The following is a 118,503-nucleotide window of genomic DNA, read 5'->3' on the forward strand; positions in this document are numbered from 1 at the left end:
AGTAGCCATATATAGCCGATACTAACTCAACTCCATGTAAAATCCCATAAGACGATTTTCAAATCTCCTGAAGGTCATCTTCCTCTGGCGGCGATTTTGAAAACTAGAGCTCTCAAAGGGTAACGACCTTAATGGAGCCTCTGGTAGTCACTTTGAGGTCAGCGATTTACCAGAGGGAGGGGATGTCTTAAGAGGGCGTGGTTAACTACTTGGGGGAATATAAAGTGGTCGGTTGTTAGACGTAATTGATAGACAGCAAGATGACAAAAACCACTGAATCAGTTGCGAGAAAAGCAAAGGTATCGCCAGTGTATATATCACAAAAGAAGAGGCTTGAGAAGTTACTCATAAATTTGAAAAAATTAAAGTGGGATATTGAAGTATTTCAATGCCAACGACAAATTAATAAGTTAAATTTAAAATGATTGATGTGTTGGAAGAAATTTCGCTTATGGAGTTTTCGGGCTGGAAGACCTTCTGTAGAGATTAATGGAAACTAAGGAGCTACCTATCTATAATTGAATATGTTTTGTGAAAAGTTACTCGCTAAACAAAGAATTTGTTACAATTTTTGTAAACATGCAACCAATAAATTTTGTTTGAATGCATCTAATTTAATTTGCCAAATCCATTAGGTATCTAAACCCACCTACCAAGTAAATATTAAGAAAATTAAGTAGTTTGAGAGTAAGTAGGAGTAAATGTGTTCCGGTTAAAGTACTTATTAATGGAAAGGCATAATGGTTAATGCACGGTGGATAATTTTTGAAGCCCTTTGTAATTTAGGGGAAGGAAAAAGCCGTCCCTACACTCAATGGAATTAACGAATTTAAACGAATCGTTCCAGATGTTATTGTGCACTTTTTGACCTTATTATCATAAATGTAGGTACTATGTAAAAATAGACATTTTATCTCCGCCTATAAGAATGTATTCTCAATCTTCTTTTCACCTTTATATTGGGAATATTAGAGTAGGTACTTAATTTTCATTAACGAGTTACATCTTTAAAACGTAATCCTAGTAAAAGTATATTTTGTCGTATTATAAGAAATTTTGATAAGGTACACGAACTTAATTGTACATTTATTCAGAAAAGTGGTACCTACTTTAAGTAAAGCACAATGTTAAACAATATTTTGTTTAAAAACTTTAAAAAAATTGCTCTGATGCCGTAAGTAAATTCAGCGGGATTTATTGCGGTGGTTTTCCATACAGCGAAAGCGAATGATATCACAATGCGAGAGCGGCTTCTAATGAGACAATGTACCACGGTCTATCGCTGTAAGCCGCCGAGTTCCCCTGAAACATACTCGTCTATTATAGGGAATGATGTTTAGCGCGGGCGACCGTAAAAGCGCGGTGTATTAAAAGTATACGGTCGGTACCTTATTAGAGAATGTATTAAGTCAATCTCATTAAGATCCGCCGTGTTCCCCAGCTACTCTCATTCTTCACATTTATGCAAAGATCGTGGAAGTTACACTTCTTTCTATGCGATCACCTACGTATTATGAACTGGTAAATCGAACTCTCATACCCAAACGAATTGAGTTGCTCGTTTTATCATTCTCAACATATGCAAGATCGTGGAAGTTAGCAGACTTTCTCTATGCGATCACTAATAAACTTACGATATTATGTACTGGTAAAATCGAACTCTCATATTCAGACGAATTATGAGTTGCTCGTTTTACTATGCTCCAGGTCCAGAGATTGTGGAAGTACGCTTTACGCTTCTTTCTATACGATTAACGTTAAATGGAACTATTTACTCTCATAGTTAATACTCAAGGAGGGAAGTTATGGGTTGCTCGTTTTACCATTTTAAATAAAATTATCCATCTAAACTACATTTATTATTTACAATTTGTTATTTCAAAAAATTAATAAATTTGTTCATATAAGTCATTTCTTCGCCCAGCCGTCGTTCGGTGAGGCGCGCTGCATCGAGCTCCTCTTCCAGCCTCCTCGTTGCCTTTTGCGCGTCTTCGTACCGCTGCATGTATTCAGGAGCCTTCTGTTGCAACCATGCAAGCGACGCCTTCGCCAATTCACGGGGTGTTGCAGGTTCAATCCATGAGGGAACGACGGCTGTTGGAAGTTGGATCGGTGGAATTATTTCTCCAGTTTCTGAAGGAGGCTGGGAGATCGTCTCATAGAAGCTTTGTTCGAACACCTCCCTCAGAAGCTTCATGTCCTTTTGTGCATGCCTGTAACAAAGAGAATAGGAATGTTAGAACTTTCTTTTCATTACACTTTCAAAATAACTTACTGAGATTGACCGACGGTACTCGTCTGTTGTTGTTGTGCTCCTTGTAGTCTGAAAGCAAAATAAATTCATAGAAGTCGTTTTTCTTTTAAGAGAATGCAACTTACTGCGGCTCTGCCGGTGGTGGTGGCGGTGGTATTATAATATGTTGTAGCACACGGGCGGTCCCCTCTGGAATACTGAAATAAATATTAAAGTTAGGTTAATTACACTTCTTTAATGCAACTTACTGTAACTGGTAACTTGTCGATTGCGGTGCTGTTTGAGCAGGCTGTAGGCTGGTGGTGGTTTGATAATGTCTGCAAATATAAGTTAAAGGTATTAAAAGTTTCTTCGGTGCGCTTTTAACTTACTGCATGTTATTGATGGTACCTTTTATGTTGTTGTCCACTCTAAAAGGAAAAAAATATTAATTTCATGTTATTTTGACAAAGTTAGGTTAATTACTCTTCTTCAATGCAACTTACTGTAACTGGTAACTTGTCGATTGCGGTGCTGTTTGAGCCGGCTGTAGGCTGGTGGTGGTTTGATAATGTCTGCAAATATAAATTAAAGGTATAAAAAAATACTTCGGTGCGCTTTTAACTTACTGCATGTTATTGACGGTGCCTTTTATGTTGTTGTCCACTCTAAAAGGAAAAAAAATATTAATTTCATGTTATTTTGGTATTGCGAATGTTTTACCTTTGGGGAGCGTACACGTGGTGGATGTTTCCATCCAACTGATCCAGCAACTCATCCAAGGTATTAAACGCGCTGTTTCTTAGATGAGTCGTTGTTGTTGTTATTCTAAAAAATAAAAGTTCATTTTAGTATCTTCATGAAATAATTGCACAAAAATCATATTTACCTCTCAGTTGGACCATCCTCGTCCACTAAATTAATGATAGCTTCTTGCGGAAGAGGTTTTTCGGCAGTTTTTGTATTTTTCGGTACTGTCGTTGTTGAAGAACTACCACTCGCTTTTGGTGCACTCTTTTTCGTAGATAATTTTACACGTTTTGCCGCCGACATGATAGCGATTTGCATCGAACTCTAAACTGATTCATGTAAGACATGTACGGGTATATACCGAGAATATTTTGTTAACGTTAGCATAAACTCTCCCGCGGGAACGTAAACTTTGCTCAGACGGGTTGACAGTCAAAGTCCACATCTGCCGATGAGAAAATTCTAAGTAACAGTAGGGCATGCACCTGAAGTAACCTTTCCATCTTTTTATGAAAGGGAATCCGTTTCTGTTCTCAGGTTTACACTTACGAGAAAATGTTAACGTTATCATAAACTCTCGTGGGAACGTAGACTTTTTCTCAGGCAGGTTGGCGGTCAAAGCGCACACCTGCCGATAAGAAAATTCTAAGTAACAGAAAAAGTGGAGCATTCACCTGCAATAACATTTGCAATACACCTTATAAAGAGAATTTGTTCCTGTTCTCAGGTTCACTTACGTATACAGTATCATTCGAGCAGTATCTCAGTTGTGACATCTAGGATCGTGGTCAGCTAATCGCACTAGTGTCGGATAACTTATGAGTGCAACATTTCTAGGATTTACACAGATTAAAATCTTGGATAATTAAAACCCTTTGATCAGCATAGTAAGTATGGAATCTGTTTCGAGTATAAGCAGTGAGATCGTTAACCTAACCCGACATTCGGCAAATCTCTTAAAAAAGAAATCTGAAATTGTTAAACACATTTCAATCGCGAAAACCAACATTCGAATATTGCAAAGAGCTATTGTCAATCAAGTTCATTTCAATAATCCGAATGAAAATTCTTCGAGACTTGAATCTAATTTGGCGCTCTTGAAAAGCTATTTGGCTACGTTACAAGAGCGATTAAAGAATTTTTCCACGAAAAAAAGGGGTTGTGGGATCGATGTCATCAATAAAAGTCGATCACGTAAACTAGCGTGGTACACATTAGACTCCTGCTTCAATGGCCGTTTAATTACTGGTGTTATTGTTAATTTTGGTTATAAGGATCCCCTAATTTTTCTAAATCATGCGTACGATAGTTTTTTACGCCAAATTAAGATAGCGTTAGCAAGATCCATGTTAAAAGTAAACGTCATTTTAACTTGCAATTTTATTCATCCTCAAACTAGCATTATAGACTTGAAAACATTCCAGACCAAAAATGCTCCGATTGACATCGGTACTAATCTTAGGGAATGGTACAATGAAAACGTTTTCGATAAAATTCAAACAAAGTTGGAGAATTTCTCCGAAAAGAACTCTGGGTGGGCCTTATCGGATATAGTAAATCTGAAAATCAATATTAATCAGTACGTACCCATTAAGGGAGGGTTTTCAACATACGTCAAAGTTCCTCCTTTTATAGCCGCTAAGAGAGCAGTTATTAACGTAAAGAATAATGATCAGTTTTGTTTTCTGTGGTCAATAGTCGCAGCATTGCATCCCGTTAATAAAAATGCCGATAGAGTAAGTAGTTATCCTCATTTTGACCAAGTATTAAATCGTGGATCTATCAAATTCCCCATTAAACTAACAGATATTAAAAAATTTGAGAACATGAATGATATCTCCATTAACTTATATTGCATAGTTAAGAGAAATATATTTCCTTTTATGTTAAGTGGTAAAGTTGATAATAGAAAAACTATCAATTTATTGGTGTTGGTTTCTGATCAAAGGAATAAAGTCCTCAATACCAATAACTGTTACTATCATTTTGCATGGATTAAAAATATGTCAGCGTTGTTATCTTCCCAACTATCTCGTAGAGGACATAAGAAATTCTTCTGCAATATTTGTCTGAACCACTTTTCAACGAGTGATTTATTAGAAAAGCATACGCTTAAATGTCATCAAGTCAATAAGTGCTCCATTCGACTGCCTAATGACTCGGAAAGGATTCTAAAATTCACACATTATTCTAACATGGAGAAGGTGGCATTTACTATTTATTCAGACCTTGAGTGCATCTTGGAAAAATGTGATAAAGTCAATCTTCCAAATGCTAACACAACATTTTACCAAAAGCATACTCCCTTTAGTATTGCCTTTTACCTTAAGTGTTCGTATGATGAGTCGCTTTCGAAATTGTTTTCATACAGAGGACCTGATTGTATTCAATGGTTTATTAAACGATTGCGCGAGATTGCCGATTGGGCAAATGAAATTGTGAATACTATTGTTCCCATGGAAGTTCTTAGTCCTCATCAGATGCAAAACTATTTGAACGCTATAGTGTGTCACATTTGCGAGAAACCTTTTACCGAAGATCAAATTAAAGTACGCGATCACCATCATATGACGGGGCGGTACAGAGGGGCGGCTCACCAGGCATGTAATTTGAACTTTAACCACTCCCATGTTATACCAGTCGTTTTCCATAACTTAAGCGGATACGATGCCCATTTTTTTATTCGAGAACTCGCTATCGGCTTTCCTGGCGGAATTAAACTCTTACCTTTAAACAAAGAAAAATATATTTCTTTCACGAAGCATGTGCAGAACACTAACATAGATTTTCGATTTATCGATTCCTTTAGATTTATGAGCAGTAGTATAGATAAGCTATCTTCGTATTTAGATAATGAGCAGAAAACTATTACTAGAGCGCATTGTCGTAATGCAAATGAATTCCATTTGTTAACTCGAAAGGGAGTGTTTCCATATGATTACGTTGATTCGTGGGAGAAATTAAATGAGACAGTGTTACCAACTCGAGATGCATTTTTTAGTCAATTAAAAAATGAAGCTGTGAGCGAAGCGGACTATGAACATGCGAATCACATTTGGAACGCGTTCGAAATTAAAACCTTAGGTCAATATTCTGATCTCTATTTGATGACGGACGTTCTCCTTTTGGCGGATATCTTTGAAAATTTTAGGGAGACTTGTTTGCGTACCTATCGCTTAGATCCGTTACATTATTACACCGCCCCGGGTTTGGCATTTGACGCAATGCTTAAAGTCACCGACGTTAAATTAGAACTTTTAAGTGACATTGATCAAATGATGTTTATTGAAAGTGGTATAAGAGGAGGTGTAGCACAATGTTCAATGAGATACGCGAAGGCCAATAACCCGTACATGAAAGAAAAATATAATCCTAACCTGGAGACGACCTATTTAATGTATTATGATATTAATAACCTTTATGGTGCCTCAATGTGTGAATTCTTGCCTTGCAGCGATTTTTCCTTTGTAGATGACATTCAAAATTTAGATATTCTAAACCATCCTGATGATTCAGACGTTGGTTATATTGTAGACTGTGATTTAGAGTATCCTTTGGAATGCCACAGATTACATTCTGATTTACCTTTGGCCCCAGAGCATCTAGTGCCAAATAACTCAAAATTAAAGAAACTAATGCTTACCTTGTACCCAAAGCACAACTACGTAGTTCATTATAGAAATTTAAAGATGTACGTACAACATGGGTTAAAGTTGATAAAAATAAATAGAGTATTACAGTTTAAGCAATCACCGTGGCTGAAAAAGTATATTGAATTAAACACTCGCATGAGGCAACAAGCGAAAAATATGTTTGAAATAGAATTTTACAAATTAATGATTAATTGCGTCTATGGTAAACTTATGGAGAACGTGCGAAAATACAAAGATGTGAAACTATTAACCAAATGGGAGGGAAGGTATGGAGCCCGTGCGTATATAGCGAAGCCAAACTTTAGCAGTTGTACCATTTTTGATAAGGATATGGTTATAATAGAGATGGATAGGTTAGAGATATTTTTCAATAAACCAATATACGCGGGATTTGCCGTTTTAGATATATCAAAAACGTTTCTCTATGACTTTCATTATAACTACATTCTCAAACAGTTTAAAGATAAAACAAAACTTCTGTATACAGATACCGATAGCCTAATATACTATTTTACAGTTCCCAATATATACGAGAATATAAAAGATGATATACATCGATTTGATACCTCAAATTATGATATCAATAATGAATATGGGATTCCATTAGTCAATAAAAAAATCCCCGGTCTAATGAAAGATGAAAATCATGGACACATTATGACCGAATTCGTAGGACTTCGTGCTAAGATGTACGCTTATGAAGTAGAGGGAAAACTGACCAAAAAATCTAAAGGCTCGACATCGACTAGCATCAGAGAAATTACTCTAAATGATTACAAGAACGCTTTGTTTAACGTTCTAATTATAAAACGAAGTCAGCATCTTATTCGTTCAAAAAAACATACAGTATTTACGTTGAAGCAGGAGAAAGTAGTATTGAGTCCTCACGATGACAAACGTGTTATCTGTGCTAATAACATTGATACCCGTCCTTGGGGATTCAAATGTCATTGACAATGTCTCACAGCCCCTTTTTTACATTTCAGAATACATCCGCCACATCATGAACCATGAAAATTTGAAAATTCAGTTGGAGCATGAATTACATTACACTTCTGTTCCAGTTTATAAAAAATTCTTGAAACGAGCTCTTTTGGAAATTCCGTCCGTGCAAAATTATGCTTTAATTTTTTTTTAATTTTTTACAGAACCTGGTCTTACCGGACGAATGTTTCAGTTGGTGTGCTACTTTTAGAAATATAAGTCCAGACAGTATTAGATTACTTGTAGATAGGAAGCTTGAACTAGATAAGTTAGTTGACTCTGTTATAAGTTCATCAAAAATTAGTGGCAATCAAATAGTAGATAGCTTACCATTAAATATCAAAATCTATATAACCAATTTACTTAATTCAAAGGCTGTTCATAGAAATATTATTTGTGTGATAAACGAAAGTATATGTGAATCTGCACAGTACGCTAATGTCAATGCTCTAGAAATGTTTATCGATATATGTATAGAGAAAAGTATCGAATGCAAATTTAACCCTTATGAAGATACTCGTCATAAACAAATTTACCGATGGATAATGGGAAATATACAAAAAGGAGAAGGTGATTCAAACGCAATTCTTGGCTGGACTTGTGGGCCAGATTCTGCAATCTGGCCATCCACCCAATTAATGGATTATAAGAAGACGTATGAGTTACTTTTAAAAATAATGAGTACAGATGATAGTGATAGGAAAAAAAAACCTGTAAAAAAATATGTTGTATGGTAAATAAAAGACTAAATGTTTTTATTGACTTTTTTATTTTACAACCAATAAGCTCACAACACAATGTTATTCTTATCAATCCAAGATCTTTCGTCTAATCCCCACCATTTGACATACACTTTATCTTTCTTCCGTCGTAGTACCTTTTCTACCAAGTATACGTCGGAATATTTTGCGCTTTGGAGTTCCTGCTCGTAGAATCCTCCAAGTATAGGTTTCCCGTTCATGTCTTCCAACAAATATGTCACAGGGTTGGTTATTTGTACTTTTACAATTTTGAATAGTTCACTAGACCAGTTGGATGTGTAGCCTTTAGCAAATATAGATTTAAACTTGCTAATTCGAACTACATCGCCAACATTAAATCGATATCTTTTGTTGAAAAGCTTGATGTGGTTGTAGACATTCAGCTGCGTGTCGACCTTTACTTCGATCGGCTTCATCCCCGTTGTTCGATGTTTACGATTATTGTATCCATTTGTGATCAATTCGATTGCATCAATCCATACATACTTTCCACGGAGACTAAACTGTCTGTATAAATAATTTTTGATCGTCCTAATTGTTCTTTCGGCTATGGCAGCCTTTTTTGTACTGTACGTGGAGTAGTGATTAATGCGTTCTTCCGTCATCAATTTGGCGAATGATTTGTTATAGAATTCCTTCCCAGCATCGGTCTGTAGATTTTGCGGTCTACGCCTGGTAGTTTTGAAAATATCTTGCATGGCTTTTGTTAACTCCTCGCCCGTTTTGGTCTTCAATCCTCTTGTCCACAAATATTTTGAGAAGCAATCGATAACTACCAGTATGTATTTGTAGCCTTTATTCTGTTTAGCGTAGGGTATGAATTCGGCCAAATCTGCTTGCCAAAGATCATCATACCCTTTAATAACGGTACGTCTACGTGGAAAGTTTTTGCGCGCAGCTTTATGTAGCTCATTTACCACCTGCTGCATCCTTTATTACTTTATGCAATGTTTCTTTGACCGCTTTCAGCTCTTCCTCTAGTACCTCCACGTAATTGCGAAGACCGTCTACAGGTGCTTTCGCAATCTGCATATAATATGTGAAAAATCCCTTATTTATGGCATCGCCGTCGTCTATTGGTTCGCCTACATTCATTAACCGGTTTTCGTTGAGATTTAGTCTTGTTGATAGGTAGTGTTGTAAGGTTAGGGCATCATGTCGTTCAATAGGATCCGCAACATTACTTAGTCTCTTATTTTCCACATTTATCGTATCGTCAGTAATGGAAAATTTTGTCTTTAGCAGTTTTCCAAATTGAGCATGGGTATGCGAACGTCCGAATTTATCCATGGTGAATGTAACCAAAAAGACTGAAAAGGGGTATTTATACTAGTTGACGTAAAAATCGCTGCGTGGGCTTTTGTATGTAACCCTCCTCGTACATCTCTTCCACGATTGATATTATGTCATTTTTTACATCAGTGTTGCCGGCCATTTTTTCACCCCATAAAACCTCTAAATCACGAATCAATTCATGTACGCTATTCCAGTATTTGTATTCGATCGGTCGATCGACTTCCTTGAATAGAGTAATACCGCTTCCGGATTTCGTACGCCCCCTCTTCGCATCTTCCTCCTCCTTTAATAGAGGCTTTATTATGAGCGTATACTTTTTGCTCTTATTGCCACGAATCTGCTCGGTGGGATCGTAATTGCGCCGTGCGACATGAGTTGCTATTATTATCTGCTTATAGTTACTTCTATCCTGATTGGATACTAGCGATTCATCCGGCTCATTCATAATGATAAGTTCGTATAGACCTGCTGTACCCTTATATCGAACGCCATTAATCATTAAATCGTCACCATTAATCATCACCGGTGTGTTGCCCATTGTCCACTTATCAGTCTCAACATTATAATGAATTCCAAAGGTTGTGTCAATTGCATTACTCGTATTTCTTATCATGCGCTCGACGTATATACGAGGTAGGTGGTTGTATTGTTCCAAAAAAGCTTGCGAACCTTGCATATCGAGTAATGAAGCAGATGATGATGCGATAGAGGACACTTCTTCTTCTTCCTCTGGTTGATGCTCTCCTATCACTGTACTCTGTAGAAATGATGGGGGCTGTCTCAATGATGGTGTAGCCGTGGGGCGAAAAGGTCTAACCATTGGGCTAATATCGGTTGGTGGATATTTTTGGAAGTAGGGAAGTCTAGCCAGAGGACTAATCTCGGTAAGTGAAGAGGGCCTTCGTCTCGCTCGCGAGTAATAAGGTATCGCAGGCGTTGAACGGTGTGGTGGCGACTTTCTTTTTGCGGGTGATAAACGTTTGGAAGGTGATGTAAATACTTCATCCTCTGGCTCCTCCTTTTTCGTTACCACCGATGGCAGTGGTTCGATTTTCTTTACGATCTGGGATAGCGGTTGAATTAGTGGTTTATACGTTCGTACAAATTCCAGTTCTCTAATAGAACGATCCGCTTTGAGACGATTGTACTTTTGTTGTATCGCTTTACGAGCCTGAACTATTCGTCTTTTCAAGGTCATCTCCTTATTATCCATGATGCGATCAAGGGAACAGGTAACAGATAAACAGAGGGAACAGGGGACCTATTTCTTGATAAGCTGTTTATTTTTGGAAGCTGTTGACTTGATAGCCGTTTATTTCCAACTGAACAATAAACACGTTCTCATGGTATTATATAGTGATCGAAACCTTTCCTGAAGCGACCGTTTCGCACATCTGCATCCTTATTGATCACCATAAAGCCATACGGAGTTCGCCAACTTTCCGAGCACATCTCTCGGAACAGAGGCATAGGTATAATGGGAGCGACGTGATCTTCATAAATGTGTCGCAAATTCAAGTCGTCCTGCTCGAATAGGACAATTAAGTTAGCATTATCTCTAATCAATTGTTTAGGAATTTTAGAATACGTCTGACCCAAGTAGAAACAATCGATAGCGTTATGTCTACCCATGGAAAAGTACGCTCTAATGTTATCCTGTTTTTCACAAGCGATATCGTCAAAGATAAAAATTGAATTAGGTTTGGCAGCATTTGGTTCCATAATGTCGGAATTCTCGCTAAATGTGAAGAAGCCAATATCCTTCATCGGCTGCAGAATTTCCCCCAAAAGTTTATATTTCTCTTGATTCAATGATTTGGAATAGACGTACACGTGTTTGAAGCGTAGACCATTGGGCTCAGTTAACAGACTGAGCATCGTATTTGTTTTACCACAATTAGACGGCCCGCAGATTAAGCATCTTACGCTATTTGGAAGTAACTCGCCATGTTTTTTTGCCCTCTACATTTGTCGTTATAAAGGTATCCAGATTTTGAATGGACAGCTTATGCTTCTGCGTCACAACCTTCATTTTAGACGGTTGAAATAAAACTAGGAACATTTTCGTCAATACATTTTATTTATACATTAAAAAAAATACAACTTATAGTTTTTTCACTTCTCCAGTCAAAGGATTGTATTGAACTAGTGCATCGTGCAGGATCAGACAATAAGCAACAGTTCCCGCCTCGAAGGCCTCCATCGACTCCCATTTCCAGCTTAACATCTACCGTTGAATGCTTCAGAGATTCGTTTTGTTTTGAACAGTCTAGCACAAAGATTGGACAACTTTTAAAATACAAATAGTCAAACAGAGCGTCTTGCTCATCCTTGGCATAATAATCTCGTCGAAAGTTTACATAGTTTTGATATGCCGTTATGTACTTATTTGCATTAAAATCTAAATGCATCGCTTCGTACGGATAACTTTCAGAGTTGAGATGCAATTTTAGGTTTCGAATTTTGACGTTATCGAAGTCGCCCGCTCTTGTCTCATGCGAAAACTTCTTCCCGCTACGTTGAAATGCCACAATTGCCCATCGCGGTTTTTCTAATTGAGTTGAGGTCTTGATTGGCCATATATCCGACTGTGCCTGTTTCAGTGCGGGTAATTCGTACAGTTCCCACTGTCGAAAAGGTATTGTAATTGTTGCACCCTTATTAATCCGTTCGTATAGACCGATTTTGGCACTGTCGCTAACTGTCACGTGCGGAACTTTCCATTGAATTTTGGTTAACGATATTACTGCATCGTTGGCGGTTCCCATGTAACAATCGGTATCGCTTCTAGCTCGAATTAGCACCAATTCTTGTCGCATGTTTACAATAACTTGACGATAATCCTCCATGCTTCCGAATAAATGTTTTAGCGGTATACAGACAGCGAAATGTTTTTCTTTGTTGCTTTTGTTGTAATCTACTTGAACGGATTCGTTTGTGGGTGACCATCCCAAATGCTGCATTCCTTTGCTTTCAGTAGACGTATACGATATGTATCCTTTCAGAGAGGATGTAATTCCAGGATTCCTACACACATCTACTTTTTGTCCTCCCAACTCGTAGCGAATTTCCTCGAAAAGGAATGGAGCGAAATTATTTGTTAGGTTGCATGTTTTTGCAATGGCACCCTCTTCTTGTGACTGACTCCATTCAATTTTTCCTTCTATGTACAAGAAGCTATCGTACGTGGCGGTTATCAGTTCTTGATTTTGAATTAATATACGGATTTCACTGGAAAGCCCAAAATTCGAAGATCCTCCGTATGGGAGATAGGTGTGAATATCGGACTTGATTATGGTCTCATCAAAACGTGCGTTTTGAAAGACGTTTAACGAGTCTGCAGCCGCCGCCATTTTGCACTTTTAGACCAATGGATTCCAAGAAATATTTTTCTGCAGGCGTTAATGTGCCCGGGCCCTGTCCCGATTGAGAATAAGTCGATTTCCGGTTACCTCGGTTATTTATAGTATTGAGGAAAGATGGCAGTGGACCTTGATTAATACGTAACCCCATATTCTTTTAACTCTAATCGTACTGTAAAAGGCTCACTTGCACCGAAATCAATTGGTTCACCCTTTTGATTTGTCAGCTTTATAGTTATATTGCTAATTCTACTGGTATTTACTTGCAAATATTGAGTATTACTGGGAATTTTATCTAAGCGGTAACCCGGTGGAACAGAAACGTCTATTTCATAAAGTACTTTAGCGGGATTTCCGTTGCGATAGGATAGGATAAGATTGCACTCTATGTGAATGTTGGTATGTTTAATGATTTGTATATCTAAAGCAGATGTATGTAGAACGTTCGCTTCCAATATCTTCGATTCGAAACCGATCATGCGTCCTATGCAGTCTCTTGGAGTAAAATCTATATCAAAGTCGCAGCTAAGTTCGCACTTGAGCGTATTGTTATTTGTACGTAAACTAAAGCGATTTGGAATGCGAGCTTTTATATACGCGCTTAGCTCTTCCAACTCGTATGCACCGTGAGGAATTCCTATTCCGTGGGAATTATCACCTCTCCTAATATAGAATTTATCGTTTCCCGCGTGAATATTTCTAATACTGTTACAGCCATAGAAACCGACCACCCCTATTACGTACAATTTCTCGGATGGAAGTTCTATGGGTGGATAAAAATCATGACTGGCTGTATTTCCAACGCCCTCTATGCTGAAGGTTGTCGACATTATGACTACAGGTACCGAGATAAAATGCGTGTTATTTATACAGAAATTTTAAGCACAGATGACCGCAATTCGTTGTTCCAAATTGTTGCTCTTGCCCGTAATTATAATAAATTTTACAGTCGCGGAAATACTCAATCACTTCTCGTGGTGGTGGAATATTACCGAAACTATCATAGTACCACACTCGTTCACCACGTTTTTTATAAGACACCCAATGAGTGCCACGCCCTCGTTGGTTATCTAAATTAATAACACCGGATTCATTTTTCCATGGCGATATAGGCATACTATCTCGCATAAACACATCCCTAAAGTATGGTACACACCCTCTTGCATGCTTACGTAGATCTACATCTGTCAACGGCCGCTTGGGCAATTTTTGAAGTTTTTTTTTTTCGTAAATGCAAGGCTAAACTGCCTCCCGATTTGTAAGGTTTCAAGTACAGCGCACCGCCACTTTTATTTCCTATAGCGATCGATTCCATCGTGCGATTATGGCGTGATGTTTCATCTAGCATTTTACGAGCGTCACGGGATGCATTAACTGCTTTAGCAATGCCTGCAGCACCGCCGGCTAAAGCTCCAACTGCTGACAGACCAGCAAATAGGGGTATCAGGAATGGTAAAAACCCTCCCTGTTTTGGTATGGGAATTACTCTAGGCACGCTTACATTTTTCCTACCACCTAAACTTTTTACTGCCATATTTGCTGCCGTAACAGCTGACTTTATTATATCCACAGTATTGCCGCTTTTCCTCATTTTCTTAGCAATCTTCCTACGCAAGTTCAATAAACTGCTCTTCTTCCCCTTAACTCCCATCCCCAACTTTCGTTTCACTTTCATAATGGTGCCTACTGTAAGAGCGGCAGCTCGTTCACCTAACTTTGCGTTGGAAGCTTTTAACCGTTCCCAAGCTTTCCGCTCTAAAACGCGATCTGCTTGATGTCGTCTTTCCAAGTCTTGGTTATCCCTATAGCTAATGTCGTGCTCTTTGCACTGAGCGTCTAGCGGGTTTATTCCGGGATCGCCTCGCTTTAACCTTTTATCTAATTTAGTGCCAGGTCCGCAATACTGATAGCCTGGAATATGTAGCTCAACTGGAAGTTTGTTTATGAGAGTATTAACCAAGCCACTCCCACCCGTACACTTCCGCTTCCGATTCAACATTGTTGACGTGTAGCAATTGGTTGCGATATTTATAGAAAACCATCCATCAAAAGAAAATGCTCAAATAAAGTAATAACGTTTACTGAGGTCGATATATGTGATACATTAAATAAGTAGGTCGATAGTGTAGGATTTCCATCATGCAAACTGTATTATGAGAATTTACATTGTACTTATAATTTAACACATTCTCAATATCGCGATAGATGTCATCGTTGTCCCCATCGTCACCAAATTCCATTTTCCGAAAGTGTCGATAGTTATTCACCTCTTCAATGATGTTTTGATAGAAAGAGGGCAGCGCGTAAGATTCCAATAATTCTAGTCGATAATTGATAATATCTTTTAGGTTGAAAAACTCTTCAATGTCGTTCTTGTTCATTGTGCAGGAATGGTTCCCGCGTCGAATTGTCACACTCTTTAACATTCTCTCAGCATCCTTCACCGATTGCCAATTATAAAAAATTGTAATATTGTTAGTAAGTGATTCAGAACTTTCCTCATATTCGATATCTTCCTCTTCTTTAACATTAGACCAATTAATACGACCTTCAATTTCATGCGATCGAAGAAATTTCATTTCAAGGTATGTTTGCCACCTTAGAAGCGTTTCCCAATCCTCCTTCACCATCACTATAGCATCGTCGGAGGAGCAAGCGATTCGTAGAACTGGTGTAAGGTTAAGGTGTGTACTGTAACCTACTTCAGCGAACTGACCATCGAGGAGATCGTACGAAGTACAATCGATTAAACGTTCTTCGATCACTTTATTATGTATATTTTCAATGTGGGGAGGCGAGGGAGTATCATCATCATCATCATCTCCGTTGCGATTACAACACCAACACGAACACGTAAAGTAGTTATTATTGAAGCTATTTTTGGTATCCATGTTCACTGATTTCATAAGAACCACACACCTAGACGACTATGACGAAACTGAGGTATTTCATGATGAAGTGCATACTTTATTATGAAATGAAAAACTATTTCGTATATTATGTTTATTTTTAGACTTCCTTATTTACACAATTTCTATATTTACATAAACTTTAAATTAGTCGTTTGCCCAGCAGATCCAGCACTCGCTATGTATATATCCTTATTGGCTATAGAGGCTCTGAATGTTCCAAGACGATTGTCCTCTTTAAAGTAGTTGTAGAAACGCAAGGGTAGAACACATTTGAAATTTGCAGTCTCCACCACTATCCGGTCACCAAACTTTGTGTTTATTGTATCTATGCTTACGATTCTGTATTTCTCGCCCTCCTCCATGTCCTTCACGTTTTTGAACGGTTTACAGAAAGTCGTATTGTTTAGCGCATCAAGATCCATTTTAACTACTTCGCGTACACTTTTGGAATGATTTCAAGCACTACTACAGTCTCACTTATATCGCTAAAATTATGGAGGGGAGAGTCTGTTATGATAAACTTTATCACGATGACTCTGCTCTAATACAGGAGACAGAACTCGACTAATTTGTTCGATTTTACTCCGGAAACGAAATCTATCGAGCGCTGCGGTTTCCCATGGTCCTTTTCGCGCTTCACGGTAAGCAAACGACCACGTTAGCATCTTATACACACAATTCAGTGATTCATCAATTGCAACCGTCTTCTTCATTGTCAGGAGGATTTATCCACTCACTTAGTTCATTACTAAATTGCTCCAACTGAGCGTCCTTCAATCTGCGTATAACACATCTCTCACATATTTTAAAGTTTAAATAACTGTCACAAATCTTTTCACCTAACTCATACTTGTTAGCGATGGCCAGACACTCTTCTACACTGTATTCCCCGTTCCCGTACACGGATTCATGTTCAGCGTCAAATACTAACGCTGAGAAGAGTTGCCTGAGGCGTTCAACTGCCGTTACAAAGTCGCTTGCTTTGGTCCATGCCTGTTCAGCATACGCTATCCATGCCATGATTACTATTATTCAATACACCTGAATGTCGGAAATTTATAATCGCTACTCCCCTCCAAAGTCCGGAGATCAATGATTCACCCTCCACCCCACCGTTCAACGTTGTAGGGTCCGTTAACCTCTCCACATTGAATCGTATGATATTTACTTGATTTTCAATGCATAGGTTCGTTAACCTTCGTAATTAAGGTCATTAACCTTTGTGACCTCTATTTAGTTTTCAAAGTCACCGCTAGAGAGCGAGGCAGATGACCTTCAGGAGATTTGAAAATCGTCTTATGGGATTTTACATGGAGTTGAGTTAGTATCGGCTATATATGGCTACTGTTGTGGCGTAAATAGTGTAATGTATTAACACTACATTAACACGCACCGACCCCCGCTAACCTCCCTCTACAATTAAAAAACCATGCTATTCAATGATGAAAATGCTGATTCAGGGAGCACATTAGTTTCGTAGATCGTATGTTACGGAATTTTCCAAACAAACGGTGGCCAAATTGCTATTCAGAGTCGAAAATGACTGCATCGAAGTATACTGACCCATGGTTTTTCGAAATGATTGTATTCTACCACAGCATCGAGGCTCAGATGTTAGTTTTGAATATTTATTAATGATATTTAAAACCGAACACTTGCTTCAACTGACAGCTGCTTGAATCGCCCTATTTTAGGGTAAACAAGTAAGCAAGTAAAGCTGCAAGGGAAATTTCGCAACCACTCCCAAACCAGTCAGCTCAATTATCTACTAAAGCGTCGAAGTAAAATACAAAAGAAACATGCAAAAGGACTTATTACTCCTTTCATTTAAATTTAATACAATTTACTTTTGCAGCTCACATATTTGCACAAAATTTAATTCCAATGACAAACAATTGATATTGACGCTATTTGCAGCTATCCTCCGCCGCAGACTGAGAGTTTTTGTATGCACGTAGACAATCTATACCGAATAAGCTATAAAAATATTAGATGAATCCTCATTCACAACATCAGTGAAGGTTCTTATTTCTCTACCGTCTGAAACCTGCTACACTTTATTATTTCGCGGTTCAGGTCTCAATTAATTGCTTGTTTTCGTTTATGCAAATGAGATTGAGATACGTCCTTAAAGCTTTAACATGAACCTCAAATTACAACAGATAATGTAAGTACTTCAGGCTCTTTGATCTACTACCGTATTGTAATAGTCGATATATTTGGCATTTTTAAATAAGCTAGAGAGTAGTTTCACACTCTGGCATTTCGCTTCGAAAACCGCCCCGAACGATTATCAAAATTAGACGTGGAGCATCAACTATAATAGTTAATAATTTCCGATGGAAGTTGAATATATACGTACAGAGTACAAACTTATCAGGTATATAGGCACAGACAACATATACTAGTTGTCTGTGATATAGGTAACTGACTGTGGGTATTAGGTACGAAAAGTAAATCTGGCACGCAATTTTTATTTCTGGACAAATTATCTTTACACAAGTCTATATAGAAATAACGTAGGGAAACGTTGCCGGTCTGATTGAAAACGGAAATACAAACTTTTATTCCCTTTTGGAGGTCTATTCAGAAAAGTTTCTCATGAATATTAGAGTGTTAGGTACGCACGCTATACCAAAAGAGCTCCCGTCCGTTTCCTAATAATTTCTGATAAATGAAGCATAGAGAAAATTCAATTCAACTTTCTTTCAGCCGTTTTTGCCTTAATTGTCTTGAATTATTAAAGTGTTAGTGATTTCGATTCCAGTTTAAATGAACACCTTTTTTCCACATTAATAATTCAGTGGATCGTGATTTTGTTCACAGAAGTTGTTTTCGGCTCGACTTCGAAGGGTGGGACCGACACCTTTGTTGAAATAAATTTAGATCACTCCTATTGATTTACATTGCAAATACTTTGGAAAAATTGGTAATTACTGAAGTGTGTTCATTGCTGCTACTGTACTAAACGACAGTAAATGTCATATATGGAGATAGATAGAGGATATATTTAAAAGGATGAATTAATAGCGTGTAGAGGAGCCGAAGGATACGAGTTAAAACAGCTGTAAGGAATCGTCGGATTAAATTAGAGATCAAGTATGCGTACGGGAGTCATGAATGTTTGAAAGAAGCGATCCGACGTTCTAACTTGTATGGACGTATGTTCATTATATGTACCAATCTCCCTGGAACTAAAATGGACATCCATAAGGTGTTACTCCAGGAATGTTTTGAGGATGTTTCAATACGTTCCATGGCTGTCCTAAATCTTAAATACTTTTACGATAGACATTTAACACGTGCTGAGCATGACCAGGCCGTTATGGAAAGCGCAAAATTAATTTTTTTTTAATTAAGAACAAGTCGCCATTTTAGGAATTTACAGCTAAATTTAAAATAATTGATCCGGGACAATCTTTTCATTTTAGTTTTGAATCTGCATTAAAAATTGATATCAAAATTTAAAAATAGAACTACATTAACATCGATGGTTTACCAACCCAAAGAGTTCTGGAACGTCGCCAAATTAATGCCCTTATGCTTTGCGCTTATCAAAGCAGGTCTTCGTTTATCAAACCTCGCCAATTAATTGGTCCGATAACAGCTTTTACACAACACATTTGTCCAGATAAGACTTATTTCTTACGTCAACTTTTATTTAAGCGTTCCTTGAACTGAACGTTGTAAATACATCCAGGGGAAGTTGTGGTATATGGGATAAAGCTGAACTGTAATGAAGACGAAGTGAAATAGTGGAGAGATCCTAAGACACGAAAATACAAAACGCGAAGGGGTACTTGTAACACTGTAAGTGAAAGTGTTGAGATTAGCGCCCTGAAGGTGAAAGAGTGTGAAGATGGCTTTAGGTTGACATGATGAAGGCGTTAAAATCATCTGAAGATGGCTGGAAAGGAGTGTGACGTAGAGGTGAAGAATTCGCGCAGGAGGTGTTTGACGGAGTAGAAGGAATCGTAAAGCCTGTGTGAACGAATCATGAGATTGATGGTAAAAAAATACCTGCAAAGGCATTATTAAATAGGGGTGAATTAATCCTAACTAAAGCAGGAGTAGAGGATACGTATCCGGCGCGAAGGAGACGCATCATAGGCCACCTAAAAGATTTATTTCTGTGTGTTAATAAAACTTAATTATGTCACCTAAATTACAGTATTACCTACACGAGAAATTAATGCGGATTAGTTTGGGAACCCGGATTTGCGAACATAGACACTAAAAAAGAATTATGAAGCTTCCTCTTCATCGTTTTGATAAATTTTCTCTCTCCGATATCTGGTAAACTGCCCAACTGTCTCCTTTTGTCACGCCAGGCAGACCTTACGCGTAAATAAGAGAATTCACTTTATGAATATTTCACACAACGTCTGAATATACACAACCGTCAGCTGTTTGATCCTCACGTTAGCAAATTAACTTCCGCAAAGTTTAAATCGTTACATTGACTTTCAAATTTAAGCTCGATACGCTTCCTTTTACACAGTACTACTTCAATTCCACTATTTTCATCTAGTGCTAAATTTGTTATAGCGCCAATGAAATGTGTAATACTCCGATGTTACTTACTTACTTAAAAGAAATCGTGGTGTGGTGGAATATATCCTTATTTATTTATTTATTTATTTATTGTTACAAACTACACAGGGCACAGCCCTAATTACGTAGCAGGTATCTATTATCTATTAATTAAGGGTTGCTGAATAATAAGTATATAATCTAATAATAACATTCAACTAAAAAATGATACAAACTTTCACCTACAAAAAAATAAAAATATATGATTACGTGTAAAAAAGGTACACTTCTGGCAGATACACGCGGAATTTTGATTTGCATTAGAGTTAAAAGATAACTATCTTTTATCCTGTAATTCAGAATATTAAAAGCCAACTGCATTAAAATTATCAATTGGAAGAACATTGGGCTATAAAGTAACAATCGGGAATACTAATCCAAGAAATTAATTCTTTTGGGGCAAATAGAACGTTTGATAGACAAGTCGGAGCACACGCCACTGTATTCCTTCAAGGAAACTGGAACAATTTATTTAGATTGTGCAGTAGGTCGTATAACAACTTTGGAAGTCGTGATACGTCTATGTTGCAGCGGAAATAACTTAATTTTTTTTTTAATTAATTTAATTCTAGTTTTTGTTATTTTCAATTTTATTATTATAATGAGAAAAGTTTAATCTGGTCAGGTAAAAAGGTTTCTATCGAAAAAGTTAATTGGTTCCGTGACAGCAATACCATGTACGAGATATGCAACGCATGTGTTTATCAATACGAGCGACGGAGCAGTGTTTCGAGAATCGCCGGGAAACAGGGATATGGAATTTGTGAATTGAGATTTCTCCTTGTTATTTGCTAATTGGCGCTGACAAATGCGCTCGATAGGTCAAATTGAAGCGCTCCAGTAATATTACTATACTTTGATATTAATTAACTGAACTCAATTATTTTTTTGAGACCTCATGAATTGTTTTTTTTTATCGATTTGGCCGTTTTGCAAACGGAGTGTATCTTTTCAAAAAGGTATTATTAAAATTTTCTTGCAGGTTTTGGTTTTGTATTTGATTTTGTTCTCATGATGTTTGAACAGATTCTTGTAATTTCTTTTTATTAATCAGTTATGTGTCAATTTGGATCCCAATTTGAGATCCAGGTAGAGATTTATTTTTCTGTCAGATTTTTTTAATTTCCGGATGTTTATTTCAATTAAAAATTTGAGTAGTGAATTCATTGGAATTACTTAATTTGATTGAACTTTTTTTCAAATTTATAAGAAATTTAAGTCAATGTTAGGATTTTTTGTTGCGTCGAAACCCAGTCGTGCCCTGAGAAAAATTTAAAAAAAGGGAAAAGGTAGGCGTCTATTGGGTGGTATTTTGACCGCATACTATGACACACGCTTGCATCACTTTGCTCTGCCGCTTAATAATGTCAGTTGGCGTAGGGCAAGTCGAGTGGTTAATTAAACTTTTTAAAAAAGTGTAATAGTGCAGTTGGTTTCATCTTGCGAAATCTTCAGTGACGAACCTTAATCAAGTGAGTTCCTCGGTATAGACTGAAGGCAAAATATAATCTGTTTTAGAATGCACAATTGAAATAGTTACCTGGAAATGCTTTACAGAGAGCGCCGTTGAGGGCGACGAATAATTTGACTAAAGCAACAAAATAGTAAGCGCAGTGGTATCGTTTAAAGGGGAAAGCGAAAAATCGTTCTTGTTAGGGCACGCAAGGACTTCAGAGTTATGAAATCCCCGGAAGTTAATTTTCCAGGCCGAGTACAAACAACTGACGATTATATTAAATATTCAGAAAGTAAACTTGTAAATTCGCAGTATATGATGCGTTGAATAAGATTAATAATTAAGCGGCATCGTTCATTGTTTCACAATGTATATTGTTTACCTTCTGTTTACCGCTGCACTATTCATTAATTGATGTGTATTCGTCTTTGTAACCACAAGTTAAGTGCCGGTTTATGTGATGGTTTTGTCCGTCTGTTCCTCGTCTAACTCGAGAACGAAAGGAGGTAGCGATGTGAAAATTTCGCCAATATATTTCTACGAGTTCAAGGATTAGCTACAGCAATTTCAATGTAAAAGTTCAAATTAGAAAGAACAAAATTTGTTTGATTGTAGAATCAATAAGTATCCTTGTCATCGTCATGTCAAGTTGTGACCGTATAATAATCAAGTCCAGTTTAATTTAAAGATTCTCGTTCAAAACTACAACACAGTCTCGTTCAAAACACTGCGCAACAAGCTACGAGGAAACTACTACCTCCCAAATTCAACATATGGAAAACGGTATAATAAGTATAAATATGGTGCAAGAACTAAAATGTACAAATAAAGGTAACCATTAACCATTGTGTTTCCCATGTTAGTGTGTACGGTCACCTTTCGTCCTTCGTTGCGTTAGTCCCTCAAAGAAATGGCAACACGCGTTGATATAGTCCACGGGGTAGGTACACACTAATAGCATAGACGTCTTTGCTAATAGGTCTGAACGAGTACGCTAAATGGCTCTTTAACCGTAAGGGTAGATGAAGTGATCAATTTAACCGTAAGGGTAGATACAGATGATTGTACATTCTAATGACATCTGTCATTTTATTTTCGAATGGAACGCGGAGCACGAAATAAAACGAAGTTCAGAACATAATACAAATAAGCTTACTATTTTTTATGTCTAAATTAAATTCAGAATTGTCATAAGCTTTACAATGATTTATATGGCTTCTGCTATAAATAAAGTTTTGTATTATACTCGATGATAAAGGGAAACTAACAATCTCGTGAAAGTTAGTTCACTCAATGGCTAAAGTATCCTTTTATGGATGTGTATAATAAATAGCTATTATTATTTGTCAGTAAAAGTGACGAATAATCTTGGGAGCATGTCCGTCTGTATCTACGGATGGAAACTGACCATTACGGTTAAAAAACTGTTGAGCTAGTTTGGTGGATACTACTACATTGTGACATATTCTTAACTTTAGCTTACTTTTCCAAACTATAGCTAGACGCAACCCCCAAAAACAGCAAAGAAAGAAATGGAAGTTAGTAGAGCCCAAATTTCAATTTCAGCTTTCCTAACAATGAATAAAATTGAAAGCCAATGAATTCATGCGATGAATACATGGATTAATTTAAAAGTAATCAGAAAGAATATGGAAACGTAGACATACTTTTCATATAACTTTAGACGACCACTTCATGATGTGTGGTTATTGCCGAATGCCATCTTCGTTTCCAATTGAAAAACCAATACCATTAGTACGTTCTGACACTACAAAGTGTATTGTTAAAGCGACATATCAGCAAAGATGCTTTGGACGTGTTAAAATTTTATACATTTAAGTGCGGTAAATTTCTATCATTGAACTGAATATGAAGGCGGCGTACTCCGACAGATGGCAAGCTTTCAGTGTTGTAATGCAATTATCGTTTGATAGACATTATACACTGACAAACGCGACAGTTCGAAATAGTTAAGCTTCCATCAGAAAATAAATTAGCATCGAATAGAATTTTGGCAAGATACGGCCCGTTTAATAGTCACTTATAGTTCGCAAATCGGTTCAGAAATTGTTTGCTAACGGATCGGAAAGAGTGGCTGTAGGTATACGCAATCAATTTTACACCGCATTACATATCAATCATTTATAACAAAAAATGTTATCAATCACGAGGAGCGTAAAGGTATTCGCCACAAAGCAATATTTTTTACTCTTATTTTCCCGCCCATATTGTACATTAGGTTATTAAATAATTGAGATAAATGCCACATCATGGTGCTGTTAATCATGCGTATGTGCTTTAGGTTCAACTAAAGCTTGGTAAGTACAAAGCAACGAGGATTGTCATATTGCGCGTCCGCTTTCATAGCAATTCAGTCTCCAGTAAATATTGAATATTCTCTGGGTAGGCCGAACATAATCGTTCTATGCCTAATCGCCCGTAAATGTTAATTGGATATACAGGGTAAGACGATTAAACATTGCACTATCCACTCGCCTTTGATGACAATGGAGGTGCATTTCTCTAGCTCTCCACATCCGTTGCAAACTGACATTTATTTATTTATTTGCATTTTGCCTCGAAGTTTACAGTGTATTTCTTATGGCAATAATTCCATGGCTGATTATGATTGAAACAAATTTAGTTCATTTATTGTCTTACGCAGTCACCATCGACACGGCCATGGAATTATTGCCATAAGAAATACATTGTAAACTTCGAGGCAAAAATGCAAGGTTGATTACCAAATATTGAGTGTTTAGTATCACTAGTTTTGTAATTTTTTCTCTATCGAGGGACGTAAAACTCCAATATGGCGTCCATTTAAAATAAGGAATATTTATATATTTGTACGTCCATTGCATTTTTCCAACAGAATCTTACAACTTTTATTTAAAACTTTTCTCGATAGCTCTCTTTGTTACTAAAATATTACTTTTAAAAAATGGCGGTTTTCACTTTTTTTTCCAATTATCTACGAAACGAATTGTTTTGTCAAAATATCGCATTGGAATATCCATCAGCATAAGAAACTACACAACTTTGCCAATTTAACCGAATCTGTAAGTATAATAATAACAAAGTTATCCTACTCAACCCTGTATATATAAAGCCTATCCCAATTTGGTCGTGGTGTTGTGAGCTGGGGCGTTCAGGTAGTGCTGGCGGATGCGGTAATTTCGGCGCAGGCTAGGGTCTGGCTTCTCGTGTCCGTCATTGCAGTCGGATTTAACACCAACTGTTACCGGAAGAAAGAGAAAAAAGGAAAACTATTTATAGAATAATGCAATATTGACAACCATGTACACAGCAATGCACAGGAATGGTGACTATAGTCCCGCAAGGGGGAAGTGATAAGCAGAAACCTCTAGTTTGAGTGGCAGGTTATGAGAGAAGGTGGACTTGCCCCAGCTCACCATTTCTGGAGATCATCCGCTCCGCCTTAAGGCCCCAAAAAGGTTTTCGAAACTCTGCTCAATCCTTGTTCGTCAACGACCGTCGTAATTCCGCCCGTGGGCGTTGGGGTGTCGCTCTTTTGTTGACATTCGATCGATTTCTGTAAATGAACCCTCCGACGGGGACTTAGATACGATCCCGTAATTCTATACAGAGTGTTTACTTTAACAAACATTAACTGTTGGAAAAAGACTTTCACGTGTTCATGCAACTGTGATTGTTTCCATTGTAAATATTGCAAGAACATTCCAAAACCACCGCTTGAGTTTCATTGTTTTGTTTACTAAGGTTACCGATTTTTGTATATGTACGTATATGTATATTATATAAATTTTTGTTTATTTGATGTAAGCAGTGTTTTGTCTACAAATGGTTTGCCTTTACGGTGTGTTGTTTTGGTTTGAATTAAAATAAACGTGGTAACAGTTTTTTTATGAATAGTGTCAGTGTGGCGTTAATGATTTCAGTTACCGGCCTCATTCTGAAGGAAATTTGCCTCTATATTTTGATAACGCAACTTGCGAGATATTGATTACGTAGACAACTTTGGAATGTTAACACCCATAGTGTTTTTAGGAGAATTTTTTTCTTTCAAAAAATTATGTGATGTTTATCCACCTTGTCTGCCTGTCTGTTCCGCTTATAACTCAACGAAATTTTTTTCGTTCTCGAGTTGTAGCGATGTCAAACCTTCGCCAATCGATTTCTACGAGTTCAAGGATCAATGCTATTGAATATGAGCCGGGGCAAAGGTCTGGTTTCCGAATACGAGCTGAGTGGCAAAACATTCCCCTACTGAAAATCGTATGCTATTTTTCGTCTCTTGTTTGATATTGCTGTGATAGTGATAATTTCAGTTTGTTGAATTTTTTGTGTGTTCTTGGGACACGAATCACACCGTAGATGGTGTCTTTGATTAGTTAATGTAGGAGCGATAGATGTGCGAAATAACATAATATACAAATTGTTTGTTTTTGTGTATATCCAATGGTGAACGTGGAAATAAAGTATGTATCTATCAAAATTGTTTCTCGATAAGAAGTTCAAATTGTATGAAATTTGCAGGTGTTTCTATCCATCAATTTGTTATCTTTTAAAATGATTGTTAGGCATTATTTTTGTACTAGTTTTCTTTATAAAGTTACACATGTGTAATAAAAGGTAATGGTTTCCATAAGAAACAATATACAGACCATATTTAATACAGGTGTTGCTAAAGTTCATTATGCAACTTATTATCGTAACCAACAATTAAGCAGCTAGCTCTTAAATTCCACAATAAGAAGATGTGGGCGATTGGTACGGCATAACGTGAAAATCATACAAGTGTTTAAGAAGCAAACGACTTTTTTTCTTATTCGTGGGCAGTGTTTGATGAACATTAAATTTGTTTAGGGCGAGATTTAATGCCGGTACTATTTAAGGTTTTATTTTGAATTTAACGTTTTTGTAATTATTTTAAAAATCTTTGTCACATGTGTTTACGAACCCAGTAAACTTTATGTTTCTTGAGCAATCCGAGTGCTTATATCTAAAATAGAAATTTTAAAAAGCGACTGTGACAATTTGATGATTTATCATTTTAATTAATAATTAATTGTTTAATTCTATTTGTTGTATTTAGTTCGTATGATAAATTTACAACAAGTAACTTAGGGAACATGTAATAGAAATGTTTACGTGAGTTTAAAGTTTTATCTGGTCAGGTTATCAAAGTTGTTATCGGACTGGAATTAATTGGTTATTCGGCTAACAATGTGACGTGCGAGATAATCGATGCAGGTGTTTTATTAGTTCTGGCGGCTCAGATGGATTTTTGAGTGTCGAATAACGACCGGTTTATAAACAAATTGAACCGTGTCTTAGTCTTAACATCGACGTCGAAGTGATAATTAACGAAATACACGCTGTTTTATAAATGTGTTTTAAATTAAGTGACTTCAAGTAAGTGATAAATATTGATTCATAATTGAGTAAATAAATTATAAGGATCGTTATAAAGTTAGTTTATCGTTCCTGAGTTCCTGTGAATATTATTATTGAATTTTATATAATTTAATCACTAATTAAATGTACTTTACCGTATGTTTAACGTAGGTACTACATAGTACGCATGTATTGCGATGGATGTCACGCTGGGTTTATGTAATGTTTGAGTAGCATTGAAGACAGATGCGTTGCACAATACGTAAATACAGTTTGTATATCTTTAAAGTGATGTGCCAATTTACCAAAGTTTTAGACGAGACGTGCATTCATTACAAAGTATATTGCACGGAAAGTGACGCCACTTGGCTAACAGCCCAATATAAGCAAGCATACCTAGGTATTAGAAGAATATAATCTAAGGCGCTTAACTTGAAATGAGTGTCACACTCTTTAGGATACTCAAACGAAAAAATTAGTTAGTGGTTATTCAATACGAAGGTTGTAGAGAATTTAGTCTATACAAACAACCGCTAAATAACCACTTCAAACAATCCCAGCCCTTGTGTAATAATGATTTGGCATTGGATTAATTAATATGATTTGGGAAAATCGTATCAAGCCAAGCGTTAGACTACAAATTAAATTTAACGAGCACTATTAATTGGATGTGATATCACAGGACGCGAATGAGAAAAACTAATATGTATATTTAGTCCGTTTATACTTTCATAATACTTGGCAGGCCATTTTTAATCTATTAACGTTTACAAGACTAGGTAAAGAGTAATCTTGTTAGGTGTCGGTATTTTTAGCAAAATTTAAACCGTTTCGTTGGAGGCCGTAACGCAATTTGAACAATTCGACATAAATCCTATATTCCTTTCGTTTATTGAATTATAAACAACGGTAGGACGAGTTGAAAACGACACCATCATTCATCTTGCTCTCCAGAGACATATCCCTATATATACGGTTCCAATAGGAATACAGGGAAATGTTTCTAACCCAGTAAATATTTCATAAGACCATAAAACAAATAATGAATATTTACTTTGGCCTAGTTTTAGTTAGCTGCATTCGAACTACATCATTACATATGGATAGAAGAGCTTCGTCAAGTGAAAGTTACAGCTTATCGCTACTTAGAATGTTGCAAACTGAGCTTTATTTGTGGTGAAAGTTTTTAATTGGCGAAGGCTTCAAGTGGCAGTTGATCGGATTAAAAAGTTTTCTAGTGAGCATTAGGGTAGTGGATCGTTATGTGAGCCACAAAAAAACAGTGTTAAAATACAAAATTGCTAACAGCTAAGAGGTTGGCCAACATTGCTCACAACAAATTCATTACAAATTATTTAGAAATCGTAACAATACTCAGCTATCTGAGGAATAAAAAGAGCAATTATTGTTGATCTATCTTGAAAGGTCAATTAATTTACTTCTTCTCTTCAATCCTGAGCCCTTTTCCCTTATTTTCATTTGAAAGCACACAAAACAAGCAATTTGTAATTTCTGATTTATTTAACACCTGAACTGTGATTTAGAGGCCCGTGTTTAGGGCTTGTTCGTCGTTGGTTTAATTTACCCCTTTTTGTATCCCTTGACCGCGTTACTCACTCCTACAAACAAACGTCACCCACGGTGTTTGGTCCTTCCGTTTATTCTACACTCAGTTTCGTTATCCATCGTGTACACAAGAAATATTTTCTGATTGCCAACTTCTTTATTCAGAAAGTAGCATGCCTACCATACTACAACCAAGGTCTCATTAAGGTCGTAAAGATTCTGTATAGAGTGTAGAGATGATTGTGTATGTTCTCATTCTCAAAGCAGAACTAAGGTTGGGATTGTAATCCCACCTCTGTTTGCATGCTAACAAGATTTACAGACGATTGCTTTCCAGTTTTGTCTACTTTGAGTAATTGCTTCATGCGTCAAGGTCTGTTACTACAACAAATGCTTTTCTACCATAATTAAAATGGAACAAGACTACTCGATATTACATCAAAAGGTTCAACGACCAAGAACATTTTTCTCATAATAACATCTACAGCAACAGATATTATCACAAGTACCTAAACAATGCATCCTTATCCCAACCATTCCACATCCGAATAAAAAGCATGTTAACAATAACCAAAAAACCATCAGAAATCACTACAAACGATAAACCTCGAATCCCTCCTTGGACATATGACATACCGGAAATAAACCTCTCCTTACTACACTTTCCAAAACAACAATTTAATAACCAAATAATAAAAACCCAGTTTTTGGAAATACTGTCTAAATACACCGGTCAAGAAGTCTACACCGACGCAACCAAATTAAAAAACGAGGTAGGAGTAGCAATTATTCTGCCGGATCAAGAGATATTATACAAAATTAACGAAGCATCGGTTTACACTGGAGAACTGAAAGCTATAAAAACTGCACTCGTCCAATCCCAAATGCAAAACATTGAAAGTATAACCATAATCACCGACTCGCTATCATCAATACAATCCATACAAAAACTATATCATGACAACCCCATCGTCCAAGACATACAAACAATAATAACTGAGAGACAACTGGACAACTATATAACAACGATTATATGGGTTCCATCGCACAAAGGAATAACCGGAAATGAAAAAGCGGATCAACGGGCAAGGGATGCTGTCATAAATCCACATCAAATCATAACAGAATGTACTATACCAGACCTACAAAACATCCAAAAAACGCAAATTCTAGACAAATGGCAAAACGCATGGTCCCTCATAACACAAAAACTAAAAACAATAAAACCAAACATAAAGAAGTGGACCACTCAACAAATATCCAACAGAAAATGCCAGGTAGCGACCACAAGACTTCGGCTAGGACACACGGCTATAACGCACAACTACTTAATGAAGAAATTATTACCACCTATATGTGACGAATGCAACACGGAATTAACAGTTCAACACCTAATGATCGATTGCAAGAAATATGAACTAGCTAGACAGACATACAACCTCCTAGGAACACTACAACAGGCGCTTAATCCGGAAGGACCGCACATCGAGAACATCAGTAAATACCTACAACAAATAAACCTATTTAAAAATATATAATGTGATAGTGTGTCTGTAATATTATAGGTGCCAATGACCTTGGTAGTCGAGGTACCTCCCAATAACTATATATTAAAAAAAAAAAAAAAAAATGGAACAAGAAATAATTAGTAGGTACCGAAATTGATATTTTCTCTAGGAAATAGTTGTTTTTTTCTTTCCTTGACGCAAATTGCATCTTCTGCTAATTGTCCAGCTTTTATAATTGTTTCTACAATATTTGAAGTCTTTTCAAAATTTCTACAACAATGGTCCAAAAGAGAGGGAAGCCAATTGTAAAAAATGCAAAAGATGTTAAGCTAGAAGGTATAAATACCACTAAACTCTGACTTGGAATTTCTCTTCTGAGATAGGTCCCCAAAACACCCGGTTAATTTAGTTTCCGATCAAAAATAATTATCAACATAACAAGTCTGGGAAATTAATAATGAAACTAAAAAGGAAAGCTCTTTGGTGAAATGAAAATAAAACGGAAATTAAAGTAAACGGACTTCAGGGTTTCTAATAAGGGTCTAAAATCTGGCTCTGGTTTTGGTTTCTAGTGGGTAAACGGTATAGGAAGTGTTCTCTGGTTCTTAACCATCACAGTTTTATAGGGACAAGGAAAAGCACAAACAGGTGGGAGATTAAGAAGGGATTTAAAAGTAAAGGATGGGGAGGACAATGGCAACATATAACGGAGGAATTTTACAACATATACTACCGGTTGTTTCACAAATGAAATGTTGACGTTACCACTTTTATAGTTTCTTACAATAAGTGTATAGACTCACCATTATTTTAGAAAACAAAATGCGCCACATGCAACAGTTCCGTACTGGTAATTCGCGCGTATTTTTCAAATTCGATTACATGCAGCCCTTCGAATTTTGACTGGTGCGTGGCTTTCTTTGTCGCTAATTTTAACCTGCGTATAGCTCAGATGAGCTTACGTTAGTAACTCTAATTTGGCTACAAGGGTCTTGGGTTCGAATCCCAGGTAAGGCATGGCTGTTTGTGATTGTATAGTGGGTTGAGTTGGGAAGAGTAGCAAATTGCTAACACTCCGCCCACTATAAAATAAAGGCAATAAAAAAGGCAATAAATGCGGTTTCATTGACCTCACCTCACCCTAATACGCGTCTTATTACATTTGCGCTCTCTTAATTACATGTACTGAGCTCTACGACGACATCAGAGCTTACTAATTCGTCCCTTACACTTACACATCAGCAAAATTGGCAGAGCTTGTCCAAGCTGCGTAGCTTTCTTCAGATAACCGGATTTGATTCAGTCGTACCGTATCTTGCTTATCATGGACATGAAATTACGGAGCGACTTGCTTAAGGTATTACACGCAAATAAAAGAATCCCATGACGCATCCTGCAACCTTGTAACTTGGTTGGAAATTGACTGAAATTTAAAATAATCAAATTTTGGAATACCACCCATCTACTACAACCAACCTACCTAATACTGAGCTACCCTGATGGACAATTCTAAATTCTTAATTTGTGGAAGCCACCCCTAAAAAAGTGTAATAACTCCCAAATCACAGGAAAAACTCGCTCACGCCCATGTCTCCTAGTTACTAATGCGGACCAAACCTTATTTGAAGGATGAAAGTGGGCATACAGTATCGTGAAAAAGAGCTCACCTAACACAGCAAACAAAAAGCTGTAGCTGGAACGCCACCGCAGTTCTTTCCTAGCGAGTCTAGTAGATAAGTTATCTTAGAAAAACAACTTAAAGAGCGCGAAATAGGTAGCCCACGGGACATCAAGTCTCCTGGTAAATAGATGTAGCTGTGTATATTACCTATATGTGTCTTTATTGATAACCGACAACCTCAAAGGCATCAGGAGTCTGGTGGTAACGTTGTGCTTAGCATAACGTGCCCACTCTTGGGCCTTAAAGGTGGTAAGAATCTCGAAGAAATAACGGATTTTAAAGTCTTAAGAGTTGAAAGAAAATAAAAAGTATTAGGAAACACAAGAATCCATAAGAAAAACCTAAAGCACGAGCAACATTCGAATAATCTGATAAGTCCGAAACGTCCCAAGCAGGACCGAATAATTCAAAAAACTATATAGGGAAACTGAAGAAAAATTCGATACACTCTATGAATCGGAAAAATTTGAATGACCTGAATAATTTGTAGATTTGGTACAAAATTGAAATATCTACAGAATCTCAGAATGCAGATTCAGACGAATCGGTGAAGTAACCCAAGTAGAAATAAAAAAAAACTCACACAATGCGAAAAGAGCCCGGTAAGAAATGAAAGAACTTGACGAATTAAGAATTCAAGAATTGGGGTATTTGGAAGAATAATTCTGGGTTCTTGGTGCATTTCCTCCAAAGGTCTAGTATAGGTACGCATTATTTCTTTGTTACTATAGTGTAAGCTGTGATTATAACAAAGCGACCAAGAAAAACTACCACCAACGATCAGTGTTGAAATTGTCTGTATTGTACACGGAAAATGTAAATTTAGCGCTCTCAAGATTACTTTCTTTCGCCTCGCGTCTAGAGGCTAACCGTGGTCTGGCTCAAATTTTCAATATTAAAGTGTAATGTTTCACTTTGTAGATAAGTTTCTATTATCTGCACAAAGGAACCATAAACTGCAGTATTCAGCATTTTGTTCCGAAAGTTGTAAATAAGAAATACGAAAAAAAATTATAAAATCAATACAGGTACTTGACGCAACCTAATATCAATTTTCCACTTCAGCTACCGTATTTAGCACGTTATCGCAAAATATACGCTCTTCAGTTGAAAATCAATATTCAATATCTTACCACTAATAGTAAATAACCAAAAACGTATTGTTTGAGCTTCTATATCAGAAGTTCCAGTTGAGAGGTTGTTGTAGATGCAGATTTTGAAACCAGTAGATTACCTACTGGCTGGGGTAAAACTTCACTCATTAATTTTTCGCCCATAAAATAAAATCTTAATGTCGCTAAAATTTCTGTAATACAACGCTGCGAGAAAGGTAATAATTTTAAACTTTGGTTGTATGCGCAATAAATCCTTTGTTTACAACCAAAGTGTTGTGTAAAAGGTCAATCAAAGTTAGAATAATTACCTAAACATTTCGCTGCTAGATTGCAAGACGATGTGTTTGAATTTCTCAGATACTCATCAATTCGCAAGCGAGTTTGCAGTATCGTAAAATACATGTATTATAATGGGTACTAAAAAGTTTTTCCAGTCTAAGTTAGAAATTATTTACCGTTTTCAATTTTAAAGATAGGGCAAACAAATTCATTCGAATAAATTAAATTTAAGAATTTTATTTAAACGAAATATTTAAAATTGTGTAACAAAGAAGAAAACAATAATTAACTATAACAAAAAAATTTCGTCGAACTTTTTTTCAGTTGGGAGAGTGCCCAGGATACATGCACTATTTCCACGTTGGATGGCCAAGGATATCCTTTGAAATAAAAATTGTTTAGCGCGTTTGTCGCCGGATTCCGCAATTAAGCTTTTGCCTATTTTATTCAGAAAATCTCTTGATTCCTTGCACCATGGTCCAAGTGTCTCGAAGGCAAGTCCCATAAATATATAATCTTTCTTTAAATCTCGATATTTGTTGTGTTTTTTTGAGCATGCCTCTTCTGCTGCAGCTCCGGCCCTTATTGAAGTATTTTTAATGTTTGTTTGGGATAAAGTGTCCACGCATGTACAGTCCCATGCAAGGGATTGGCCTTTAGCATATGCTGTAAGCGTTATCCCATCAGGTCGTTTTCCATCAGAACGGTATAGTCCAACCGGTTCCAAAGTAGACGATACGCTGATGGAAGTAAGTGCTCGGTGAATTATTTGATTTAACTCTGTGTGTCGTGACATTCGACCTTTGTAGTGATTATTTATTTTATTTATTTATTTATTTTTCATTTTACAAAATTCTTACACTTAAAATCAAACGATGCCGTTACCGTTACAACATCCAGAAATAAAAGTAATAATAGAATTGCAATCATGTTAATTATTTAAAAAAACAATTCAAATCAAAATCAAACTTGTACTTAGATGATAGGTACAAGCACTGGAACACAATGATGCTTAGCAGAAGACGCGTCGCCTTTTTCCCAGGCACCACCTTGTACCATAAAATAAAGTCATTATTTAGATAATATTATAGGTACCACCAAAGCCATTTGATTATTATAGGTAATTTGCTTATTTAATTACAAAGAAGTTACATGTTATAAGATAAAGACTATCTCGGGATTACTTACGTGACAGTTAAAAAGTTTATCTCATGTCTTTCTCCGGTCGTAGATACGACTTGCGCTTATCGCTAAAAGTTAATTAATCTTGTAATCAGATGTTATCGCAGGTGTGCGCTTTAGAGAATTTTTGTGTATTTTAACTAAAGGTTTAGTAAGTGGAATCGAAGATAGGGCTAGAAAACAGATGTGTTAAATAGAAGAGGAAGTGTTGTAACGTGGCGTTTTGCCGTTTGCTTTTTGGCAGCCGCACTGTTTCGCTCGGTGGGTGGTGTCGGGCCCATTTGTTGGAGCCGTTACCCTGGCTTCTCGGTTTTCGAATGTACTAAAGACAGTCACTTTGTGTAATGATAAGTTTATGAAAGAACGTTAGTTAGTGTCGCATATTTAAAAAAAGAAGAAGAAGAACGGCGACTGTTACTTTTGCTCGCTATATGAGCATGTTTCAAACTTGACTCTTCCCGAACTGGTTTCAACACGATGAGGGCGAGCGCTTATACAGCAGAGGCTTCCATGGCTGTTGTACCTAAAGGCAGCGAAGAAAATTGCAGACATCAACCTGGATACACTGCAAAAGGGGGAAGGAAACTTTAGAGAACGCCTTCAATTTTATTTATTTAAGCATATAACCGTTACTTATTGATTTTTTGCTTGAACGCTTTTGCTTTTCCTTTTGTAAAATTAGAAACTTATAATAACTCGTTATTTTTTAATCGTAGCTTAGGTTTTGAACTACGACTTTGTATATAAACAAAGCCTTAGTTACGGCACCAAGACCATGATCTTGGTCCATACACAAGGGCACTCCTTAGTTGGGGTTCGTTCACACGGGTTCCGGTTTTGCCGGACCGTTTTTTACCGAATACGCAGAACCAATTACATGGTAAAGTTGGTCGGTTTCATTTATTCTCCGATATCCGATTAGTTCTGTGCATAAAGTCCGGAAAAACGGAACTCCGTAAGAACGAACCGTTACGTAATCGAATAATCCCTTTCACCAAGCCCACGACTACGATCGTAACCAGAGAAATCCCTAGGCCACGGTCATGGTCCAAAACTCAAGGCCAGAACCTTGCGCCAGAATCCAATGTCATGACCTTGAAGCAGCATGCGGGATAAGGTATCTCGTTGCTACTATTGTTATACTCCTATCTTGTAGACACTCGTGGCTTCGCTTTTCTCCGCCACTCGTGCCACACGTGGTCGCATTGTAAGATATTACAAGAAATAAATCTGAAAACGACTTTAAACATTATTTATTATTGGCCTTATGGGGTAGTTCTGACCATAAATTCTATTTTCTCTCAGACATGATCGAATCTTTGCCGCCCTTGATTTTAATGTCTTCGAATTTGATTTATTGGGTTAGGTACACTTTTTTAGTACAATTTTAGTTCTAATCATTATTGATGTTCATAATTACCTATGTTGGTTCCATTAGGCACATATCCATAAAATCAATCATACAATGAATTAGATATATGGTAGAAGCTTCGATTACACCAATATTCATAGAAAATGTGTCAAATTGCTCCCTACTTTAATGTAAAATGTTAAAACTTTCAGAAAAACTACTTTACTATATACGTAGATCAATTTACCGAAGGCAGCATGATAAATGACGCTTCCGGAATGAATGCGTTTCACACGAAGCGTTTTTAATAACACATAGACACGTTAATAACGCTCGAAAATGTTCAAGAAATATTAATAAATTTCTAGATGTCAAAGGAAAATTGTAATTTTTCGAAACCACTTACCGCGGAAGTTCGTTAAACTTGAAATCTACTGCAGGATCGATATTTGCGCGAGGGTGGTTCATCAATGTCAGCTACCAACGTTGATATATGCTCTTCTATCGGAGGAGCAGATTGAAGGGGTGCTAGTTTTGTCCGAGTGCCAACTTCAAAAGGATGAATATCCACTACGAGTTAGAAGAGATATTATTTTATTGTTTATATATATTTGTAGCACTTTTCGGCCTCATTAGAAGAAACTCTTTTATAAATTTTGATGTGATAAGCATGCCCAGTACACGGCGTGAAGCATTTCATTTGGAAGCACCTCCTACGTAGAAAATATTTCAAATTCATACAAGGTTTTTATTGTACTCAAGATAGCAAGAACCATATTTATTTAGGTAATTTTGTTTTTCTTGTTTATTGCATAAAATGAAACATTTGAAAGCTAACACGAACCTGGAAACCTTTCAGCCTGGATTTACAAGTTTAGTAAAGGGATTTCGGATTTTTAGAAAGTTGTTTTTGAAGAGAGGGTAAAAGTAGATAACTACCCCCGTCTCTTTTAGTTAGCTAATAATCGCTTGCACCATCTATGCCGCCAACCGTTGCAGCAAATAGATGAGCGACGCTCAGAAGTAGAAGGATTATTCAAATAACCCACCCCTTACACAGACAATAATTCAAGTCAAACGTCTAGGCCAACACAATAACTCCACTTTATTCAATTAATTAAGTGCCCAATTTCTGCTTTTAATTACGATGTTTATTAATACGTTAGAGTGCGACGGTTCTTGGCGCTATGGGGTTAATTCATTTGAACGAGTATATAGATATAAAGTGAAATGTTTTGTTTTAATTTCCCTTTCTCTTAATTTAAATCCGGTAACAGAGTGAAGGCTTAAAATCAACAAGCATATTTAAAACAACTTTTAGTACATACATTTCGAAGCTACCCTCTTAGGCTATTTTCAAACATAACGTATTCATATTGAGGCACTTATCATAGCGTGGTACAAGTGTTTTGATTCCAACTTTGTATAAATCCACCGCCTGAGACACTGGATAACTCCGGCTTGAAGTTCGGCATCACTGTCCAAGTGCTGCGAGCGAGGTCATCATCGCTGGGAAGAGGTGGAAGTCGCTTGGCGCTAGATCAGAGCTGTATGGAGGGTGATCAAAAATCTCCCATCCAAAATCATTCAAGAGCTGTGACTGTATGCGGGCGGGCGTTGTCATCCAAAAACAAAACTTCCACCTCTTCTCAAATAACACCCAAGTTTATATAAGTATGAAATGTTTTTTGCAATTTTTTATTTCATTTATGTCTGTTACTTTCTAGACAACCCTGGTATTTCTTCAAGGCCGCTGCCACGCAAATGGCTGGGTTTTCTCGAAATAAGGGGATATGTAGAGTGCGCTGAGTTTTGCTGACACCTGAGGTATTACTTGGGTCTGTTATGGCTATTTGAATTTTCTGCTTATCTTCAGTCAGGCGAGCTAGACAATCGAATGAGAGAGGATGGTTTGAAGTTTTCCTCCTGTAATCAGGGGTAACAAGGTGACGACCTTTTGTGAGAGTTGTTGAAGAAAGGGAGGCAAAGTTTTCAAGTACGAAAATAATACTTGGGGGGGGGGGGGGCACGTAGTAGCATACCTTACCTGTGGTGGTTGTAGACGAACCATGCCTTTCATGAAACGCTTGAACATTGATCCGTTCCCAAATCGTTGGAAGAGGCTGAGAGCCGACCTGTTAGAATTTATTGATCCAGATTTGTAGTTATGGCTTTCTGAAATCTGTAGGAAGTTAAGCACGTCCCTATTCGATGCTTGGGAGGTTCCGATTCCTCCTTCTCCTTCTCGTCCCACCAAAGGCGTATGTTGTGTTATACGTTATTGAGATCATGGTCTCAATGGCGACCTCTGGAACGTTTCTGTTTAGGAACGAATCCCGGATAACCTCGACGGTGAAGGACCTCTACGCCATGAAACGTACGTAGCGCATTTGTGATTGTGCCGGAAGTGAAAACATCTACTTCTGGTTTCCCCAAGGAGTACAGGGCCACCGCCATATTGCAAGTCTACACAATTTGGGGTATCGGATGCTACCCATGCGATTAATCTGAGATATCGTAGTGGCGTTGTCACATCGTACCAGAATGTTGCAGTGCGAAACATTTTAACCCATAAAAGAGTGCTTGCAATTCTAAGTGATTTATATGACATTTCTTGTCCGACTCGTCCCAAAACCCATGCCCTTTTTCAGTGCCACAGAAAGCTCTCCAGCCCGCCAGTGAAGATTTTGATCTTAAAAGAGCCTTGTCTCACGTTGTTGAACGAATGTAGATTCTTCCCACCAAGAAAAATCCTTGTAGCACAGGGCCTATCCATCGTTTTATATGGATAACGTTCAACTAAATAAACACCCTGTGAAACCCCAACGTTGAGGGGTTGAGCCCGTCACCCCAAAACTATCCCCTAGGTTGGTTAAAATCTACCTTTTTTTGAAATTTTTCTTAACTCTAAAACTAAGCATTTTAAGAAGAAATGTCAAGAGAGGAAAGTTGCAGAGAAGAAAATTCCTATTCTTTGGATGTAGTGGTCCATCTCTCGTTAAATGTGTTTATTGTTTCCTTAGGCTATCGATATTGTGATCATCCTCAAGCCGAGCGTCATAAACATAAAAGAAATTAAAAATGGTTTGATGTAATGATGTTAGCTGAACAGAAAAGAAATATTTGAAGGTGTTAAGAGAGCTCTTTTAAAAAACAAGCGCTGGATACTGGACTGTAAGTAATGCGCTTTGACTCGTGAGCGTCTGAGCGATGTTGGGTTAAGCACCTGTCAATTAGCGCAGGGTGGTTTTATAGTCACCATGGCATTCGGAGATTAGGGTGTTAATCGTTGTTTTTTTCGGAGAGAAACCCCCATGAACCAAATTCTTGTGACCATTTGAGGAAGTAAAGTTGTAAACGCTAATTAAAGTTTGGTGGCCCTCAAATTCAGGGGACAGCTTGCGAATTAGAAACTATTACGGTATACAAACAATACCGGAAGTTTTAAACGCGCGGAATTAAATTGTTTACCCTTGAAAACTAGTAGTACGTAGACAACTAAATGTAGGAACCACTGTAATGTTTAGGGGGCATTGCCTTCAAACGTTTCACTCAACCTCGATTTGTAAATTTTCCACTTTAACTTGAATGTTCTTGTAGCAATTAAAGTCCTTAGTGACAAGGACAAAAGGTTTTTGATTGGAAAGCGCGATTTGTAAAAACAAATTATGGCGTGAATTTCATTTTCAATTCCGCTTGGCACCGTTTTCAAACTCTTGCTTAAATTTGCAATTGTATGTAGGCCTGTCGTTTGCTTTGTCGGGAAGTTACGAAGTAAACTTGAATTAAACCGTGTAATTTGGAATTAGTTTACCAAACTTTTGATCTTTTGCATTTCGGTAGATGAATATTCCGTCCGACGTTCCTAAATTACGGAATTACACACATCAGCAGTGGCGAATTTCAAAAGCACCAACAGAATTTTAATTTTCAGTTGTCTGCGAGAATGAAAGTTTTTACAACTGCTAACAAAAAGGTAAATTTTCACTACCGACAATGAAACAGAGTGAGTGTTCTGCAAATATAAGGTCGGTAGTAACGGTCCTGCCTGGGGATTATGCTTGCCTTATAGGGTTAATAATTTTATACATAATTAATTATGACTGCATGACGTTTAAATATTAAACCCGTAAAGCGCTTTTAGGTGGAGTAGTTTTGGGGTAATTCCTACCTAACATGCCCATTACCTACATAATATTGATTAACAATAAACTGCTTGGACAAATAGTAAAAGTATCACATTAAATTTATCTATTCCATTTCATCAGTCAACTAACGAAACGATACAAAGCACGATGATGAAAATGTCCCATAAAAATTTTATAGAATTTAAACCAAATTTACGCTTCCGAAAGCTCGATAACACACGAAACGATACGTAAAAGCTTTCAATTTGGTTATTGAATGATAATTAACTTTAAATTAGAAAATAAACGACCTGCACTGATGACAATGTCATTTTAATATCGACGTTCTCCCTAATAATATCGAACTATGGAGTAAAGTTGCATGTTTTGATTTTGCTACGTTGGTGTGGAAACTACAGTACCTGTTAAATGGACGTTGTCCATATCAATAACAAATGAACTGTGAATGTCCGCATATAGGTCATCACGCTGGAACATTTGGCTTCCGGTTAGTTTTGTTTGTTTTATAAGGGGTTTTTATATATAGCTATCATAAGACCCGATGTAATCACATATTGTGTAAGGCCATTAGTCGATCCGTCCTTTTACATATGATGTAATATTGTGTTAGTAGGGTAAGGGGTTCATTAAACCTGATTGAAACCTCCTTATAATACCTTTTTATCATACACCAGTGGAACGTAACGATGAGGTTTAATGGCTGCATTACTATTTGTATTGCGGTTGTCACATTTGTTACACGGTGAACTTTCTGAAAAACCATTAAAGGTGAAGCAAGGCGGTACTGTAGTGGGTCTCAAATAAACTGCCAGTGCTTCCTCAAATAATAATAATAATAAACTAATCTGTAAGAAAAATTAAAAAAATTAAAAAGCATTCGAGACTTGGCCACCAGAGTGTTAACTGCGTGGTACATGTTCAAGTTTGATTTTTACGTGTCAAGCCGTGAGAGAAATCGTTGCTCAATTACGTTAGATCAAACCCGGTTGCTGGGATAAAGTTAGAGCGAGCGATGCCAGTGTGAAAGTTGCTGTTTTTTCGGTCGTCATAAAACGGATATTTTTTCATAAAATGAAAACACTAGTTACATCGTTAAAAACGCTAACATTATTTAACCGATTTTTTTTGGAACTTGCACCAGGGAAATGGGGATTATTGAAAGTGTCATTATTGTATAATCGAGTTTCTGTCGCATAACGAAGAGCCGTAATCGCGATCAAGGACGAACTAATTCAGCGCGCCAGTATATCTTCATCACTCCTAATGGCCGTTTGCACCGACAAATTGAAGCGTAGCTTAGCTTAAGCGCAGCTTCAAATCCATGGTAACCATTGTCTCAATAATCGTTACCATGGACTTTAAGCTACTCTTAAGCTAAGTTCCGCTTAAATTTGTCGGTGCAAACGGCCATAAGACTTATTGTTAAAAATTCAGAGTAGTTGTTTGCTGTTCGTGAAACTAAAGAGGGGATTGAACTCTCTTCGTCACCTCAGTAAAAAAAAAACAGTAAGAAAAATCAAACTGTTACTGAAAATTCTCCAGTTGGGCATAGTATAAATGAAAATTCACGGAAGAAGTTTTCCCGAAGGCAAGGTTCCAATTTACAGCTCGTCTATTTTTCCTGAGCCATTTTCACTGTAAGGAAGATCGTATCCATTCTAATTTTATATCAACATCCTCACCTGCAATAGAGATATCTTTCTTGTATTATGAGGTACCGTTATTCCATTTATTTAAAATTAAAGGTCATATGATTAAAAAAAATATCGTACCTAAATTACAGTTGATGGAAGTAAAAAAAAACTTAGTAAGGAAAATGTTGATTTGTACGTTCTTAAAGAGATCAACCCATGGACAATTGAAGCCGTTTTGGTATTGCATGTATTTTACTATAAACGAAAGATTTCTCCTATTTACACCGCTTGGCATTTTAGTAAACTCTCTGTTCTTATTTGACGATATTTCATGGTTGAAAAGTATTTTTGCTGCAAGTCAGTCTAAAACCAAGGATTTATAAACGCCAGTACTTGGACGTATCGGTAACGCGCCCTGGGAAACGGGGAACTTGAGTAACAAACGGAGTACACTAGACACATAGAAGCACAAACAGGTAATTGTTTGAGAGTGAGACGTTGCTGAGACAAAGGCTTTGTTAACCCACAATAATAAACATGATTCAGTGTGGTGTGATTTCCTAAGAACTGAACCGTTTATCAACTTTGAATCATTTCCTTAAAGTGTATTGGTGATCAAATTAGGTTAATGTTTTTTTGCCGTATCATAGACAGTTTGTAAAATGCCTAAACCAAATTACTCGAAATGCTCCACTAAGGATTTATAGATATTCTTAATAGATTATTCAGAGCTTGTCGAGAAGTCCATCAGGAGTTAATTAGAGGTTCGTCTTTAATAATCCTTAAAGAACATTTACGGGGGATCCCTAATTTATTTAGAAATGTTGACTTGTGTGAAGTTTTAAAATCTTTCAAGTAATTAGTGGAGGAGTTTTATGAGGTTTCGCAGGAAAGTCTCGCAGATGCTTTCTGGAAACGGGGTTAAATTCGCTTAGACGGCATCTGCCGATGTTCTAAGACAATGACGTAGTTTACATTTCATTTAAGACGATCCAAGATTGTTGATACGCTCGATTTTTTATGAAGATTGGAAAATGATTAAATGTTTATGTTCCAAGCTGAACTTCCTTGACATGCAAAAATGTATTTTCCATTTACCTACATACCTCATTGCCTCATTCCTATTTACTAACTTTGAATTTTCTTTAAGAGGATCAGAACCATTTTTTGATACCTATCAGTTGGGGTTCCGATTAACATTGCAACTACCGTTGCAGGTACCGTTATTTGTAATGTGCAGTTTTTGGTGGGAAGACACCGTATCCCATGAAAGAGGTCTCAGGGCCATATTATTAATGCTTGTATAGTTAAATATACAAGTATTCAAACCTTTCTAATGTAACGAAGTATCAGTTTTCCGTCTTGAAGATTCATACCCAAAGTTATGGCCACACCGTATAATTGTGGAGTCGACCAGATCTGCTGAACACCCGGTATCTAGAAGAGTTTTAAGCTAGGCGCTTCGTTACGATGATTTTTCGCTTCGAAAATATTTATTTCTGTTCAGGAGTTGAAAATATAAGGCAGAGATTTGTGGGTTGCCGTTTGCAACCGTTCGCGTAAAGATATTTAAATTATTTTTACAGCGGTCGAAACCTCTCCTGCCAGGGAAGAAGAGAGAGAATCATTCTTATTAAGTTTTAGGTCCGTTAATTACTCATTAATATATTTTAGTTCTGGTATGCGGAAACCAGCATTAAACCGCCAAAGTCGTGCAGTGTAAGGAAAATATCAACGTTATAACATATTTCGCCACTTGATCTCACATTCCGAGGAGCAAAAGGGCATTACTGGACCGCCGAATTTGAGGATTTCATTCCAACTATTTGGATAAGTATAATTAACCGTATTTAGCTGAATGCATCATCACATCACAGCCCTTAAAAAACTTGAATTTTGACACCAATCGCATATTTTTAAGCCGTCTGGGAAGGACGCAAGTAATTAAAGTTTTAATTTTCGAGCGTTATCGCAAGGACACGCCGTAGAGTCGTTGTGTAGGGGGACCTTTTTGCTATTTTTGCTTGCTGTACGTTTCACGACCTAATTTTTGCGAAACCGTACCGTTCAAACTTAAAGTAAACGATTTCTCTGCCTTTTGCACTTTCACAAGCTGCATTTCCTAAGTACTGTAATTTAGAGCTTTTCTGCAATAGTTATTTTCATAAAAGTCAGGAAAATGACACATTACTGGGGAGGAAATATTGATGTACGAGGCCGAGTACTTTAATTTCCGAGCCAAACCGCTGCTACTTGCCAACTTTGACAAGGCCGTACTCTTGGTGGCGGTCAAGTCCGTCCGTCTCTAAGTTCCGCCGCTACTTTCGTCAGCTCACATGATTTACAGGGGTACAGGCCAAAGCAACAGTCTCAAAGCAACCTCAAGCTATGGTCAAATTGTGAGACAAGAACTAATATCAAAACAGTAACCGGTTGGTCACCGTACAGTGGAATTTGCTTCCGCAAATGGCACATACCGTTTTGCAAGGATAAGATTACTGGAAGGCTATAGTGGGCTGTATGTCTGCTGGCTCCTATTAAGTACTTGAGATCAAATATCACTTATTTTCGCAGCTTAGTTATAAAGTACGATTTCAACGAACCATACACTTTGCCCCTACACGGAGTCTTGATGGTCGTGCGTCCGGAAACTAAGGGTGGTTTCAGTGAATAGCGACACAGAAAACGTACCGTTCTGGAAATTTGGAGTCGTGAAACCGTACTCACACTCAACTGTGTTCGTAAAACATTCGTTTTAAAATAATGGCTCAAGGGAGGACGATGTTCAGTAGGGTGAACAGGTACAGTAAAACATAAATTGCTACTGGGTGTATCTAGCTTTCGCCATCAAAATAGTGTAACAAGTGCCCTAAATTGGATTCACGAGAGTCTTAATATTCATCCCGCGTTCCTATGTAAGTAGATATTTTTATAAAAGTCTAAACATCCCATCGCATTCGCGTCAAATAATTAAAGGCTACAAGGTTCACACATCAACATTCTTGAGTAGACACATTGCCTAATGAATTATATTATGTAGAACGTTTCCCTATTACCGGATCGTAAATCATATGTCAGGGAAGTGTGTAGTTAGCAAAACCGTGACAATGTCGGAAAATTGTAGCATTGTACGAACCAACCGCGTGAAAAGTTAATATCATAAATTTGGCAGCAATTTTAGTAACATGAGAGCTCTGTTAGTAAATTAAGATAAACCGAAATGAAAAATGATTTTACATATTTCTACCGTCACATATAATTTATTTTTGACAAGATTATGTTTCTTTTTCGTCCTTTCCACGAATTCCTACCTTTGGGGTTTTCAGATGTCAATAAATCATGCCCGTACAAGCAACGCTCTCCGGGTCTTACCATGACAGCTATACTAAGTATAAATAATTAGCCCGTGAAAGTGTACATTAGCACAGAAATAGACTTCGTCTACTGCATATAACAGTGCAATGTGGATGGCATTATTATCGAGCGTAGCTAATTCTCAGTGTATAATCGTTTTGTACCTCAGCTTAGCAAGATGTTATGCATTTAGTAATTAGTTAGCGTTAACGCCAGCTGTTTTAAACATCCTGTAGTATCTACTTTTGACGCTATAGCCTTGGCTTAGACAATGTACCTACCTACTCGGATGCGAGTTGGTGTTGTTGATTCGGATGGGATGAAATTGTAACATTCGTTTCGTGAAACGCGTTTTGAAAAGTTTCAGACATTATCACGACTTTAGAAGAATAAATGCTTGTGTAATGTTTCATATCCCTTGCAACATTGTGAGAATTTTTCCGATTTAAAATGTAGCTTTTATGCTCCGTTATGTCGGGAAAAGAGGAAAATGTGGAGCACGGTATAACCGTGCTTCACGTGCTAAATGAAAGACCTCAGGGTCGCCATTCTACAGAAAAGGAGAAGTAAGTACGTGCAAGGTTCGACGGAACAGAAAAACATTGATAAAATAGGAGTTTCCTTAGTTTGTGCGCAAGTCATCAATTCTGTTTTTTGGGGAATATTGTAAACTTAAATCATTTTAAACCAAAATAAACGTTGGAATTACGTGGTAGACTGATCAATGTATTTCACAAAATATAGGTTCTTGAGGCAGAGTTCTGCGTTATTTAAAAAATGAAACCAAAAATCTTCAGAGAAAAGGTTTTTTTTTTGTTTTCAGGTTGCTTGTCAATCGAAATTGCGGTAGTTTACGTTTTCATTCCGACACCTAAAATTTGACAACTTCCGTAAGTCTTACTGCCATATTCTGCGCCAAATGTTGTATAACCCAAAAATGCCATCGGGTTTACCAGGAAAAAGTAAACAACCTATTCGTTATGTTGAACGAGAAAGAGATAATGGTGGCCCACTGTTGCCAGTCGCAGCTAATATGTTTTCGTTGTCATAAATAACTATTGTATAAGACAGCTTTATCAACGTTTTAATACTGCCAACCTAAAGAAGGAATTGAACTCAGTTATTTCACCGTGGTAAAAACATTCTAATTGCAGCAGTGGAAAAAACCCATAAGGGCACTAAAGTGCCTTTTCTTACGGGCTGAAATGTTCTATTTCGTAATAATTTAAACAAATAATATTTCCTATCGGTGGTCAAACTAATTTACCCCACACAGTAACATTAATGAACATTGTGGTTTGTTTGTAATTTTTAAAACCAAGGATCCACCAGAAACACAATTGCGTTCCGCAACTTTTGGCATTCGTCAAAATTTCAACGTAGAACTTTGCCGTCGGAAGGAGATACGAATATTCATTATCATTTATGTAAACATTTCTTTGAGAATAAATCATCGTAAATTGAAACCTGGTTGATGTTTCAAATTTGATTAAGAGATTAAAGGTCCACGCAAACCGACGCGGATATGCGGGAACGGGAGCGGGGCGGATGCGGAAAATGCGAGATATGCAAGTATGCACATCGATGCAGCGGTTCGACCACATTTCCAGCTGTACAAATATTTCCCGCATCCGTCTCGCTCCCGTCCCCTTTCTCGTATGTCCCATCCTCTGTGTTGTAACACCCTACAATGCAATACATGTGTTTGTTTAGTTTGTAGTGCCTAGAAAGTATGTCCCGAGAGTAACCGCAAGTCATGATAGCCCTGTATAAAAACGCGCCATGCTATCAGATGGTCCTTCGAAGGCTTCTCTGGCATATCGACAATCTAGCAAAATTTCTTCTGTCGATGGTGTCCGCCTGGCCGTGAACACGGTAACTGGCAAACGCTTGCGCCCATTTGGTTTAAGCTTTGCACATTTGACCTATATACCACATGTAAGAAGCCTATTAACAATGGGTCAAATCCAATGACCCCGTAAAGTCACACCGAGGTGCTCTGTCGCTTTTTTAGATTTGCTTTAGGGGTTCATTTCAACTTCTATTTATAAGGTTTGAAAACATTTTTCTCTATTAACCATATTTGAATGTTGACAGTGGCGTAACACTTTTCACATTTCACATTTCGCGGCGATTTTGTTTGTTTCCTAGGCACATTTAGAACCAACTCTGGGGTTGGACCCCAAGGAAAGTTGAAGTTGGGATTGAGAACACTGAACGTTTGGTGCGTCGTGAAGCTTTTGTGGGCAATTTCTTTCAGTGTGAGTGGTCTCGGAGAGCATTAGCGCCCATGAGGATGAAAGTTTATTATTTTACTTTTTGCAGGTGGGAAATGTCGTTGTGGTTCCTGGCTCACTAAGGGACCTTTACACCAACGATACAGGGGGGTATTGTACAGGTTTACTGCATCAGTTTTAGTATTTGAGACAGGTGCTTGTCAGTTGTGTTGTAAATGCGGGTGCTACAAGGGGGTTTGCAGAGACAACAGATCTTTCGTGGCAGTCGATTGATTTCGAACCAGGATTGCAGGGGATGAGAGTATTACGGTGCAGCTGTAGAGTTAAAATGTCTGAAACTTTCTACAGGAACTAAATTACCTTAACTATCAAGTGAAACACACACCTTCTGTGTGGTTCAGTTTTGCGGGCAGTTTTAATGAATCTCACAATAGCTCTCATTAAGCACGCAAATTTAATTAGACTTCCTCATTTTAAAATCAATTTGGGTAGATTGAATCTGGTTACCAATTTGCTATTTCCCATTAAATTTTATATTGGCCTATCCGAAGTTTAAATTATTTCAACGGAAAGAAAATTAAAATTTCTCTTTGAAATTCAAATCCATTTTATTTTTAATTTTTAATTAGTCGAGTGGATTTACCATTTATACATATGTGCTATTAAAGCATTAAATCGTTACAGGATAAACGTTATGTACGCCCTCGTAGTACCAACTATCGATTTTTCAGCAACAAGTGCAATTTATCCGCGGTGGGTATTAATAAACAATCTAAAACAGATTTCTTGGGTATTTATAGAAAGTTGGAGTCGGTTGTAAGAGGTGTTGCTGACACAAACTATGTATTTTATTATTTGACGTGTGCCAAGTGAGCATCACACGTCCGGAGGTTTTTGAGCCTGAAATTGTCTTGCATCATAATGTGGCGAGGTTAATTTGGGTAGTTGCCGAAACACGCAGAGCCACGCAATTCTTGACACTTTTACATAACGTACTTGTTTATATGCAAAAAGTACGTTATTGATCCGAGGAAGTTTGGCCAACGTACCTTGCTTTACTTTATTAGGAAACTCAATATTCAGCCCATTTTCATGCGACATGACCGCACAATGAGTGCACGTTTGTATAAGAAAAACCTTCTGTCGTACAAATCTACTTAACAAAATTATGTCCAAACACCCCCTACACACTGTAGAAGGTATAAAACACTAGGGCGCCACTAAGTTCACAAAAAATAGTTTTACAGTGCCATGTGAAACCAATAAGTACAGTGCTAAGCCAACATACCTTCCGAAACTTGCTATGATCAAAATATGAATAGACGCACAGCCGAGATGAGATTGCTTAAATACGGACGTGAACTGACAGCCGTAAAGCCTGCAGTAATTGAGCTAGCAGGTGAGTGCTCAATTGCACAGCAAACACATTTGGAACTCTCATTAGTAAGGGGCTTAATATTGGATCCTCTGATAAATGATTACACAGAAATGCAAGTAAATTTAAACGAAAGGTTACTTTTTTAAATCTAGCAATCTATATTGATATCAAGCAAAGCCTTCAATTGTTTCAACAATGTTGACTTTTTGATGTCAATTTAAATATATAAGAGCTTAGTTTTTAGTAATCTTGATTTTTTAATTTAAAATTAATGTTATATTTTGTATCATTTGTGTTGACTGGCATAAAGACAGATTGAGGGAAATTATAATACTGTACAGAACTAAAAGAAAAACAAATTATGAAGGGCGTCGATCTAACCTATATTTTTTAGGTTGGTATTAGCAAAGTTTCAGTTGAAAGTGAAATAGAATTACAGCGTGTAAAGTACATCTGTCAAATCAAAAATTTCATGTGATATAACTTTTAGCATGTAAAACGGGCTGAATAAGCCATACGCATTTTGAAAATTATATCGAATGAAATAAATGCGACAGCAGATTGACGTTTTGTATTGTTCAACTCGTAACCCAAAAAGCAAGCTTTTTACTCGCTGTCTAGACATGGCTTATTTTTATATATGCAGTAATCTCAATCCTTACGCTCCATTCCATTCTTTCATGCAATTTAATGAAACTCATTAACCGTTACATGCTCAAGTTTCAAGTTAAAAATAGCTTTATACGTTAAAGCGTTTTTGAGTTATCGTGCGGACCGACCACAATGGCATATTCTCTGCTACACTCCTGCAAACCTGCCCTTAAGATCAATCAAAAGACCTGTTGATGAAGCTGATACCCTGCGCTGACGCCGGCGCGCGCTTCTAGTGGCGGCGCCGACCATCCATTAATAATGCTTGTAGGCTGAAAGAAGCTATGCGGGAGAACGTTGAAGTTGTCTTCAATAAATGCACAAACTAGACGACAAAATTGTCATCTTTTAAATAGTCTTTTTAAAAATACAATTTTCATTTATTCAATTTAGATAATGTTGGCACATCTGGTTGTTTGCGATAAGAAGTTTTGTTACCGCACGAGATTTAATTAGCGCACGTGTTCCTATCGCTGTTAGAACAGATAACAGAGATTTATTCCTGCGAAGCTTGCGTTATCAAGTCTAATTATGATTGGCGGTGTTTTGGAAAAACATTGAGGAAGGAGATTAATCTTATAGTGGAAGTGGTGTTCTTTTAACCTTCATGTAGCTGCGTGGGGCGGTGGATTACCGTTATATACATAAAACCCCACAACACTTCTTCCAGGGGGATATAGGGGGAGGGAGGGAGGGCGACATAAGTGTGTATTCTCAAGTACAACATTATGACGTTAGATTATGTTTGAATCCACTCTTTAGGTTTGATTTTCTGTATGAACAGGAGTGATCCAAAGTTTAGTAAAGCGGTAAATTACTGTCACGCGCCCGGACCTGTAATTTTTTTCTCTGATCCAGAAACAAAATTTAAGTCACTACTACTGATAAATTTATGTTCTTTGTTCAGCTATTATTTATATTATTTTTGGCTTTCATTGGATGTGCACCTGGTAATCAATAAATGCAAATTAGTAGTGCTAGTGACTCATTCTATGTATGTAGAATATGCAAGTGTGACTCTTGTTGTTGGCAGCTTGTACATTGAAAATATATTACGCAACAATATTTTTTCTTTACGCGAAATGTTTTGTTATCGAAAAGGCCCTAATTGCAACCATTATACAGGGTGTTACATGACCGCATGTAAAAACAATTGGGTAATAGAGGGGATCAAGACAAGCACTTTTTCAAAATAAACCGAGGATCCAACGTGTTTTTCGTTTGGGAGCTACCCAAGTGGTGAAATTTGGATTTCTTGTTTAATTTTTTCTTAGCAACCATAAGAGTTACAAAGATGGGTGGTACGTCTTTGAATGGGTTTTCGGGTATGCCCCATCCGATTTTGAATTTTTTTTTTTCAAAATTTTTACTACTAAAGGGCGCATCCCTACTTGGGAGTGCGAAAAAAAAATTCTGATTTGAAGATTTCCCTTCTACTCCTTACTGTTTAAAACTCCTTAAAAATGAGTCACAAATAAAGGTGATGGTTTCGACGGAACTTGATTTTTGAAGGTTTTTCAAAATAAAAACAACAAATTCAAAATATTCTGAATTGGCCTACCTAGGTACCTCATAATCTATGACGGAACCCGGATTAGAACCAGGAGCGCTCAGTACCGCGGCCGACCATCCTCTATGCCATGGGAGTAGATTTTTCTACACTACAAATCCGCCCAGCGAATTAACAAATTCCTATTATTTAACATAGATGAATCTAGTACGACACGTATTAAGTCTACGATTTTTCGTTGACTGGTTAAGATTTGCACTTTTTCCATTGAAAAAATGTCAAAAGTTAAATCTTTATTCGTTACTTAGATAATTGTTCAAAATCCTTCCCAGAATAGTTGCTGCCTTGCTCTAAAAAGCCTCTCTGACTTGAGAGTAACACTATCCAATGTCGTCGATAAGGGAAAATGTCACAATTTTGTCGCCCCACTTCCGCTTCCCGATGTACGAAGGCAGATAATCGAACGGTGCAGTCCGCACGTAGGCCACCACCATAGAGTCTGTTATAGCTAACTGCAAGTAGGAACAGGATTAATGCAATACGAGTACAATCTGTTTGAAGTATGGGGTTAATCCTAAACACAGTCAGTTTAGGAAACTAAATCCTTAAAAAAATTGTCTGTAATGTCCCACAAAATGTTAGTATTGAATGAAAAGTTCGGACCTGCGCATTGAACAAAACAGACCTGGTTAGTCTTTAGCATGGGAACGAGTAACTGACGCGGTTAGCATTTAAATGAAGTATACTCGTAAATTGCGTTGATAAAACTGCTTACTTTCACCATTAGGGAGGTAAATAAAACTATCTTCTTATTATGTATTAATAGACAAAGTCATGATTTCTCATACATTTTTAGATCATAATGCTGTGCTACGAGTTGTAGTAGTTCGGAAATACCGGTGAGGCACAAATCGTCACTCTTTAAACTCAATCAAGAGGAGAATCTTGACAATATACAACACCAGAGAATATTCTTGATTTTAGCTTAGCAACCTTGTACCACAGATATACGTCGTATATACTATGTTGGACAAGTTGATTTGTTAGTGTTATTCTGCAATATGCGATATGTAATTTCTAATGCCAACAAACACGCCGTATGCCTAACAACCATAGAGGCTCGTCTCCAAAGTACGCGCCAAGTGGTTGGATGCCGACAATTTAGAGTGGAAAACTACACTAGGCACTTATCTTTGCGCTAAACAAGATTTTCATGTTTCAAGCAGAGCGAAGCGCAAAGTTCAGCATATACGAGGCATATACACGTAGAAGGGAAGGTTGAAGTGCAAAGAGCAAGAGATTAACTAAGAGTTAAATCAATAAGGTTTTAATTAGGACACATGCAATTAAACCGACAATCCGTTTTACCCATTAAGTTTCAAATATGTATTCGATGACCTACAGTGCTTTTCAACTAATTACGAGTACTAACACTGCTAGCGATTGCCAAATCCCTCAAAATCAGGGTTATACAGTAGAATCGAGATAAGGGGATCACCTCAATATCTTTTATTTGGCGATATACGAACAATTTGACAAATATAATTTTGTATGCCACATTACCATCTTTCCGATCGCATATTGAAATTTCCGGTATCACTTCCTGTTTGACCGGCAATAGATGTGCGTTTTTAATGTATTTTAAAAGAGCAATAAATTTGCTCTACGCATATGGTTGATATACAATAAATTGAGAAATTATTGATTCAGTAACTAAAAAACCTACGAATTCGAGCATATTACACAGAAAAAAAACCTATATCAACTTTGTTCAATGTTTCGTTTTGAAGATTTACTTTTGCGCGATACCGTGTAACACAACAGACAGTGTGCATTCTGACAGCACACAGCATGCCGGATTTCATAAGTTTTTGACACTTTCTCTTCAGCGACAAGAACATGACTTCGTGGCGCACTAATAGGTGCAATTAATAGCATAATTATGAACAATAGGGATGCGTGAACTTTCGCCCACGAAATAATCCTTTAGTGTTAAAAAAGTCCTTAAATTTTACAACTGCACATTTTCGTTGTGGATAATTGGATTAAAATTTATAATAATTTAAAGAATATTTAATTTAGGTAAATTCGCACCGGTCTTCCCCCAGGAAGATTCACTCCCAGAAAATTCGCCCCCGGAAGACTCGCTGCTAGAATATTGACCCCGGATAATTTCACCCGCGGAAGATTCGTCCTCCGAAGATTCGCCTTCAGAATATTCGCAACCGGAAAACTCGACTGCGGAAAATGTATCCCCGGAGGTATCGGCTCGTGAAGATTCGCCTGAGGAAATAATTGAGGGAAGAAATTGAAAGCCGTCCGGCACACCTACGAAGGGAGTGATTTTCTTTGGGCGCGAAAGAACATACCTAATACATTATTCATTAACCGACTTTATGGCTCAATGGTAGAGTGTTCGACTGTAAATCCGGAGGTCGGCTGTTCGAACCTGGGTTGAGGTGAATTTTTCTTCTGTGGCAGAGATGGAAATTACCTTAGACCAGTTTCGAACATTCTGCCGGCTACTCCGAAGTAGGTTTTCCTGTAGTTTTCCTATTTCGTAAGGTAAATACCGGAGTAGCATAGAGCAACTTAAGACCTTCTGCAGAGGCACCTCTAAAAAACATTATGCTATATTAACAAGAGACGGATAATAAATAAATAAATAAACTATACCAAAGAGTATGGTTACTCTTTGATGATACTATTCACGAAAGACTTAAATTCATGCCACAAAGTCCAACTTTATACAACATAAATAGAGAAACGAAATTATTCAAATCAACGTACAGGATCGAAAATACCCGTCGGTACAATACTGATCCTTCCATTAGTTCGACGAGAACAACTTGTTCACAATATCGGTAATGTAGCCTTACACTATATTATGCAAATAATTGTTTATATTATAAATGAATTCATAATTACATATAATTATACTCGTATTATTAGCATTCGTTGAAGGTAACTAAGCAATTTTTGTCTGTTATTTCGGAACCAACTTCGGAGATTCTGTATAAGTTGTATACCTCGTTGTATACAATGTAAATTATGTCATCATACGCGCAGTAGGGTGGTTCAAAGAAACTTAATGCATGTAGGAATGAGATATAATTCAAGAGTATTGCTGTCGACCAGGAAAACATGGAAAAAGTCAACCTACTATTTCTCTTCTTTTGTAACTGTATGCTTTTAATGGAAAGCAAATAAAGACTATTATTATTATTACTAATAGAAACATTAGCTGTATCGACTCAAAGCAAACAATGATTAATCTGCAATATAAACTTCATGAGTATAGAATAGAATAGAAAACGAAAAAGAAAACGGCTTTTCCGATTTTTCTCGGAAAATGTGAGAAAAGTGTGGATACAATACTTGCGTGAAACGTTTTCGCCTAAAATTAATAGTATTACCACAAGTTGCAAAATACCACTTTCAACCCTTGTCAAACCCCGTGATTTCGCCCGCAGAAAAATTCAACTGTTTCAATTAGTTTCCCCCGATTTCGAATCACCTACATAAAAATCCCGGTTTCGGTCTCGAGCAATTTTTTTGTCAAAAAACATCTGAGGAAACCCCGTGATAAAACCCCAGAAAAAGCAGTTGGGAGCGGGAATAGAACCCGATAACTTGCCGTAGCGAAATAGACAGTTGATGGTTATGGCCAATAAGGTCCCTGATTCGATCACAGACTTGATCATGGAAATTTCAGTTTCCACAAAGCCCACTTATAAGAATAACGACACTAACATAATCGATACGAAAGGACCACAATGATTTTTGGTCAGTCTATTGTGTTGGAATAACTCCACACTATCATAAATCGTATACAAAATACTCAAAATTGACAGTTATCACTGTTTTGCAAATATGATTCAATTATTCAACACGCATTAAGACACTATAAATACACAACTACTAAACAAATTTGCTTCATTATACTGTGGTTGCCTAAAAAGCTATGCAAAAACTAGTTCAAAGCTTCCCAATTCTGCTAGCAATACAATTATAGGCACCAATCTCCTTGCCATTGATATACTGATCAAATCCAACTTCGGCTTGACACTCCGGTATAATCTTCGCGGCGATCTCTTTCCTTTCCTCTAAAGGATGAGTCGTTATGTCCTTACCGAAGTAGCGGTAGACATCTTTGCGGACCCACTCATAAAGAGCGTCGTAGTTAATTTCCCCTTTGTTATCCGTAAATTTCCTCTCCTGCATCCAACATACCATGTAGTCATCTATTAACCTATCGTGAACGTCGCCAATCTCGAGGGTGGTGGTATGAAACCAACTATCGAAGAGCTCCATGGACACCTTCAGTTTTTGACTACATATCACATCGGCGGAATCGAAAAATGTACACTGCAATGATAACGAGAGTGATTTAGTTTTTCAAAATTGGTTTTAGGTACCTACCTGTATAAGCTGAGAGAGTGCTGCGAAAAGGCAAAGTCTTAGCTCGGTCTTCATTGTTGAATGATAAATTTGCCCACTGTAGGACTTTTATGCGGACGGTTTAATTGGAAGGAAAGGCTAAGTTACAAAAAACAACAGGTTTAGTTAAGTAACTCTATTCAAATCCATGAAAGCAGTTTGTTTTAATTTACATTCTGTTTGGGTTCTCAAAGCAATTTAAAGTCCAAAAAAACAAGCACCTTGCAAATGAAGTGACATTGCATTGTATGTAAAACATTTCCAGTTCCTTTTTTTAGTAAAGAATGTGGGTTACAGTAGAATATGATTCTGAAATGGCACAATATATAAACAAGTATTCAAAATAGACAATGGTGAGATGTACTACACTAAAAATAAATAAAAAAAAAACTGGAAAACATTGACAAGTATTCTAGTACGATCAGATACGATTTTTAGAAATATTAACAAAGAAAAACGTAAAAAAACTGGTATTGAAGGGCTTTTGGTAAATTCATACTTATACCTACATAGGTGTCTATGGGGTGGTATTTTGTAACCGGTGTTTTGCTCTCACAGCATTAATTTTGCAGGTCCAAATGGGACACTGCATTTTTTATGTGCCCGAAAGTAAGGGTCTCAGCACTACATACAGACACACCTAAACAATAATTATTTTTATTCACCTTTTTTTTTAAAAGAAAAAATATTTATTTAGTTTATAGATGTGAAAGGTATTCAATATTTAGTAGAAATAGAACTAACATTGGACTACGACTTTCTCATTCATGGAATCGCGGGATAGTTATAATACAACTGATGCTATTAGATATTTTCTTTCAGGAAAATGTATTTGGATTTAAATTCTTTTGATACCTAATAGGTGCGAATTTTTTCTTGATTACAATAACCCAATTTCGGTGTTTCTTTGGTACTAGTAAGCGGAAATGTAACTTTCAAGGACGTGATTAGACGTGCTTAGTTTACTGAACTATATGTTACTGTTTAGTAAATTGGAAAAAATCCTCAGTAAGCAGTTGCACCAAAAATAGATTACCTCCAACAATGGGACCGATTTAATTTTAAAATGTTGACAGTTTTTTAGATATAATTTCGTCATGACTGCTTTGGTCGCCTGTATCGCCCAATTGGATAAAAACCACTCAAGATATTACCTCTCACGAAAAAAGGAACATAAATTTAATTGGTATAACCTTTGGCAATGACACCAGCGGCATAATCCTATACCAATTCCCACTATTGAAAGAGTAAATAAATCGTTTTGGTGTCCCAACCTAATTAAGTGTAGCTCCCCTCCTTAATGTTACTCGTATCAAAATCACTCAAGTTCAAAGTTCCAGCGGAAGAATAATAATTGCTTGTAACTAAAGGTCACATCTTGCTCGAAATTCTAGCATAAAATTTTATTTGGGTGATTTAAAGTAATTCGGCGGGAAGGATGATTATAAATAAACTCAAGCACCCCAATCTTATCTCCCTAACTAACATAAACTAGTACGAAAATTTTACGTTTGCTATTATTTCAAGGGAATAGGGTAAGAGGGTAGACGCTCTGGAGAAAACCGCATTGCTGATTTCTGTTTCAACTAATTTACAGTACTATTAGGACGAAAGAAATTCGTTATTTTGCAAAAGGATAACAATTCAAGATATTACGGAGAAGATATTATTCACGGCTGTCGGACCACAAAGCAAGTGCATCCAATGTAAATTACCACCGTAATGACGTTTTCAATTTTGGAATGAAGTTCTATTGTCGTTTTTATCGCCATAGAAAGGGGGTTAGCACACGCAAATTATTAATTTGTTGGTCCATCCGCGACTAACATTTTCATTTGTTTTACGCTTTCTCATTCCGACATTTGCGTTGTCGCATTATGCGTAATTTGTATACGTTAAGGTACCGACAAGTTCAATTAATCCACCTTGATGGAAAAACTTAGATTCAACAACAGCTTATCCCTTCCTGCTGAACAACTGCCAAGTAAATTTTCGATTAAAGCAGAAATTTCATTTATGCATAGGTGGTTTTATACATAATCAAGAAAACTCAATTTGGGTGCTTTTAAATTTCCGGTTCGCGATTTTATATCGTACAAATAAAAATAAAATGCCCATTTACAGATACAGAAAAACCTTAATGGTTTTGTTAATAATTTCGTGGCTTAAAAATCGATATAACTACTTACTTTATACTTGGAAGTTAAGTTTGATATTCGAACTCAACACGCCATGAATCGATAGGATTAAGAGATTTTGTACAAAACCTGTTGTTCCTGCTTGTATATCGTTATTATTTACTAGAATCTGGGCGAGTGTCAGATTTCATTTTCAGTCCGGTCGATCTAACCTGAAACGCGGCATAGGGCTCGAGCTGTTTCGATTTTGATAAAACTTTTACATTATCTTCAATCTTAAGTTTATGTTCCACGGAAAGTTTGTGTTTTTCAATTTAAGGAAATGGAAAATGACTAATACAAACAGCGCAGAAACGATATTACCGCAATGTAATGTGGAATAAGTTAGTTTGACATAATCGATCTTTTCTAACTATAACCGAGTAGTTTAGTGTCCAATGCAGATGACCCGAGTTCGATACCCAGCTCCGGCGGGCTTACATTGGCATTTACGCTTCTCGGTGCGGGTTCATCCCCAATAAATGAACACCATTTATCTGTGACACGCAGAACTTGGTTTTATACACAATTTTGTTTAACTTTTACAAAGGATACTTTAACTTTACTGGGATAGGCAGTCATTGAGTAAAATAAATGGGCAATATTAGGTTATCATGTTAATGTATTGTTTATTACACGCATACCATGCGTTACTTGTTTGTTTATGAGAAAAGTTTAAAATCCTACACACGGTTCGACTTTATTTAAATATAAGTAGGGCCATACGAAATTATTGCTTTTATTTAATTTGGTAAGCCATTTAAAGTTGATAATTTGCACGTGTTTTTCTTTGTTGCAATTTTTTTTATGTTCTTTTTGGGTCAAAGTTTGACCCAAAAAGAGCACATAACGCTATATTACTTTTTTTAATAGCACTAAGAGTTAAGGACATACCCTATAAAAGTGTTGAAAATGGGACAACGTATACAAGGAATTGTTTATGTATGTTTGTAAATTGTAACATAAAGTGGCGGTCTATCTAAATTCATATTTTTAAACGAGCGTTACGAAACCTTTTCTAAACATTAATATGAGTCACCTTATAAACGAAATATATTTATTTGAGCAGTGTCGATGCTATACATTTTTTAAACTGGTCACATCAACAAAAAAACTTTAATACGTGACTGATTGTATAAACAGAAATGTTACTTTCACGTTTCGTATACTTTCCACGAAGTAATAAATAAATCCCGAAATGGATATTTAACTTGTAAAGAAAGCCGAGAAGAAAGCGCACGGGAGGGTAGTTAATAAGAGGCCTTTGTAGAGTAACTCACTAAAAAACAGGTGCAATTTGGTTGTTCAATGAGTAGACCGTTACTAAAAATCTACACAATTGATGAAATTGAATCGTAGAAGTGAAATGTAGTCAGGCAATAGTCAGTTCGAATCCACCATACGGATATTGCAAAGGTAGGTTTCATTTATACTGAATAATTGAATTGAATACTTAATTTCACCTCGCCTTTGTTTATAATACACAAATTTAGTGATCTAGTTGTCCCGAAATAGATAAGGGTAAATGCCACCGATGGGGGAATGGCCCGAGGACAGACTTAATTAAACTTACCGTTGTCGAAATTAGGCATTGTGCTTAATTATAATTAACTAAAATTAAGCGGTGCTAAACTATGCGTTCGGTTATCAATTATTTGTAATTGGAACTAGAATTAAGTTTGCTAATTACGCAAGATGTTACTAAATTATATTAACTTAGCTGAAAGGATTAATTAATTCCTTTTTCCTCCGCTTGTAATTGAGTTACATTTTAATGTTATCACTTCATGAATCATGAATATGGATTGTGAAGTGTTTCAAAGAAAGGTTTAGGTTGATATTAAAATGTTTACTGCTGCTGACAATAAGGCCAAATAGTGCCTTAAGTTTTGGTTCTGTATGAAGCAGACCCAGGCGGAACTACGTTTATTATAAAGACATTATTATTTTGTCGATGGAGCTTTTGAGCCTCCAACGTTGGTTCTGTAAATCGCCGCCCATTTCAACCCCTAATATCAGTCCGCGTTTCCGCGATCAAGCGGTGCCGAGTACTGCCATTTATGCATTCGCTCGTAGTAGACCGAAAATGGCCCCAATCAACGAAACAATCATCCCAAATAACTATGATGTCTTTAACCAGCCATTGCACAAAGGAGCGTAGATGATCTCCTTGGAGTTCTATTTAAATAAAAATGTTTGCCAAAGCTGCAGAAAAGGCAAAGCGGGAGTAGATTGTATAAAATACGTAATTAAGCGCGAGCCATACATACTAGACTACTCATTAAATTAGCACAAATTCAACGGAGTTTTGTCCCTGTAAGGGTTGTAACTGAGAAATTAAACAACCTGAAAATGTAACATCGGGCATCAAAACAATAACGCATTTCAGAATCTTTGCAAAAAAAGAGAATATTGTAAGAAAAAACGAACGGTTCAATATAATGACATAAACAAGTATAGGTACAATCTTAAATATAAAGGTTTCTAAACCTTCTTTTAAAGTAGGCGTCGACGTATGGCTTCCAATTTTCTCGTTCCCATATTCACAAAGGTTAACATCCACTTGAAAATCAAACGTCAGAGTGGAAATTGAATTTCGTTGCGGCCTGTCACATTCTACCCCATCATTCTTATAATTAGAGAACGTCGATTACACATCTAATAAACACTAGGCCCTTCAAAACTTGACGGTATTAGTAATAAGCTTCAGTTAGAAATTTTGATGATAAACGCAACCGTAATTGTAATTAACCCCCCTTAGATAATTAAGAGTGATATAGGTTGACATTCAACATTAATTTTTAAGTGTCCGAGGCACGAAACTTAAATTTTTACTCTTGTAAAAGGTGATCGACATTCGTAATTACCAATGTCACTTTGGTGAGTAAAGCTTAATCAATTAAAGTGGTTTTATATACGTACGAAATAAAAATTTACAGCATTAACAGACTTTTTAAGAGCCTAGCGCGAGCCCTTCACTCTACAAGATGGATACCGCTCTAGACTAATACTAAAAGGTACAAGAGTTAAGCACCGCAATTCTTTCAGGATCATTTCCTTGCAGCCCTAATACTTTATTGCACAGGCAAGCTTAATTTTCTCAATTATCATTCTGTTGGAGCGCCGACAATTTCCCATCTTCGGGGAAATGTGTTTCCGAAAATTACTAACGTAGTGCGCCATGGATATTGACCTATACAACAAGAACCTCATATTTAATGGTAGCTGCAGAAGCTCTCCAATTACCGTTTCAGCCACGGGCTTTAATTATATTTGCCAACGTCAACATTCGGCTTGACTGGCAGATTCGATTTAATACATAATTAGAGATCAACATTTTTACTTGTTTTCTATATATTTTTACGTAATTCACCTTAGGGCGTTACATTTAGTTTTTTATACGCCAGGACGCTTGTTATTATTTTTTAATGAAGTTTAACGCTGCTCTCGAAAATTTTTAATAGGTACAACAAAACGTCTAAGTTCTTTTTGCAATTTAATGTAAGCTTTCTCTCTTTTCATCCTGCTCCGTGGTTCTGATCATTAATAAATCTATTCGATTAATCTATGACAACACTACGCAACAACCATTGTACCTTTAGTATAAAATCTATTTTCTTCTATTCACTCTATTACATTAAAAATTTTCCCGACATGTTTACCATTCTTACAAGAGCAACTGTAAAAAAATAATTAATAAAAAAATTAATAAATAAAATAATTAATAAATAAAGCAATAATTTGTGAGAAAAATCGACGTGTCATCTTTAGTCCAGATTCGGGAATCCTTCTAAATTGGCATGAACAACTTTCCAAATTCACGCTTCAAATGGAGTGTAAAAAATAAACGCAACTCTTGGATCCGCCTGTGTTACACCGAAAAGCCGTCTTCCAGAAACCTTTTCGCGACTAAAGTTTCTGCTGTCTCGTCGTTTAATTAATGGCGACAAACATTTACGCTGTGTAACTCTTCTTCTTCCTTTATCTATACGTTATAATATCAATGATATCTATTATCATATAAATTATTATACCTTCAGATTGAGTACAAATCATGAAAAACTATGACCTTATTAACCCTACAATTTGATTATAACCTACAATCTACTTACTTATTCAACTGAGGGAATAACATAATAGTGAATAGTGGAAGGATTACCTCAATTTTCATTGCAGTAAAAAAAGGTTGTTTAAACAACTACCAATCGAAGTTTTCACGAAAATTATACAAATGGAAGCGCATTAAGCATTTATTGGTTTATCAGCGATTATCTGATCTATTGCTTTTAAAAGCTTTGCTAGATGGTAAAAGCAAACCGAAACTCACTAAATTATGCACAAAGAATAAACAGATGTTAAACGTTGAACTATAACAGTAATGGATCCGTCCTAATGATTGCATTAGATATGCAGTTAACTACGTTAAAGGTAAAAGACCATAAACTATGTGCTCTCTAAGTTACGATTTCGCCTGTTCTAATTGGCACGGAATATCGCCATCCTACTCTCGACATTACCGAACCACACTCGCAGCTCAAACCGGCACAACCTGCTGTTGTAATTACTTACTCACGGAAAGCTATTTAGCAAAATATTGCTAACAGTTGGTTGTTATTGGACGTTTCGATATTTTTATTTTGGTTGCAACAAGAATAGCCAACAAAATATCTGCAATAAATTGTATTGATTGTTTACTAAAAATTAATTAATTTTTTTTAATTTGTCGTTGGTCTATTATAACGCCATGGAAATTATTATTGTGATACGAGAAAGCGGTCAAGGTTGTTTTATTTTTAGAGATGAATTTTTATTTTTCCTAGTATTAATGTCTGATAAGAATTTGTTTTGTAAAATTATTCGACCTCTATTATTTTGGTCTTTTAACGTAAGTTGAGGGGATATTGGTTGTTATAATTTTGATTTTCGGAAGAAGAGTTTCGGCTTAAATAGGATTTGCATAGGAATAGCGTCGCTTTTAGCCACAGTCAACAAAGAACTACATTTGTTGGAAGTTTGAAATCAGCTTTTAAGCCAAGTTCAGGGCTCAAGTGCGGTCAATTTAAAATTAGCTGTACGCACAGTTTACGCATGTCTTGTTGCAAATTTAATTCGCTTTATGCAAATTTGTGAGCAGAACTAGGTCATTGAAAATGAAATCAGCTTTACGGTAAGAGTCAGGACAGTTTTAATTTTAGTCTTTGTGGAATAATTGTTTGTTTTTGTATCATTTTTCCTTGTGTGTGTATTAGAATTAAATCGCACTTTTGAAATTCTCACATTAATTTCCGTGTGTTTCATTCACTTCTAATTTACCTGTGTTTGGATTGGATGCTTGCCCAAGGTCCATTTTAATTGTTCAACATTTTGCAGTTCAGGTATTTTGCCTGACCAATTATCTGTTAGAAGTTGACTGAGAGCATAATCGAATCTTGCGGTCTGTGCTGTGGAGAAGTCTTGTCCCGTGGTAAATAACAAAAGTAAAGAGCTAGCTAGGGTTTCGTTTAGGTGTTTTGTGTACGGTCTTTCTGGCCTACCGACCAGTGCACACAGCAATATAAACCATAGAGTTCATTTTCTACGTTGATAATACGTATATAAATAACGGTTTTTTAGCATTCGTTTTATATGCGTATTATATACATAGGGTTTTAATCTACAATAAACGCTTTTTATACGGAAATGTGTTGCTAGGGCTGTTTAAATTACTCCGTGTTATTTTACCATCCAATTTGAGTTGGCAGGGATACATTAAATTAAACGTGGTGTTGCGCTTAACGGTTAAGTACAACACAACCGTTGTTTGCACATATTGCTTGACTATAAAGGAAAACAACTCTAATTCGAATATAGAATGTAGGCCAATATTTTTTTTACACATGGGACGATCTAGGCTTAAGGTGGAGAGAGTGATACTACCAGTTTTTTTGTTACAACCATACAGGCCATACTCGCTCGATATAGAAACAACAAATGCACTTGGTATTTTGCTTCTTAACATAAACGAAGGCGCCATATGTTCGGCGGTATGTTAGGCCCAGAAATTCGTAGCCTGGTATATAATATTATTGACCCGCAGAGGTTACCAAAGTGCTTACGAACTCAAAACAGGACGTTTCGGTACATCATAACAAACGAACAAGTGATCATCTAAACTTTTACATAACTGTAGGCGGCGTCCGGCCCTCTTTGAGTGTGGTATACAATAGGCTTTGCATATAAAGGGTGTTGAACACCCCTTCCTTGATTTAATTGACTTGCGGGCTTCAATTTATTTCAAATTAAGGGATTAATTGATTCCCGACTAACTGTGAAACATAAATTTCACGATGTAGTACATACTGAAAAATTTCTCCCTCTCTATTTTCTGAAAATTGACTTAAAAATCGACCATTTTTTGAGAATTTGCTTGCTAAAAAATTTTACAGGTTCTTCTACTTACAATTTTTCCTATGATTTCTTTTTAAAGTAATTTAAATCAATATTCGTGACCATGGTACCATTTTGAACTCATTGTCCAAAAATAATTACGGTACATCCTGTATATCAGAATATTTCAATTTATTAAGTAAACCTGGGGAATTATTTACGAAATAAACACAAATCTGGTTCATTTCATTTGAATTTCTCAGGTTTGCTTTTTCTTTTTAGAAATTTTATAAATTCGTAATTCTTGTTTAAATTTTATCGCTTTTGTAGTGTATTTAATTTAGTTGTGTTAAAAGTAAGACAGATCTTGCGTAATAAACTTTTTCACAAGCAAGTTAACAAGGTTGTGTGAGAAGTTTAACGGCTGTTGTCCGATTACAGAAAAAGTTTGTCAACCTAAAAAAGGAAACGGTGGAAGGCCTCTTCTAAGACCAGTTTTGTGAGTCATCTAACTCTGTGTTCTAAAGCAAAGTGAAGTTCAGCATTTGTGTGAGTTTAGTGCGTCCTATATCTCAAACGTGTTTGAATTAGTAGAAAAAACGGTAAGTAATTTTAAGTTTTATTGTTTTATTTGTCGACCGCCTGAGTGCGGAGTAATAAGTCCAAACAAGCTTTGTAAGTTTTTCTTTCTTTCAGGCATTTTGTCTGAATTTTGTTTCATTGTGTTTCCGAATAAATGGTTCTCATTGTCATTTGTCAATCAATTAATTGTGTTTTTCGAATCCAAAGTGCGGCTGAGATAGATTTTCATGTTATATTTTTTGTTCTATGTGTGCAATATTTATTTCAGGTGTTACTCAAAAGTTGGGTAATAAATTCTATGGAATTTTCGGATGTTGATGGACTGAGTCTCAAATTGGGAATTGTTAGGTGAATATTGGGATTTTTTTCTACCAGATTCCATCTGTGTACGAGAAACAATAAAATACCATGGTTAGTAATATGGATCTTTCTGTCGGATACTTAACTCTTCCAAACTATCCGGGAATTGATGATTTCTTCTAGGAATATTCTTACGTCAAATCCACAGATTTTTAGGATGCAAGCAAGCAAAAAATTTTATACTGTAAAAATTGGTCACTGACAGGTTCTCTAATTGGTTTTTTATTAGATTAACTAGATCCAAATCCGTGCGGTAGGCGGTCTCGACTTTCCGGGCCGATGCGAAATTTGGGGTGGTCCGCTAAAAAATGCACCTTTCAAAGTTTTCCATATAGGTATTTTCCGGGGTTTTCCGCGCAAATGTTGTCTTTTCATTGCAGGACGCAATTTCGAAGTTACCAAGTACCAATTTCAGTGTACTTGTGTATTGTAAATGACTGATAGCCCATTGTTGGGCAGTGAGCCCGAAAATTAAATTCTGCATATTCACTTGAAAATTGAATTTATCGATATGAGCTAAAATGTAAATATTTACTCCAGCAGGCGCTTGTCATTTCTTACGGTTTTAGCGTTGGTACTTGTTTTGGATTATGCTAAAAGATTTGAACAGGCCTCAGAAGGATTTCCACATACTGTCGTCTGATTTAGAAATACACTGGGGTACAATTGGAAGATACTTCCGTTGGTCCCCTAACAGCAGAGATAAGTTGAAGTTCCCTCTTCCTGGTAAACCTTAGGTGAACTTATTCACACGATAGTGAATATTATCCTACATGAAATTGCTTTCGTGCTTTGATGTCTCGATTGACATGCAAATCACGAAAATTCAATTCCAATAAAAAGCACTCGCCAGAAACTTCTCTTGTATTTATAGTAGCATCGAAGTGACTACCTACGTGCAGAAACTCCCTCTGGAGGCAACCATTTTTTTCCATATAACTCAACCGCGCATTTACTAAATAACGGTAAAAATGAGTTTATATAAAAAAATGCCTGTAGCGATAAGCAATGGATTGACAAAAGTCGAATTTTATTTGTTACTAGGAGCAAGAAATTGAATTTTCCAACTTTACTTTCAAAGGTTTCCCGTATCATTTACTTTTTACATTCCCCCGTGGGTTGGCGAACTGGAAAAACTTTCCCAACTCATTAAACAAAACAACTTCCATTCTATTCGGATGTTTTAAGCGGACCTCAACTCTGTGAACTCAAACCGAGTAAGTCCACATCAAACGGAGCTTATTTAAATTGAAAACAAAAATGTTTAATTATCATTAATTGTCAGTGTAAATTGGACGTCGACATCTTAAATCCGTTATATATATATATATATATATCATTTCCCCTAACGATCCACCAGTAATGGAAGTTGACAGTAATACTGTTTAGAAACCAAACACCGTTACCATTAAGCAAATTGATCTAATTACAAGGCCCAGTTTTATAACTGAATTTATTAAGTAATAAAATTACGCAAAAAGTTATGGAATCTTTCACTAATTAAAAAGTTTCTCGTTGAAAAGTTTTAATTTCTCAGATTTTGTGTTGTTTACCAACGAGCCGTAGCTACTAAAACGGTAACCGTGTTTTCTAGTAATTGCAATAGGTAAATTAATTAGCTAATAAAAACTAGATTAGTTGTGAGCATGAATGATTGAGCACTCCTGTTCTATTTAATTTGTCTTGCACGTTGAACTTTAGCAGAATTTCGACATGGGAGCGAACAACGCTGTTATGTTTATATAAGTCATATTCCAGTTATCTTTAGTGAAAGACTCCCATTATTGGACACAAGTAAGAGAAATAAGAACACATACTTCGGATATAAATTGAACAGAGTGGTTTGTTGTACATTTTAAGGGTTGGTTGTATTTTTAGATACCTTTGCGCTTGTTTATGTGATCTTAAGATACGTCGCGTCGGTTTAGCACGTTAGGAACATCATCTAAAGGGGTAAGTTCACGCATTGAAGGTCTCTGGTTATCACGAGTAAAATCTATAATATACAACTAAAATTCACGTTAAATTTTTGCGATCAAGTAATAAGTGAAATTCACTTTGTATTTGCAGAGACAATTTCTTTGGTGTGAATTAGAGTACTGCTACCCATAGTCTATTTCCAAGTTTAACGTGTGCTTACATAAATATGGAATGAACCTACATCGTTTTCATAAAGCTATAGGAAAGTGGAACGAAGATTTACGTAAATTAACATTATTGCTGCATTGTAGAGAAACGCCCCTTGGAGATATGTTACGTGCTGGTACAGTAATTTTGCTTACTTATTTAACGGTTTTGTATTCTAAAACCAAGACACTTTATTGCCTCCTACTATTAAAAATTATTATTTATTCATTATCTATTAGTGCCAACTAGTAAATAAATATTGGTATAAATGAAGGTAAAAATTGCAAAAGTGATGTTTCCCTATCGTAATTGTCTGCTCGATGTCTTTTTCTGGTGGTCAAATCTTGATGGCCATATTTTTTTGGGTCCTACAGGCCAAAATTTATTAGCAATTGTCTCTTTCTGGTAATTCTGCGACAATGACCTTCTTTGCTGAACCTTATAGGAAAGTATCTTGGCTTCTGGTGGCCAGATCTTGATAGGTATAATTTTTTTAGATTCAACAGGCCAAAATTTTTTAGAAATCGTCTCTTTCGTGTAGATCTGCGAGAGTTACATTAATTGCTGAATTTTATAGGCAAGTGATCGATCCAGTGGTCAGTTTTTGATAGCTATATTTTTTAGATCTTACATAAATGCACTAACAATACTAAGTGGCTCCCCTTTCCCACGTCCTACGTCGTAAATGGAGACTTGATCAAAACCTGCAGATTTTTCCTACCATTTTGTTTATTATATACTCGTAGGTCTGATGTCATTTACCAAAATTGCATTCATTTTTATTTATGAAGTTGCAGTTAACTGTGGTATGCACAGGTAATATTAATGTCTCTGGAGAGTGGCTCTTCATATATTTATTGACAAAATATATTGAAGATTCATTAGCAATACTGAATGCCCCCAACTACCAATTCTGCCCGATTATTTTAGCAAATTTTAATATTGTTGTGTAAACAACGTCATGTAGACGGTATTTCGACTTAAACATTGAAAATAATGACGGGACGTTGTGTACATGGCAAATAAATCTGTGGGATTATTTAAGAAATAAGCACAGAGTTGGTCCGTTTCATTTAAATTTGTATCATAGTGTTTTCTTTTTCCATTTGGAATTGGATTTTGTAATTGCGTAATTTTTTTATTTAGGTTTTATCGCTTTTGTGCTTAGTGAAAGTTAAAGTTTATACCGTCCGAGCAGCCACCGAAAATCTTTTCATCTTATTTATCACGCCAGTTCGGGTCATTGAGTTCAGTTCAATAAAGAAGTGAAGTTTCCACAAGCTGTCGGCGAGTGTTGTGGTTTTAATAAGTGCGCCTGAATATCGCACACCTTTCACGCCCATATTATTTGAATTCTTCAAAAAACTTTAAGGAATTTTAGATTTTGATAATCTTTAATTATCGACCGCTTGTGTGCGGGGTATTATGTACAAACAAACTTTGTAAGCTTGTTTTTGGAGGTGATATGGAATTGAAGACAGATTTGAAGGCAGAATTAAAGCAAACGAAAGTGGAGATATTTGAGAAAATGTATTCGCATATTGTGGAATTAAAAGAAACGAATAAAAAATAGACCCGCAGAGTGAAAAAATAGAAAAACGGAAATGAAGGCGACAAGAATGGGGTTACTAGAGGAGATGTGAAAACAAAACGATAATGTCAGAGAGGAAATAAGTGGATACCGGAGGGGGGCCGACGAGACCAAGTATTTTTAAAGTGACTGAGAAACCTTGGGTTAGATGAGTTGGAGAAAAGGTTAAGACAGGCATTGATAAAGGATAGGGAAAATTTAGGAGAATTCATGTTAGGGATGATAGGATTTTTCCTCTGGCACGGATGGTTGGTGGTATAATGCGAGATCTTGATTTGATTAGGAAATTGTTTTTAAACGATTGAGTCCGACTGTCGAAGTTAAACCGCGACCTATTTATGATCGTTGGTAAATTGATCAAAAATCCATAATTAAAATGGTTTTCTTTTTGTATTCAAAGGAGGGTTGATGCAATTTTGTTTTTGTGTTCAATTTAAGGGGCAATTTATGTGCAAACAACGACATATGCAGACGTTGTTGTGGTCTAAACAGAAAATAATGACTGGTCAATGGTCATCCTGTGCATGAGAATATTTCAATTTATTGAAGTAAATCTGGAGGATTATTTACGAAATAAGCGAAGGCGAAATTGATTACCGCACGTGTTCATATCGCAGTTGAAAGATGATGGTGTTTTACGATGTGCGCGTTAATTCGCCGTAAATAGGAACGCGTTTCTTCGCAGTTGGCATTAATAAAACCAGTGGCGTTTTGCATAATTCTGAAGGAGATTATTTTAAAGTAGAAGTGGTGTTCAACGTAAAAACTGGACTAGCTAGCTGTTAGTTTTTCGCGACGGTAAAAACAGTTTGTCTGTTTCGAAGTAATGTGTGTGAAGTGTGTAAAGTTAATAAAAGATTTAAGTTATCGTCAAGTGAAGTAGTTTTGAAAGCGGTTTGTTCGGTATTCAGAAAAAGTTAGTACCTACCAGTGGGAGTCAACAAAGCAGTTGTCGTCTTAGTGAATGTTAAAGTTTCTACCGTCCGAGCAGCCACCGAAAACCATTTTCATCTTATTTATCAAGCTACTTCGAGTCTTTGAATTCAGGTTATTACAGTTTTCTGAAGCTGAAGCAAATGTTGTGTTTTTGATAAGTGCACCTAATATTGCAAACGTTTCCCGACCAGATTATTTGGATTCTTATGTAATTTGAAATTTTTTAATTTTTAATTATCGCCCATTTGTCTCATGTGTTTCAGAATAAATTTTTGTCATTGTCAATCAATTATATGTGTGTTTATTCGAATATATCGTCAAAATTGGTTCAGTGGTTTAGGAGGAGTACGTGTGACGGACATTCGGACGGACGGACGGACGGACGTCAAAGTGCAGCTAATAGCGATTTTTCACTTTGAGGAAAATATGCTAAAAATGCACAATTCCTGTTAAATTCGTAACGTAAATAAATTTATGTTCTCTCACACTATGGATGATATAATGTAGTTATTGTCAGCTGAGTGCGATCCCTATACACTTCCCAACAAAAAATTCTGATATACTTTACGATTGCTCTATCGTATTTTGTTGTTGAATCCATAAATTGTTTCAGAAGCATGGCGTCTACATTCCCACTCTTTGGAATATAGCTACTAATTTCGGCGTCAACTATTTAAATACCTACCCTCCTTTATTTGCAGTTTCTGTTACATGAAATGTTTAGCGGGCAACCAGACCACTACTGGACAATAAGTAAAAAATGAAAACCTGTCTCGCTTTCTAAGCTCAACGCCTAGAAACGAGGGCCGTTTGTTTTTCAACAACTCCAAACTCATATCTAAAACAAAAAATACTGCTCTCCCCCGTGTGCCCTACTATTGTTCGTTGACTGAGAATATTAATTTTGAAACTCATGAATCGAGATTTTCGGCATCAGAAAATGCAATGTGGAGGAGCAATCGCATGTGGAACGATATCCTCAATAACTATTTTTATAATGTCGTGTGTAAAAAATAGAAAACTTCGAACCACATTTAAAGCAATCTCTTTTTTCTGCCAATGAGAGAAGTGCATCTTTAATTTAAAATTTAGTAAAAGCTGTAACAATCTTTACGGTCCAGGGGATCGCCTCTACCTCCATAAATGAATATCTGGGATTATCTCTTCGAGTGCTTGGCCTTTTAGGCCCATTGAGATAATATTGCAAGAACGACTGACTAACATTAAGTGATTCGAACACATAAACCCCTATAAGGCCGCAAGATGTAAGAGGAACTAAATTATTAATTTTAGTTTGGTTTTGACTGAAAGCGACATGATTTTCTAGATTACATTCAATATTACATAACGATTTTGATTTATGCAAGCAATATACTGCAATAAGGCTTCCTAAATGGTATATCTCACTGAATACCTACATTGGAGAAATTGAACTGCATCTACTGCAAAACACACATGTTTATTGTTGTTATATGCTCGACGGAATATGCTATATTCACGAAATTAATGGCAAGTTAAATTAAACACACAGCTCGACGATAAACACTTAGTAACTGATGTAACTGGCAGGCATAAAATTGAAACCAATCCCGAGGTCGTCAAAGACGCATCTTGAAAGATATCGTGAGCTTCGGAAGTGAGAAGTAAAGCAATTAATTATTAGATTGTCTTGGTCGATCGTAAATCTGAAGGCAGAAACAATTCATGCTCGGCTCATGATGCTAAATTGGAGAAACAGATTGTGCGAGTGTATCGACTAACAAATTACGATGTCAAGTTGTAAATTCTGCGTTAATAATTCAACCCCTCACGTTACCATAAACTTTTGTTGATAGCATATTAATACCGCATTGGTATAGCATCGCTAAATTAGACCTTTGTGCAGATAGATCAACGGGATATATTTAACTTAAATGAGATATTCATGTATATGAATATTTGCAGTGATATTCCTGGGAGCACAAATACGCGTTTCGAAAGATTTTATTTCATATGCGCATTATTAACTATCGTAACGCTACGTGCTGTAAGTAAATACTAATAAACGAAACAAAACCAACATTAAAGCTCATACAAACAAAAGCTTACGTGTAATAATTCAAGAGACGAATTTTGGAATGTGAAATTTACGACCAGAATGTCATAACGGCGAAAAGTGGATAATTCGATTTGAAATGTTTATCTGCTAATGGCGAACTCGTACACAAAGTCAAACGGAAATGTAAAATGTTTAACTACGTACCTATACAGGGTGAAAATTTTGTTTGGGCTAATTAAATTAGTTAATTAAATTATTTTTACATAGAATATTACATATTCTTAAACAGTACACTTTTTTGGATGTAGCAGTATAAAATACTTATTATATTACATAATCAAATTTAAGTGAAAAGCTCAAATTAAGGCAAATAGTTTGTTAATTTATTTTACTAGTTTGATCATGTTTTTTATGTTGTCATATTTAAAAATCTTCTTCCCTGGACCAATAATTTAATTTAATGATTTGACGGGGGCAAAGGTTGTTGAGGGGACACAATTCTCTTTTGGCAAAGCTTGAGAACTCTGATCTGGGTCATAATTTGGGCTCGATTAATTATCAATTACCGTAAGTTAAATAATCCTTATCGTCTAGTCAAAATTCCCCTTTTTAACAAACAAATGCACTAGACATGATCTAGTATAAAAACAGTCACGTCAATCTCGCAGGCAGCCGCCCACTGCAAAGCTTATGTCTTTTTGTTCGCATGGGCCCGATAGAGACGAACATATAATAGCATAATTTATGTACACCTCACAGGCAACCAGTTTTGCAGTGGGTCTGCGATGATGACGTGACTGATTTTATACTAAACGACGAATAGCACATATCTCAAAAACTGATGAGGCTTCGGAACCTCACTTGACTCCATTTAAAACTTGATTTAGACAACACTGACTTCTTTGTAGTTACAATTATAACACAGCCCCTTTTAATGCCGAAAAACCTCTCTTTAACTGATAACTTGAACACCTTAAATGGCTTATTTTTACATAAGCTCGATAACCACAGCACTCCGACTAAATTTAACTCGACTGAACGTTCACTTTTATCAAGACGTAAAAAAATTTCGGAGACATCTTTTCAAACGCTCAAATACGGCAATACACCAAAACAAACGGCTCCGTTTCAAACTTCCAGCAACACGATTGATGTCTGGTTCGCTTATATAAAACCTTTTCCCTTTCTTTCCCACTTCCTTAACAAATATACACGTCTTCAAAACTAACATCTGCTCAGCTCGGCGATAACACACGCTTATCTTGACTAACGCAGCGAGGAGGACTCTTATCGCAAACGACCTGAGAAAGCATGAGATGAGCTTTCAAGTATTACGTAAATAATTCCTAACTAATTAAATCTAGTATTTTAACACGTAGTTTAAATTTAAAAGCACCACAACAAAATAAACAAAACAATTATTTAAACAAAATCAAACATCATTACAATAAAACATTTCATGTTAATTGAAATGCACATACAAGGTGGCCCATTATTAGAGCAGGGGCCGAAGTCAAGTAAAACGTCCGCCACAGTCATGTTTACCGCTATATACACCAGCTAAAGAGTTTACTCTAATTGAACAGGTGTTAATGTTATTACTACCACTGTAAACTTCAAAACTAACTTAGAGGGTTTCGTTCTCATGTTCCGGCTATATACTATTTATCTCGCATTCAATATTACAATACCTTCATGCCAAATTGCGACTTTGAGGGCACTTACTGCCATAATTTCAATTGGGAGTTATGTTAGCTTGTTGTTGTTATATACAGGGTGGCCGGTTGTAATTTAATTAGGTAGGCTCTACCAGCGTAATTTACATATCGAACGATTAAAAAAATTCAGTGTTATAATTGCCATCATTGTGTTATTATTATAACCCGCACATACGCGCTGATCGAGAAACTTTTGCTCCGGAAACTCATTGAGCTAGCTGGCCGTTTATGCGGCGGTTCGGGAAGATTCAGAACCATTGCAACTTTCCGTCATAGCGTTAGACACATAGTAACAGCTTTTTTAAAAAAGTATTTTTTCGAACTCGTATTTTATTCTACATTAGAAACATATCCCGCTTCATAGCAAACGTGAACAAAAGCTTGTCTGGAAATAAAAGCGATAAAACATTTTCGATAAAAGTGTCTATTTTTGAGATGAAACGCTAGTGAGACCGGATTGTATGGAGATTTTCGGCAGACAAGACTAAACTTTAGGGTTGTCACTACGTTTATGTGTGAGAATTTTTATTTAGAATAACTGCGAATATTTAGCGATGAGATTTTTTCAAGAGTTAGCACGTACCACTTCGATCGTGCAAGTTTTTGCGAGGTTTTTTGTTTTATCAATATAGTAGTGCGTTTAAAAAAATCGATTATGTTAGGAAATATTTAAATAAAGTCGAATGTGTGGAAAAGTACGAGATACCGACTTTACACTAAAAAGAGAAAGATAAAACGGATATCGGTCTAATTCGTAGCAAGGCTGTCTATTTACGAGTGATAAAATTTACGCGAACGAACATTTTCGAGTTGGAAAAGCGCTTTTCAAATAAAAACGCCATTAAATAAACTGATAATAAAACTCATTGTGATAAACAAGGATCGCTAAAAGCCAATTTTTCAAATTTGAGTGACGTCATTGTATAGCGCATTATGTGATAAGTAAAATTTTGTATTGAACTGCATACGGAAGTGAATTTAAAAACAATTAATCGATGCTAAATCTAGTTAGTAAATTGGGTAAAATTATATCCACATGCTCCCCGATATTGGTATTTGAATTTTTCACTATATTTTGTTTATACACGTTTGTCGTAGGTTATAACTCTTATAATTATTTATGCAACAATTACTTTTTAATCTGATGCAAACTCGTCCGAGGATCTCATCTTGAAGCAGAGACAATGAACGATTAAACGTTGTTCACTCGTTATTTCCAAAGCAAATAGCATCCATGAATACTAAAAGTGCATACATAATTCAAGTACCATCTAGATCAAATTCATTGTATGCCTTTCAAATGATGCATTTTAGTATCTCATTAAAAGAAAAAAAAAATTAAGTACAAATGATGGTGAATACATTAAGGGATTCAACCGTGCAATAAATATAAAACAATGCCTAGCAAAGAGCACGTAGTGCATTATAAGAATCGCTTCCTGAGAATGCATCCGCGGTAAACATTCAAGCAGTTTGTCGGCAGCACAACGGAATTGTAACGAGATGGTCTGTGATCGTAATGTCTGTATAATGATTTTTTATAAATAAGTCTGTGAAGAGTGCACTCTCATAAAACTGCGATCTACAATTTCTAGTTGACTATATAGCGCACATTAGTGACTAATGGTTTCGTAAAGCTTATCAATAATAACTATGCTTTTCATTAACTTAAGTGCACATATATGTTCTAGTTTTTTTATTCTATCGATCCTCCTGGTGAATGTGATTATAACCATAGGTACACATATCAAAACAGTAGTTTGAAGTAAAGCTGACGTTTAATTATAGGTTATTTTTGAGTGCTGTGAATTTTACCTAGGGAATATTAGTATAGTACAGCTTTACTTGAATTTATTATTTACGCGAAAAACTCGAGACCGAAACATTTAACTATACTTTTTTTCCATTATGCTCGTTACTCTACTTCTATAGTTTGCCATTTTGAGTTACTTTTAATTGACTACAAAACTTGAATAACTGACAGACATATATCTATGCGTATGTCAGCTGTGAACTTTTGCCACTTTAATCTTCTACGTCAAGTCGAGATTAAATATCGAAATCAAATATAGCACAATACATATTCGAAACAAATCACCCGGTTAAAATAGATAGTAGGAGCATAACGTTAAGTATCACTTACAACAAAACAACGTAACATGCCGTGACAAACTATTAGTATAAATTAATTCTCAATGCCCAGTGCAATACGTAACAATCAACGACCTAACGTACGTCACTCGTCCCCAGATGAAGCACCCTGTAAATAAACAGTAACATAAAAGAAGGAAATATGCTGTAAGACATTTAATTATAAATTAACGATCAAATGTCCATGTATCCAAATACAGCACCATCCACGAATCGCTATAATATTTATTACATCGATTAATTTTGCACACTCGTATTGAATATCATCTTTAAGGGAACAGACTGTATCTAAATATAAATAAAAACACATAAATCGGTCAAGAATCTATTAAGTGTTGCACACATAAAAATAATTTCTTCGTTCAAGAAATTGGATAATCTAGGAAATATTTGTTTATTTCAAAACTGTGTGATCTTAATACAAGAATATCTTGTAAAAATTTAGAAGTCTAACAGCTTAAAATAAGAAAATTATAATTTTGTACTATATGCTAAATTGAAAAATATATTCTTAAAAAGAATATATCAAGTATTTGTGATAAAAACATTATTGTTTTCAATCAAACGAGTTGAATTTTCAGTTTCATGTAAAATATTTCATTAAAGTAAGTTAAATATGGTTGGGTTGAAACAATTAAATACTCAAACCAAACATATCTGATTGTAAATAAAGTGTTGTCTGATCAAGTAAATCGTATACTTCTTTCAAAACATGGTTTCTTCTATTAAGAGTTGTTTTTATTTGGTAAAAATGCAATTCGGCACTTTTATACATGCAACTGCAACTCGAATGACGCCATTAGCGCCCATTTACCATGAGGTAGCTATAAGCACGCGGTGTGTCCGGTCCTTTGTTTTTAGTTTATCACATTATTATGGAAGATTTATTTGAGCAATGAGAGTGTGTGGACCTATTGTGCAAACGTTTAAAGGTAAGTTAGTTATATATTAGCAAGATTTTTTCAAATATGAATATCCGATCATAAAATACAGCATTGAAAAGTAATTTTGCAGGCAATGATATAGACATCACGAATTTGTATGACTTAACCGTCGAGACAATAACGGAATTAATTCCTAGTGTTGGAAAGAGGATCAAATTTTCCAAACATTTTTTCAATTCTTTAAACGGAGTTAGTACCTTACCTGACTTAATATTATGTATACTTTAAAATTTCGTAATAAAGATGTGTAATTAAGTTAATTGTTTTAAGGGATGTGGTAGTACAGCATCAGCAGATAGTTTAAGTTTTACAACTAATAGCTGTGATTTCCCGGCAAATGTTAGTACCATTACAGAGAAAAATATAATTGAGACAGCTGTTGAGGAGTAAACGTAAGGAGATTTTTTAATTACCTACATTTAAGCAGAGTATGGCAAAAGGCATTGAAAATAAAATAAAATTAAATTAAATTGACCAAAACATCACTTCCTCATACATTATCCAAATATAATTTTAAAAATTGGTCGCCCAAAATTAAATTTCTACAATTAGATATGAAGCAAAGCATCGCGATTTTAAGTCCACTATTTTCAGATGTCGAAGAAATATTCCTTACACTTTATCCATGAGTTAAGATTTTGTCATAGGTTAATATCTTGTAAAGGTCTGGTTGATACCATTGAAATTGGTCACTATACAGATGAATACATACAGTTGAACGGATTTGATACTGTTACATTTATTACAATTAATAGTATTAGATACCAAGTCAATCCAATATTACTTTACGAATGTGAAAACGATGTACCTACCTAAATTTTGTGAAATTACCCAAGTCTTAATTAATGACGATAAGTGTTGTAAATTCTTGTGTAGATTATTACGTACACATTCATTTAGCACGCATTACAGGGCATATACAGTTAATTACACAAATGAGCATAAACTCATTCCTTTAGAAGAACTTTTTTCAAATATTCCTGCAACATTATTTCATGATATAGGGGAAGATGTTGATCTGTTATACGTATCAAAGGGATACTAACGAGTATTTCTTTAATATATATATATGTAAGATATAATATACATGTATAATTTTTAAGAATATTACCCCATTATGTTGTTTTATGTTTATGTTTTATATATAATAAAAAAATTATTCAAAACACTTTGTTTCTATATTATAATCACCCTTAATCAGTAGCAAAATAAAAATTTATTTTTAAGAATTATCTTTGTTTAGGGGAGAGCAGTATAATTTTTCCTTCAAGAATATTACTATTTTGCTTTAATAATATTTTACTTCTTCTAAGAATTAGATATTTTTCATTCAGGAATAAAGTTGTTTGTTTTCAGTAAATACTTTTTGAATTTTAAGAAAATTGATATTTGTATTAAACTCAGGTAGTCTTTAATAAAGAATGTGATTTTCTTAAGTTGAATAATTGGTATATTTATTTCAAGTAATTTTAATTTTTTATTTAAACTTTTGATGCTTTTGAATTAACCTTTTTATATTTTTAATTCTAATATAACGCTTATCTTGTATCAAGATTATGAGCGTTTTAAAACAATATTTACTTTTATTTATTTCCAAAGTTCTCATTTATTTAAAACAAAGTATTATTGTTTGAACAGAACATTCACTATCAAGAAAATACTATATTAAATTGAAAACAATTGTTTGTTTGCTTATATACAAAAATAAGATTTGTTTAAATGGAAACAGATTTACTTCTTTTGAAAATAAATTTTTATGTATGTGGGGCATAAAAACCAGCGCTACGAACAATGTCTAATTACAGCGATACTGTAAATTGGAAAACAACATATTTACGTAGGAAACCACAATGGAATCTTGCCGTATCCCTATGCATTTAATTAAGAAAGGTAAAAGAATACGTCACCTGAGTAATTGCAGTCGAAACAGCCTTTTTGCCTTTTTAACCAAAGCACACGTACATCTCCCCTCAAATTCCTATTTTTATCCAAATCGAAGTCGAAATATTTAATATTGATGCGTTCAGAGTCGTCGGGGCAATATGGATCATTAACTTCCCTCGTGTAGCGTTCGGTTTGGAACGTTTATTGTAAACGATGGCCTATTTGAATGTAAGACAGAGAAGAGAAAAACGCGTGTTCTACGGAAACGAAACAAAGCGAAATCTATGAATTCTTTCGTGGCGGCCAGGAGCGGCTTCGGGAATATTTAAATGGAATTTTAGCGGGTAAATTCGGTTCTGTAGCGATTTACACAGGAATAAGAACGATTTTTTTTACGTACACAGAATGAATGAATTCAAATTTGTGTGCCACTCTTGTTTTTGTAGGGTGTAGGTACCGATTGGCGTCAATGATCGCCACAGTTCCATTACAAAGTAATCCATAAACAATTCACACGGGGGTTACGTTGCGCTAATAAGCCCCCAGGTATGATCATGAAATTGATAGAAATGGATAGAGGGCACCTTAATTACACGTTATCAGTTAAAAAATTTGCGGAAGAAGCCTTACATTTTCCACAATCTTCATTCAAAGTTCACTTCATTTCGTCGTAAGTGAGGTTATACTATTCAAATTACATTGTTGATTTTAAGTTGGTTATAGTGTTCTTAAAATTCCTCAGTGCCAACTTTAATTTCTTAAGAGGTTATGTTATTTTTTCACGATATAATAAACATTAAATAATGATGTACAAGTATTATACATGTGTTTTTAATTATATCATAATAATAGTAAGCAGTTCCCTACATGTTTTGCTTAATTCGTGTTCATGTTTCAATCCCAGTGATTTGGAAATAACACAAGGGTGTCACGTTGAAGTGAGATTGACAATATTATCATGGAAAATGCGAGAGATGTTCCTTCCCCTCTCGACCGTATTAGGCGGTGGATGCTAAGCGGCGATCGATACGAAAAAGGCGTTCCAAGTTAAGCAGCGATCACTAACGTAGCTGCGATCCATGGAAAATGCGAAAGATGTTCCTTCCCCTCTCGACCGTATTAGGCGGTGGATGCTAAGCGGAGATTGATACGAAAAAGGCGTTCCAAGTTTATCAGTAGTCGATACGAACCAGGTGGTATATGAAACATGCAGGAAGTGCCACATGCAACCTTCTCTACGACATTCCTCTTCCCAAATGCATTCAAGTTTAGACTGTATACACTTCAAAAAGTGGTGTCATTAAAATGTCAGTCACATGAAAGTGTCGCTTATTTGGTGTTTAAGTCGAACAAAACCTAAAATTGTATTGTATATTATACCTGTTGTACTACTTTCATTACATTCTATTAATATACACGTTAAATCCAGCATATTTCATTTTAGTAGATGAAGAAGTTAACATAACCTCCTACAACAATTTACTCTCACCTTTGTTAGCAAGTGAAAATAAAAGCTGTCACATAAAATTTTTCAGTTTTGCCAACTTAAGAATGACAAAATATACGTAAAATAACACCAGATTTCCAGAAAATGAAGTGAACTTTTAATTAAGATTGTGGAAAATTTAGGCCCTCTTCCGCAAATTTTTTTATTCTAAACGTGTTATTAAGGTGTCCTCTATCCATTTCTATCAATTTCATGATCATACCTGGGGGGCTTATTAGCAACGCACCCCGGCAGCGCGTAGTAAAAGAAAACTACGTACGTTATTATTTTGCTATTTATATTGATTTCATTCATTCATATAAGTGCATCCCAAGTAACATTCTTTACCCATACCAATAATTTCTTACCAATCGCGACGTCGGAATAGTTACAATTACTGGTTGGGTATTGACTTAGAGGTAAAGGTTATCATGTGTAGACGGACCAACGTCGGTTCGACCTCTACAGTAGGCCTAGGTATGTTTCGGTCAGGTTACCGTCGTCGGGGTGACGTCGGCGTCCGACTAAATTAGTCTGGTAGTGTTTTGGTAAATCGGGTGACGTTGGTTCTACGTCGGCAACCAACCAATTCAGTCTTAAGTTGGATTAGGTAATAAATGCCGACTTCGCCATATTTCCTACCTTTCCTACATTAACTGTGTGATTAAATGGGCGGCCATGGTGGCATCAAAATAATGCTATATTAATATATACGATTTCTGTAACGCAAAATGTAAATAAAACGATTTATTTATTCATACAAATACATGGGCAACTTTTTGCAAGAATATTTTTGGAGAATAACTTTTTTTAAAAATTTAAAATTATGAAAAAATGAATTAATAACTTTTAATAGACATTACTTTTCAGGGGTAATAATTATGTTTTTCTATTTCGATGTGGAAACAATACCGAAACCGTACTTGATTGGCCCAGTTTGCGTGCGTTTCTAGGCAGAAATGATGCTGAAAGAAATAGAAACGTATTATTTTTTTTATTTTGTTGGATTGGTACCCCTCGTTTTTTGCCGTCAACGGTATCCGCCAAATCAAAACTAAACATAACTTGTAAAGTGTAAATAACGTACGAGGAACTTGACCGATTGTATTAATTCCGATTAATTTTGAATATATACTCCAAAGGGTAGAACTTGTTTAATTTTTACTTAGCGTAGTAAAATATGCCAGCAGTACATTCTTGCTTACTTTTTGAACTCCCTTCTCGGCAAGCCAGTTTTTAAAAATTTTGTACTCCTCGTACTTTACTTTCGATTTTACGGGCAGTAAATTTAACGTCGCTTCATTGGCAATCTCTTGGATCTCTGGTGGGGTACAAGAGACGTGTTTGTCATCCGTATTCATGATAACTGCCGCAAAACGGAATTATGACCAAATAATTAAAAGTTTGAAGTTTGAAAATACAACGTGAAAATAAATGAACTGTGTCTATTACCAACATACACTGAATGATAGTTTAAAATTACCTAACAACGCCTAAAGGCAATATTTATAATTTGTATAATTTATTATTTAAAATAAAAGTCGAAATAGAAAAAATAGTATAAAGCACACGTGTCATTTGTCTACTTGTCGCACTCGGCTTTTGCCGCATTCGCCGCTACGCGGCTTATGCGGCAAACTACCTCGTGCGACAATCTTCGTCAAATGACACTTGTACTTTAATATACTAAAGCTTTAGTGAAGATTAGGTCAGCAGTACCAACGCCTAAAGGTTTACGCAAAACTACGCGGTCGCGGTGGCGGACGCGGTGGCTGTGGCGGACAATAGAATGCACACACTTTATACAGGCAACGCATACTGAAGCGTACGAGCGGTGGCGGTGGAGATCAGTGCAGCGAACAAACGCGGTGATCTAGAGCGGTGCCGGCGACCGCTGCACTCACAGTTTGCCCGCCAGTTCGCGCTGCATGTCTCGAAAGAAAATGATGGAACAACTAATTGAGTTAAGTGAGAGGAAATCCAATTTTATACGACCTTACATGTAAGGAGTATAAAAATATAAAAAAAAATGATTCAAAACCCACTCGTGGGTATTTCCGAGTAACACAAAGTATTGAAACGAAGCATTGTCATCGAAAGCACACAAAATGTCGAATCTGCATATTGAAGCACGTCCACTTCCAGAGAAAGAGAGGAATTAAATAAGTAAAATAAAGTTTCAAAGAAATACTACCATACATAAGAAAGTTGGCTATGAGCAGTCTGTGCAGTCACTGCGCATGCCCACATAATTTTTACTATGTGCGAAATGTTTGCCTTTCCTAGAAGCATCTGTGGTTAAAATTTCAAAGAAATATCTCCATAAATATGAAAGTTGGCATTGCGCAGTCTGCGCAAAATATGGAGTTAAATGAAACTGATCGAAAGAGGCAAATATAGACCATAACAGCTATCAATTAGCGAAAACCCGAAGTCTCTAGGTCCGAGATCTCGATGGAACGGATGGACGGACGGACAGACGGAAACACGAGCACATACGCTTTACTTCAACTTCGTTGTGTTACGCCTAAAAAGATAAAGTATGGAATGAATTGGCCATGATACTGGACAAACTTGGTAAAGGTAAGTGTATTTGTTTATAGTTTTAGTACATTGTTAGGCATTAAAAAAAGAAACAAATCTATCCCGTACTTCAAATGCCATATTGCAATCAATTGGTAGTCTGCGTAAAAAAACATGTGATCTCGCGGATAGAACGCCCTAGTGTGCGGCCTTTCGTTCGCCACCGCTACCGCTACCGCCACCGCGTCCGCTACCGCGACCGCGACCGCGTAGGTTTGCGTAAACCTTAAGTCGGATCACAACGTCGTTCCAACCCAAATTTTATTGACAAAATTGGTGCATATGTGAGTCGGTACGACGTCGTACCGAAGTTCGGCACCGACGTCAGGTTGCGCACCCCAACGTTGTACAACGTTGGATGGTCGTCCAAATGCTGCTTGGGATCATTTACCTAAGGTTACAACGATACTTCTCTAAATCTGTATGACATTCCTTTCACATCGCTAATTAATTCGGATGATTCGCGCCCTTGTGTAATTGCGGCTTCCACTGTTCAAACGCTTATAAATGTACACCGCAGATTGGCCACATAAACTCACTAATAAAAATATGCCATTTTATGTTTACTATCATTGATTTTGATAAATTTCACACTTCGTGCCGCTGTACGTAACCGAAAAGTACATAATATGTAAAATGATGGAGGCTGGGCAAACCTACTTTCTTGGTTGGTGGAAAAGGGTTTTTGATGGTACTATATTTTTAAATCACGATAACCATACATTGTGTAACATTCACATTAAATTTAGATGCTTACTGCAAAATTGATTTAAATAGCAATTTGTTGCTCATTCTTTGTAACACACAAAAGTTAGACCACGTGCCTATATAATTAAAGTATTACCATATTTTGACGCATCTATAAGCCTCTGAAGCAATGCCAACTTTTCCAAACATTTTACATTAGCTTTTAAAGCTTTCAACAGTCTGAAAAGTTTGGGTGTTCTAAAAAGCGCGGCGTGTCCTTCTTTAATGGCTCCTAAAGGTTTTATATGGCTAAAACGTTATTACAAATTTAATTGATACGCTAAAAGCGTGAAAACTTCACCATTAGTAATAGTAGTTAATTTTATTTTAATTTTAACTTCTCTCATTCCCCGCGTCCTTGATTTTAATGCAACGCAAAAGTGGCGCAGCGGGAAATTTTAATTTAACTTCTTATACAATTTCAGGAGCGACGTCAGTGGATAATAACTGAGTAGTTGGCGTTTGTGACAGTTTTTATTATTTATCGCTAGTGTTTGGCATGTAAATGTAATTATGAACAGAATATTAGGTACATAGTTTGCTCGTATATCGTCTTGTCTGTGTTTCAAAATTCATTTCAGAATTCCGGACTGCTGCATATAAGCTTCAGTACAATATCTAAAAGTACAATGACTTAGGAGCTAAAAATGTTATACATTTACCGATGGCGGGAGATTCATACTCTCATCCGCAGTAGTAGCTTCTCTACTCATAATATGATTCCAACACATAGTAAATCAATGGATACACCGCAGACATTTTTGCATAACATAATACAAAACAAAAGGTTGGCGAGGTCACGCGATTTCAAGATAACCATTTACAACCCAACATAGCTAGAGAGTACCGCAAAGTACAAAAAACGGTCGCTCTACTAAATTTCCACACTTCACTAATTGAAGCTTGTTTGCCGAAGTAACAACCCCAGCTTTGCATTGTTACGTTGTAGTTGCCTTCCATTCTCTAAAGTGGATATTATACGCGACGAGGGAGACATTAGAAAGGAAACCTAAAAATGAGAACACTCGTAGGCATTTTTCAAGTTGCGTCTTGCATAAAACATAATATTGCCATTGTATTGATCTCAAAGTCCTGATTCTTTGATGTTGGGATTATTGTCGCACTAGCTGCTTACAACAGAAAAACGCAAGGCACCCAAAACTGAAAGCAATAGTAAATAGAAATCCAAAAAACTATATGAACAGCAGTACGATGCGTTTAAGAAATAGTGCCGCATACAAAATGTGGAACAACCTACTGAAATTGCTTTGTTAGTAATTTCATCCTTCCGGGATTTTCGTAAAATTTAATCCCGGCGGGACAAAAAGTGACACTTCAGTACTTGTCATAATGGAGTGAAGTTGTCACTTTAGTCTCGGAAGTACGAAAATAGTATATTATATACCGCGGGATTGAAGTAGTACTTTTAATCCCGAAGGTAAAGTTTATATAATTTACCTGAGGGATTAAGACCACTACTTCAGTCGCAAGGTATATACGATATTTTTCGTACTTCCGAAACTGAAACACTTAATATGTATGGAGTTAGAGAACGCGTTCTTTCAAAAAATCGCTGCTTAACAACTTACCATAGGGACGTTGCGTTGGTACGACCAATCCCTATGCTATGGTAACAAAATAATTTGGAAACTGTCATTGCTAGTGTCATAATTTTGGTGGCGGGTGACAAAGGTGTATTTTATATTGACAATTCAACTCATGTATAAAAAATCACATAAGCCGCAGTGTAATTGTCACTTTGACAGCGGCAAAAGTTACCTGCAACTTTTCCAGCGACAAATGCACTAGTCGTTTTTTCACTTATTCATTTTCGAACCAATAATCGCATTATCCTTACCCATATGACTAGTTTGACGTCTGTCAATAATTGATTAGTTTGGTGAATTTCTTGTTCGTTAAATTGTCCTTCCGAATTACACTCGAGGTTTGTATTTAAACCGAATAAATTTGGGTTGTGGCAATTCAAATCTGTTTCCTTTTAGCAATTGGACTCGAAAAACTGTCAACCTAAATTAGTTGACAGTTTTTCTCGTCTAATTGCTAGGCAACAGATTTTCATTACCTAAACAACCCAAATTTACTCGGTAAAATACAAACCTCTTGTGCAATTATAAGTGATAAAAGAGCAGCCAAAGTAGGTAAAGAATTGAGGCCACTGAAATCCAAAAAACTATATGAGCAGCAGTACGATGCGTTTAAGAAGTACTGCCGCATACTAAATGTGGAAGAACCTTCTGAAATTGCCTTGTTTGTAATTTCATCCTTTCGGGATTTTCGTCCAAATTTAATCCCGGCGGGACAAAAAGTGACACTTCAGTACTTGTCATAATGGAGTGAAGTTGTCACTTTAGTCTCGGAAGTACGAAAAATCATTTTGATATTTCTGAGTTATAGTGTATGTGTGGAGTATCGTAACTGAAAACCTTGCAAAAGTAAGACAAAAACCTCGAAGGCGTTTCAACAGCAAAGGCTGTGATCATCAGCGAACAATTCTAGTTGTTAGCTGATGATGATAGTGCGTAGATTGGGTTAAATTTCAAATTTAAGTTAGTTATGTGCCTCAAACAAAAGAAATGTACTTAGTTTTAATTGTAATTATTCAATCTTTTTGATGAATTTTAACTAATTTTTTCTACTGTGCAGAGGTAACTGCCGAAGTTATAAAATTACTTAGCCGAACCTTTATTCCAAGAGCTACCATAACAAGGGCTTTTGATACATTCTGAATTGAAGGAGGTCAAGCTAATTAACAATGGATTTGATGTACTTCGGGATATTTCACACTTTTTTTGAAAGTGGAAAAGTATCAGGAGTTTTAAAAGCATTGTCAAGATATGTAGGATTTTTTGGCACTTTGCTTTTTTTGATGAATCAATCAATAAATTTCCCTTTGTGCTTCAATAAACGTGATATTTTCATTCCACCTTTCCGGCCCTTTCCAACAGTAATCTTGGTCACGAGTAAGTGCGACTTGGTATTTTACAACATAGGGAATTGTTGGGTGGGAGGTTCGTATTACTACACTAGTATTGTGAGTTCATGTTTGGTGTTGGGATGGTATATCATGACCATTTCCTCCCTAATTCCTCAGTGATATTACAAAATTTCAAGTCGAAACTTTCTAAAAGACCTGATACAATTCCATTTAAAGTGCGAGGTATTCAACTCGAGTCTGTTTCTAGGTCGATTAAATTACAATGGCCGATTTCCTTCGGACGTTTTTCTTATGATTTAACTGACACAAAAATGAATTTTATATTTCTCAATCTCTTAAAGGAAAACGGTGCTGATTTAAGAACAAAATAAAATGATGTGATACCTTATTTACTGTAATTAACGGTAGCAAAAGCCCTGGAGCGTTCAACGCGAGTATGAAAGATTCTGCTGGTATGATTCCAACAGGTTTACGAGAAGAAAAATAGATGAAAAATCCTGGATCTCGGCAATGAATGCGGCTCAGTCTTTTCGAAATTACACGAGATGGCACAAAATTACGCAATCCGCCGGTAAACAACACGTCATTTAAAAGTGTGATCTGCGTAAAAGTGATGGAAACCAACTGAATGCAGTCTGTTATTAATTCACTTTCCGAATTTTAGGACGAATTAAAGAAAATATGTTCACGCGCTCTCGATACTGTTTGGGGAGAACTTTTCCATCCAACAATAATGTTTTAATTTTGGACGGTCAGGTGACAACAATCAAAAACAATCTCTACCGATTCAATATAGAATTTCACAATAAGAAATCAAACAAAAAAGGTTATTTTATTGCCGATTGAAATGCCTGATTTACATAGATGTAAATTTTTCTTGTTGTAATAGAGTTCTTTTATCTAGTTCTTTGTTTTTGCTGTTAGAGGTCGTTCGAGGGTTAGAAGTTTCTTTTACGATACTCCTTTGTCTTGCTACAGTTCGAGTTTTTTATCTTTCTACACTTAATTCTATCCCTTCTTTTTCGCATTGTTTACGTGCAAATTTTTCTTTTGGTAGGCCATTATTTTTCTGATTTTGCGTCTACTTGATAAAGAGATTATTGTTTTGCCTTTACCATATTATCTTTGGAGTTGTCTCTTTCTTTCTTTTGATGTCTGTGGTGTGCTCCATTGAATCGTTTTTACGGATCTGCATTTGCATTTAAAGAATACGAGGTATGTTACATGCTTCCGCAGCATTTTTTCTTAATACGTTAATACGCTTTAACCTTCCCTCGAAATTTTCCCCTGCGTTTTACTTACGACCTACGCAGCACGTGGATGTGGTTTTTCCTTGGACCCGCCATTTTAGCGAGATTGACAGTGACTAACAGCGCCAGAGATGTGTTTCTACATTACCGGCTGGGAAAATTCTACTTCAATTTTGAATTCCGCACGAAGTTTGTTGACCTGCACTTCGTTAATTGTTCCTGAATTGTAGTCTCAAGTATTAACGAACGGTTTGTAGAACATTACTCGCGTAAATGACTTCGACATCTCAGATTTTACTTACACTGCCTGTATCGTTGCCGAAGAATATATTTATCGAGACTGGATTTGAGCTACATTCCCTACGATTTCTTTTGTGACTCCGAGAATTTTTTGTATTAGTTTAACTACGTTTCGTATTATTTTCCTTGACTAACATTTGTATACATACTGGTTTTCGATACAATCGAATTGTAATTATTACATTTTATCCGCAGGCCGGTTGGAACAGGGCAAATGCGGGCGTGTGGTAGTATCGTAGATTAATCAGTCTGATAAATTAACCTACGATACTACTACACTACACACTTAACGATTAAAACGGTAAAATGTTTGTAAACGATCTTTTCACCCAGACACTTCGTTTAATATGCTTTTTTCCACGTATTTTAGGGCGCTTTTTCACTATAAGTCAACCAATTACAGCCAAAGGGGCCAAAAGACAGATATATAAAAAAACACTCATTGGCACCTTTGAGCTCTACAAGACGCCATTGAATTTTTCAAGAGATTTGTTCGATAGGTATCCTCGGTCGATTAGGGCGTTGTGCGCGGGTGCACCATCGTGTTGAAACCAACAGTTTCCAACTTTTGTTTTTTTTTGTGTGTTGCATTCGTAAGAAAAATTAGTCCTCAACACAGTGTGTACTTTTTGATGGGCCATATAAAAAAATAAATTTGATGAAAAAATAAAAACCTAATCGGAAAATTTCGGTTTTTCTGGAATATCTTCGGAAGTTAATCTGAAGTTCCTGGTTTTCTTCTTTAAAGCATGATAATAACTATTTAATTGCGCAATTATAGACATTATTATAAGACATCCTTATATTGGACATAACGTATATTTCTATGTGCAATGGCACACGGTCAGTAACAGCACTTCACCAGCTACCTCAATTAAGGTCAGGTGATAACAATTAACACCCGATGTAATTCTGGATTCGAAATGGAAAATAATTTAACATGAAAGCTCTTATGTAGGTCGTATTTTGGGCTCGATTACACACAAAACTATCCATTTCAGATTAAGCAAATTTATTCGACATAAAACTATCAAATCAGCTGAAAGATGACCAGATAGCACATGTACCACGAAAACAAGCGATCGACCGACAACCAATTAAAGCGAATATTAATTACCTTAAAGTGTCAATCATTCAAGATCTCCGGTCGTAACTGCGATTTTGAAGATGCTTCGTAACGTCGGTTCTTCTATTGCACTTAAACTTTGATTTAAACGGCACTGACTTCGTGGTAATTATAATTATAATGTTGGCCCTTTGGTAGTGGACAAACTCCCTTTAACCGATAACATGAACACTTTCTTTTACGCTCGATAACTACTAAAATACTACTTGTAGCGTTTTATTACAAAATACAGGAAAAGGAACTATTAGCGTTTTGAAATATATACAGAATGCCAATTATTAATTATTAAATTTATTATCACCTAGACAACCACCTATCTTGTTTTTCTAGGATCTATCGATTTTCGTTAATGGTCGCCACATACTAAATACTACTAAAATGGAGCCATCACCAAACAAACGCTTCGCATGCGCTTATTTGAAACCGTTTCCCTTTCCATATACTTCCTTCTTCTTTTCTTAACAAAATAAAGCGCGTCGTCAAAAGATCAACGTGCACCTGTGTTTTCTAAACGGCGATAACACGTCCTTAGTTTGACATTTAATTAGCATACCGATAAGAAGTTACCGATAAGAAAACTTCTTATCTACGACCGGAGAAAAATATGAGATCAACTTTCACAAAAGTGTGAAACAAACCTAATAACTCTGATTTAAAACAGAGTCAGTAGACGTGGATGGGATGTTTAAACAATTAGAAGTAGGTACGAAAATATTGTCATGAAGGGAAATAAAAATACCTAACTATTATTCACATTCGTGTAGGATATTGTCAGTTCTACATTCATTTCGGTGCATGCAGTAATGTTTTCAAGCCGACCACGGGTTGTATAATTTATAGGAAATAAACTTAATACTGGAAAATTTACGTCTGTTTGCCTATCGAAGTCAATTCTGGTATGGTTCAGTAACATTTTTATTACGTTTGAACTAATTTGGTTTCTGAGCCTATAGAGACTTTGTGACATTTATGATTCTATTGCTACTCCATGTGTTTATTTCAATCTAACTTGATGGATTCAATGCAGGTAGGTAAATAGGCTTATTAGGGAATTTGAGCGAAGCCTCTAGGTATTAAGAATTAAATAAAAGTAATCTGATTTGCGGCATAAAAGTGTAAAAGTGCAAAGACACGTTTATGACGTAAATAATACAAGCTTTGTAAAAGAAAAGTTCCATGTATTACGTATATTGGTGTCCATGAATAATATACGCGGTAAGCTACACCAAAGTTAATGCACTTTGACCATTTCAACATGGACACTCACAAGTTCCACTCCAGAGTAAATTTACTGATTAAATTATCAGGAAAACGAAATTGTGAAAATACTCTTGGAACCTAAGAGTTCCGGGATACATTGGGAATTGTACTTCCTACTAGCAGCTACAATATTTCACGACAAAAATGTGTTGTTAAGAGAGACGTGCTTACTGCTATAGAAATGTCGATTGTTTATACTGACTAATATAATAATTCATCAAAACATTCTAAGGTAAACCCTTAGGAAAACAATGTTTAATTACGCATCGGCAACAATTAAAATCAAAGCGCTCCAAGCCGAGCATGTAGGTTCACCACAATGCGTTATATAATATTACCCATAGCGAACGAGACTCCCTTGGGAAATAACATCAGCATTCAAATTATAATAACCCCGCGGTTCGAATCGATAAATGTTGATACTATTATTTGTTTGCGCTATAGCACAGCAAAACTTACCGGTTCTGACGAGCTTAAAAGTCACCGCATTATGCGCCTTGAGGGCCTCGTTATACGACGGATGTGTCAGATCCCTTAGCGGTGAATCTACGCCCGCCATTTTCGCAGCCGTCCTTCTGCCTCTTAAACTTCCAAAGAAATTCTTCTTTACGGGTGATAACTTTTCTGAAACAAGCGCGTAATTAGTGAATGAAATTTAGAAACGCCCGAGGTATTTCAGTTTCGTCGTGTTAGTGGCGCAGGGTATGCAACGGGAATCCACCTCTTCGACCTATCGGTTTAATTTAAGCCCTGATCACTTGAATCGCTGTATAAAGGAGAAGCTCAACCGTAGACTTCCCCATTCAGTTTTTAATTTAAAATAATCCGAATCGCTCTTTTCTTTGTTATCGATGCCTTTTTACCGCATTGAGTACTTTTACCGCTCTGAGAGAGAAACGTGATCAAGCTTAATTTCGATCGGATTGACCAATGGGAACTCATTGATTAAAAGAGCAGGGAATAAAAATAGGTGCGAGATAATAGGTTTGTGAATACTAAAGCTATTGCCAAGTTTATTAGAGATCTCATTTGAAGATGGATTACTGCCAAAATTACGTTTAATTAACGTCCACACAAATGCTAAAATTAAAATGATATTGCTAAAAAATTTTTATAACACCATTTTATAAATTAAGCCAGTGGGATGTCCTAAAAATATTCGTACATAAGCTGTTTTATAATGAATCCCGAGTTCGACGAGGTAGATGAATTCGTTTTCGTGATTTTTAAAAATATCTCAACGTATCAGACAAAATAAGTCACCGTTGTCTGCGATTTGTATCATTTCTCTATAATCAGTGTCAATGAAATAATTTTGCTTTTATTATTGAATTTGGATGGTGTTTCCCCACTGTGCGAATGTTGCCAAAAAATTTTAAAGCACGGGTATCCATGTCTATCAAGGTCTTGTTTGGGGTACACGTTTGTTTAATGGGGCGTTTCCGTCATTCACCGTGAATAACGTCAGAATCGCCCACAAAAACGCGCAAGCATGTCAAAAGTCATTGGTTCGCACTATTTCGAGTTGCGATGTATGACACTATTCGATTATTTTTGAACAGACTTTGATTTAGTTTTCTTTATATATGGTACTTTCTCTAGTAATGTGCGTAAATACTAAATATCGGAAAATCGTAATAGTAGTGGTTTTTGTATTTCATGGAGTACCTAAATCAACATGTTTTGTCTTCCAGTTAAGGGACCATAAGTCTCACTTACACTAATAACAGTGCCTTTTTGGTTTGCCAACATCTACAGTAGGTGTACGTTTGTCATTAAATACATAGGAAGCATAATATACTAATATTCATTAACTGGTTTTTTGAGGCTTTTGTAATTTTTGGGACTCAAAGGAGCTTTTTGGGCTATATAAATATTTACATACATTACATCTCCTACTCAAGCCGGGACGAATAACACATGTTTTCCAGTTGATTTTGCTGTAGCCCGGCCAACGTCAATAAAAAACAATAAGCAGCAGCACCAGAAAGTGAAAATCTGTTATTTGCGCTGATCTGTGGCCACGTGTTGTGTGCCTATATTAAAGGAAATACTTAAGAAAAGTCAAATTTGGGACCCTTGTGGGCGTAATTCCCAAACGAACATTTTGCACATTTGACTTTTGGAAACCTGTTTGCTTTGGTTCGCTCCACTACCCGGTCGACCCCGAGGAGGAAAAACGCCAAAGGCTGTTGTGGGTCCGGGGATCGAAACCGGCACCTTCGTGTTTCTGAGCTAGTGTACATTTCACTTCTTTACTTCAGCTTTTAGAATCTAAGTGAACGAATCCAAAAAAAGGAAAATATAAAAAATCCAAAGCATCGGAAAAATCTGCAGAAACTGAAGGATTGGAAAAATCCAAATAATGATTATAATAAGCTGACGAATCTAAGGAATCGGAAAAGGAAAGTTTTATGAAATCTTATCAACTCAATGGATCTGAATAATGTAGCAAATGTCAAGTCGGTAGAATTGAAAAAATGAAGAAATACGAAGAGTATCGGATTGATATGGCATAAAGATTTAAAGGAATAGGCAGAATGCGAAGAAAAGAAGAATGTGGGTCTCAAAAATGTCAAACATTCGCAAGGCCCAACTTGAATAAATATTGTAAGAATCTGAAGAATCTAAAGAATTCAAAGGAGTTAGTGAAACCGGAATATCCATCTAAAACTGCAGAATGAGACGGATTCGATGAATTAAAAGATTCTGAATAATTTGAACTATGTGAGATCTGATGAACCTGAAAAAAAACTTTGGGACTGTTGTGACCGAAGTGACCCAGGCGGTTACCTATGTAGAAAATAATCAATCTTCGAATTTAACAGAAATCGAAAATCTTGAAGATTGAGTTGTGTAATGAACGCGCTCAAGATGAGGAGATGGCTATGTTTTGATTATTTCGAAAGGGTAGTACACGGAGTACTCCCTTTTACAGTTCGAACACAGAGTTGGCCCACAAAACAGCAGGAAACGCGCATAATTTACACGCGGAATTTGGTTTCGACCGGAAAACTTCCTTCTTAACAATGAGACTTAATTTCCAAACTAAAAAAATCCCTTAACATTTTTAATGGTAGCTATAAATTTGGATTTATTTTTTCGAAGTTCAAAGGATAGAGCAGATTAGTAATTGCGTATAGAAAATTTGCTGGGCTCCGAAACTTAGAAGGCCGATTTTACAATAAATGATTTAACTACTGGAAGTGTAAGAATAAATCTGTAAGCATGTGGTGGAAAGGAAGATTGTCCTTTTTGCATCTTTTAATTTTGTTAGTGTTTTCTTAATGAATTCCAGGTGCGCGGAAACGAGATGTCGGGGGTTTTGATCATATTCAATTACCTGCGAATTCGGCATGATGTCATTTCAGCATCATGGAAACAGCAACGTAGCATAATGTTCGTCGTGTTAAGAAATAATTTATTGTCCAAACCCTAGTTTAGTTGAAGCAAACGGTTAAGGATGTTCGATTTTCTTAACAAGAAGCCATTTTGTAAGACGTTTGATAATGAGCAAGAAATTAAGAGTGGATAGGTCATTCTGGGTTTTTTTTATTCCTTCGGTACTGAGCTGCGGAGGCATTCGCCGTAGATCCAAATAAAACAATTTAATTTGTACAAATAGAAATGTCAAATGAACAATACCTTTCTTAAAACAATGTTTCCTGAAACGATTCGCTTTCGGCACATTCAAAATTAACTCGGTTTCCTCTGTGAAATAGATACTTCTTAGATTACGCTACATAAAACAAAAACACCAATAAACCACAATAATACATTAACATCCCGAGGTTTTAATATATTACTGTAGTTTATTGGTGTTTTTGTTTCACTTTTGCAATTTCAACAGCGACAAGTAGTGCGTCCAGTTAGATTACCCTAGATTACCTAGTCTAGGGTCAGTCTTTCGGACGGACAGTATGGCTTTAGGAAAGGAAAAGGGACCCGAGAGGCGCTCAGCCAAATACATAAAATAGCAGAAACGGCAATGCGAGGCACATGACGTACTAGGGAGGTGATAATAATCACCTCCTTAGATGTTCAAAATGCTTTTAATTCTAGAAGAAGAACTAGAAAGAAAAGGCGCACCGTGGTATATAAGGACGGTAGTGCACAGCTACTTAAGCAACAGGAGGAAACTGGTTAAACTGCCCTCCGGGAATGGGTACCAGTTTGAGGTGAACGGAGGGGTGCCACAAGGGTTGGTGCTGGGCCCACTCCTGTGGAATATTGCCTATGATGGCGTCATCCGACTCGGAGTACCGACAAGAGTGGCTATGGTGGCGTACGCCGACGACCTGAGTGTGGTGGTGACAGACCACAAGATCGAGCGAGCGGCAGAAAATGCGCAGAGCTCTATAAATAAGGTGCAAATGTGGATGGAGCAGAGAGGGCTCAGAGTGGTGGGCAGTAAAACTCAAGCGGCCCTGATAGCCGGAAGGAGAAGACTTCCGGAGGTGGCACTGACGGTATAGCGAACAAGGATAGTGGTGGGCAAAGAAATAGACATATTGGGGCTAAAGATAGATAAGACCCTGCGCTACATGCAACACGTCGAAAAAGTCACGGAAAAAGCAAGAAGAATGGCTGAACAACTAAGCCGGTTGATGGCGAATACGGGGGGACTGAATGAGTGGAAGAGAAGGGTGCTAGCCCCGGCGGTCGATAACGTGATACTATATGGATGCGAGGTGTGGGGAAGAGTAATGAAAACAAAAAAGGCCAAGGGCATGGTGGATAAACTCCAGAGGAAAATGGCCTTAAGGATAGATTCGGCGTATAGGATAGTATCCAATAAGGATATATTTGTAGTGGCCCGCGCACCTCCGCTGAGGCTAAGGGTCTGGGCGAGGCATGAAGGGAAGAATAATAAAGACGTACTAAATGCATGGGAAGAAGAGAGGGAGGAACGAGAGTCGTGGACGAAGGGACTGATAGACAATTTAAAAAGGCGGGGAAGGAAGAAAGCATGGGGAAGTTAACTATTTCCTCACACAGTTTCTGACCGGGCATGGGGAGAATGGGGTTTACCTGAAATAGATAAGAAAAAGAGAGAGGGATACCTGCGTAGATTGTGGTGAGCTATGGACGATGCAGGACACGGAGTGCTAAAATGCCCTAGGTGGGAACGTGAAAGATACCGGGTCGCTATCAGGGTATGGGAAATGATAGAGATGGAAAGTATAGTGAAGATAATGTTGGAAACCGAAGGTAAATGGAAAATAATTGCTCACCTGATTGAAAAGATAATAGAAACGCGAGAAAAGGAGGCGAGGTAATAAAAGGGATTAGAGAAAAACCCCTCTGGAAGAATGCCCTAGCGATATCCAGAGGTGGAGTTTTCCAAATTGTTTAGGGAGAAGGGGTTTAGTAGGTGAGAGCTCCACACTACCGCCGCCCAACAGATACAAGGCGGCGGTGTGCGGTAGGAACATTCCCTAATTCCCTCTCATCAAAATAAAAAAAAAAATAAAAAAAAAGATTACCTAGTCTAATTTGGATAGCCGTCGGCTGTCTCAAAATTTCTGCGAAGATATAAAACGCAATGGACAGATTTCGGATACTGAATCGTCAAATACAAAAAAGCCTGCTGCACAATAAAACGTTAAAGCTGACCCGCCAATCAGCACAAAACGAGCACAATTAAGTTGTAGCTACAAATTAAAAATCCCATATCACAGTCAACTTGGACGGTCAAAAAACGATTTTTAGCGCACAAATCGGTATAAAACAAACTCCAATACACAAAACACGAAATTCGTAGAAATTAGAAATTAGCATTGCATACGTTTGCATTAAGAACTCTGTACAAAAAGTTCCTTACCTCCGCTAATATTGGCATACAAAACCTAGGGTTGGTGAACAGATCATCACAAAACGAGCAAACATTAACGTGTTATGAGGTACTTACTTCCTGAATCTGGAGGAACAGTTAACGCGCGCGAAATGTGGGTATTGTATGTTACACAATTGTCGATTTTATTCTGTCAATCAAATTTTGACTGTTGTTCGTTAATAGATGCTGTGTAAGTTGACTAAATTCTCTGCATTGATGGTGTCTATCTAAAAGATACATAGACGCATTGTGCTATGTAATATTTAAAAGAAATTTCTCGGTATTAATACATAATTTTATTGCCCAGCAAGTCTTACTTGTGGTATCCTTTCCATTTGGAATGTTATAGTCACGTTCAGTTACAGTGCATGTTTCGCCCCTAGCGTTTATCACACGAAACTAAAATCAATCTCCAGCTTTTCTCTTTTTTTTGTTAAAAAAAGCCCTAAAACTTTATTTTTGTTACTTTTTGGGATACAGATAGAGATATGCTAACATTATTCCATATACTTTACAATTTTCAACAACTGACTGGGGATACAATATTTGCGTTGTACTCGTACATTTGTAATCGAACAGCATTATGTATCTTAAGGAAGACTGTCATTATCGCGACACTTCAAAAACACTTCCTCCTGTCCATTGACACCAGTTGCTTTAGATGAAACCTGGATCTAAGACCAAAGCTCTTCTTTAGGAGAAGCTCACAAATGATATTCGTTAGAACAAATCCTGATTAAGAGCCATCCTATCTGCAGTCAGAAGGTGTCACTTTTATACTGGGTCAAAGGAAAAGGCATTGCATTTACATCACTTTAGGTAGGTGTCAATATCAATTATCTTTTCGTATAAGTTTGTTGTGATCATAGCCAGATCTTTTATCCACGGAACATAAACTTAGGTATTATTCGTAACAATTTGGACCATTGAACCATTTGTCATAGTGTGCATTTCTTAATAACATAATGGTCATTTTTCTCCATTGTACGTAACAAAATTTGAACGTTTTTCAGAAATCAATTTCTTAATTACTTGTTGTTCTCCTATATTGGCCTGTTTTATGAAAGTTTTTTGGTGCCGTGTGGTATTTCTTTTCAATTATCTTAATTGAAACGATATTCCGTTATAAACTTTTTTCGTATTTGAGGGCGACTGCACCTAGTGTGGTGTAACATAACGTTTGAGATAAGGATTTCCTTAAATTATTATTCACGAAAAAATGATCAAATGCAGTTTTGTATCTCATTTGACAGTAGCAGTACCCATTCCTCTTCTAGGAATTTTTATCTTTTAGAGGTGACGCTACAGTTTCACTGTAATTATGAATAATACGAATGCCGACCTAGAAACCACTAAGGCTTCACAGCGTGCTTGAAACCTCACGTCTACTAATAATGTCGATGTGCGAGTACGTAAAACTTAACCGATGTAAATAGAAATCAAACTATGCGTTCGCGAATACTTTTGCATAACAATTTTGGCACAACAAAGAAGGTTCCTGGGCGAACGTAGTTTTTACTCGATTACACATTTGTAGCTCCAAACCCTTTGAATTGCAAATTATGTAAACGTATCTCATGCAAAAACGTGCGGCGAGATCGATACCGTGCATTTACTTCTACTTTTTTTGGCAATTCATTAAGTCCATTGTTTACGCAATCCGCTTACCCGCGGGGATTTTAATAATACAATTTTAATGATGTGGTGAGAGTTTAGTTAAGCAAATGTTTGCGATAAATTAGTGCACATTACGATATCCAATATTAGTATGGTTAGTCCGAAAATAACATCTTAGCACAACCTTCACCTGGCGTTAGCTGTTGTGGACTTGTCGACTGCAACCTTGATTCTGTCTTTAAAATAAATCCCTTGTTTCCTTTTGAATTGTGCAATGGTCGGTATTGTTCACTTGTAAATTCCCACTCTTTTTTAGCACGATCACTGTTCACCGGAGTGTTCTCGCGCACTAGGTTTTTCGTGTTTTTACTCACTTTGGTGGTATCGCTCGACTGTTTCTCAAGCGAGGGCGATTTCGATTTGCTTTTCCTGAACGGCAGCTGCAGAAAATCGAAGCCTTTGTCTACAGCCGGCTCGATTATCTTTAAGGGCGGCGGTTTCTTCTTCTGGCGCGGTGGTCTTGTGGCAGCTTGGGTTTTCGGTTGACTGGTCGAAGGTTGTGGCCAGGATTGGTTTGATTTGACGCTACTTTGGAGGGTTTCCACTCCACCTCTTCTCAAATGCAAATCCTCCGAATGACTGCTTAGGATCGGCGCGCTAGTAACCGCGTGAAAACTTTTACTTGAACTTGTACTCGTTGATGGAACGCTTGGATTGGGACTATTCTCTTGTGCTGGCTGGGTGTGTGGGGTAGCTGTAGGTAAAGTTTCAGGTTGACTACTGTCTCCTTGTGCTTTAGGAACGTATATAAGACGACCGTATGATAAATAGACTACTTCATCAGCCGGAAATATTACATACATGCTCTTTCACAGTCCCACATTGCGAAAGTGTGCGCAGATCAGTCCCGAGCGCACCACAAATGCTTTTCCACATGTAGATTTGAGTCTTATATCACTCCAACACTAAATATTTATATTCGCTTTTCTGAAACAATACAAATGCATACTTTAACGCAATACAGACAGTCTCGGTGTTAGTAATTCAGAAATTTATTGTGACAGTGGATTTTGTTGTAGGTAATCGCTTAGAATATTCCAGGTTCGTTAGCTTCTATCAAACTGTGCTGTTATACACATACAATCTAATAAAGCTCTCGTATAATAGCCCGAATCCTTAATTTACGGTACGTGTGGGATCCCTTAATCTTAATTGATACCTTATAGACGAACAATTTTACCTCATTTAAAATTGCGACTTTCTCGTGTGATTAATTCAAAGCCGCGTTGTAAATCTAAGAGGGATCTCTGATACCTATTATACTACCTACATAAGGGAATGAGATTACGCGCTGCAAGCGTATTTGATATGATGTGGCACGCTAGATGAATTTAATGCTTGGTAACTCATGCAAATTCTAGATTAGATTGTCTTCTATAACTTCTCTTTCAGCATCGATAATCTAATACATTTGGAAGCGGAAGTATAAACGACTCAATTCCTACGAGCCGTTGTTTACTAGGCAAGGTTGGATCGCAGTTTAACTTTGTTTAATAGAAAAACGCATTATAACGATTAAATAGAGAGTTGTTACACAATCATTATTAAAGTCTCCGAAACTAATTTTAAAAGAGCGTTCAGGAAGCCAATAATGAATTTGAATAGTTTTATTTTTTGGAATTTCGAGAAAAATTTGAAAAATCCGTAGAACTGTCCGAGTCATCCTCGATCCTAATCCAATCCGAATGCAAGTATGCGAAAACCAGTAAAAATTATGAGAACAATGTAAAACAGAGTCGATTGTTGGGTTTCAAAAAAACTTGATGTGCTTGCCATCGTACCCATCCACGGACCTTCCTGTAATTTATCTGCCTTCTAAATTATACAGATATACATACAACATTGAATTATTTTAACAACAAAATGAATGCTGTAATTTCATTCATTTAAGTAATTTATTACATATTTAGGTAAATACACCAACCCTATCTTATCCTAAGTTGTAACGGTAGCACATTCCAGTGGCTTACTAGAAATTGATAGTTGCTCTAGATGAATTTTTGTAACTGTTCACCAGAGGAGATTAAGCTCCAAGCCAAACTTCGAAAGAAAAGTTCATGATAGCAGCCTGCATCTAAATAAAATGAGGTTTTAAAAAATTATGCATTTTATTTTGAGGAATTTGTTACGATAACTAATGAGTTTGTGTGGATTACCTACACATATTGTAGTGGCATTATAGATATGAGCGTATAAGCACCGCCATTAAAAATTAATTTGACTAATAAGAGCATTTTGATAAGTACGTTGGTTCGAACAAACCAGGAAGTTTCGCGACTTTCAGAATAAATGTAGCATCACATAGCTTTCCCAGTGTAACGGTTTATTTCAATATTAGTGCTATAAGTCGATTTAAATTATTAAGGTTATGATTAAGGGATGATTTTTGTTACATGAATGGTTATGTTTGCCATTGGCACGCACTTGTGTATCGACTATGGTTTTTGATTCAAACTTTGAAGGTTATCTTAGGAATTTTGGAGGTCTCGCAAATGCCGATATATTTTCCAGTGCGCCATTAAATTCTCGTTTAGATCTATTTTCTAATGCCCACCGTGTTGAAGTATTTGACTGCTTTTGAGCAACCACACAATAATTGGTTTTGATTTATGGTGGATTCTTGACTTCCGTTTTGGGAATTTATTGAACCACAATATTTTTTGTAACAGTTCTATGTGCTTTTGAAAACTTTGAGAGGTTCCACCCTGTACATACAACTTACGACGATACATACATTTTTTAGAGTTGGCAACCATGCAATTTCTAGGTGGCAGAAAGCTGCCTGCGCAATCTAGAAAGCACGAACGGGGGTTACGTTTGGCATCTTGTCTTGAATAGCGGTCGTGAACGCGTCGCTCCATAAATGTTTGTTGTTATTTTGTGTTTTTAATGCAGGTAGTAATCTTTGCATTTCTTTATATCGTATTTGTGTTTTGTATGCCACATTTTATATTTTTTGTGTATTTGAATCTTTGTTTTTGAAATTTACTTGGTTTAACCGCACTGCAGAATCACATATGTGATACCGTTATGCTGTTGTTTGTAATTGTTTACGCTTTGGTGTAGTGTTTGCTTAATTTATGTTTATTGATGTCGATTACTTGGTCTTGTCCCTGAAGTAGGTAACATTCATATAAGTTTTGATCACATATTTTAATATGTGGAAGTTGCCGATTCGTTTGATGTATGTACTGACTTGTTGTTTGTTACTAACAATTTTCTCCGTGAATGAAGCAGTCGCGGGGGTGGTAAAAACTGTAACCATTTGAAGTACGACACCTAATTCCGTGATTGTCTTCGACTTTCAACTGTAGGCTCAAAACCCCGAAACCAGGGGCGGGTTACCTATCTTGCGAAGAGCGGGATTACGCTAATCAAAGCTCTTCAGTTTAGAATCTATGTGCGATAAATAAGTGGCGATACAATAATTTCCACATATCTTGTTTTTAGTTAAATTTGTCTACAAGGCCATGTAATTTTCCATCTTGCTTTTAACAAAAGCACTTTATTGCACCAAAGATGAGTCACATCCTGTATATTTCACCCTTTCTTAGAATCTTGGTACCTGCTTACCTGACCCATAATTCTCAAAACTTGTTTTTAACCTATATGTTACCTCTTGAAGTTTACCTGCTACTTTTTGTGATGTTATAATTTTATGTTACGCATTCACATCATTACAAACAATTAATTTTACAACGCCATATGTTATTAATTTGACGGCCGGTTTTTTTTGGTAAGTTCTTTTTTTCCCAGCCTATTTCTATTTTGATTTGGTGAACAACCATTTTCAAAGTATATTTTTGCAATGTAATTTGTTTAGATTTAAATTTTCGAGCTTTCACAATCTTAATAATTGCGATCATTATTAAACAAACTTTTCACAATTTCTGTGTTTTATTTTGTGTTCCTTCCCTACTGTTCTTCAGGTCATAGCGTTGTTTATAACTAACGTAAGGGGGCCCTGTCTTAGATGTTTGATCACGTGTCACTTTTCAAATTTAAGCGGGATCTTGTTTAGTTTTGGAGGGAACCATTTTTAAACGTTGCCGGGTTGATTTGATTTCCGTGTTCTTGTAGTGTGAAGTTAGTGTAGAACCTGGGGGTTAAGTACACTTCAACTTGGTGTTGGTAAAATAATAACATCCAGGTATACAAATGTTATCGACCAAACTTTGAAACGTGGCAGGGCCATTGTGTAGTCTTAAAGCCGTCTTGATTTATTTAAATAATCCCTTCCCTAGAACGGCAACGGCTGTATATTTTCCCTGGATATCCGTAGAAGCAATGTACCTAGCACCACTGTAACGAAGTACCCGTTTTCCGCCTGGAAATTACCAGTTTTAGTGATCACTCTGTAGATGATCACCCGGTATTAGGCAGCGTCTTAAGTTGGGCGTTTCGTTACGAAGATTATTGCTCCGAAAGTTTTCAGGAGTTGATTTAATTTCTAGAGATGTTTCATCCGCCGCATCCCAAAAAACACAGTTTGCAACGGTTCTCGTAAGAATATTTAAATTGTTTTTACAGCCGCCGAAAGCTTTCTTTCCAGGGAAGAACAGAGAGAATCAATGTTAGGTCTGTTAATTACCCATTCATCGGTTTTAATTTTCTGAAGGCATCCAAAATCCAGCATTAAAACCGGCAAGGTCGTGCAGTATACGGAAATATCATCGTGATAGGAGACCCCGCGTTTGGATGAGTATAATTAACCGTACTTTGTTGAATGGGTTACAATAACAGCCTCCGATTAAGTCGAGATTACATCCGTTAGGTGCGCCCTTAAAAAATTTGAATTTTGACACCGGTCCTGTATTTTTAAGACGTCTACTGGGAAGGACGTAATTAATTAAAAACGGTTTTAATTTTCGATTGTTATCGGTCAAACTTGGCGTGTCAATGGCAGGCCCGATATAACAATGGTTTTTATTGATTTGGAAATTATTCAATGGGTTCCGGAGTAGGGTGGGCCGAAAAATCAAATTTTAAGATTTCGCTTGGAGATAGTTCGCAAAAGTAGCCTTTTATTATTACAATGAAAATGTTTATTAACTATTTTTTGATTGTCATTCATCTGTTGCCCCCTACCGAAACTTAAAATTTTCAAAAAAAAAGTAAAATCCAATTTGGAATTTCGGTTTGAAATAGAGCGCAATAGATGCCATGTGTTATAGTAACAAAAATGTTTATTTGTTGTTTTTTTATTACATTGAGTGTTCTGCCCCCTACCGATGCTCAAGTTATAAAAAAAATGGAGAATCAAATTTTTCATTCTGTTTATTATTTTATTTTATTATCTTACACTACACTTTTACATTAAACTAACAAACAAAGGAAGAAATCGAGCCCGTAATAAAATGTAAAACGGATAAACTTGTTGTAAGAAGTCTTTTTTGCTCTCAAATTGGGGCATTAGTCTACGAGATTCTAACCTTGCTTTTATAAACCCATCTCTACTTTGGAAACCAACAACTGATAAGGAAGCGTCCGTTACTAATTTTATCCATCTTTCCACTGCTTGAGAATGACAGGGATAGGATTTAAGATCAATATTAACGAAAGTATTCGGGGTTTCTGTTAAAATATTTTGCAAGTCACCCACTTCTAAATTTTGAAGTAGTGGCGGTGGAGTGATTTCATTATTGTCTCAAAATTTAGTTTCGGTAGTATTAAAGGACGAATTTTTCTTGAATTTTCCCTTCTCTTAGCGTTTAAAATCCGTCGAATGGCAAGTTCTTTGATATGGGGACGAGGGTCACTTAGCATACATACTAACAAATTCTCTGGGTGTGCAAAATATGCATTGCGTTGGATAACTGGATCAATCATTCTTTTTAAATCGTCTCTTAAATATCGACTTAGGTTAATGGTTTGCCAAACATGCTTTGCCCCATTTGAACATGATGTATTCAATTTAATTAAAAACCACATCGGAGCATAAACTTTGAGAACAAAATTTGTCAATTCTTTTAAGTTTGAGCTGGGTTCTTCCGTCGAAATATAGAGACGCAATAGGCGGTTTGCCAAAGTAAGCCAGTCAGTAACTAAATTCATACCCAATACACCTGAAAATGCAATAGGACCGGTTGTTCCGCCATCAAGTGCCTGAAACAGATGTCTCAATGGTAGCTCATTGGCGTGAAATTGACAGATAAATCGCTGTAAAGGACGTCCTAACGTTGATTCAAGTTGAGTGATAACTCCATTCTTTAATCCCGTGTTGACTACAGTGCCATCACACCCCACTGCTAATAATCCAGACCAATCAAAGTCATTTTCTTGTAAAAAATCAACTATACTTCGAAACAGGTCCTTTGCTGATCCCGACGAAGGTATTGTATGACCCAGAAAAACTGAACCTGGTTCTTGAATCAAAGAAATATGTTCTTCAACTATTGTTCTTCTATGGGATCTGCCATCTATTTCGGACCGGATTCAGGTCGGTATATATTAGAATGTAGTTCTATTCGCCATTAAAGCCAAAATTTGATAATAAAACATTTCACGAAGAAATGACTCATTCATAAAAAAATAAATGGCATTAAACTAGAAAATTACAAAATTACTCAACTTTCAGGGGCTAGTAGGGGGCACAAGACGTAATAAATTTTAAAAAATGTAAATGAATATTTTCATCGAAATCACAAAAGGAAACTTTTGCGTGCTATTCCAATTCGAAATTCCCAATTTCTATTTTTTATTTTTTTTTAATTTTAAATCGCTGTAGGGGGCAAAATACGCATTACAATAAAAAAACTATTAATAAACATTTTCATTGGAAATAGAAAAGGCAACTTTTGCGAACTATTCCAAAACGAAATTTCCAAATTTTTGAAAAAAACCGTTTTTCGGCCCACCCTATTCCGGAGGTCTTAGGATCCTGTGGGTAGATAAAAAAGATAATCTTATCTGGGGGGGGTTTTTATTGCAAAGTTACCATAGACATCACTAGGCACTAGGCATTGAAATACTCAGGGGGTATTTTTTAAAGCATCCGCTCATGTATTATGAATCCAAAGAAAGTTGACTCACCTAATTACTAGACACTATGTTGAAGAACGGCGCGAATTATTAAAATAAAAAAATTGGGCGTCATTTTTGGGGGATTTGACATTCATTCGGGTTTTAACTACTAGCGAAATCAGTGTCTGTGGTCCAAAGTAAGTTTTACTTCAGATCTTTTGGATTTTGGGAGTTCACCGTAATTTTTGGATGGCTAAGAGTGACTATTATCGCGGGAAAACTAAATTCTGAGACTGGTATTCTCGAAACCAAAATTGTCACGCGAGTTTTACCGTTTAAACAGTTAACACTTCTAAGAGAATAAATTAAATGCGTTGTGGGGATTATCGTGCAGTTAGAGAGAAGAAAAAACGTTATTGTTGGGTATTAGTGTTTCCGTTGCATAAATGAGAGCCGTATTCGATGAAGGGCAACTCAATTAGACGTACCGGTGTAGAATTTCTCTCATTAAACTCCAGTATTAAGTTACTTAGTAATGAAAGCAACAAGAGAGATTGATCTGTGTTCCTGGAACTTTTAAGGAAAATCAGTATTTCATTTAAAGTTGGTTCGTTCAGATTTCAATAGAGAAAGCGTCTAATTTAGTGGATTAATTCATTATGATTATCTAAGGTGGATTGTGTATAAAAAAATATTGGCGTATATCTATTATGTCTTTTATGTCTATTTCATATTGTGTTTTTTTATCAATATTGTTGTGGAAACTCCGCCATACGGACGTTTTAATTTCATTTCATTTTTATTTTTCTATAATAACGATAGGTCATGTGTAAATTTCAATTTCCTTTAAGCATTAAATGTGGTTGTTATTTGAGATTAAATGCAATGTGAATTATATCATTTGAATTTAATGTCCCTATTTAGATAAAAATGTCTTGTTAAAGTTGTTTTATGTCATCTTCGGTCATTCCGATAAGAGCGATATCGCTGCGTGAGCTGATTAAGCTATGTTATTGTTTTGTGTGTGTTTGGCAGTTTCGACGTTATCGAAGCTTATGGAAAAACAGTCAGTCTTGTCAAATTGTAAAGTTTTGTGGAAGGAACATAGAGAGGGTTTAAAGAGCTCAATTTTGAAAATGAGATATTTATTTAAAGAAAGAATGCTCAACCCCTTATAGCAAAAAGCCAATAGGCAAATCCGTTTATTCGTCTAAGTACCTCATTGTCTACACTTAAAGTGCACTGCTACTTTCTTCTCTTGCAATAGCTATTCATATCTCCCCTCGTCAGTAGCGTGATCCAAAGGGAGAATTACTTTAATTTATGGATGGCACATCAGAAAATGGTCCAAGGAAAGCATTGAATTGAAAGTTAAAATAGAAAAACGGACGAATATAATGAAAAATTTACTGGCACTAGTGACAAAGCTACGAGTTTAATAAGGAGAAGAGAAATCTGACTATAATGAAGAAAAAAAGGGAGTAAGAATGAAAGGAAGGAAAAGTATCGAAGTGATTTGGAATGGCGAATAGTAAAATCTAAATATAGGAACAGAATTAGTGGTAGTAATTGCGAGGCTAGTTTTGTGGTGGTTTTGGCTGTCCTGGAATTTTAAGAAAGATGTTACATACTACACAGTCGACCAGTACGTAATTTATCTGCGGATTTTGTTTTTTTAGTGTTTAAGATAGTATAAGCTGCTTAGATGAGAGTTGTAAATTATAGAGTAAAATTGTATTTTAATGAGGACGAGCGTTTAACAGCTCAGTGTTTGTGTGAGCAAGCCGCAATTTAGAGAATTTGGGGTGGCAGATGGGAATATACGGTAACTAGATTCATTATTTTCAAAGTTGTTTCTTTTCATTTATGTTGCATTGAAATTGAGTATGAGTGAACTAAATATATGTGTAAAAACCGGGAACGTATTGCATTTTATTGGGATGTAGAAATTTGTTTCAAACGAGAAATGTAACTAGATAAACGAACCGTTTCAATAACTCTTTGATGTCAGTAATCAGTATTAAACGATCTTGGCGCAATAATTGAGAGCTATAGGTACATATGAGCATTGAAGGTATGGATTATTATTATCATAAATCGTTCAGACTCAGATCGTCCAATTTTCTCCTTTCCAATGTTACCATGTAAACAATAACACCCGAGTTTAAACGTTATAATAACCCTAAACAGTAGAACTAAAAATGTTGATCGAATACCCAAAATTAATCAACACCCGCGTTTCATGGCCTATAAAATATTCCAATGTGCTTGTCTCCATTCAATTAACTTTGTTGTCACAACTGAGACCCTTTAAAACTTAGTTTAACGTCATAATTGATATTCGATGTACCTACGTAATCGAAAATAATGTGAAGTTTGAAGAGCTAAGTAAACACAATAAAACGCAAAACAGGCGCACCGGCGGCGTCTATGACCGCCTATGGGCGACATTTCGAAGTTAATAAAGGTATACAGGATTGAAATTAAACCCCTATTGTAGGTAGAAGCTGCAGACTTTGTACTTAACCGCAAAAGCTGCAGCAGTGGGTAGTTAATTTGTAACGAACAATATTACGTTTCCGTTATTAAAGAACTTTAAATTGAAATATTTCATATGTGTTGTAGTGATTCTCCGCACGCAAATTACGCTATTTCAGACATAATGGTAACAGAAGCACTCGCTATTCAAGAAACCTTACATAATGGGAGGGTTCGCAATGCCACGTTTTCATAAAAACGCCAGCTAATTAAAAATTATCAACATGAAGTGTAATGTCGAAAGATGCTGCACGACATAAAGTGTTAATTCTTAGACAAAATGAAGTGTGCGATAACCAATCGGAAGAACCTCTTCAAAAAATACCGAATGCCGCAAAAATAATGTGTACCTATAGATGTGTGGTAATAAGCATACAATAATACTGATACGGAATTGGTCAGGATCAACTTATGGAGTTCGAACACGACAACCAATTTGCTACAATTCCTTTTCTATCAATATGTCACTTAATTGGACGGTGCCGGAAGGTATAATTTATTTTCAAGGCACAGAGTAGTTAGTATTCCAGAGCTCTTCCTGTAACGTGCTCTACATCTAGTGGACTCTAATCGGTTTTGTACAAAGATTTAAATGGTATTTCCGTGAGATTCCACTTTTACAAGAAAAAGGAAAAGATTTTGCGTAGTCCAGGCGCTAACGTTGTATATTGTAGTATTAACCCAATTTAAAGTAGTATCTGGGTGTAGCTGTTCAAAACTGGGAGTACACACATAAAAGTCACACGAGTTGTATCTTTAACCGGCAATGTTTGTTGGAACTATGCCGAAACTTTCTGCATACACCAATTTCGACAGATCCTGATGGTATTTGTAACGCAAAAAGAATAACAACACCGTTTGATGCAGAAGATACAAAATGGTACGGTGCAATAATGCACTATTACAAATTGGGTTGTAGATTCCAAATCATACGATTTATACACGGATTCTTTTGATTTACAGTTAACACCTTGGCTGTGGAGAGTCACATTTTCATTGATGGTCATCTTTTGTAGAATCCATGACAGTTATCCTAGAACTAAATTTCAAAGAAGTTACAAAAGTTTGATAACGATTTGCATCAACGAAGAGATCTGAGGCATACTGAAAGTGATATTTTATTTTACTTATATTTTATATAATTTTTTTATTTTATTTTATTTGTACCTACTAGTGAAAAATTGTTTATTATTGGAATTCTCGATTAACTTCAGCAAAAGTCAATAATGATCCCTAGAAATCAATTTTGCTTGCTTGCGATCTATAAATACTGGAAGTTAACGTGCGAAAAAACTTCGTCTGGAGGGTAACAACATCCTGTCAAATTCGTAGAAGAAAAGATATCCGACGGAAATATCCATTTGACAATCTGTTATCATCCTATCGCTTCACGAAGTATTCTATCAGCCAGGAACAACCACTCCGACTGTTTTGTATCAACATCGTCATCTGTATAATGACACCTTTTCACATATTATGGTACGTAAAATTCTAATTTACCCGTTCTTAAAATAGCAATCTTGGGGTAAATTGAAGCCGTTTGTATTCCATGTATTTGAGTGGGCTCATTAACATTGGAACTTTCAGAAAAAATAGGTTTCAATTTAAAGTTAATTTCAATAAACAATTTGCATAGTATAACTTATATTTTTGTATGAACAATTTGCCGTTGCTTGTTACTCATTTTGAATTTAAGTTAAGGGAATTCACAAAAAAAACCGTTGCCACAAAAACCGATATATAGTTAGTTTGAAAAATCATAGGGGAAATTGTAAAAAGAAAAGCTGTAAAGTGGCGTTGAGGATCCATTTTATGATTGATTCTGTTGTCATATCTAAGATTTATCGTAATTCGATGTTTAATTTTGATAGCAAGCAATGCTAGCCGGCAATTTTCTGGAAATTAGAAAAGGATACATTTTTAAATAAATAAGCCACAGTAAAATTTGTTACCAGAACTAGCCGTAGGTCATTCTATTTTATTTAATTAATTAACGTATATTTCAAAATCAGTCTCCGATTTTTAGGATGCCAGGGATTCTCGTAATTAATGAAAGAAGTTTTCATTTTTGGAGGTTATTACCCGAGTACTGGAAATTTGGATGTTTTCTTTCCGGATTTTGTAAAGTTTATATAAAGTAACAGCATGATTTAGGGGGAACTTTTTCCGTATTGGCTTCGTGTCATTTTCGTTTACATTTTTGCAGTTTGACGTTCCGTTTAATTTCAAGGTAAGCGCTTGAAATTTTCATTCCGTTACGTACGCGTATAAAGGGGGTTGTTTTTCTGGTTTAGTTTTCCCGTAGCTAGTAGGTACCGTCCGTTAATGTATCCTTCCGTTCCCGCTTTGGGAAATGGCTACCGTTTCCGTGTTCCCTAATTCGGTTTTAGATTATTCACCAATGACCGATCGCCCGTTTCCGGGCGTTTTTTGTTTTTTCATCTGATTATCCGTGGCTTCCGAAACCAATTCGAAACAGACTGTCTTTGACCAGGAGCGAGGATCGACAAACTCCTGGTGGCGCTCGAGGTTCCGTACCGTTTTAAAGAAATTTAATAATAAAATGCTTATTCAGGAATTGATAATTCTGGGGATTTTTCGAAAGAAAGCATGCTTGAGAGGTTTTTCACAGACCATCCGTTAGATTGTTACATGTTTAGATATCTTTTGGGAGACACAAGGAGTGTCTTTTAGTAGAAAAAAAAATTAATTTAGGTCCAACTTAATGGACATCGTCTATGGTAAGTTGATTTGTGTGTTTGTCTCTTCATGTGCTCAACATATTAACTGTCTGCCTTATTGAAAGAAAATGATTATCAAAATTTTATTCTAACTGCACTTGACAGTGAAAAAAATTGATTGAGCCAGTAATTGCCGTACTTCTTTTTAGAAAGCAAAATACAGAAATGCAAAGAAGAAAAGACGGTATTTCGTAATTTTTACAAAAACAATTCTTGCATGCCAGAACTTTCACGGTTTTTCATGTGTAATAATTATTGGTACATGGAACGGATTTCGTTGTCCATAGTAAACTGGTAATTTTGTTTCTGATTCTTAGGAAGTCGGCCTTTGAAGCACCAAGTAAACCAGCGCATTTTTTAGAAAAGTTTAGAAAAATGTGTAGAGGGTATTTTTCATTGTTATTCTTTTCTTTGTAACAGTATCCTATTTCAGATGACGTCCAAGCTAGCAATTCATAAACTATAAGGGGCAAGGTTCATATGCCAAACGTACCAAATGCTTACCATTTTACTCGAAATTATTATAGAACAGAATAATGCAGTAGTTTGATTTCGGAGAAATCCCATGGATCCTTTTAAACAGACCGTAAATTTGTTCTTTGAATGCGGGTCTATGGGACTCATCCGGTAAACTAATGAAAGGATCTGCGGCCTATGTTGTACTTGCGTGCGTTTCCATAGTACAATATTCCCACATTAATCCTACAAATTTAGTGTACCTTAATCTCACCCCTGATGTACGTGCTTAATACGATATTCTGCATGGAGAAATTACGCCACAACGCAACTGACAACTTAGCAGACTAGATATGTAACAAAACGTTACAATGCATATAAAGCATGTTCTAATACGGTTAGCCATAACAAAGCAATTTACTTCAAAGGGCAGCATTTATATTCATTAATCCGTCCGGGAGATACTAACTATTTCATTATCGGGGACTGAAACGATGAAATATTCCCGTAATTAGGTTTTGTCTCATCTTAAAACATTTCCTATTTGACGTTTTGACACATAACAATGCACGTAACCAAAACGAAAATATTTCATTTCAATTTTTATATGTATTTAGAGTGAATAGAATTTGTTCAGATCTGAATTCCTAAAATTAGTCTATCTAAGGATCTCCAGATATTTCTGGAAATTTACACATTTTTGCGAGAATTAATGTATTCATTAGAAATGTCGAAGACTCCTTGAATAACTCTGAAAATTGTTGACACAACATTATTGACACGACACAACTCTGCACGAAAACAACTGGAGGCAGATAGAAATCTCGACGCAGACAGTATCTTTGGAAATGTTTAAAAAGGAGTAAAACTAACATGCCTCCACCAAATTGCAATAGTAATATGTTTTACTCGAGATGGTAATGATGAATTTTCATGCCCACTTTCCACGTCTAGCCTCCACCACGACGAAAATACCAACGGAAATGTTATTAATTTCAAAAAAGATCAGCGGCCTTAACCGTATCCAAAATCTCCAAAGAACTAATTCACAATTTTTAATTAACACCTCATATAATTTTGGGTAGAAACATTTTTAACATGAAAACTCTTATCTAGATCGTAATTTTCACAAAACCAATAATTTACATATTTGACAAAATAGTTAGGCTGAAAGAAAAATAGGTACTTGGGGTCAGATAAAACAACCCACGCAAACAAGCGATCGAAAGACAATTAATTAATTCAAATCTTAAAGTGTCAATAATCCAAAATCTCTCGACGTAATTGAGATTTTCAAACAAAACAGACGTATAAACAATCAACAGTAGTACTAAACTAACGCTGCTTCACAAACTCTACTCTTTAGCTTCGCTTGAATTGTTATTTTAACGAACTGCCTTTCTAATTCCAATTGTAAATGTGGCTTTTTAGTGGTGGATAACTTCACTTTCACCGGTACTTATAACAACTCTCCTTATGCGTGACAGCGCAACGCCTTCTTAACTTCGTATGCGTTAACAAACCAACTTTCTTATACAACATTTAACTTCCTTTATAAAATATTTAAGATGAATGTCTCCATGGAAAACGTTATGTAGTAATTTACAAAAAAATAACGAGTAACGAATTAATACAAACATTAGCACTCGTTATTTTTTGTAAATTCCTTTATAAAACTTTACAAACTAGTAAGACGGACTGTCTTGGAAAAAATGCTAAAATCTTTAAATGTGCAAAAAAACTCGATTCACGTCATTTACCAAACAAAGGCTTGAGCAAAAAAAAATCTGTGGTTGACGTCTAGTTCCCATATTTAAACCCTTTTCCCTTTCCATTTACTTTCTTCCTTAACAAAACAATGTGTATCTTCGAAAGATCAAAGTGCACATGTGTTCAGTAACACGCCCTTGTCTGAAATTTAATCAGCGTATGCAGCGATAACAAAACGTCTTATCTACGACCGGAGAAAAACATGAGATTAACTTTTACAAATACTACGCAAATAATTTCCACAAAATAAATGTACAATAAAATAACAAATTAAACAAACCAATTATTTAAACAAAATTAGCATAATTAAAGCCCTCGGATACAAACTTTGTCCTAATATGATCGGATTTTCGTTTACTCTAAAACTACCGACCACATTAATTTACGCTTTAAAAATTGAAATTCTCATTCAAGGTGCAAAATATAATTTTCCATTTTTCCAATTTTCATTTTTCTGAAATTTCCTCACTAAGGTGATGCTTTCTTCACGAAAAGCAAAGTTTGTAGGAGAGCCATTACAAAAAAAGACAAATTTTAATATTTTTGTACTAAATCATTTGTAGCAAATAGCCGTCCGAAATTGTTATCCTTTCTCGAGAAATTGTAATAGCGATGATTAGCCGACCGCGCTCGTTTTATTGTCCACCTCATCATTCGCAGGAGGAAAATTTCTTGTATATGAGGTAGATACCGTTAATTTTTTCTTTATGTAAAATTCGAGGTGGAATACATTTAAGAAAAAATTTGCCCTAAATTGTATTGTATATTGCAGTAGAATTGCGTTTTTAGTGAAAGTTAAATTGAAATACCTTTAAGGGTATCCACCACTGGCCATTTTGAAGCGGTTAGTGTTGCATGTTAATTTGGTAAATTTTAACAATTCATATTATTTTAATTTAAATACAGGGAGCTCCAAGTCAATGAGTGCTAAATAAATAGATATAAGGTGTGATTTGTAGGAACATTTTACCATTGCATTTCATAATATTTGAATTTAAATTAAGGTGAACCACCGTGGCCACGAAAATTGATTTAAATTAGTTTTATAAAAATCATAGGAAAATTGTAAATAAAAAACCTGTAAAATGAGATGTAAATTGTATTAATTTTTTGTCAATATATTCCCCTATTCTCCATAAAATTGTCTTGAATTTTGCGAGTAAGTAGGTGCTCAGAAAAAGGTCGATTTAGTCCATTTTCAGAAAATAGAGAGGAAGAAATTTTTCAGTAATCATACGACACCATCTAATTTATGTTTCAAAGCAGATTGACATTAATTAATCAAAAGTTATATATAAAAATTGAAATTTTATAACTAAAATCGGAAATCGGAAATTAAAGTACTCGGCCTCGCACTTCAATATTTCCTCGCCTGTAATGTGTCATTTTCCGGATTTTCGTGTAAATAACTATTATTCATAACGTTCCTCTCACAAACACCCTCCCACAAATACGAGGGTATTCCAATTACGAAATCAATTAATCAATTAATCAATTTTGCAGGTTCATTACAAGGTACAAGTTATTGTGACGGTGTAATTTTATTTCAAAGATATTTTTTGTGTAAGTTGCAAGGATAACCGCAATGGCAAGTAAAGGGTCACCGGTATCGCTTAATTTCGGGAAAAATTCGGGGTTGTTGCGGGCGTGATGACCCAACTAAACCGATTAAAGCAGAAGCGGTTAACTGTGTCCACCTTTTGGTAGTATCAATCGCAAGATTGTAATAATATTTTTAAATTATACACGGATTCATCATAAATGAGACTTCCTGTAAATTCCCCGAAAAATCAGTACATTTCCCAGAAATATTTCCAAATTCTCAGATAAATGTGTAAATTTACAGTAAGTTAATAAAAAATAACTCTTTATGCTATTCTACGCTACGCCATAGACTTTCATTCCCTTCGTTTTCCCGGAATATGGCAAAAAATATATTATTCAAAACATTAAAATTAAGCCCGTTATGGGGTGTGTAAATTAGCGTATTAATTTTTGAATATTTCTAACCGGTAAGATAAATAATAGTATAAAATGCGTGTGTAAATATAGCATGACTAAAGTGTTTGTTACATATTCTATAAGAGTGTGACAAAAACTAGGTCGAGCCAAAAGCGACATTACGCGCCAAATTCTTTAATTACATGCCATTTTTGCGACACTAATTCGCCTTATAATATGTCGACTGTGAAGGCAACCGAAAGGGGGGACAAGCGGCAACAATTAAAGTTTAAAATTTTATTTTGTTTATGTCCTCGTTAAAAATTCGGGGTTAGAAGTTTTCAGGGCTTGGCGATGTTTCAGTTTGAAAATGTAAACCTAATCATTCGAGGCGAGCTTTTCCGACCAAGCACAAAGGTGTAAATCTCAGCTTTCGTTTAATAAAACATCTTGTCGGGTAGGAAGTGTGCGAATGTATAAAAGTTTCTAAATGATTTATTCGCATTTCTCGTGCTTTTTTTTATCAGATCTTTCACGTTGTATACAAAAACTATTAACCACCATATCACTACCCTACTAACCGTAGCAGCGAAGTGGTAACGACCGGTATAGGTAAACTAATTTCCATTGACAAATAAATTCTACTTCTACCTTTCAATGCTGAGGCCCCTACCACGTACTTGTAACTTTTCTGTAATTTTCGAACTTGAGCTAAATAATGAGAAACTCGAGCGGACACTAAAATATTATGTACACATACACAATAAAACAAACGTTAACCTTTCCGCATGCCGTACCTACCTAAGAGGGCACCGCGTATTCATAGTACGAGGGCAGGACGCGGGCGTCGGGACGGCCCGGTCGCGGTTATTTCCGTCCGCAGCCGAAACTGTACTGTCAGAAAAGACGTCGCAACGTGCACTGTGAAATTTCTGAATTTAGCGCATGTGCGCCTTTCGGCGCTAATTATAAATAATACAAAAGTTTCCATTGAGCCCGCAGTACAATAAGGGTTTCCAATTTACTTTCCCTGCAGTCCTTGCAGTTGTGGCAGCACGTCACCGTCTTCCAAACGTGCGCGAAAACGGCAAAGAAATAAAAAAAAAGCGAGGAAGTTTCATAATTAAGTAACTTGTTTCGTTCGCCCCAACATTAATCTTGTTAGCGTAACACAAAGAGAAATTATTCGATTACAAGAAAGCAAGGGGGAGTTTTTCTTACGAAGAAGGTGTACCAAAACTAACCCAGTTCACTTTGTTGTTCTATAAATTTTCGCCCGAACTTCGCAATTGACATTTTATGCGAAATAATGCGTTTAGCAACAAAACTTAACGACAGAATTCAATGCAAAGAGGACCTTTTAGGAAAGTTCATAACAGGGAACTTCTCCAATCTACGAACACATCCTTTTGCTTTATGACAACACTTACTTTCAATGTGATTTTGCAATGTGTATAAATGGAGTATTGGGATGACCACAGAACCCGAACTAATTAGTTACAACTATACTCTATCGAGTAGACAAATTAGTTTTCGGTTAGTTCAGTAAGACTTCTATGGATCGTGCATCATTGGCCTTAAACAGGGTAGGTAATCGCAGTAGTCATCTACAGTCCAATTAGTTTGTCATCTCAATTAGTCATAACTGATTTTATAAGGCCATTGACTAAAAGCATTGAATAAAATAGTGTTTTTATTCAATGCTAAAAGTCAGAACACTGTAGGAAAATGTATTAGGTGCTTAATTCGAGAACGACACATGTTTTTTTCCAAATAAAACTGTCATTACCTCTAGTAATAATATGTAAAGTTAGTGTGAAAATTCTAATAATACAAGATACCTCGAGAAATAGACAGTATGGCATGGCGCGATTGAAAGGAATAAATCCATAATTTCGTAAACCCGGGACTTTGGGAAAAAATCCTGAAATCCATCAACTTTATTTTTATTTAAAGCCCTTTTCACATGATATACTACTTTATTGATAACTTCATCTTACTTTCACAAGTGATGTCAAAATAAAAAAAAATGCCCTGAGGAAACAACCGTTTAAAAATGAAAGCACCGGTTTATGAAATCATGAATTTATTCTTTTCGTTTGCACCACGCCGGCTCCGATTGTATATATGACGCAAACTAAAAGATAACTGTTTGAGGGAACACATCCCTTATTTATAATACAATGGGATACATCCAACATTGGAAAGCAGATTCCGACAGAGGCTATTTTAGGAAAATTTGCCTCGAAAAATTCCCTTGACAGAAATCGCTTCCGAAATTTTTTCCAGTAAGTGCGCCTTTGGGAATTATCCCAATGGATATTTTCCCTCAAACAAATTTGTTCTCTTACAAATTTGTCCCTCCTCTTCCCTCGAAAGGTTCCAACACAATATTGGGGTGTTGGGATCTTGAGAACCACTTCTTCAAAATTTTGAACGACGTACATCCGGCATTATAAAGCATAATTAACTATTTTGTCAGGCTAACAATGTTGTTAAGGCATGTGATTGGATGCAAAGAATGAAAAAACATCCAATCACATACAACAACACTGTCAGCTTGACAACATAGTTAACTAAGTATGCTTTATAATACCGGCCGATAGTAAGTCATTATTCATTAATATTTATATCTGGATAATACAGATCATAGTTTTGGCTCCTTTCCCAAGGCACTGAGGATTGAGTAATAGGTAAAAGTTGTTCACCTTTTTATTTTAGGAAATTCTTTACTTTGGAGAAATCGCTACGGAAAAATTTCCCCGGTAAGTTGGCCTTGGAAAATTATCCGACAGACTATTCTCCCCCAAGAAGACTCGTACTCGTCCAATTAATATTATATATTAAACTAGCCCTTTTCCTTTCCGAAACAGCTTCCTGAAGGTAGCAGGCCTTCAACGCAATTTTGGTATTACTCACAACGTTAGAGCTTTGGCCCAGTCCCTCAAAGAACGTAGTTCAAAGTCGCAGAAGTGGCCCTAGATAGACGGTCAGACGCTTTTCTGAAGTAGTCGGTACTTCACGTTTCGGCACGGACTTGCTGCAAAACTATGTGCATTATTCCGGGTTCCTCGCGAATTGTATTAGTTACGAGGCCCAGAATTCGTGTTTGCGGAAAGGAGAGTTGCCTACCATTCTTAATAATTTACCTCGCTTCCTATCAGTCTTGTAGTAGGATTTTGTGTTCACAACGTCCAGAAGACAAGTGTTTATTTTGAGTGGTATACAAGGTTGTGACAAAAGGTTTTATTTTCGATTTAAATTTTTCAATTTTTCCCACAGAAATAAGTAAAGCTGTAAAAAACGTCAACGTTCTAAAGTGTCTTTTCAAACAAATTTTATGCATGATGATAGAGTAAAGTAAAGTAAAGGTAAAGAATTTAGCTGGTTGATTGGAGTCCATGAAATATGTGTCCTTTTTACGCAATGGTTATCAATGGGTTTTTTATTCTTTAATAATTAATTTTGGCGTCAAGATTGCGATAGTACGAGTATAGTTTGAATTGCATCTTTTTTTAGTAGAGGAATAGAATTACATTTCTTGGTAACCGTGAAGGAAAAACTCGCAGGTTCAGCAGAAGCTCCTCTTTGCTTTGAAGAAATAAGTAATTCTGGTAGAAAACATAGGTTTTAATTAATAATGGCGATAGGATTATGTATGTAATAGCACACGGGGTAAGTGGCCTCCACGGCTCTTTTGGCACATATGAACTCTTTTGATGAAGTTTTGCATTTAACCGTTTCATATAAATGGGGCTGAATTTCGTTGTCTCGTCTCGCTCCCAAAATTCCATAGAACTTGAGGCGATCCAATCACAAACCTTTTCCTGGACCTCTGCGTCCGACATGAAACAACGACGGGTCCAAAAACGTGGAAATCGCACGGTTGCGTCTTTCCCAGAACCGTACCAACCACATTTTGACTGTAGTTGTAGCTGAAACTATTGTTACCATACATAGCATGACTCTCGATCGGATTCGCCCCTTCAACTGATGGAAAAGACCTCGCTTTTCCTCTTTCGACCCTTTACTCATCTCGCCAACTTCATATTAAAATTGGCATTGCCGCGCTAAAAACTCCCATGAGGATTGCATTGCCCTATGTGTCCTGTACTGTAAAGTCAAGGTGGTACGGACTATATGGAGTTAACGTAGTTGATGAATGTTAAACAAATCAGAGTAATTCGTTTTAAAAAATGGCCGATTTCATCAAAAAAGCGCACTTTTGGGACGTCAATTAATCAGGAAAGATAGGTAGGGATTCATCCGGAGGAGATTTTAGAAGCCATTCGTTTTTGGGTCACAGATACGTTAAGTGAGTGGTCAAAAGTAGACATTTTAAGAGAGTTGAGAGAATTTGATTTTCCACTGAACAGAATTAAACCTTTGTTCAACAAGGAAATTGTAATTCAAATTAGAACAAAGTGGCTTACTGTGCGTTTAAAACCTCTGAGAGTGCCTTTCAATTTGAAACTATTATATATTGTGGGATTTGATATTGGTAATTTTCTTATAAAACCTTATTGTTTCCGTATCGCATGATAATGACAATCTCTTAAATGTACCGAATTTATCATGATAGT

At 36.3% G+C, this 118,503-nt stretch overlaps 4 protein-coding genes across 9 annotated transcripts; 1 reads left to right on the forward strand and 3 right to left on the reverse strand.

Annotated features, from left to right (window-relative positions):
* Nucleotides 1–1,849: 1,849 nt before the first annotated feature.
* On the reverse strand, nucleotides 1,850–3,582 carry LOC116176721. 2 transcript variants are annotated; one of them, XM_031495474.1, is made up of 10 exons: nucleotides 3,479–3,556; nucleotides 3,123–3,428; nucleotides 2,957–3,061; nucleotides 2,863–2,901; nucleotides 2,740–2,808; nucleotides 2,626–2,664; nucleotides 2,503–2,571; nucleotides 2,380–2,451; nucleotides 2,276–2,323; nucleotides 1,850–2,213 (listed from the first exon to the last, which is right to left on the reverse strand). In XM_031495474.1, exons 2-10 carry the CDS (start codon nucleotides 3,299–3,301, stop codon nucleotides 1,874–1,876), a joined length of 960 nt encoding a protein of 319 aa, XP_031351334.1. In that variant the 5' UTR covers nucleotides 3,302–3,428; nucleotides 3,479–3,556; the 3' UTR covers nucleotides 1,850–1,873. The 2 variants fall into 2 exon arrangements, with proteins under 2 accessions (XP_031351334.1, XP_031351335.1); XM_031495475.1 differs by lacking the exons at nucleotides 2,503–2,571; nucleotides 2,626–2,664 and having other exon boundaries at nucleotides 3,123–3,582.
* Nucleotides 3,583–5,178: 1,596 nt separating this feature from the next.
* On the forward strand, nucleotides 5,179–7,590 carry LOC116176148. Its single transcript, XM_031494622.1, has one exon. It carries the CDS (start codon nucleotides 5,179–5,181, stop codon nucleotides 7,588–7,590), a length of 2,412 nt encoding a protein of 803 aa, XP_031350482.1.
* A 4,168-nt stretch (nucleotides 7,591–11,758) lies between these two features.
* On the reverse strand, nucleotides 11,759–13,030 carry LOC116176149. The gene has a single exon (XM_031494624.1). The coding sequence runs from the start codon at nucleotides 13,028–13,030 to the stop codon at nucleotides 11,759–11,761; it is 1,272 nt and encodes a 423-aa protein (XP_031350484.1).
* Nucleotides 13,031–54,837: 41,807 nt separating this feature from the next.
* Nucleotides 54,838–114,829, reverse strand: LOC116175851. Of its 5 annotated transcripts, none has more exons than XM_031494187.1 (5): nucleotides 114,722–114,829; nucleotides 97,636–98,438; nucleotides 90,458–90,622; nucleotides 55,399–55,515; nucleotides 54,838–55,344 (listed from the first exon to the last, which is right to left on the reverse strand). In XM_031494187.1, exons 2-4 carry the CDS (start codon nucleotides 98,312–98,314, stop codon nucleotides 55,499–55,501), a joined length of 861 nt encoding a protein of 286 aa, XP_031350047.1. In that variant the 5' UTR covers nucleotides 98,315–98,438; nucleotides 114,722–114,829; the 3' UTR covers nucleotides 54,838–55,344; nucleotides 55,399–55,498. The 5 variants fall into 5 exon arrangements, with proteins under 5 accessions (XP_031350047.1, XP_031350045.1, XP_031350044.1 ...); XM_031494185.1 differs by lacking the exons at nucleotides 54,838–55,344; nucleotides 55,399–55,515 and adding exons at nucleotides 75,355–75,571; nucleotides 114,572–114,658 and having other exon boundaries at nucleotides 114,722–114,798; XM_031494184.1 differs by lacking the exons at nucleotides 54,838–55,344; nucleotides 55,399–55,515 and adding an exon at nucleotides 75,355–75,571.
* Between the last annotated feature and the right edge of the window lie 3,674 nt (nucleotides 114,830–118,503).

Source organism: Photinus pyralis, unplaced genomic scaffold (genome assembly GCF_008802855.1).
Source record: "Photinus pyralis isolate 1611_PpyrPB1 unplaced genomic scaffold, Ppyr1.3 Ppyr1.4_LG7, whole genome shotgun sequence".
NCBI classification, from domain to species: domain Eukaryota; kingdom Metazoa; phylum Arthropoda; class Insecta; order Coleoptera; family Lampyridae; genus Photinus; species Photinus pyralis.

Coding starts and splice junctions, on each gene's coding strand:
- LOC116176721 (XM_031495474.1), bottom strand. CDS start 3,301: ATGCAAATCGCTATCATGTCGGCGGCAAAACGTGTAAAATTATCTACG. Junction 3,062..3,122: donor GAGGATGGTCCAACTGAGAG/GTAAATATGATT, acceptor TTTATTTTTTAG/AATAACAACAACAACGACTC. Junction 2,902..2,956: donor CACGTGTACGCTCCCCAAAG/GTAAAACATTCG, acceptor TTTTCCTTTTAG/AGTGGACAACAACATAAAAG.
- LOC116176148 (XM_031494622.1), top strand. CDS start 5,179: ATGGAGAAGGTGGCATTTACTATTTATTCAGACCTTGAGTGCATCTTG.
- LOC116176149 (XM_031494624.1), bottom strand. CDS start 13,030: ATGGCGGCGGCTGCAGACTCGTTAAACGTCTTTCAAAACGCACGTTTT.
- LOC116175851 (XM_031494184.1), bottom strand. CDS start 98,314: ATGTATGTAATATTTCCGGCTGATGAAGTAGTCTATTTATCATACGGT. Junction 90,623..97,635: donor ACAGCTAACGCCAGGTGAAG/GTTGTGCTAAGA, acceptor CGCTTGTTTCAG/AAAAGTTATCACCCGTAAAG. Junction 75,572..90,457: donor TTTTAAGCTCGTCAGAACCG/GTAAGTTTTGCT, acceptor GTTTATTTACAG/GGTGCTTCATCTGGGGACGA.